Genomic DNA, 144179 nt, shown 5'->3' on the forward strand with positions numbered 1-144179 from the left:
AAAATTAAAAAAATACAAATAATAAAACTATTTATCTTGTAGAGTGCTATTAGAATTAAATAATATAATGTATTTCAATCACTTGGAACAATTGCCGGCACAAAATCAGAATTCAGTATTTGTTATATTACCTTATTGACCAATTACTTCATTGCTTTTAAAATATTATTATAAAAGTATAAGCACATACAGTAAAGTATTAAGTTCAATCATTGTCTAAAGACATGCACAAGATATGTTGCCATAAATTTCCTTAAAAATACCCTCATTTAATATTTTAATCACTGTGGAATCTGTAATTATTTTTATCATTCTTTATATGAGTTCTCCTCTCTTCTTTCCCTTGAACTAACCCGTAAGAGATTTATAATTTTTTGTCTTTCAATTACCAAATTTTGATTTTCTTGCTCCCTTTTGTTATTTTTGTATTATTTTAAATTTGTGTTGTTTAATTTAAAAAAATGTTTCAAACCATGGCTTTTACTAAAGAGTTAAATTTATTTTAAGTGAAAAATAAATTCTCTTTATGGAAGATGAAAGACACATTTCACAGATAACTTATATGCAACAATGATTTGATCAACAGTGTACTAACATGGGCAATAGATTTTATTTTAATTAGAACTAAAATACCAAAACAAATACTGGCAATGAGTGGGCTAGGGGACTGTTTTATATCCCGAACTCCAATATTCCAGATCCGTGTCCTATCTTATTGTTATAATTTGCAAATATCTTACAAAGTGATTCAAGTTTTTGAACTTTAATGTGTGTTAAAGAACAATGAGTCTTGGTTTAAAAAAATCATTGTATCCAAAAGTTGGAAAAATACTTGACTATAATGATTAAATATATAAAATTGGGTGATTTCTGAATGTGTCCAATATCTTATTTTTCTAGTTCTGAACTGGTATCTGTGTCTTTAAATTCTCTTGCAGTATTAACTGAACCAGAACAGACAAAGGCCAGAAGTGTCTGAAGAGCTAAATTTACTGGCAATTTATCTTTAAGTATATATATATTATATAAATTATATATATATATATATATATATATATATATATATATATATATAATGCAAAGAAGATATATTTGCATGAACAACAATAAGGATTAGGATACCAGATAAAAGGAAAGCTGTCTTCAGGTAAATGAAGAAGATTATACTATTAAGAAGCTGACTTTGGGACCTAAAACAATGGTTAAACTTGCTATACTTTCTTCAGGATAAAATCTATTCATCTAATGCTTCAGCAGGTTTGTTAGCAGGGCTTCCTGCTGGACCAGTTCATCTGTTTTTTTCTGATTAGCAATTTCATAGTCCAAAAAGTCCATGTTCTTCTTCTATTTATCCAGGAACTCTTCCAGAAAATCTAAGAGATCAGTTTCACTGTCCTCAAAATAAAAATCTTGCTTAATATATTCTCCAGCTGCAGAGCAGAATTCAGGGCTTGAATGTTGCTTCCTCCACTCTCTATCAAACCTCTCAACAAAAAAGAAGACACTTCATTCATCCAAACAGAAAACCAATAAAGAAATATAGGCCTTAAACAACACTCTGGACCAAATGTACATAATAGATATTTGCAGGATATTTCATCCCAAAACATCAGATTACACATTGTTCTCCAGTGCGCATGGAAAATTCTCAAGGATAAACCATATGTTTGCCACAAACTACACTCAACAAATTTAGAAAAAATGAAATTATACCAAGCATAGTTTTTGACCATAAGGGTATGAGATTAAAATTCAACTGTAAAAAGTAAGTAAAGATACCCAGAAAAATGTGAATATTAAACAACATACTTCTAAAAAATGCCTGGGTCAAAAAATAAATGAAAGCAAAGATCAAAAAATAATACACACAAATGAAAATGACAACAAAACAGATCAAATTTTCTGAGATGCAGCAAAAGCAGTAATAAGATGTTTATATCCTTACATGCTTATGTCAAGAAACAAGAGAAATTCCAAATAAACAACCTAATATCACACCTTAAGAAACTAGAGAAAAAGAACAACAAAGGCAACCCAAAGTCAGCAGGAGAAAAAAAAATAGTCAAAATTAGAGCAGATCTAAATGAAATAAAAAAGAAAAAATTATAGCAAAAATTAATACAAGATCTGGTTCTTTGCAAATCAATAAAATTGACAAATCACTGAGAAATAAAAGAGGAAAAACTCATATAAACAACATTCAAAATGAAAAAGTAGAAATTACCAGACATCATGGATATACAAAGAATCATAGTAGATACTATGAAAGATTATGTATATGCCAACAAATTCAACAACTTAGAAGAAATGGATAAATTTCAAGAACTAGACAATCTTCCTAGACCGAGTCACAAAGAATTGGAAAACCTAAGTAGACTTATAATAAAGGAGGAAATAGAAACAACTATCAAAAACCTCCCAAAAAACAAAAGTCCAGGACCAGATGGCTACACTAGTGAATTCTACCAAACATTCAAAGAATATTTGGTATCTATCTTTCTCAAAGTCTTTCAAAAAATAGAAGAAGAAAGGATTCACTCTAACACATTTTATGAGACCAACATAACCCTTATACCAAAATTTCGCAAGGACAACACACACAAAATATAAAACTACAGACCAATATCTCTAACAAATACAGATGCAAAAATCCTAAATAAAATATTAGCAAATGGAATACAACAGCACATTAAAACAATAATATATCAGGATCAGGTGGGATTCATTCCAGGAGCACAAAAATGGTTCAACATATGAAAATAGATTAACGTAATACACCACATCAACAAAACAAAGAACAAATATTATATGATTCTATCAATAGATGCAGAAAAGGCATTCAATAAGATACAACATCCCTTTATGTTTAAAACAATTCATAAAATCAGAATTAAAAAAAAGTACTTCAGCATAATAAATGCCATATATGTCAAACCATCAGCTAATATCATACTACATGGTGAAAAAAATGAAGGCTTTTGCTCTAAAATCAGGAAGAAGACAAGGTTTTCCATTCTCTCTACTCTTATTCAACATAGTTCTGGAAGTTTTAGCCAGAGCAATAAGGCTAGAAAAAGAAATAAAAGGCATCTATATAGGGAGAGAAGAAGTAAAGGTATTACTTTTTGCAGATGACATGATCCTGTATACAGAAAACCCCCCAAACTACACACACACACACACACACACACACACACACACACACACACACACACACAATATTAGAAACAATAAGCCAATATAGTAAAGTCACAGGATACAAAATCAATATACAAAGTCTATTGCTTTTCTATATGCCAATGATGAAACTTCAAACAATGAACTCAAAAAAACAATTTCTTTTACAATTGCAACAAAAATACTAAAATACCTAGGGATAAACTTAACAAAGGATGTAAAGGACCTATATACTAAAAACTACAAGAAATTATTGAAATAAATTGAAAAAGACACAATGAAATGAAAAAATATTTTATGTTCATAAATTTGCATAATTAACAAAGTTAAAATGGCCATATTACCCAAAACAACATACAAATTTAATGCAATCCTCAACAAAATCCAATGTCATTTTTTAAGGAAACAGAACAAAATATCACCAGGTTTATATGAAACCAGAAAAAAACCCTGAATTTCCAAAGCCATCCTGACGAAAAAGAATGAAGCCAGAAGTATCACACTACTTGACTTCAAATTATACTATAGAACCACAATAATCAAAACAGCATGCATTGGCAGAAAAACAGACATACAGACCAATGGAATAGAATCAAGAGCCCAGAAATAAAACCATATACATATGGACAAAACATCTTTGACAAAGGAGCCAAAGAAAAGAAAACATCTTCAATAAATGATGCTGAGAAAATTGGAAACTCACATACAAAAAAATGAAACTTGACTACACCTTGTCCCAATGCACAAAAATTAATTAAAATGGACCAAAGACTTAAATATAAGATATGAAACAATAAATTACATAGAAGAAAACATAGGTACTAAACTCATGGGCCTTCACCATAGAGAACAATTTATGAATTTGACCCCAAAGACAAGGGAAGTAAAGGCAAAAATAAATGAGTGGAATTATATCAAACTTTTTCTTCACAGCAAAAGAAACAAACAACAAAACAAATAGACAGCCAATTAAATGGGAGATGATATTTGCAAACAACAGCTCCGAAAGGGGTTAATATCCAAAATATACAAAGAATTCACAAAGCTTAGCAACTAACAATACAATTAAACAATAGCAACAATAGCAAACAATACAATTAAAAAATAGGGAAAGAACATAAACCAGTGGTAGTCAACCTGGTCCCCACCGCCCACTAGTGGGCATTCCAGCTTTTATGGTGGGTGGAAGTGGAGCAACCAACTTCCCTACTTTATACATCACCATTACTGTGGAACAAGTGGGCAGTTAGAAAATTTTACTACTAAGAGATACAAAAGTGGGCGGTAGGTATCCCTTGCATAAACAGACACTTCTCCCAAGAGGACATTTGGTATCTGTTGATAATTTTAGAATATTCTGTTATCATTACTTCCAACATTTATTCTGCTCCTTTCTGTCTTTTTCCTCTTCCTAGTGTTTCCACTACACATATAATGCATCTCTTGTAATTGTCCTACAGTTCTTGAAACATATTTTTACTCTGCATTTCACTAACAGAAGTTTCTATTGACATATCTCACTGATGCTTTTCTTGGCTATGTGCAGCCTACAGGTGAACCCATCAGAAGTTCTTCATTCTTATTTTTTTATGCATTCTTCATTCTATTACAGAGACTTTGATTTCTATTAAATTACTCAGATTCTTTCTTAGAGTTGCTATATCTACACCTACATTGCTTATCTGTTCTAACAAGTTGTCTACTTTCTCCATTAGCGTTCTTAACATTAATCATAAATATTTTAAATTCTCTATCTGATAATTACAAAATGTGTCATATCTGGGTCATATTCTGATGCATGCTTAATTTTTTTAGATTGTGTTTTTCTTGTCTTTTAGCATGCTTTCTAATTTTTAATTGAAATCTGGCCATAACCTAATGGGTTACAGAGACTAGGGATAATTGGGTTTTTAGTGTGAGGTTTTATGTTAGTCTGCCTAGAATTTGGTTCGGTTTAATGTTTACCAAAGCTATATGTGCCAGGAGCTTCAGCTTCCTCTAGTTTCTTTGTTATAATTTTTACTTTACATTACCTTCGGATTTCCCTAAGAACTCCTTCTTAAATAGAGTGTCTGTCTTGAAGCTCTCTCTTGAAGCTCTCTCTTGAAGTTCTTTTTTTTTTTATTATTGAATTGAATTCCTGTTGATGTGGTGCTAATGTGTTGGGGAGGATAAGCATACTATATTCTCATGATAAACCTTAAATTTTTACTGGACTGATGATGCTGGAATGTGATCTTCAGAAGGATTTCTTAGCCCTTCACTTTTTTTAATGTTCCATTTGTGAGCCAAAAAGGCTACATGGAGCTGAAATGATTTGATTGCACTTTCTTTAAGTCAGATATGGCCCTTGTACACTAGCTTCCCATGGATGGCAGACTTTTGTTAATTTTCCTTTGGAAGTGTTTCAAATATTTATTAAAAACAGAAGAATGTCAGGATGAAGAAAATATACAGATAAGAATAAAATAAATACAATTAACTAGAAAAGATTTGTGCTAAAATTAAAAATTATAATTAATATGCAAGTGAAAAGGGTAACTTTTTAGCAGAAAAAATTAATACAGAACCATAAAGGCCAACTCATCTTTTGGTGATATTACCAATGTTTAAGGTCAGAGGACTTTGAACACTGAGCCTATAGAGAGTAAAAGCAAGTGACCAAAATGGTGGAAAATAATTAGGCTGGCTTCAGACTTTTTCACTGTAGCCTTCAGTGCCAGATACAATGAAGCAATATCTCAGTGTTCTAAGAAAAATGTAAACTGGCCTTGCCAGTTGGCTCAGTGGTAAAGCATCACCTGGTGTGTGGATGTGCTGGGTTTGATTTCTAATCAGGACACACAGGCAGAGGCAATTTAATGGGGCACACCAGGCATGTGTCCTAGGCCCTGTCTTCTGAAGAACCCCATAAAACTCCAACTTTACACATTTTTCTAATGTAAGGGTCCCAATATTTTCTTCTGTTCCCCGGAGCCTCGACTGACTTTAATCTGCCTTTGCACACAGGTGAAAGCATCTATCTGCTTCTCTACCCCTTTCTCTCTTGCTTCTTTCTCTCTCTTTTCTCCTCCACTCCTGCAGCCATGGCTCGATTGGAAGGAGTTGGCCCTAGGCGCTCAGGATGGCTCCATGGCCTCTGCCTCACGCACTAAAAAATGGCTCTGGCTGCAGCGGAGCAAGGTCCCAGATGGGCAGAGCATTGCCCCCTAGTGGGCTTGCTGGATGGATCCTGGTTGGGGCACATGCAGGAGTCGTCTCCACCTCGCTTCCTCTAACTAAATTAAAAAAAAAAAAAGTGAAGCAAAACATCCTATCAAACTATTTGTCCTTAGAGACCCCCTCCCGCTTCTCTCTCTCTCTCTTCCTCTTCTGCAGCCATGGCTCAATTGATTTGAATGCATTGGCCCAGGTCACTGAGGATGGCTCCATGAAATCTCCCTCTTAGATACTAAAAATAGCTTGGTTGTGATCATCAGGCCAGATGGGGGTTGTTGGGTGGATCCCATTAGGGGCACATGTAGGAGTCTCTTTCTCTATCTCCCATCCTTTCAGTTAGAAAAAAAAATAAAAAAAATTTTAGCTTAGCCAAAATACTTTTCAGAATGTCCATACACTAAAGTCAAAGACTTGCTACTAATAGTCATTCTCTAGTCTTTTACTAATCTATGATGGGAACCACTCTCCATTACCTTTTCAGTCAGTGTGGGCATTTGACTTGAGATCTAAGTCAGTGTATTAATTTATTCAACAAGGATTTATTGGATGCTTACTATGTGCTAAGGACTGAAAATGCACCAATAAACCAAACAGATAAACCATATTTTCATGAAGATAATATTCTGATAGAGAAAATAAATAGGCTAAAAATTTATACATGATATTAGATAGTTATAACTATTATGAACAAGTTGGTCCTCTTTTAAATGGAATGGTCAGGGGAAGAGTAATTAAAGAGGTAACGTTTAAACAGTTAAAGAGAAGAGGATTCAGTTAAATAGACACTGAATTATCCTAACTTCATTTTTGTTTTTAGAATGATGATCAAAATTAATGGCACAAAGAGAAATGTTTTCTTAGGATTTCATAAGAAAGATTTCCCCTATAGATTTTAAAATCAACAAATGTAAGACATGGAGCAAATGTAGCCACCTATTCTTTGTGGAAGCCCGTTGAGAATGGGATCTCCCAAAAGTAAGTTCTCTGGAAAGAGAGAAACATATACTTTTTGGTTACTTGGGCTAATTAGTTCCCTTTTTCTAAGTCAGTTTGATATTTGTTTTTCTTTACTTCTATCTAAAAAAAGTCCTAAATGGTTTGAAACTCTCAGATTCTCGTCAAAGTCCATACCATAGATCTTTATACATGATACAAGAAAGCTTTTAACAACAGATATATGTAAAACCTTGCTGAAAGAAGCCCATGGGCAATGGCTTGAAAAGTGTTACTGGATAAATTGGCAGTTAGCTAGAACAAAAAAAAAAATGTTAATTTAAAAAAAGAATTAGTTCAGTGGGTTAACCAAGAACCATTTACAAATGCAAATAATCCTATATATTTTAAAATAGCCCAAACAAATCATAATCTATTGAGTAATTATTACTTTGAATTAATATGCATTGGATTCATAAAGTAAATCAACTAATTGATTCATTCATTCATAAATATTGCACAAGTTCTGGGCCAAGGACTCTTTCAGACACTAAGAGTGCAACTGGATATGACCAATGCAGTTATGCTCATGAAGCTTACATTCACCTAAGAGAGACATATATAAGAAGAAAAATACAATAATAGATTATGGCAATTTCTATGAAAAAACAAGTGTAGTGAGTCATTAGAGTATAATTGGAAGGAAGAGAGTCTACTTCTAGGGAGAGGGTGAGGGAATGCCCCTTTCAAATAGTATTTACACAGAAACTTAAAAGTTTAAAAAGTGAACCAGTAATTCTAAAATAAGAAGTGACAATATTAAAAGCAACAGTTTAAAAAAAAAACAATGATTTGGCGTGATTCAAAACCAGAAATGACTGTGGTACAATAACTGAGGGGAGAAATGCTTGATCTAAGATCAGAGAAGGAAGCGGGCTCTAACTGAAGGGGAGCTTTCTGGGACATGTCTTAGAAGTTTCAATTTTGTTCAAAGAGAGATATGAAGTTACTGAATGTTTTCAGCTAAAAAGCATGGAGCTTTAGTATTTACATTTTAAATGACCTCTGCTGTTTGGATAGTGAGTAATAGAAGGATGAAAGAGTCAGCCAGGAGATCCATTAGTATGCTTGTGCAGTGGTTCAAGTGAGAGAGGATGGTGGAATGAGATATATTTAAAGTAGAACTCACTTCCTTTGATAGATGGGATGGAGGAAAAATAGTTGGGAAATGGAAGAAATTTTCAATAATTTTAAGGCTTTGTGCTAGAGCCAACGAGAGAAATGTGATAGCATTTAAAAAGCAGAGAGTGGAAGAACAAAGTGTAGGGTGGGGTCAAAGGCCATCATTTCGGGCATATTGTAATTTTCCAACTAGAAAGTAAGTAGTTAATGGCATAGAAAAATCAGCAGCTCAGAGTGAATTGAGCGAACTGCAGAGGTAAAACTGGGAGATTTAAGTATGAAGTGGTGGTTCAGTGTTGTAGCTAAGAACTTGGACTTTGCTACCCAATGGCTTCAGCTTTGATTTTGGCTCTGCTTCATACTAGTTGAAGCACTTAACCTCCCTGGACCTTAGTTTCCTCTTCCAAAAGTGAGGATAGTAAACAATACTAGGCACATATTGAGCTTTCAAAATGTTAGTTATTATTAAAATTATTCTCGAACTATTGTAATTTTATCCTGGAAACAGATGAGGTCACTGAAGTGGAGAGGATAAATAAAGAAAAAATGAAAAATTAGACTAAAAACTGAGGTGCTCCAGAATGTAGAGGCTGACAGAAAAAGATGAGACGGACAGAACACCTTGCAAAGGCAGAGCCAGTGAGGTAGGAGAAGAATGACATTGGAACCAGGATAGTCCGCTAGGACAATAGTGAAGACAAAGCCAAAAAACTACCCACACATAGCCCAAACTATCGTGGAATAAAGAGCAAATGGGAGCTTGACAAGAAGAAACAGCCATACCATACCATTTGTCTGGGAGTTTTTCCTAAAAACTTGCACATAGAAATAAAATAGTAAAAGGATGAAAATGTGGAACCTAAGGGCTATTTTTTAAAGATGAGTCAAAATTAGGTTTGTACAATAAATCAAGTCATCAGACACATTTTTGTACCCTCATAAATACTGTGAAACCATTTTTATTGACTTTCATTCAGTTTCCGTACATTATAAAATATGCCTATGTGACCTTTGTCCAGAGCATATGTACCTGTACATAGAATTGACCTAATAAAGAGATACTGAAAGGGAGGAGATTATTAATGAACCATAAACCTTGAGAAGAGGAAAGGGAATATGATCCTAGGTATCATTTGGGAATTTAAATTATTTTTATTTTCATAGTCATAGACGGGAGAACAAAGATGCATCTACATGCTGGTGGACTTGACAGTGAAAAGTTAATGGAGTATTTCTTTGATGACTTCTACCATCACTCTGATGACTTTCAGTGAGGAGAAAAAGAATATAGGAGGTTTGAAGACAGTAGAAATGTTATAAAAGAGTCATCTTAGAGTGTTGGGCAGAGACTCTACCTGAGAAGTAGCAGTAGATCAGCAGACTGGGGTCAAAATTTATCTTTAAAAATTTAAAGTTACACTAATCATCATTGTATGTGATTTTGCTAATAAAATACAAGCTTCCCAGATGCAGGAGAAAAGAAAATTGGAAGTTGAGTTCAATAGAAATTGAGGTTTTTCCGGGTATGATAGAGAGCAGAAAGAGCTTAAAAGAAAATTATGTGAGTGGCTTATCAAATCTAAAGCTAAGAAGGGATTTGGAAATAGGAGATTAATAAATAATAAAAACATGATGGAGTCTATAAAAATGAAGGTCTCATGAGATAAAAACAATATTCCACTAGTAGGGTTGTTATAGCTGGTGACAACAAGCTGAAGGCCATGACAATATCAGTGAGTGGGTAGGAAGGTGGTAACTTTACATAAAAAAAATAAAGATGGCCCTGGTTGATAGCTCAGTGAATAGTTTCCACCCAGTGTGTGGACATCCCAGGTTCGATTCTTAAGGCACACAGGAGAAGCAACTATCTGCTTCTTCCTCCCCTCTTCTCCCCTTTCTGTCCCCTCCCATAGCCATTGCTTGATTGGTTCAAGCATGGCCCTGGGCACTGAGGATGGCTCTGTTGGAGGGCACCAATCTCAGGCACTAAAAATAGCTTGATATTCAAGCATTGGCTCCAGTGGGATTACCAGATGGATCCCAGTTGGGGTGCATGTGGGAGTCTTCCTAACTATCTACTCTTCTCTCATAAAAAAAAAAATTAAATAAATTAAACAAATAAACAAAGCAACTGCCAGATCACCATGATAAATGGATTATGTAAATGGAGGTTAACATCACTGGAAATAATGACTGGGGTATGAGTGAGCCAGGAATGAAAGTTACCAATAAGTAGAGTTAATATGATAGAGAAGAAGTTATAGATGATTAAGCCAAAAGTGATGCATTTCAGAATGAATAAAGTTTTTGAAAGAGTAAAGAGAAAAAGTCGTTTAAAGGAGAAAATGTAGAGCAAGAAAAACCCCTCTGTCTTTGAGTTATGTGAATGAAGAAGAGAAAAGAGCCACTATATTGAAACATTAGAAAACCTTTGTCAGGACATAGCCAGACTCTTGAAAAGTAAAGGAAACAAATGCAAATTTTCCAAAAGAAACTAAGGACAAAAGAGAGTTTTAATTTTGCAGAGCAGGCTTAAAAGATTCTAGAGGAGAAGACTGGATAAGATTAGAGATCACAGACCACACAGTGGGTTTATGATGATACTGGAAGACTGGGTCTTATGTACTTCTGATGAGTAGGTCTCAGAAGTAACATGGGGATTCTACACAGGAAGTTAGCTAAACATTTCAGGGAATAATTTTATTTCTTATAATTAATAGGGCTAGATATCTATAACTTCCTGTAGCTCTTGCAGATGTGGCCTTTTGGGGCTGGGGACAAGGACAGACAGCAGAGACCTGTCAGAGTGACCACTCCTCTCTGTTCACAACTGCTACAGGACATAGAGAAAGCAATCATTAAGATACAACCATTCTGTTTTAAATTAATTCTGCTTAGACAAGCAGGATAGTATTTAGTTAATTCTATAAAGAGTGTTAGCCAAAAGGATTTGTAAAATGTTTGGGGCATAAAAAGATAAAGCCACAAAGCCTCATTTACTAGGTAATGCAACTAGTTTTAATAACTGATCCCTTGAGGGTGTCCAGTAACCAAGTTCACTATTAAGAAAATTATCATGAAACTAAAAGATATTTACCAAGGATAAGAAAGGCTGGAACTGGTAACTAATCCTTCCTTACTGTTCAACAGAGATTAGGTCCTCCTGAGATTGTTACAAATTTGAGCTCCCACATTTCAAAATAGATTTTGAAATATTGGAGAGGGTCCACATAAGATCAAGAGAAATTATTTTTATAATTGTCTGTTGTTATAAAGAAAGATGAAAGGACTATTGTTTAGAAGGAAACTCAGAAATGATAATTTCTGCTTTCAATCCTGTATTAAGATAAATAATTTGATTATTAAGTTGTCAAAAAACAACTACATTAGTAGAGTGTTCTGAAGCCTAAGGAAGACATCTTTTAAACACCAATAGTTCAAAGGTTAGTGTAAAAGTGTTGTTTTTGGAAATAGAATCTTAGAGGTTTAGCCAGACTGTAGAAAGGGTAATGGAAAAATGTTATTTCTTGTTCTAGAGTCTTACAGGTTCAGCTGGAACTCTTCAGAAAGCAAGGGTCTGGCAGATGATCTCTCTGCCAATGCGCAGAGTACTAGATTAAATAATGCAGGAAGAAGTGATGTTATGTATCTTCTATTCATCTATTTTTATTCTAAAGCATTGGAAAGAGTCTAAAAACTAGTGACAGTTAAACAGCCCTAGAATCTAAGAAACTTAGAGATACCACTGCTCAGTAACATCTGCAAACTTGACCTGATTTGGTTTTCTCTTTGTGTCACATGACACTGGATAATTTAACATTTGAGTGTCAGTTTACTCATTTGTGAATACATAGTGATAATCACTCTGATTGAAAATGTGTTGAGAGACTCAACAATATATTTTATATAAAATACTCTAATACATAGTGGAAGACATTGCTGCTAAAGGGAGCCAGCAAAAGAACTTTGATTCAGGCCCCTTTTCAGAAATGTTTCTTAAAGTAACCCCTGTATGATGTGGTGAGGTGCCAGGAAGAAGTCCCTACCTTCAAGATGGCTTCCCTCTTGCTTGAGAAATCTTGGTAGACTTGGTATTTTACCTAGTATCACTGATTCTGTTACAGATAAAATTAGTCTCGAGAAAAATAATACAGAGTGAGAATAAGTCATTTGGAAACAGGTGTGGATGGTGGGGATAATGACTCAGTGCCCTGAATAGATGAGAGGGAAGCAGATAGGACAGTGAGAGTTTCACTCAATCAATTTGCCAAGGATCAAACCTGCTTTCAGAATTTAATGCAGTATTCACTTCTGGGCATGGAGGGCATCCCTGATGCACAGGTGAGAAGCAGACGTCTAGGTTTATGTAAAGCATACCAGAATACAGAACACAGTCTCATTCTTCTCTAGAATGAAAATGGAAGTGAGAATGAAATTTAATACAAATATATTTTATCTTTACACCTGTAATAAAACTCAGTGTCACAAACCATGTCAGGTTCCAAGAACCTAAAATAAATCTCATATTATAAAAAAGTTTTTAAATGTAATTTGATTAGTTTGGCTCTGATAGATAAAAGAAAGGAAAATAAGATTTTTCTCCCCCAAAAAACATTCAGATCATATTTATGATTATTTATGGACATATTTTTTGAAAATATTCATGCAAGTTTCATTGTTTTATTTCTCTCAAACCATTTTAAGAAGCCAAAATAATTTGGATTATTGAATATATATATTACCTGCCAAATATTAAACACATAAGACTTTGCAATATTTACTAAATTTCAGTTAAGATTAATAAAAAGTAAAGAAAGCAATTCAAGACATGCAAGATTTAAGAAAATTGTTTCTTGTTAAATTATTTTTGAAATATCCATGTATAATATCAATGCATACATTAACTTCTTAATTGATGAATTTGTTACAGATGAGATATACTAAAACCAAATTTTCATTTAAAATTTTAAGGTGACACATCGGCAATTATAACTCCTTTAACATAATTTTAAGAGCTTTATATACTGTGTAATTTGGATTCTACTGCTTAATTTACGTGACTATAAAGTAGTTTGTGGTTTTTAAAGACTGAGCAGCATTTCCCAAGGTTAGCTTTTCTAAACAGAAAATTGAGTGTTACAAATTCCACCTCCCACAGACCAGAATTCACAACCATTGGTCAGGGGCAAATACCACTGGCTCTGTGTCCTCAGTCACTTCGTGTCATTTCACCAAGTAGGAGCCAAAGGTAAGTTTTTACACTTGCTTTCTCCTTGGGTTAGAGACCTTTTTTCCTACTATAACAACCTTAAAAAAATAATTCAAATTGCTTTAATGTCTCATGGTGAACTTTGATTCAGTGGATTGGATTGTATTTCTCTATGTTTATATTTATATTATTCTTGGAAAATCCAAAATTCTGAGTTAGCTTAGGAATTAATAGCATTCAGCAAAATAGTTGATTTCAATAGTCATGACAGATGCCAATAAAATTATAGCAGTTTCCAATATATTTCTTAAATGAAGTCCCCTGACAGACCACATTCTTTGCCAGTATAAACAGGCACTATTGATTGTTATTGATTGAAATATTAGGCAAAAAAAGAAAATGATGAGATTTCAGGTGTTAAAATATATAATTATCACACTAGAATTATACATTTAAAATAATTTTTGAGCTATATATTTTAAAGTTTTATATAAACATACATTTTCCAAATACTATGAAATGGAGTCAAGTGGACAATTTCAAAGTTTTAACAAAGACACTACATTAAATACTAATAAAATTACTTGAAAAAAAAAACTTAACTTTTAAACTAAACATGGATATGTGTTCTTGATATTCCTGAGATCACACAGACTGCCTTATTGCTGGTAACTTTAGAGGATATCACAAATGCAGGTAAACTCTAATATGTAGACATTTATAATCAAATATAGAATATAAAGCAAGATAAAAACAGCAAGTGCATACTTTCTTTGAACAACGCAAGTTGCCAGAAATGTAAAATATATATATATATATTTATTTTAATTAGGGGATGACCACTGTTAATGCTTTCCACTTGAATACAGAAGAATGGCTTCTGAAATATTTGCGAATCACACTGTTTTATTAAGTAAGACTTTGTTAGTAATTGCATAAAACAGTTCCAAATCTGAAGTCCTGCAAAAATCTCTTCAAAGACAGGTAAAACAGAGGCTCAGTTTATCCAGTGTGAATAAAAAATTTATTTGAAGAAAGCATAGAAGGGGATAAAAAGGAGCTCCTTGTACTGCTTCTTATTCTCAGGAGAATTTCATATCCTTCTGCCTAAACCTGCTTCATAAAGACTTTCTTTCAAATAACTGAAGGTCAGTTTGTCTGCCAGTGCATTCAAGTTTAAAAGCAATGTTTACTATGAATTCCCTTTTGCATGGGTGCATACACGTACAAATACTATATGGACTGTTTTTAAAGAAAACCCAGGAAGTGTATACAAAATGCAAAACCTTTAAAATTAGACATCTTTGATAAAAAGCTTTACAAATACTTTGCTTCCTCAACAAATAATTGCTAGGTAACATTTTTGATAGGCCCGACTTAAATATTTAAAATTAAACACAAGACTTTTTATTATGAACTAAAATGTGTCTAAAGGAGTATATATAAAACTGAAATAATGAAAATCGTAAGATCTTGATTAAATCCCACAAGCATGATGTTATCATGGAAAATAAAAATTGTGCTTATTATAGAATTACAAACCAAAAGATATCTTTGATCCTGTATGTGTACAAATTTTTCCCTAAGGGATCTTGCCAAACAGTGCCTTTCATACATGTGTTCCTATTGATTCTGAGTTTAAACCTTAGATAGCTATTAAGAATTGAAATAAAACACTAAGGACTAAAGGAAAAATAGCTCTCTGTTCTGTTTTGTTTAGTTAATAACAAGGTTTGAAAAATATTGCATGAAGTGTTATACATGTACATATTAAATAATCAATATTTTAATAATACTCAGAGGCAACAAAGAAGTAAAAAGAAAAAAAAAGTCTTTATTATCTTGTTTGAAAAGATCCTAGGCTTGAATGTATAAAAAACAGTTATGAGTTGTATTTGTGTTACCAGCTGATTCTGTCTCGGTTTTCCCATCTGTAAAAGAGTGACAGCTACAGCATCGTCTGCGTCATCAGCAACATCAGCATCACCAGCATCGCCAGCATCATAATCTTTATGTTCCTGAGTGGATGAAATAGTTCATGCTTAATAATACAGGCTTTTTTGAATACATATATCACAGTTTTTCTGTGTTTCTCCATGTTTTCTTAAAAAATTAAATCAATTTCACTGTAATTACAGTATCTACTATAAAAATGTGGATAGGGTTATGTTTTCATTTGAATATCTGGGATCAATAGTCATCAGAAGCCTTAAAATTTCTTGTGTGATGTTTATAAATTATCCATGTAAAGAAAGCTGCTAGCTCGAATTTCTCACTGTTGACATTGATTTATCTGTCATTCTTGTGCAGTGCAAACAATTCATAAGTGATTATCAAATAAATATTTATGCATTTTAATATTTTATAATTAGGAAAGTTTGAAAAATGAAAGCATTAGCAAGACTTGTTTTGGGACTTGTCATCTTTGATGCTGCTGCGACTGCTCCAACTTTAGAGCCCATCAACTATGACTCAGAAACTTATGATGCCACCTTGGAGGACCTGGATAATTTATACAACTATGAAAACATACCTATCGGTCAAGCTGAGGTACTTTTAAAAGCATTGTATAAGGAGTTATTGGGGATTGTTCTCTTTAAACAGATTTTTGCTTATTTATAAATTGAGATGTTCTGTCTTAATAATTTCATATGAACCTTTTCTCCAGACATTACAGATTACATTGGCACACTCTTTGGCTTTCTTATAGTTTTATTTCCTTTATATCTTCTTAGAAGGAAAAACAATAGTCAGTAAGGAAAAGTAAACTAATACATATGAATTGATAAAGAACTTTGGGAAGTTTGTGGTAAAGGGGGAAAATGTGAGAATGTAATAAGCTGGGAAATAAAAAGAATATAGAGAAAGGACAATGGTTTGAGATACCACTGTATTCCTGAACAAAATGTGCTTTTTTAAATGACTGATTATTTCTCAGCAGTAATGTAGAGGCCTTTGCAAGGTCACAGCCCACATTTCATAAATCTGATATGACAAGTTCTTAATTAAATGCTAGGCTTTTACATAACTAAGGAGCACAGATTAATTTTCCTGAATCAGAAAGCAAATAGACCTTTAAAGGCTGTGGTGTAATTAATGTACAACAATGTACATTAATTAAGTATAAAAATTAATTAAGTATAAATAAACCAAAAGAAAAATTACATCATAGGCAGTCATTCAAATGTAAGTCTTCTTAGAATAACTACTTTTGATAACTAAGAATTTACAATAATTACAGAAAAACATATGTATTAACTTGAATGGAACTTTGTGAAGATATAAACATTTTCATTATAGTTTCTGTTGACCTATGAAATATGAGAATCAGAAATATACAGTCCAATAGTTTGCACAAGTCTTCATCACTTCCCCTATTTTTCTCTCCCTATATTTTTCTCTTTTGTCTTCCATTGTTTTCGCACCACCTCCTCTTCCTCTCTCTTTCTTTTCTATTTTCTAGTAAAGTTTTTGGCTTGACAACAAATCACTTTTCTTCTGCATATTGGACATGGTGATTCTACTGTATAAGTATTTATTAATATTTCCTGTTTGATTTATTTTCCTGTATGGCTTTGTTATGTTAAGAAAACATCCTGTTAAAAATTTATGAACATAAATAGCTAATCTTGTTGACTGATCTCTATAACTCCAACTTAACACTTGAATATAGAGTATAATAAAAACACTTTCTAGTCCATAAGTCATCTACCCTGCTTCTTTTTTCCATTTTGCATAAATATTTAAAAATATATATCAATGCATATCTGTAGGTGCCTACCAAACTAAATATTTTAATATATACTTGTCATTTAACCAAAATGTATTTTATAGAACCAAAGAAGTTTGGTGAGGGCCATAAGTGAATCCTCTTATTTTCAGTAGGGCTGGGGAGTGGATTCAAGGGACTGCTTATCTCTTCAGAACACCAAATGCACCATAGAGGAAATACTTCTTGAAACCAAGGCTGCCTTAGGCAAAACTGTGAAGTCAATGAGCTCTCCTTGCAGAGTTCCTTTAAGCCATTCCATGTTGTCAAGTTGCCTTTTGCTGTTCAGGAAACCCCAACAATATCATGAGACTCTGAAGTGCTTCTTACCACCAAAAACATTTTAAGCTAATAAATACAGCTCTGTAAAGATTTAGTATGTAACTTTTCTTCAATATTCTTTTAGTCTGAAATAACAATCTTCCTTTAAGGAAACAAATATGTGACATCATATCCTTACATACCCTACCTAGCCTTTCGTGCAAACTACTCTGATTTTCACACTAGCCTAGCTAAACTCAGAATCCTAGCAACTGAGGGGGCCAGAGAGCCACTGATAATCCCTGTTGTTGACTGAAATATATAATCATCTTTGATTTAACAATTCTTTGTGGTAAAGTCACATTAGAAAACCAATTTATAGATAGATGATATATATAGATATACATATATATGTGCTGTGATAATACAATACATTTGAAGACATAAACTATACATGATTTTAAAAATACAGGGTTCATCCAGTAGCAAAATTCAATCAACCCAGTCAGCTACCACCTATGAAAAAATAGCCAAAAAACAATATGATAAGTAAGATGATGTAACAAAATTCTGAAAACTTTAACTTATATATTAACAAATTGTTAATATAAATGCTTTACAAATTAAATAAAAATAAAAAATAAATAAATAAATAAATTATTTTACAAACAAAGAAGAAACTGGTATAAAATTTCTTATAAGAAGATATAAAATGAAGCCAATAGACCCATTCATGTGAGTGGGTGAATGGATTCTCAAATATAGTTATCTCTTTAAAATTAAGGGCAGTTCCACATGTTCTTGATCTTATATGACACTTTTTGAATGAACACTGGTAATACATCCATACAAGATATATTTGATGAAAAAAATGATGGTAAATACAGCACATGAAAATTGATGGGATCACTTTTTGTTCCCAATGTCAAGACTATGGTTCAGCCTGTTTTAACCTAAATTTTATTTTACCTGTAGAAAAGACTATTTACATTCTAAAATTGTAAATTCATGAGATAACTGAACAATGCTTTCAAAGCCAGTTTCTTTCTTATAAATTCTAAGACTTGGGATCTTAGTCCAATAGAGTGAAACTTTTTGGTCTAGGCTTTGAATGATTGATTAAGCCTTAAGCTTTTTGACATATGTGATAGGCAGAATTCTAACATGTCCCCTAAGTGGCCCATACCTTGGTGTATACATGCCCTTTATAATTCTTTTTTTTATTTAGGGAGGGGAGGGGAGGCAGAGACAGACTTCTGCATGTGCCCTGACTGGGATCCACCTGGCAAACCCACGAGGGGGTGATGCTCTGCCCATCTGGGGTTCTTGCTCTTTGGCAACCATAGCCAATTTTTTAGTGCCCAGGGTTACCTCGCTCCAATGGAGGTATGGCTGCAAAAGGAGAGTAGAAGAGAGAGAGAGAGAGAGAGAGAGAGAGAGAAGCAAGAGAGGGAAGGGTGGAAAAGCAGATGGGTGCTTCTCCTGTGTGCCCTGGCTGGGAATCAAGCCCACTTACTGGGCCTACACTCCCACTAAGCCAAAATGCCAGGGCCAACTTTATAATTCTTAGCATCATGAATTTATTTAGATATCACTCCTATAAATAATAGATTATGTCATATAATCTCATTTAAAAGGGAGATTATGTTGGTCAGCCTGACCTGAACTCATGACACCTTTAAATCTGTGTCTTGAATTTAAGAACAAAGTTTTAAGCTTGAGAGAGATTCAACACAAGGGAAACTTGCTGGTTTTAAAGATAAAGGGATCCATAAAGCAAGAATACAGAAGTCTCTAGATGCTGAGAGAAGTTGACAGCCAGAAAGCTTACAGGGACCCCAGTCCTATAGATATGAGAATCCCCAAGTTCCATGTGAAGTCACAGACCTGGCCATCACTTTCATTTTTATCCATGAGACCATAAAGAAAGAACTCAGTCAGACCACCTATGGATTTCTGACCCTCAGAAACTGAGTTTAAAAAAAAAAGGTATAGTTTTAAGCTGCTTAGTTTCTGAAACTTATTATGCAACAATAGAAAACTAGTAAAAATGTAATAATTAAACTTTTTTTCTATAAACCAAATTTGATTTTAGTGCTGTAAGTCATGCATTTATGAGTCCAGTGATCTACCTGGTCAGTGAGCCAAACTATCCCCTTGATCCTCAGGTTTAGATTCTCAATTGAGCTTTATTAATTTTTACCAGTGGTAATACATTTATTACCTCCTTAGTGGTGGTAAGGGGTCAGGAAATTGTTTCTGCTTTTGAAAATTATAGGAAGTAATAGTATTCCGGATTGATGACATGTGATTTCTGATGAGCTAGAATATCCAGGAACTGCTGAGTTTTATATTAGAAACAGATTTTAGGCCCAGCAATTCTATCATAATGTTCGGTATCACCCAGGGGTTACATTTGTTTGTATATATAACACAAAATGGTTGCAATTTTTACTGAGTTTTTATTTTACTTTAGTAGTATAAATAAGAAGTAATTATAAGCCATAAGAACAAATATAGATGTTTTTTGCTTTCTGATGAGTTATAGTTAACCCTGATTGAGCACTTATTATGTGCCAGGGACTAGTCCATGCATTTCACATGTATTATCTCCTTTATTTCTCTCAACACACTATGAAGTAACGTTATTTCCCATAAATAGATGAAAATATTGAGACAAAAAGCAGGTGAGTAACTTGACTAAGGTTGCACAGGATGTAATCATAGTGACGTTATCTTCTCACTCAGAAAATAATTTACAGCAGGTTAGTAAAGGATTGTGTTACCTGTTTCCATTTTCAACTTTTTTTCAAATTGTCCTTTTGACTTGATATTGGTTTTAGTTAAACAAAATGTCAAGTGGTCCAACACTCCTAAGGAGAAGAAAGCCATTCTTTATTCTTTTGTGGGTGAATAATGTAAACTAGAAGCAACCTTTGTAGACAACTGACTGTTATCTAATTACTATGATAGAATGGCTTAAAACTCATAACTGGGGGTCTTCAGGTTAAGACAGTCTCGACATACAATGTTTTGAGTTTACAATGCTTACTCCCATGAAATCTTTAAAAAGTTGAGACATGAGTGTTTCAGCTAACACTGTTACCATTGTCCTTAAGGACTACGTGGGTGAACTAGTTTGGCTGCACGTTGCAGAAGAATACACCATTTTTTTTTCCTATGGCTTAGTTGTGTTTTTATGTTCTAGATTATGATTTTACAACTGTGTTAGGATAGGAAAATGACTTAGGCTAGGGTGTGTTTTGTCTTACACCAAATGTTGGGTTATGTCACTGTCATAGGAACAGAACTGTGTAATAACCTGAGGACCCCTGTACTTCAAAGAATAATTGTGAATCAGCATTCTCTAACATATATCTTAGTCATAGGCAATAATATAAGTATATATGTTATTTTATTATATGTACATAGGCAAATATACAGCATATATACAGCGTAGGGCAAAAGTAGGTTTATAGTTGTGAGTACACAAAACTCAATTTATTATTGTATTATTATTTATTAATTATTGTATTATTCTCCATATGAACAACTGTAAACTTACTTATGCCCCACCCCATATATATCATTTATTTGGTGGTCTAGGATTCAAGAAAACATATTGCTAGTAACCTTAAAGAGTTTATCAGAAAACTACATAGTTTAAAATTTAGTGTTCTTTGAGTGTCATAAGTGAGATTGTGTTTCTGACCATAGTAGGTGTTTGGTGTTTTCATTTTCATAGTATAATCTGGGGGTTATTGATGGTCCATTTCTCTTAGGTCTAAGAAAAACATTATCCATGTGCATTAATAATTTCCCCAGAAAATTTTACTCAGAAAAACTGTGACTCTGCTGAAGAAATTGAACTTCCATGCCTCCAGTAACATTTCCTTGGCTCCATTCAGACCTATTCCATATTACCTTAGTCTTATATAGCTACTTTTGTTAATTACGCTTGCAGTGTCTCTGAATCTTCAAGAAACATCAAGAATGTTATACTACCGAATCCATGGAGCATGCTTGATTGCATTTACTGTAGGATGGTATGGAGAGCATTTTCATGATTTCAATCAATGTTTTCTTTTTTTTTTAATTTATAATTTTATTTTTTTAATGGGGTGACATCAATAAATCAGTATACATATATTCAAAGATAACAAGTCCAGGTTATCTTGTCGTTCAATTATGTTGCATACCCATCACCCAAAGTCAGATTGTCCTCTGTCACCTTCTATCTAGTTTTCTTTGTGCCCCTCCCCCTTTCCCTCTCCCTTTCTCCCCCCCCCCCAACCACCACACTCTTATCAATGACTCTTAGTTTCACTTTTATGTCTCACCTACGTATGGAATAATGCAGTTCCTGGTTTTTTCTGATTTACTTATTTTGCTTCGTATCATGTTATCAAGATCCCACCATTTTGCTGTAAATGATCCAATGTCATCATTTCTTATGGCTGAGTAGTATTCCATAGTGTATATGTGCCACATCTTCTTTATCCAGTCATCTATTGACGGGCTTTTTGGTTGTTTCCATGTCCTGGCCACTGTGAACAATGCTGCAATAAACATGGGGCTGCATGTGTCTTTATGTATCAATGTTTCTGAGTTTTTGGGGTATATACCCAGTAGAGGGATTGCCGGGTCATAAGGTAGTTCTATTTTCAGTTTTTTGAGGAACCACTATACTTTCTTCCATAATGGTTGTACTACTTTACATTCCCACCAACAGTGGATGAGGGTTCCTTTTTCTCCACAGCCTCTCCAACATTTGCTATTACCTGTCTTGCTAATAATAGCTAATCAAACAGGTGTGAGGTGGTATCTCATTGCAGTTTTGTCAATCAATGTTTTTCATGAGGCTGTGGTAGACACCTTTCTCTCAGGCCTCAGTATCAGAGTGGACTACAACTTTTGAGGAATTTTCCTTTGTTTTGTTTTCTATGCTCTACATTTTGTAGTTCAGTTTGATTGTCATTTTGCTCCTAATCCTAGAGCTTAATTTTTGCCTTTGATCTTCCCTGGTTTCCCATTACTTCCCTTGCCTTTCTTCTACTGTAATCTTCATCTCATCAGATACATTTTTGAAGTAGATATGGAAATAGAATCAAATAAACATAACAATAAAAATATTAATAATAATTTATCAATAGGAAATTTCTTAAATGAGGAATGTTTCTATTCTATAACTCACTATTGGTTTTTAAAATTAAAACTACCTTTTCTCTTTCATAGAGAGAACAAGTAGCTAGATAGTTTAAAACCATCCTTATGAAGAAAAGTGCCATTGAAATAAATAAATTCACCTTTAAAAATAGCATTTATAGATGAAGAAGCTACAGACTTCATGAAAGGAATAAAATTTAAATTTTGTGGAGTTGTAGGGATGGAAGAGAACTCAGTGAAGGCAGCTATATCAATTAACAATTGAGCAGTGATTTCTATCCTTTGTCATTATTATGATATGGTACCATGCAAAATAATTTTATGATATATATTGATGCCCTGTAACATTAGAAATCACTCAAGTAGAATCAAACAAACTTTGAACTATTTATAGAAATCAATGTATAGCCTGACCAGGCAGTGGCACAGTGGATAGAGCATTGGACTAGGATGCAGAGGACCCAGGTTCAAAAACTCGAGGTCACTGGCTTGAGTGCAAGGTCATTGGCTTGAGTATGGGATCATAGACATGACCCCATGATTGCTGGCTTGAGCCCAAGGTCACTGGCTTGAGCAAGGGGTCACTTGCTCTGTTGTAACCCCCTGGTCAAGGCACATAGAAGAAGCAGTCAATGAACAACTAAGGTGCCACAATGAAGAATTGATGCTTCTCATCTTTCTCCCTTCCTGTCTGTCTGTCCCTATCTGTCCTTCTCTCTCTGTCACACACAAAAAAATAAATAAAATAAAGAAATCAATGTCTAGTTTAGATAATGATATGTAAAAAAGATCTTAAAATTAGATTATCTGAATACAATAAATTTGTATAAAACTTTATTAATCCTAATGGATAGCTTGTCTCAAAAATTATCTCTGTACTTTCTGAACAAAAAGTAATTAAAATAATAATAGTTTTGCTATTATTTTCCTCTGGTGATAGAAGACATGCAATAAATAATTTTATTTTTATATTTGAAATTATGTCTCACTTTGGACAAGTTAGACAATATGTTTTAAAGTTTTAAACATAATTTGTATATAAAACATCTCTTATTGGAAAAAGTAACTTGTTCAAGTTACCTTTGTTTTGTTTTGTTTTGTTTGTATTTTTCTGAAGTGAGAAGTGGGTAGGCAGAGAGACAGACTCCTGCATGCACTCAAATGGGATCTACCTTCCAAGCCCACTAGGGGGTAATGCTCTGTCCATCTGGGGTATTTCTCTGTTGCAATTTTTTAAATTACTCCTGAGCCATTTTAGCACTTGAGGCGGAGGCTACAGAGCCCTTCTCAGTGCCTGGGCAACTTTGTTCCAATGGAGCCCTGGCTGTGGAAGGAGAAGAGAGAGATAGAAAGAAAGGAGAGGGGGAAGGGTGGAGAAGCAGATGGGTGCTTCTCCTGTGTGCCCTGGCCAGGAATTGAACTGGGGACCTTCACACACCGGGCCGATGATCTACCACTGAGCCAACCCACCAAGGCTCAAGTTACTTATTAAAGTGTCAGTCAACCTGAGTCAAATATTATTTACAGGATATGGTGAAAAAAAAGTTAATCTTCCTTTTCATTCTTCTTCACTGAAAATGATCTGGAATATCGGGCGGTAAGAATTATGCTGACGAGCTTTCAATAAGGTTGTCTGATTGGCTTTCCATATGCTTCTTTTATAAAAAGTAGTAAAGCATTTGATTCTTAGTTTAAGCTATTTGAAAACTTTAAAAATGTAAATCAACAAAAATATACAACTATGTAAGGTCATCAGGAGAAATGAAAGGAACACTTGACAGTATTTGCCAGTGACTTGTTTGTGTTTGAATTTGTATTATACATTATTTATGAGACCACAAACCTAAGTTAATTGTCATAACTATCCCTTGAAATAAGACATGATTGTTATTATTACCATTATTATTTTTATGAGTAATTGAGGATAAGAATTTTGCTCAAGGTTATTCAGCTAGTAAGATGCAGTGTAAAATTTAAACCAGACTCTTTTAATGCCAAACCAGAGAGACTTTGGCAGCAAAAGCCTCCATTATTTTTCTGCTTCTTCTCTTTAATCTTTCATTTTGTTAGCTGTGTCCAATGTTGAGGTTTCTTTTCTTTGAAATTAAGTAATTTGATTATTAGGAATCAGAAAAACAAGAATTTTCAAGTGATTACAATGAACATAATATCTAAGCAACCCTCTTAGCTGTCAAAGTGTTTAAGGGAGAAAGAGGTAAGCTGATCCTGCTGAACTGAGAGCTGCTTTGTCAGAAATATCAAGGTGGAGCAGTCTTTGCCAAATACATTTCTTCCTCATCCATTTCCAAGATAAAATTGAAAATAAGATAGTCTTAATTGCCAGTGTTCATGGTCACATTCTTTTAGATAATTAATATGAATCACTTAAAATTAACTGGAGCATTAGACTTATGTTTAAAGCAGAATTCCATTGAGCTTAACATATTTGTGTGCCAGTGTATGAAACCCACAAATATTCTTTAGTAACACAGGCTGAATAACTCAGAGCCTTTCAATATGTTTGAAAACCAAATGTTGATATAATGGTAACAGCATAGTATAGCTACAAGAGTTATTATCAACTAGTTTGACAATTTGGGAGAAAGATAAAATTAAAATTCTGTTTTGTTTAACAAAAACTTTAGTCTATACTGGAATGAAAATCCAGATAACCTTCTGGATTTCAAATCCCTTAAAAAAAATGAAAAGGAAGCTTATCATTTAACTATTATTGACTAAAGAACTGGGCTTAGTGGTTAGGAATTTGCTGGCACAGTGTGGATCTTAAACAAAGTAAATAAATAAGCAAGAATGTTTTCTTCTTGTTCTGGATTTGCCTGAGCAATGGCACTTAACCATGAATGCAGACACTGCAAATGTGGTGCAAGAAACCATTGGATTTGGGTGTTGCTTGTGAACGCACCCATTCTACACTTGGGAAGCAGTTTTTGAGTGATATGGGCGCTGCAGTCAGACTGCCATTGTGTGAGTCCTAGGTCTGTCACAACTGTGTGGCCTTGGACAGTCCTACAACTCTTCTGAGACTCAACTTTATATTTATAAGATACCTAGTAAAATTAAATAAGAAACTTCTTAACTGTTTAACTTATTATGGCTTGGCACATAGCAATGTTTAATAAATGTTAGCTTTACTATCATCACCTATTCAATCAACAGCCACTGAAACTTACCCACTGGTGACCAGGAAAGTCTTCATAAAAGGGGTGGCATTTGAGCTGTAATGAAGGCTAATGCCACTGGGCATGGGTTCACTTTAGATTCACTTCCCAATCTTTTTCTAAAAGCCGGGAATACAAGCTGGTAGATTATACCAAATTAGCTCTTGTCCTTGGCACTTCCCACTCTAGTTATCTTATAAACACACAATTTCAATACAATAGAGGAAGTAAAAAAAAGTCAACTATAAATAAGATCTGTAATTATCTATTGGGACATAAGGTTTGTATAAGTTTAGTCATAAAATACATATATATGATAAGAAATTATGTCCCCAAACCTGTCATCAGTCACAGTCCTGACAGCAAATCTAAGATATAAATTATTTCATTCATGCATTTACCCATCACCTTTTCTGTGCAATATTTAAGGCTACTCACACGAATCAAGGCTATAATGCATACAAAAATAAGCAGATGAACATACAAAAAATAAATCTGGATAAATGTAGATAAAATATGTATGTACAATAATATCTTTTTATATACAATATATAAGTAGAGCATGTTGTATTATATTCTCTACAATATTACATCTTATTTGTTTTTAATTATTTGTCATTATAACAAGAGTCAGGTACATATACAGAAAATGCATATCATTTTGTAGTATATAACACATATAGATATATGTAACATTGAAGTTTTCTAGGCAATAAGTGTTAGGTTTTAAGGGACCTGATACATGCTCCTCTTATACTCTACTTAACTTCAAAATCAATTGAGAGACAAAAATGAGACTCAGACAAATGAGTTAAAAATATCCTTCTAATTATTAATAAAATCTAGATTGAAATGTATGGTTTAGGGCTGCAGCAACAATGAGCTTCCATCCAAAGATAGACTAGGTCATCCACCAGTTTCCGGCAAGGTCAATCAACCACAGGGCTCAGAACAGTGTCTGACTCAGTAAATCTTAGTGAATGCATGGAGGAGCAAAACAGAACACATGCTCTCAATGGGCAAGCTATTCCCCCCAAAAGGAAAGACGGAAGCACTTAGGCCTAGTTCCTTCTTTCATTCACCAATTACCCTAGTCACTCTTCCTCCCCTAAGAAGGGTAAGAGATCCAATAGAGGCTGCAACCTCCCTCCAGGGGGGTGGTTTCTCTAGTCACTAGGCTGAACCAATATGTTCAATATAGCTCTCACCTCTGAGAGAGAAAATCAGTTCATTAATTGGACAGTCACGCTCATATCTTCCTGAGAACACACCTATGCCAATGACTGCTTAGATATTCTTTGGCAGTTTGTAAATGTTGGGCCCAGAGGCTCTGCTATGATTCTGAGAGCATCCGTGAATTGATCTCAAACGCCTCTCCGTACCTAGATTGACCTTTCACTCTCAGGTCTATGCTCTACCTCAAATTACATCAAGGTACATTATCTAATAACAGTTTAGGAGATGTTCTGCAATTAAATTAAATGCAAAGTGACTATTCTCTACTAATACAATTCCAGAAACAAAGATGACACAAATTTATATATAGCTTCCTTATTTTCATGAAGTGTTTGGGGAAAAACACAAGATTACAGATGAACAAATCTTGCAAATGAAAGTCTAAACTTGTTTAAATTCAAAGAGATTGCAGTAGAAGTACACAATTGCTTGCCTTGTGATTTAAAGGGCCAAAGAATATATAGTTCAAAATGCCCCTTGCCATTTCCTTCCGCTTCATCTCAGCTACACGGAATTCTTAGTGCCTGGGTCAGGCTAGATTCTTTTAATAAATGGAGACTGAGTGGACTTTTCTAGATACAGCTGTACTTTCTTCAGAGGCACACAAATTCTTATCAGTTCATTACTAAGTCTCCCATGACCTTGATGTTTAAAGAGAATACAGCATTGGCCCTGGACCAGTACTCAGTTGGTGGGAGTGTCATTACGATGGGCCAAAGCTGCACATTCTAACCCCCATCAGGGCAAATATAAGAATTAATCAATGAATGCATAAGTAAATGGAACAATAGATCGGTATTTCTTTTTCTCTCCCTCCTCCAATCAATAAATATATGTAAAGAGAATGAAGTATTAATGGCACACATTACTCTCACAACACCGAACCAAACCCCCATCAGATGTAAAGAACAAGTTAATTTCTGAGTCCCTAAAAATAGTTATTCTAAGCAAAAGTATAGCCCCCAAACTGGCACATAGTTCTGCCGGAGACCTAAGAAGAGACTGTGGTAACTGAGAAGTGAGAAGTTAAAAAAAATCTTGGTATAGCCCCATCCAGATGTTGTTAGCTTGTGTTTACTGTTTCTAGTCTGCAAACTTTGAGCTCAAACACAGTTTGGAGACATTTCCTACCAGGAGTTAAATTATGGCACATTTTACCATTATTAGAGGAGTTGCTCTCAAAGTGCAATACCTGAACTGACAGTACCCTCATTGCCGGGGAGCTTGTCAGGAGTTCAAATCTCAGATCCCACTCCAGACTTAATGAATCAGAAACTCTAGAGGAAAGCCCAGCAATCGGGCGATTTAACAAACCCTGAGTTTATTCTGATGCACTTAGTATATGAGCAACCCTGAATGCTATGGCTTTTATTTCAAGGCAGCATTTGAGATATTCCTGTTTCCTAGCAGTTTTTAAATGTACAATGTTGGCAGGCCCAGTTACCAGGTCTATATGAAGCTTCTTTCTGTTGTTGTTGGCATTTTCAAAACCTTTAAATTCCCACTTTTTGACAGCCCTGAGTTTCTGGAACCTGATACTGCATTGAATTTGTGTCTATCAAGTGACAGACATTTATTGGGAGCAAAATTTTTCTTCAGCCTGTGTGGAGGGGTCTCCATCCTGAAAACTATGTCCCACAGCTTCTACCCTTTTTTCCTGCTATGGAATTTGTGAAACTTACCCCCCCAGAGAGTTTCCACTCTTCCCATTTTTTTTTCAGCTGAATAATCAACCTCAGCAAATTCCCGAACTGACACTGATGTAAATGTTTCTGAAGCTTGTGGCCCTCAGGAGCCTAATGAGAAATAACCCTTTTACTGTATTCCTGTCTGAAAATACTTCAAAGTTCCAAGACTTAACTACAATTTTTGTTTCCAACATCCCATTCTGCAAAATAAGTTTTCCCTCTGGTGTGATAGTTAACCTTGGCCATATGTTTGAATCATGTCTAAAGTTTTAAAGAATCCTAATGCCTAGGTCACACCCAGACTATTGAAATCAGAATCTCCGGGGTTGGGACTCAGTGTTAGTGTTTGTCTTTCCTCAGCTATTTTTTCAGGATGAGTCATTTATTATTTTGCTTTAACCAGTTTAATATGCTTTCCAGTCTGGTCCTTTTACTTCTCTAGTACTGTGTGCTAAAGGAGTATCTTCTCTTTTCCTTCTAGTCTGGACCTTTGTTTCTCTAACATAGTCCCCCTCCTCCTCTCTACACACCTTCTATACAGGCATATTTAAAAAATATATCAGTAAATTATAAATTTGCCAAAAGTAGCATTGTTCAAAAAATTTTTAGAAATCCTCATACTTTTATGTTAGGCAAACTCCAATTATACTAATTTCTAATGCAAGATTGGATTTGACCTGCCTAGCCATCCTTAAGATTTCTAATTTTCACTGAATCTTTCCTAATTCCACAGATTTCTTATTCTAGCACTCTTAAGACAAACTATAGTAAACCCTGTCTAGAGTTTGCTAGGAACAGAGAGGCTTAAACTGCTTTTGCTAAGGTCCACATACATAGACACTGAAATCAAGAATTATTGTTCGGTAATGTTACCACCATCAGATTGTACAATACAGATAAGTGGTCCTCAAAGGGTAATCACAGTGATGTCATGTAATCTCTCTGCTCACATTCAATGTGGGCTTTAAAGAGGTAAATGATATAAAATGATATGTTAGCAAGTATATATTATTCACATATAACACATGAAAAGAATGAAGAAAACATATCTAAAAGATATTGCAACTGGATCAAATATTTTTGTAAGTGAGTTCTCTTTGGAGAGAGTTATCAAAACTCTGATTAAAGACATAAATATGGTTGAGTAGCTCAGGGGTTGAAGCATTATTCCCATATGCCAAGGTTGTGGGTTTGATCTCTAGTCTAGGCACATACAAGAATCAACCAGTGGATGCATAAACAGGTAGAACAATAAATCAGTGTTTCTCTTTCTCTCCTCCTTTCTCTCTCTCTCTCTCTCTCTCTCTCTCTCTCCCTCTCTCTCTCTAAAACCAATTAGTCAACAAAAAATACATTTTTAAAAAGGCATAAATATGAAAGAAATAAAATCTAAGAATTTTAAGACAAAAATCCTCTACTATACATATATGGAATCTATAACATAAAAAGAATGGAGATTCAAGAGGATCAATATATTTTGGTACTGAGAGAAAAAGGGAAGATTATAGAGTCTAACATTGTCAAAAACAGTTAACTATTATTTAGCAGCCTTCTCCTATTGGCAGAACGATTTCTATCATGCTAATGACTGCAAAAAACATTTGATAGGCAACAACTTTAAAGTTTTTGAGCCTTAAAAATTAGCCTTTTCTGTACCCTTCTGCTTCTCCACCCTTCCCCTTCTCCTTCCTCTCTACCTCTCTCTTTCCCTCTCGCAGCCAAGACTCCATTGGAGCAAAGTTGGCCTGGGTGCTAAGGATGGCTCCAAGGCCCCTGCCTCAGGTGCTAGAATGGCTCCGGCTGCAACAGAGCAACGTCCCAGATGGGCTGAGCATTGCCCTCTGGTGGATCCTGGTCGGGTGCATGTGGAAGTGTATATGACTGCCTCTCCACTTCTAACTTCAGGAAAAAAAAAAATCAGCCTTTCCTTTGTCTTATTCTGTTATGAAGCTGACTTACCTAGTTTTTTGCTCTGGTTTTAAGGTCATGAACAATCTTTTGATTATATTTCTGTTACCAAGTGAGAATGCAGAGACTACAGAAAATATATTGGCAGCAATAAGAGGGTTCAGGCTAGCATTCTAGTTTAGTACAGTCCAATAAATTTGTTTAAGGTAATTCTGCTTCTAAGAGATAAAGTCAGGCTTCTAAATTTGTAAAATTTTGCAAGCCCTTTATCACTTATACTGAGCAGTAAAAAAAATGTTAATGTAATAATTATCTCTTTCAAAGGCAATGGGTATAAGCTGGTCCTCCCTGGTACATACTCTGTAAATGCACATATTTTTGTATGCAAAATACCCTATGATAATATATACATCATCATCATCATCATCATTCTCATCAGCATCATCACGATCATCAGTGAATAACAATTTTATGCAGAGAAGTTCTACATATTAAAAGGCATAGTTTATTATATTTTATGCCTCAATAAAGGCTGTGTTAGAGGAACAATTTGGTTTGTGTTAGGGTAGGAAAGATTAAAACTCAAAAGAAAAAAAAGTAATACTAAATTACTCCATCATAAAATAAAGGGCTAGAGCTTCAAGGTTTCAAATTTCTTGTTTTTTAGTCCAACAACTTTGTTTCAATTACTGTGATTGACTCCTTCTCCCTGTCCCATTCTCGTGAGATTACTGATCTCAGCGTACACTAAATTGTCCTTCTGGCATCCTTACTTGGAGAACAAGGGCAGTAAGGGTAAAGGGAACATGAACTGACTTAGCTGTTAGATAATGTTGCTAAAGCCTTTGCCAAAGTTTCTTACCAATATTATTTGGGGACATTTAATTAGAACTAAATGATATATTTGTGAGAACTAGATATTAGAAACCTATTAAGTTTCTGGAGCCTAAAGGGGATGATGGTGAATGGAGTCTTGAATAAACTGGGATAAAACTGAAGTAGAAAATATTTCTGACAACTAAAAATAGATTGTTGTTATTTTCTGGCAAAAAAAAATAAAAATAAAAAAGAAAGAGAGAAAATGAACATGTGAACAACAACAAAAATGCTGATGTTGCAAAAGAAACAGACTAGAGAGAGCCTGATTAAATGAAACTTTCAAATTATCAGCTTTTATTACTTTTGTATTGAATTTTTCACTTAAAACTGTATAAAACACAAGGAAGCATTATCATTTAGATTTATGAATTTATGAAGAATAACCATACATCAAGATATATTTTTTAAGAAACTAAAAAACATTTATATTTTTTATAAATACATACAGTGTATAATATTTTAGCAAATCATATGAAATGTTATAATTTTATATTATTTTGACTTAAACAAAAAAACACTAATTTTTGTATTTGAGCCTGACCAGGTGGTGGCACAGTGGATAGAGCGTTAGACTGGCAGACTGGGACATGGAAGACCCAGGTTTGAGACCCTGAGGTCGCCAGTCTGAGCGCAGGCTCATCTGGTTTGAGCAAGGCTCACCAGCTTGAGCCTAAGGTCGCCGGTGCGAGCAAAGGGTCACTCAGTCATCTGTAGCCCCCTGTTCAAGGCACATATGAGAAAGCAATCAATAAACAACTAAGGTGCCACAATGAAGAATTGATGTTTCTCATCTCTCTCTCTTTTTATCTGTTTGTCCCTCTCTCTGACTCTCTCTTTCTCTGTCATAAAAAAAAACCCAAAAACAGCCTGACCAGGCGGTGGCACAGTGGATAGAGCGTTGGACTGGGATGCTGAGGACCCAGGTTCGAGACCCCAAGGTTGCCAGCTTGAGTGTGGGCTCATCTGGTTCAAGCAAAAGCTCACCAGCTTGGACCCAAGGTCTCTGGCTCAAGCAAGGGGTTACTTGGTCTGCTGAAGGCCCACAGTCAAGGCACATATGAGAAAGCAATCCATGAACAACTAAGGTGTTGCAACGAAAAACTGATGATTGATGCTTCTCATCTCTCTTTGACCTGAAATCAATTATCAAATATATAGATTTATTTAATTTTGACTTAATCAAGTTAATGAAATACTGAGATGTAAAAATTAAAAAGTTAAAATATGGAGAATTTACTCAAATTTGGTGGTAAAATATGTCAGGAAGTACTACACCAAAAACCAAAATCAAAGAATAATTGTTTATAAAAGATAAATCAGAATAAGAGAGATAAAAAGGGCATTTATTATTATTATTTTCTAATATTAATGATATGCACTAGGTAAGTCAACTTATAAAATATTAAAAATAGTCCCTTCAGTATAATTATAAAATGGATAAGAAAACAAAAAATGAAAAGGTCTATATTGAGGGAGATTACATTAACAGCTCTAACAAACAACTTCAAATCTCAATTACTTAACACAGTAAAAATTTATATCTTGCTGACAGGACGGTCCAGTGCTGGTCGACAGGTTTACTGTCCTTAAGTTGTTTTTCAGGGATGCAAACTTCTTTTATTCTAAAACCACCATTTTCAGTGTAGGACTCCAAGTTCCCAGTGGTATGTTCTGTTGACAGATTGAGAGAAGAGAAAGAATGTGTAGAAATGATACTTGCGTTTTAGTGATTAGGACCATATGTGGCACACTACTTCCTCTCCCATTCAATTGTCCAGAACTAGCCATGTGACCCAAACCAGATACAGGGAAAGTGGAAAATACACATTTAGCTGAAGACCCAGGAGGTAAATGAAACAGCTTGGTGAATACAGGGGATTGTCTCAGCCACTATATTTAACCAGGCTAAAGTTTCATTCTGACATAATTCTTATTTTTCACAAGACTGAGAGAAAATTATAATAAATGCCACTTAAATTTTACAACCCACCTACATTAATGTTGTGTGACATCTTCATACTTGTGAATTTCAGGAGAAGACTAGACTGATTGACTGCAGAGTTCCTGCAGGGCCTTGGTATGGTCTTCAGCCTTTGAGTTCAGCAGCTGAAGGTTCAGCCTTCAGATTCATACATAATCAGTAATGATCAGACCAAACTATATATAGATTGATGAATGATGCCTTGCAAAACCCTTATGAGGCTTAATATGAATAAGAAAGTCCATTTGAGTTAAGAATTCTTACTTTACCTTTCTAGAGCTCCTCTTTCTCAGAATAAAGGTGCATAAAAAGCTAGATTACTTAGAAGTATTTTATTTGGCTAGGTACAGAATCAAAATTAAGGAAGCAAAGCAGTTCTGGGGCAGGACTGAGTAGATTCAAATCTGAGTCTTAACTTCTTAGAAGCTGTGTGACCTCAGGCAGTTTACTTAGTTCTTCAATCTTTTGTTTTCCACTAACAAACCTACCAAACATGCACTATTATTGCACTTCTGCATAGAGATGTTGCGTGGGTGACCTTAGATTCCAAGGCAATGGCACAACAGTTTCTCCTAGGTAGTGAGTTCAATCCATGCTAATTATTTTCAGCTAGCTAATGATCAGATCAAGTGAAATCTCTTCTCTCCATGTCAGAGATGTTCTCTTTAGAGATTGTATTATTTATGTTTATCAAATTTAATATTTCTCTCCAACAAACAATGTTAGCCACAACAAACTGTTTCCCAAAACTGAATTTCATAGATGGCTTTCTTCTTTGATTTGCTCTTTCTTTCTTTAGCTGCATTATCATCACTCAGAGCCAGGAGTCAAGAAGCTGTGCCCAGGAGCTTGGGAGAAATGGTCTCTTCTCATTGTGTTTTTAAAATCAGTTTTGCATCTTGAGAACAATCTAAAGTTAATTTAGTTTCTTGGGGTGTGAAACTCACTATGACTCTCTCCTTGACCCTGTTTCATATGCTAAAATCTACATTTTTCCCTATTCTAATAAAAAACAATTACATTTTTATTTAGCCTTCCTTCCTTCCTTCCTTCCTTCCTTCCTTCCTTCCTTCCTTCCTTCCTTCCTTCCTCCCTTCTTTCCTTCCTTCCTTCCTCCTTCCTTCCTCTCACCCTCCTTCCCTCCCTCCCTCCCCCGGCAACCCTGCTTGGGCAGATTCTTAAATAAACCAAGCTATTTTTAGTGCCTAAGGCCAATGCTCAGAGCAACCAAGTTATCTTCAGCACAGAGGCCAACACTTGAACTAATTGAGCCACTGTCTGTGGGAGGGTAAAAGGGAGAGAAGGGGGAGAGGGAAGGGGATAGAAGTAGATAGTTGCTTCTCTTCTATGGCCTTCCTGGGAATCGAAACTGGGACATCCATACACCAGGCCAACATTCTATCCACTGAGCCAACCAGCCAGGACTTATTTCATTTTTCAGTGACTATAAATAAGTCAGCTAGGATCTCAGTGTATATATTTTTTTAAATTTCTCTCTCCTTAGGGATTTACTGTGCTGTCTTTAGTCCCAAATTGTATATACAAGCAAAGAAAAGATTAATAAAAATGTTCCCATCTCTGCCTAAGTTGTCATATTAATGTCAAAATTGGAGGCAGGATAGCAGAAGTAAACAGGTTAGGAGAAAAGACAAGGGAAACCTCAGTATCAGGATTAATTGATCTCTCAAAGTTAACATGCACTCAGCAGGATCAGCACATTCTATAAATCCAGGGAGCACCATTCACATAGGATGCCAAATGGTTAATACATCTCAGAATTGTGCAATGGAGTGGCTCTCACTCTAGGCATATAATTTCACCTTTCTCTCCAATACAGACCATACATATCTAACCAAAATCCTTGGTTCAGCAGTAGATTCAAAACCAGCCTCATCTGATTAAGCCAAAACACACATCCCTTTTTTAGTTTCCCTTCACAATATGTTTTCTGATTCAATAATATTTATCACCCTTCTAATTGCTAGACACACTGGGGTAGAGAGCTAGGGATATAATGGTGACCAAAGCAACCATATAATATGCATTCATCCTCATAGGAGATCTTTATTAATTAAATATTCACATATACAGTATAAAAATCTGTTATCAGTTACTTTCTGTTGTATAACAAAGAATCCCAAATTTTGGTGGCTTATAACACCATTTACTTAGCTGTGCCTTCCACAGTTCCGTAATTTGTGCTGCACTATGCTTCTGGTTTACAATGGGCTCTGTCATGCGTCTGCAACCAGATGTTGGGGTGGTTTAGGGTTGGCTATACTAGCTGCCCTCAGTTTATATGGTTTTCCTCTGCTCCATGGGCTCTCTTACTTTCCAAAAGCTGGTTCAGATTTATTCACATGATGACTGGGCAGGATTGTTAGGAAGTCAGTGCTTCTTAGAACCTTGAAAACTGACACAACATAAATACGTCTTGTTCACTGAAACAATTCAGAAGCCAGTCTAACATCAAGAGGTGAAAAACTAGCATCTACTCTTTGATTGGAGGAGCTGAAAAAGTTATATTGCAAAGGGGCATGAATCTAAGAAAGGAATAATTACAACGGTTAAAAAAATAATTTACCACAAATGTCATGGCCAACATGCCAAAAATAAGAACCCAATGCTCTGAGAACCAGCAAGTATGTTTTCCCAAGTCAGGTAGATCAGGAATAGATTCCCAGAGAAAGTAAGGCTTGAACTGGATATGAAGGCTAAACAAACAGTAAATTACAAGAAAACTTTGGGAGGTGTTGAACATGTCTATTTTTTTGCGTGTGGTGATGGCCTGTCACAGATGTTTAAACTCATCTAATTGTATATACTACACATTGAAATCTATCACTAGTCATCTAGTTGTATACACTATGCATGCAAACCTTCAATAAAGCTGTTAAAAATAAAATATATATATATTTTTAAAGCTGGGGAATGGAAGGAGCTCCAAGCAGAACAATTAGTGCGTGCACTGTCCTGTAGAAGGAGCATGGACAGCATAATAAGCTCTGGCCAGTGCAGGAGAAAAACACAGCTGTTATGAAACAGAGGAAGGGGACACTAGAAGGGCCAAACCATGAGGATCCTATAAGTAGAAGAACTTGGAATTTATTCTAAAAGTAGTAGCAAGCATTTCTATGGCAATTACTATGTGTCTGACATTATTCTAAGTGTTTTGTGTCCCATAACATTTTCATCCTAATGCAGCTACAATACTAGCTATGTATACTAGTATTTTGCAAATAGAGAAATTGAGGTTCAGGGAGGTCTCACAACTAGGCCAGTGGTTGGCAAACTCATTAGTAAACAGAGCCAAATATCAACAGTATAACGATTGAAATTTCTTTTGAGAGCAAATTTTTTAAACTTAAACTATGTATCATATATAGATAGGTACATTGTTATTAAGTTAATTAGGGTACTCCTAAGCTGGCCTTTGAGCCACATTCAAGGAGCCAAAGAGCCGCATGTGGCCCGCGAGCCGTAGTTTGCCAACCACTGACAAGGTAGGCTATAGTCAAGTCATCTAAATCTGAGTCCTTCCTCTTAACCATTATGTGAGAGTGCTTCTGCAAGGCCATTACTCCTATGATTATTGAGAACAAAAAGCCATTAAAGTGCTTTAAGCATGGGTTGATGCTGGTAGTTTTGCCTTTTTCTTATTTTATTTCCACTTCAGGGTGAATGTATACTGGAGGAGATTCGAACTTCCCGTAGGTGAACTACTGCTGTATTCAAGACGAGGTACCATAGTAACATAGATTATAGTGATGGCAATAGACAGAGAGAAAGAATAGTGATATCAATGGATGTTTAGAAAAATATATTGCCAGGTAAAATGGACAGTTGACTATATAACTTAAGTGTAATGCTTGTCATAGATTTGCTTGATTAAATAATTACAAAGAGAGGTAAACCTTCCATTATTTACAAATTCAGTTTTTCATTCAGGGATCTTTTCTTTCAGACATGAAGGTAGGAATCAAATCTGAGTAAGCTGAATTCTTTATTGGCATTCTTTCCATCACACATATATTACATTTTTATTAAGTTCCTCATTGGAAACTTAGCTGCAGATTAAGTACTAAAATAAAAATATATATATATATCAAAATACAAAAAAATAAAATGCATTACATTTTATAAGTTCAAACACAATGGTTAATGATAGCAGATGATTTGTAATCACCCTAAACAAGTGTGGTCGACATGTTCAACAGGAAGTCTGTACTGAAGGTGGTCAGGGGCCAGCAAGCCAACCAGGAGGAAATATGACTGCTGTTTCTGAATACACTATATTTTCACATCTTTAGTATAAAATTAAGGCAAATACATTAAGTAGACTTAATGGTAGTAATGTGGCTATATAGAGCATTTAGCTGTGCATTTTGCTAAGGAGCAAATGGATTTAATTAAAGATACTTTTATCCAAATGTTATTGTCACTAAAAATGGTGCTGAGAACTTTTACAGCAAGATTTTTCTAATGGACAACTCTACTGACTGTGGGGGAAGGAAAGCTTCAAATCTTTTCTAGTATTAACAACAATATAGGTATTTCTAGCAAAAGTCTAAATACACACAATGTGGGACAAGAACTTTAACTGAATTATTTACTACTGAGAGTCCTTATTTCTCCAGGGAGCAAGAATTTTGAGGTACTTCTGGGTCATTTCAGTCCCGTTTAGCCTAAGAGCTATTGAGGTGCTGGCTTGTTTACAGGGTCAAGGCTATGCAGGTATGGAGACCAAGGCAGGCAAAGGACTCCTTGTGGCACTATTATCTCTCCAGTCTGCATGAACCTCACTCGAGAGGTGAGACTTCACTCTAACCAGGTCACTCTCTGTGTACTAAGCATTTGTCACCTCTGGTATAGATAGGTTCTTTCATGGGCATGAACTGTATGCTTAAGTATAGTCTATTGGGACATAAATTATCTATAGGTCTAAGACTAGGTAAACAAGAGACTAGAAATAGAAACTTACTGCAAACCAAGCAAGTCAAACATGTACCTTCCTGATAGTAAATCAAGAAGATAGGCAAATACAGTAATGACTAAGTTCAAGGTCATATGTAGGAGCAACTATTTATACTGTGTTTTTAAACTTTAGAGAAATATCATGAACGAATTAGAAGGAAAATTCAGTAAGAAGTAAGTCAGAGTAAACTAGGAGGTATTAAAAAGAATGGTTAAAAAATGGATATTTATGTCAGAAGCTTGGTCATATACATATTTGCATTTGAGTGTAACCAATTGTAGCTTGAGAAACAGAGGCAGGGATGGTTTCTGCTCATTTGTGTTTATTCCCAAATTTAAGTTTGTTTTTATTATTTTCTTTTATTTTAGGGGAGAGAGAGAGAGTCAGAGAGGGACAGATAGACAGGAAGGGAGAGAGATAAGAAGCATCAACTTGTTGCAGGACCTTAGTCGTTCATTGATTGCTTTCTCATAGGTGCCTTGACTGGGGGCCTCCAGCTGAGCCAACAACCCCTTGCTCATGCCAGCGACCCCATGCTCAAACTGGTGAGCCCGCACTTAAGCCAGCACCTTGGGGTTTTGAACCTGGGTCCTCAGTGTCTCAGGTCGACTCTCTCTCCACTGTGCCACCACCTGGTCAGGCCCCAAATTTAAGTTTCTTCAGCATAAGCATAAAAGTCTGCCATATGGACAGCCAGGTGATCGTTTTTTCCTGGCCTTGTTTCTTTGCATGCATTACCTTACAACTTCTTATCCCATTATGAAAATTCATAACAGGGGGGAAAAAAGCTTAAATCACGTCTACAAAGCAGTGACAGTACATGTGTCTGTGATGCAAAAGGCTCTCCAGGCACAGGACTTTGAAGTTACAGTTTTGCTATTTTGCTGAACCAAAGATGCATTCCTCTTCCTTAGTCTTAGAAGTTGTTCAACATTCCCATTTTAATAGCAAGTAAGCATGAACAAACACAGTTTCTGATAAACACAAAAGCTGTTTTGCCTCATTACAGTGGATGACAAGTGAGATCTTACAGCTTCACGTCAAATCAGTGGAAAAACAATTATCTGTAAAAAAAAAAAAAAAAAAAAGAAAGAAAGATACGTGCAAACATTTTTCCTATAAAGCCAAAAATTCAAGGCAATGTGTCTGGAATGTGTTTCTCCCTTTAGGCTGCCTCCATTCCATGAAACATCTGTCTCAATTTCCGCTCTTCCTGGAGTCTCCTTTTGGTCTCTGCAAATCCATTCCTTCTGAGTCTGCCTCATTCTGACCCTGCAGATGGAGACGGTATGTCTCTCCGTTTAAGGAAGTGTGCCCCATCTCAAGTAGAGATTTACAGCCATGATATCTTCATGTACGGCTTCCTAATGCACCAAATACAATAGGGCTCAGTTTTTGTTTGATTTCATGCTTTAAATGCATTAAAGTAAGCATTAACACAGTTGTTGCTTCATCTCAGCAAAAGCTCTAAAATTAAGCACAGAGCTGTGGATTAGATATATTTTGGACAAGCAAACTTCTTGTATTACATTCAATGAGTACTTTTTAATCATATACTATATTATGCTACAGCCTTGAGATTTAAAGATACACAACATAACTGAGAGTATGTTGTCTAGTAGGCTTGGAGAGGCCAGGAGATGATGGAACCACTCTAATGCAGTATGGGAAGGCCTGAAAGAGCCTCTGCAGAAGCTCAGAGGTACACACAGTTCAGAAATGAGCAGGGACAAGGGAAAGTGTTGGGGCGCTTTAAAGGATAATTTTTTATTTGTAAAGCAATGTATTGAAATTTATCAAAAGTGACATTACATAAGTTACTGTTATCTAGAACATTTATCTAAAATAGTCAGAAAATATCTGGCCTAATTATGTACGTATTTTACACATGAAAATGTAAGTTTGCGTATTTGACATTAAATGATTTAGAAAGTGCTGTGTGTGTGTTTTGTTTGTTTAATGAAAGCAAATATAGAAAGGTGGAAAGGATCAAGAGGCCCCATCCGTCTGGCAAAGGGGAAATCTGGGGTTTCTGCAGATGCCATGAGGAAATCATTCCCCAGTGGGTGGATCTGGCATGCTGCCAACCAATTATCTTGAACAGATTTCCTGCCTAAGGTCATAAAGTCATCAGGGAGGCAGACGTTTATTAATACAAAGGAATAGATATTAAGGTCAGGGGAGGGAGTCAAAAGTAAGAGGTTATTCTAAATGCAAAATGTGATCTTAAAAACAATAACTTGTTACTTAAAATATGTATGTAAGAAGAGAAAAGCAAGTGTCATCTAAAACAGTGGTCCCCAAACCCCGGGCCATGGACTGGTCCCGGTCCGTGGGCCATTTGGTACCGATCCACAGAGAAAGAATAAATAACTTACATTATTTCTGTTTTATTTATATTTAAGTCTGAATAATGTTTTATTTTTAAAAAATGACCAGATTCCCTCTGTTACATCCGTCTAAGACTCATTCTTGATGCTTGTCTCGGTCATATGATACATTTATCTGTCCCACCCTAAAGGCCAGTCCATGAAAATATTTTCTGACATTAAACCGGTCCATGGCCCAAAAAAGGTTGGGGTTCACTGATCTAAAATACAATCCCTGAAAAATTATTTGAGTATCTATAAAATTTTCTAAATGCCTCTTATTTTCAAAACACTAAAAAAAAAAAAAAAGACCAATTTTAACATTCCCAAATATTGTTGGTAAAAGTTGTACTCAAAACTTGTATTTTAGCAAAGGATACTTTTCAGTATAATACAATTGGAAGAAGTATAAGTTGTTTTAAAGGAACAGAATATTTGAATGTAGGGGACTAAGGAATAAAAGGACTGAAATATACACAACAATGTTTTATTGGTGATTATCTTCAAGGGAAATAGAATTAGGACAGTGTGGGTCAAATAAGTTTGCAAATATGATGTATATGTTTGCTTGCTTATAGTTTGCATTGGGTATGGGGGACAGGCTGTAAGCAGGTGGAGTCCTCCTTTCCCACCCTTTTGATACTAAGATCTTCTCAACACTAAGCTTTTCCCCACACCTTTGACTGTTGCATGATGTAGGGTGGTGCACTCTTATGAGGAATCCCATTTATGTCTCAGATAAGTGGCTTTGTATCAGAGATTTCCTTATTTGTATATTGGCTAAAGGCTTTAATTTCTACACTATAAAATAAGGGAGACCAGGGGCTCTCTCTTTCGGTTCCTGAAATTATCATTGCAGCAGAGAGGCAGCCAAGATAGCGGAGTGCTGAAGGAGAAGCCAGTTTGTGCAGAGTTTGTGCGGAGAGAAGGAGATGGGGAACAGAGGTGAATAAGGCTGGTGAGGTAGAAACCTTTGATTCTAGGAAACTCGGATAAGTCAGTGGCTTTGAGAGCCCTGAATGGAAAGGGAAGTGTTTTCTCACTGTGTGTATTTCTCGCCTACCTGGTGCGAGCTAGGATTAAAGGTAATGTCCCACCAGTTCTTGGCTCCCTTGTTTCATTACTGTCTGTCCGAATCAAATGCGAACCTGCATGGGCCAGGTGGCTCTGTTGGTGGCCGTGGCTATTGGCTTTACAGACAGACAGGTGAGTGGGATTCTGGGTGCTTCTGGGTTAACTTGAATCTTTCTTTCAATTGCATGTGTTCAGAAAATAATAAAAGTTTTTTTTAATTACTGAATAAACAAACATATGAAGATGTTTAAAAGTGCTAGAAATCCACCCACCCCCTCAAACACATTGGAAACTATCACTAAGATTGGAAAATCAAAACTAATTAAAAACAGTAATAGCAGTAACTGGAACCCCATATGCTCTCCCAGGCAAGCAGGACACGAGTCCTGAACTTCAGAACACAAGTGCCCTCTTGTGGCAAAGATGGATACACTTGAAATTTGTTTCATTGCCACAGGGGTGATTGAGGTTGCCTGATTAAATTCTGTTTCCTTTTCAGATTGAAATAGCAACAATGATGCCTTCAGGGAACAGAGAGCTCCTCACCCCGCCCCCACAGCCAGAGGAGGCTGAAGAGGAGGAGGAGGAGGAGTCCACCCCCAGGTTGATTGATGGCTCTTCTCCACAGGAGCCTGAATTCACCAGGGTTCTGGGTCCACAAACCAATGAAGGTCAGGTCTATCAATGCTGAATTGTAATTAATTCCACTTGGTCATCCCTCAAAACTGCCAAACTCCAAGTCCACAAGAAACCCACATGACCTAAGGAGAAAGTTTTGCAATAAGTTTGGATTGAAGCAGGAGATGCACATGTATTCTGTATTCAAATATAAAGTAGTTTTAATAATTCATTTTGGGCATGATGGAAATTTTCAAATAACCAAAGATTTTTTGAAGGAAAATATTTTCCTGACATCTTTACTCAAGACCTTTGTGGTAGATGGGATGCATTTCTAGAACAAAGATTGCACTATTAGCAAGATCTGAATCTATGTCTGAGAGATCAGGCCACAACAGTTTCAGGAGATAAGGTTACTGATAATGAATGATCATAATGATGGTAATAGTAATCATTTCACATTGATAAGAGTACATAACATCTGTGGGCCATAATGCTCAGCACTATCTCCTTTGAGTATCACAGACTCCCTGTGGATGTGTTCACATTAATCTTTATATTATTATGATGCTAACTAGCTGTAAAAGGGTAGGGACTTGCCGGAGATCACATATCCATTAGTTTTGTTGGTGGCGGCAGAAGGAAAATGGAACCAGGTGTTAGACCAGTGGAGGCTGACAGAATTTTGGTTCAGTAACCTTGGTAGTTGGTGGAAGAAATGGGCTTTAGGAAACAAGTTCCAGAGGCAAAGAAGGGAAATTTAGGAGAAAGATAGAAAAGCCCCTGGGGGGGAGGGGGAAGGGATTGGTGCTGGTATGGTCCCTAAAGGAAGAGCGCAAGTCAAGGGGTAGGGGCTCCATCCTAAGGTCTTTTAAGGCTGGAGACTTTAGGGGAGATCCCAGGGGAGGATCTCAATAAAATATTCATCAGCTCTCCAGGTGTGTCCTTTCAGAGTTGTGGTCTCCACTGATTGGTTGTCACTGGGCAGGCCTTCCTTAATCAATGCCGCTGGTCCTGAGGTCAGCTGTGGAGTTACTTGTCTGGTTTTGCTGATTTTCCAGGGCTGGGGCTGAAACACAGCTGAGGTCATCCTTGCTCTGGGTGACCTGTTCCTGGCTATGTGCGTGTCTGTCTGCCTACCACAGTTTCACATGCTGGGTTTGAAGAAAGCCTGTCCCGATTCTCATCCGTGCAGTTGTTGGAAAGTGGGCTTATTCTCACTCAGCCCTAGGAACCAGCAGAGAGGGGGATAAAGAGGAAAGTGGCCCATTACATTGTATTCCACCTTGTCTGGCCTAAAGGTGATCTAAACCAGAGCATTTTCATTATCCAGAGGAGTCCCTGGTTTTAAATATGATTCTGTAATTTTTCTTGCTAGAATTTATTGGTTCCATCTTTGGGGTTATTCAAGTAGACTTAACACCAAAATACTTTTATGAACGCATGCCCGCGCGCACGCACGCGCACACACACCACACCACACCACACCACACCAAGGGTGATTGGGGTGGTGGTGGAAAAATTAGTAGAATTTCCACTACAAAGGTTTAGTCACTATTGAGTATCCCTGTACTCCAAGCTCTGGAGATACAAAACTTATCTTAAAATGGCTACCATTCTTACAAATATTTTTGTCTAGAACAGGGAGACAGACATGGAAACAAAGTTAAAGGTTAGTATTCCACATTGTAATGCCAGTGGCGGATTCAGGCAGACGGTAGAGAAACTGCTGAGTTGGAAAGCATTGGACCACTTTGTTTATTGACATCTTACAATGTTGGATGAGCACACAGGCAGGAGAAAACCACTTCTCAGGCAAAACAAACAGTAAAAATGGACCCTTAGAGTGGCAGGCAGGCAATCTGCCACCCTCCCTGAGCACAAGCCTTACACAGACTACCCACTCATGGCACTGTCATGTGCTCACACACTAATCAGGCAAAGAGCTTGCAGCCAGTAAACCAGTGAGCAAGCCTGACACAGATGTTTTCCCCACACAGATGATATGAGAAAAGTCTGTAAAGAACACACTGAGTGAGAAAAGAAAAAAGAGTGCTTTCAAATCAGCTTCACAAACTGCTGGATATACTACATACAGCCTTGAGCAAAGCATTCAGTGGTTTTTTGTTGTTCTTTTTTGCCTCAGTTTTCTCATCTAAAAATGAGATAATAAAAAATTACCTCTTAGAGTGTTTATAAGGACTAAATGACTGAATTTGTGTCTGGCTCATAGAAAACATAATTCTCATTATTCTATTTTTGATAGCAGAGTTTATCTTTTGTTTACTCACAATGAATTTTTCAGGGTACAATACAGTGTCCTTAACTATAGGCAGAATGTTGTAATGCAGACCTCTAGAATTACTCATTTTGCATAACAAACTTTATGCCTATTGAACAACAAATGTCCGTCCTCCATCTCCCAGCCCCTAGTAACCACCAATCTACTCTCTGATTCTATGTGTTTTTAACCGTTCACCAATAAGTCATGTAAAAAGTTGTCTTTTGAAACATGCTGGCTAGAGCCAGACACTAGTGTTTTATGTACATTAACTCTGAAGAGTCACAGTACCATTATGCACTAGGTATTGCTACTTCTACTATATAAATAGAAAAACTAACATGCCAACATACTATAAAAATTGTCCAAGGTCTGGCGGTGGTGCTTCCTGGTTCTGGGATGCAAACAGAGACCATTCAGCCCTAAGTCTTTAATGGATTAGTCATATTCTTTCCACGTAGTTAACATTCTATGGAACAGTAGAATACTCTACAGCAGGACCAGGAAAATGAACACACAATGACCAAGAAAGGTAAGTATCCTGCAGAAAGCCCTCAAAATAGGAAAATTAAATATCCCTAGAATATTATTTACTTTCAAGTAACTTCAGATTCTTCAGAAGTTGACTGATCTGGCATCTTTACCTAAGTTTAAGTGTTTTAGCTAAACCAGGAACAACAGAAAAGCATTATCCCCATTTTTTAGTCAAAATTATAGCTCTATAATGTCAGGGTTGAGACAATTTAAGAAATCTATGACTATTCACACACACACAAAAAAATTTGCCTATAATCTGAGAAATAAAGTTAATATTTTAAGTCACATTTTAATTTCCAGAGAAAAGCATCCTCAGAAACTCAAAATTTTGAAATTAAATTTGAATCATATAAATTCATCACAGTTAAATAGTTTGGAAACATTTATAATGTTAAAAATCAAAATATCATTTTTCTCTATTAATACAAATTTCTAAAAATAATCTGAAGTCATACAAAGTAGGCTTGAGTTATGAATGGGAAAACTAGAATTAAATTATAATTAGTGTGAATAAATATAATTGCTCTAAAAATTATTAATAAATTAGCACAGCCATAAATATATAGAAAAATAAAATGCCTTAGTTTAAAAAATTATAAATGGCGGTTTTTCCGGAAGATGGCAGCGGAGTAGGTGGATGCACAGACACCCAGCTCTCAACACCAAACTGGAATACAAATCAATTTAGAAAAAATCAGCATGAAAAACCAACACTGAACTGCAAGAACAGCTCTCAAAAACCAAGGAGCAAAGAGGAAGCCACAATAATCCTGGTAAGGAGTGCCTGAATCTCCTCTGCTTACAGGAAGGGAAGGAGGGGGGTGAGGCTGAGAGCCCAGAGAGGATTTCACAGAGGAAAAAGAGCAGAAACTACTGCTCACAGCCACTTACCTGGCGACCAGGGAGCAAGGTGGGTTGAAAAGACCAGCTTATCTCCCAAGTGGAAAAGACAGGGAGAGGGACAGACTGTGAGGGGCTAAGGTATGCAAGAAACAAAATAAAAAAGCTGACTCATTTGTGCTGGAGGCGGCCATAGCTGGGGGAGGGACTGAACCTTTCACAAAAGAGAGCTGAAGTGCTTCCGGATCAGAGATCTCCGGACATCTATCCAGCTCCAATCAGCACAACAAGACACAGCTGAAAACAAGAAGTGGGGAGGAGGGGCAGTAACTCAGGTCTCCATGGAGATCTGAGATACACCTCCCCCTACTGAAGCTGAGAGAAAAAACCCTGCTCCCAGTGAGATTAGTTGGAGGAAGAGACCTTCAGCGTCTCAGGTTACACCCACAGCATTCCTGGATACAGTTTCAAGGAAGCCCCTGCTGAGATCAGTTAACAAGACTATCACCTGTTAAGAAAACAAACAAATCAAGACTTCAAAGCTGCCCAAATCCGAAAGTGGATTACAAATAATAGCTGATACCAACCCACGAAGACCTAAAAATAACACAACTGAAAACTGGAGGCAGACAACACCAAGCCTAGACTCAATCAACTCTACAAATAAAAAAAAAAGAAGAAGAAGATGAGAAAACAAAGGAGTGCAATCCAAATGAAACCACAAGAGACACTTTCGAGAGATGAACTGAGTGATATGGAAATAATCAAACTTCCAGATGCGGAGTTCAAAATAATGATTGTAAGGATGCTTAGGGATCTTAGAACAACAATGGAGGGGGAGTTTGAAAACCTAAATAAAGAAATAGCAAGTATAAAAAAGAATCAGTTGGAGACGACAAATACAATATCAGAAATAAAGACCACAATGGAAGGAATTAAAAACAGGATAGATAGAGCAGAGGATCGAATCAGCGAGTTAGAAGACAACTGGAATGAAGGCATGAAAGCAGAGAAGAAAAGAGAAAAAAGACTCAAAAAGTCAGAGGAAACTCTTAGAGAGCTCTGTGACAACATGAAGAGAAATAACATCCACATCATAGGGGTTCCTGAAGAAGAAGAAAAAGAACAAGGGATAGAGACTTTGTTCAATCATATCATAGCTGAAAACTTCCCTAAATTAATGCAAGAGAAACTCTCACAAATCCAAGAAGCACAGAGGACTCCATTAAAGAGAAACCCAAAGAAACCTACACCAAGACACATCATAATTAAAATACCAAAGCTAAACGATAAAGAGAAAATATTAAAAGCTGCAAGAGAAAAAAAAGTTATCACCTACAAAGGAGCCCCCATAAGGATGACATCTGACTTCTCAACAGAAACACTTGAGGCCAGAAGGGAATGGCAAGAAATATTCAAAGTAATGCAGAACAAGAACCTACAACCAAGACTACTTTATCCAGCAAGGCTATCGTTTAAAATTGAAGGAGAAATAAAAAGCTTCCCAGACAAAAAACAACTCAAGGAATTCATTACAACCAAACCAATGCTGCAGGAAATATTAAGGGGCCTGGTGTAAACAGATAAAGTGGGAAAAGAATACAGAAAAAAAAAAAGAAAAAGGAATACACCTTTAAAGAAGAAAATGGCAATAAACAACTACATATCAATAATAACCTTAAATGTAAATGGACTAAATGATCCAATCAAAAGACATAGGGTAGCTGCGTGGATAAGAAAACAGGACCCATACATATTTTGTCTACAAGAGACACACCTTAGAACAAAAGACACACACAGATTGAAGGTAAAAGGATGGAAAAAAATGTTTCATGCAAACGGAAATGAAAAAAAAGCTGGGGTAGCAATACTTATATCAGACAAATTGGACTTTAAAACAAAGGATATAGTAAGAGATAAAGAAGGCCACTACATAATGATAAAGAAAGTAATCCAACAGGAAGATATAACTATTATAAATATCTATGCACCTAATATAGGAGCACCCAAATATATAAAACAGATTTTGATGGATTTAAAGGGCGAGATCAACAGCAATACTATAATAGTAGGGAATTTCAATACCCCACTAACATCACTAGATAGATCCTCAAGAAAGAAAATTAACAAAGAAACAGCAGACTTATTGGAAACACTAGATCAACTTGATTTAATAGATATCTTCAGAACCTTTCACCCTAAAGCAGCAGAATATACATTCTTTTCAAGTGCTCATGGTACATTCTCTAGGATAGACCACATGTTAGGGCACAAAAGTGCTCTCAACAAATTTAAGAAGACTGAAATCATATCAAGCACTTTCTCCGATCACAACGGCATGAAACTAGAAATGAATCACAGCAGAAAAGCTCAAAAATTCTCAAACACATGGAAAATAAATAGCAGGGTGTTAAATAATGAATGGATTAAGAATGAGATCAAAAAAGAAATAAAGAAATTCCTAGAAACGAATGACAATGAGCATACAACAACTCAAAATTTATGGGACACAGCGAAAGCAGTGCTGAGAGGGAAGTTCATAGCACTACAGGCACACTTTCAGAAGCTAGAAAAAGCTCAAATAAACAACTTAACCCTGCATCTAAAAGAATTAGAAAAAGAACAGCAAGTAAAGCCCAAATGTAGTAGAAGGAAGGAAATAATAAAGATCAGAGCAGAAATAAATGACATAGAGGCTAAAGAAACAATATAGAGGATCAATGAAACTAGGAGCTGGTTCTTTGAAAAGGTAAACAAGATTGATGCACCTTTAAGTAGACTCACCAAGAAAAAGAGAGAGAGGACTCAAATAAATAAAATTAGAAATGAGAGAGGAGAAATAACAACTGACACAACAGAAATACAAAATATTGTAAGAAAATACTATGAAGAACTGTATGCCAAAAAACTAGACAACCTAGATGAAATGGACAAATTCCTTGAAACGTACAATCTTCCAAAAATCAATCTGGAAGAATCAGAAAACTTAAACAGACCAATTACACCAAAGGAGATCGAAACAGTTATCAAAAAACTCCCAACAAAGAAAAGTCCGGGGCCCGATGGCTTCACAACGGAATTCTACCAAATATTCAAAGAAGAACTAACTCCTATCCTTCTCAAACTATTTCAAAAAATTCAAGAGGAAGGAAGACTTCCAAACTCCTTTTATGAGGCGAGCATAATTCTGATTCCAAAACCAGGCAAAGACCACACAAAGAAAGAAAATTATAGGCCAATATCTCTGATGAATATAGATGCTAAAATCCTCAACAAAATATTAGCAAACCGGATCCAACAATATATGGAAAAAATCATACACCATGATCAAGTGGGATTTATTCTGGGGAGGCAAGGCTGGTACAATATTCGCAAATCAATCAATGTGATTCATCACATAAACAAAAAGAAGGAGAAAAACCATATGATAATTTCAATAGATGCAGAAAAAGCATTTGATAAAATCCAGCACCCATTCATGATCAAAACTCTCAGCAAAGTGGGAATACAGGGAACATACCTCAACATGATAAAAAGCCATCTATGAGAAACCCACAGCCAACATCATACTCAATGGGCAAAAATTAAAAGCAATACCCTTAAGATCAGGAACAAGGCAGGGGTGCCCCCTTTCACCACTCTTATTTAATATAGTCCTGGAAGTCCTAGCCACAGCAATCAGACAAGAAGAAGAAATAAAAGGCATTCAAGTTGGAAAAGAAGAAGTAAAACTATCATTATTTGCAGATGATATGATATTGTATATAGAAAACCCTAAAGTCTCAGTCAAAAATCTACTGGACCTGATAAATAAATTCAGCAAAGTGGCAGGATATAAAATCAATACTCAGAAATCAGAAGCATTTTTATACACCAACAATGAACAGTCAGAAAGAGAAATTAAGGAAACAATCCCCTTCACAATTACAACCAAAAAAATAAAGTACCTAGGAGTAAACTTAACCAAGGAGACTAAAGACTTGTACTCGGAAAATTACAAAACAGTGATAAAAGAAATCAAGGAAGATACTAACAAGTGGAAGCATATACCGTGCTCATGGTTAGGAAGAATAAACATCATTAAAATGTCTATATTACCCAAAGCAATTTATAAATTCAATGCAATACCAATTAAAATACCAATGACATACTTCAAAGATATAGAACACATATTCCAAAAATTTATATGGAACCAAAAAAGGACACGAATAGCCTCAGCAATCTTAAAAAAGAAGAATAAAGTGGGAGGTATCACACTTCCTGATATCAAGTTATACTACAAGGCCATTGTACTCAAAACAGCCTGGTACTGGCATAAGAACAGGCATATAGATCAATGGAATAGAACAGAGAACCCAGAAATAAACCCACAGTTCTATGGACAACTGATATTTGACAAAGGAGGTAAGGAAATACAATGGAGTAAAGACAGCCTCTTTAACAAATGGTGTTGGGAAAATTGGACAGCTACCTGCAAAAAAATGAAACTAGATCACCAGCTTACACCACTCACAAAAATAAACTCAAAATGGATAAAAGACTTGAATGTAGGCCGTGAAACCATAAGCATCTTAGAAGAAAACATAGGCAGTAAGCTCTCCGACATCTCTCGGAGCAATATATTTGCTGATTTATCTCCACGGGGAAGTGAAATAAAAGACAGGATAAACAAATGGGACTATATCAAACTAAAAAGCTTTTGCACAGCTAAAGACAACAAGAACAGAATAAAAAGACAAACTACACAATGGGAGAACATATTTGACAATACGTCTGATAAGGGGTTAATAACCAAAATTTATAAAGAACTTGTAAAACTCAACACCAGGAAGACAAACAACCCAATCCAAAAATGGGCAAAAGAGATGAATAGACACTTCTCCAAAGAGGACATACAGATGGCCAATAGGCATATGAAAAAATGCTCAACATCACTAATCATTAGAGAAATGCAAATTAAAACCACAATGAGATATCACCTTACACCAGTCAGAATGGCGCTTATCAACAAAACAACACAGAATAAGTGCTGGTGAGGATGTGGAGAAAAGCGGACCCTCCTGCACTGCTGGTGGGAATGCAGACTGGTGCAGCCACTGTGGAAAACAGTATGGAGATTCCTCAAAAAACTGAAAATCGAACCACCTTTTGACCCAGGTATCCCACTTTTAGGAATATACCCCAAGGACACCATAGAACGGCTCGAAAAGGAGAAATGCACCCGCATGTTTGTGGCAGCATTGTTCACAATAGCGAAGATCTGGAAACAGCCCAAGTGTCCGTCAGAGGACGAGTGGATTAAAAAACTTTGGTACATATATACTATGGAATACTACTCAGCCATAAGAAATGATGACATCGGATCATTTACAATAACATGGATGGACCTTGATAATATTATACGGAGTGAAATAAGTAAATCAGAAAAAAAACTGAGATGAATCCATACATAGAAGGGACATAAAAATGAGACTCAGAGACATGAACAAGAATGTGATGGCAACAGGGGCGGGGGGGTTGGGGGAGGGGGGGAGGGGGTGAAGAAGGAGAGAGGGGTTAGGGGAGGGGAGGGGCACAAAGAAAACCAGATAGAAGGTGACAGAAGACAATTTAACTTTGCGGGAGGGGTATACAGCACAATCAAATGTCAAAATAATCTAGAGATATTTTCTCTCAACATATGTACCCTGATTTATCAATGTCACTGCATTAAATTTAATAAAAAAATATTAATATTAAAAAAAATTATAAATGGCAAATATTAATTTATACTGATTGGAGAAATCAGTAAGTATTAAATATTTTACAGCTCCCTCTTAAATTTTTTTCTCTAGCTTTTTATTCCTAAAATAGTTTTTTATTTCTGAAGTTGTTATTGTAAATGATTTTCTTATTTAATGCTAGAAATAAGATCTTAGAAAATGCATTACTAGTCCTTTATTGTGGGAGGAGTTGCAATGCTTAGAATGTTTTACTGAAGTACAAAATTGTTATAATTAATCTAACTAATAAAAAAACACATAGGAAATATTAACAAAGACACTGATAACACCATTCAAGTCACACACATGTAAAATGCAGAAAGGTCTTAAAAAGTTTACAAGTTGAAAATAGGAACGTTTCCTAAAATATAACAGCTCACTGCTGAGTATGGTGTCAATAAAATACATAAGATCTTTGAATGAATGTTGTCCCCACTCTTCTGCAATCCAGTGCTCCCTAGAAACATGTTCTTTAGGAAATTCAGACTCAGTGGGAGACAAATCAAGAGTTGAGATAGTCAACCAATTTACAGTATAATTTCCTTCTTCTTTTTTTCTTTCTTTTTTTTTTTTTTTTTTTTGCATTTTTCTTAAGCTGGAAACAGGGAGAGACAGTCAGACAGACTCCCGCATGCGCCCGACCGGGATCCACCCGGCACGCCCACCTTGGGGCGACGCTCTGCCCACCAGAGGGCGATGCTCTGCCCATCCTGGGCGTCGCCATGTTGCGACCAGAGCCACTCTAGCGTCTGGGGCAGAGGCCACAGAGCCATCCCCAGCGCTGGGGCCATCTTTGCTCCAATGGAGCTTTGGCAGCGGGAGGAGAAGAGAGAGACAGAGAGGAAGGCGCGGCGGAGGGGTGGAGAAGCAAATGTGCGCTTCTCCTATGTGCCCTGGCCGGGAATTGAACCCGGGTCCTCTGCACGCTAGGCCGACGCTCTACCGCTGAGCCAACCGGCCAGGGCCAATTTCCTTCTTCTTACGTGTTAAGATTAGATAGCCAGGGTGTTTTTCTTTACCCTTTTCTGATACTCTAAAGCAGTGGTTTTCAACCTTTTTACACTTGCAGGCCAGCAACATAGCCAGCCAGACACAGAAACACACAACGAATAAAATTTTATGTTACTGCGCATAACAGTGAAACAGGGACAAGCCAGTACTTGATTTCCAAATTTGACACGTACTGTGCATAGAATATTTCAAAAGTTTGTCCAAATGCTCTTTGTCTATTGCACATGATTTCTGAATACTCTGCACAGTACAAAAGGTTGATCAAATGAGCCTATAAGTTCCAAAAACATCTAAGGCAATCTCAATAGTATTTTTATCAATGATTCAGGCTAAGTGGCAAGCACCCTGCGCATATCAAATTTGGCTAAGATCATTGGGTCTATAATCTTCATACATCATGGGGTGGTTTACAGGCATGAAAGTTCTGGTAGACCAGGAGTTAAAAAACACTGTTCTAAAGAACATGAAGAATAGGAGAAACTTCTCGTTATTTGAACAATAATTCTAAAGGGGCTGAGTGGGAGATATATTTATACTAAAACTGTATAGCATGATTAATTATGTTTATTTTATTTGCATTACTAGTTCTTGATCTCTTAATTAAGACAACAAAGTGTCCCTGCTCGCCTGTGAGGGAGGTGTTCCTGAGATAGGGAACTATCAGTATTAAATCTAGGAACGTTTCAGCTAAATAAAGATGAATTGATCACTGAGCAATCTCCAGGAAGTTCTTTTATCACTTTCTCCAATAATTCTCATGGTTTATTTCACTTTCTCCTCATCTCAACTCTCACAACCCTTCCTCTTCTCCTCCCTTTATTCCTCAATCTCCTGCTTCCCAAAGAAAATGCAGTCTTGCCTGAACAGGCGGTGGCGCAGTGGATAGAGAGTCGGACTGGGATGTGGAGGACCCAGATTCGAGACCCGAGGTCGCCAGTTTGAGCACAGGCTCATCTGGTTTGAGCAAAGCTCACCAGCTTGGACCCAAGGTCGCTGGCTTGAGCAAGGGGTTACTCGGTTTGCTGTAGCCCCCTGGTCAAGGCACATATGAGAAAGCAATCAATGGACAACTAAGGTGTCGCAATGAAAAACTAATGATTGATGCTTCTCATCTCTCTGTTCCTGTCTGTCCCTATCTATCCCTCTTTCTGACTCTCTCTCTCTCTGTCTCTGTAAAAAAAAAAAGAAAAAAAAAGAAAAAGAAAAGAAAATGCAATCTTTGGGTCAGCATCTCCTTGTTCTTTCTGTTTTCAGACATAATTTACCTATTTACCTATGACTAGCTATCCTATTGAACAGAGAGGCTGGCTGTCCCCACAGGTGGGATGTGCATTCTTCCCACGGGGCTCTGCGCTTCATTTCCTACTGCCCTCTCAGGATCCTTTCCATCACTGACCTATCTTCTTTTGGATTTCTGCAAACTTCTTTAATCAATATCCCTCATTATACATAACACAAACTTTTTTATAGTTACACCCTCTCTCCTTCCGTACTTTTCATAGTCAAGTATGTCAATGGCATTGTCTATATTTGCTGTAAATATTTCCTTATCTCCAACTTTCTCCTTAATTGACTGTAATCTGGCTTCCAGCCTCACTGCTCCATTCTCTTACTGAAGTCTTTTATAACCACCGCAATAGCTAACCCAGGAGACATTTTTAAGTCCTCAATTTACCCGACATCTCAGTAGCCTTGATTTTCTTCTATCTCACTTTCTTTTAGGTATTTTCTCCATTTGACCTCCATAATATTGCCCTACCGTCCTTTCGTCCTTTCTTTCTGGTCATTGCTTCTTGTCTCCGTTATAAGCTTATTGCCCTCTACATTACCACTAAACAGGGAGAGTAGGAGAGAGAGTTGTGTGTGTGTGTGTGTGTGTGTGTGTATGTGTGTAATAAATAGAGAAAAACAGATTGATATGTTGAGATACAATCCAGCCTAACAAATACCTTTGAATCTGTTGTCTTTTCTATCACAATTACTCTAGCAACCATCACCATCCACTCTGACCACTGATCCTCCCTCAGACTTCCACCACACCATCAAGCAGAGCAACATTCTAGTAAGCAAAGCCCATACTTCGAATAAGGAACAAAACCTGTAACACAGCCTATAAAGCTATGCACATTATGTCTCACACATTCCAATGCTCTTTGTGCTATGGTGACATGAGCCATCTTTTAGTTCCTCCAAAGTGAAGGAACTGGGCACACACTGCTTCCTCGGTCTGCATACACTTCTCTTGCACCAACATAATCAACTCCTTTTGTTCCTACAGATTTCAACTCATGTGTCACCTCCTCAGAGAGCCAAGACTCTCAAACTGGATCAAATATTTATATTTTTGCTCATATGATGTTTTATGATATTTACCACAGCCATCATTTTATTTATTTGTGTGACTAATATTCATCTTACATAGCAGAACCTAGAACAGAACTCAGTCCCTCTGTGCTCATCACTGCTTCACCAGCTGGCATAGTGCCATCTACCTAGAAAGGGTTAAAAATGCATCCTGAGTGAATGAATATTAGTGATTATTACCCTATATTTTTTTGTAAAGTAGATTTTGTTTCAGTGGGGTGTTCAAATATTGAACCAAAAACCTAATAAAAACATATGTGATGCTTTAAATTTATAAAAACCACAATATTAATGCTCACATTTGAAGATAGAATTTCTAAGTATAAATGCAACAATTGTGCAGTATCCACTCAGTGATTTAAATAAAAATTTTAAAATATTACAAAAAATACTAATCACCAGAGCAGCTTTTATTGGTATATTTGACTAGTATTTCATTTACAGAAAACTGTATAAGAAAATCTAAAATATACCAGGATTGTCTATATGAGACTCTAGTCTTGATTAACAAACATTGCTAATTACATTGTTAGAAACTGCTTTTGTTACTAAGTTATAATTATGTGCTTTTATCTTTTAGATTTTCCGACCTGCCTTCTGTGTACCTGTATAAGTACCACTGTATACTGTGATGACCATGAACTTGATGCAATTCCTCCACTGCCCAAGAACACTGCCTATTTCTATTCCCGCTTTAACAGAATAAAAAAGATCAACAGAAATGATTTTGCAAGCCTAAGTATGAATGACAGCGCTAATGTCCTTCTTTTCTTTACAGACTCTATTAGTTTTTTGGCATTGTAAAATCTTGGTACTGAACATGATAGCTGAATATAAAATATGGCTTATAAATCAATGCTTTTTAAAGATTTGCTTTAATTATAATAAGAAAAAACAATAAATAATTAAATTTTATCATGAAACAATGTAGCTGTTGATATTTTCAAATAAATTATTTTCAACTTTATAAAAATCATAGGTAACTATTTTATAGGCCAAAACTCATTATCATGTTGTGACATTAATAGTAAAATGTCATGGTTATATATTATCTAGAATATATATACTATATATGCTTGAAGAGACTTACATTAAAGCATAATTACTTTATGACTGAAGGATGCAAGGCTAAATTTTAATGTAAGAATTATTACCAACATAGAAGAATTTTTGTTCTTGTCTTCATGAGTGTTTTAATCACTAAAAATTTATTTTCAATGCCTTTGTATTTTAATACTACTGTATCTTTGACTACTAGAAAATACAACAATCTGTCATTCCTGAGGAAAACGTCTTAAATAGTAAAATCCAAATAAAGTTTATTTAGAATATAAGGAAAAAGACTAGCTCTTTTTTAATTATAATGTGCCAGTTTCTTGGCTGAAGTTATACTTTCTTTTTTTTTTAAAATTTTATTTTTAATGGGGCGACATCAATAAATCAGGATACATATATTCAAAGATAACAACTCCAGGTTATCTTGTCGTTCACTTATGTTGCATCACCCAAAGTCAGATTGTCCTCTGTCACCTTCTATCTAGTTTTCTTTGTGCCCCTCCCCCTCCCCCTTTCCCTCTCCCTCTCCCCCCTTCCCCCATAACCACCACACTCTTATCAATGTCTCTTAGTTTCACTTTTATGTCCCACCTACATATAGAATAATGCAGTTTCTGTTTTTTTCTGATTTACTTATTTCACTTCGTATAATGTTATCAAGATCCCACCATTTTGCTGTAAATGATCTGATGTCATCATTTCTTATGGCTGAGTAGTATTCCATAGTGTATATACTTTCTTATAAGTGCATAAATATAAATAGTATTTGGAGGAAACACATTTTTAAAGTAGTTAGAAATTATTTAATTGACTGGTCATTGCTAATTAAATTCATGTTTATGTTTGCTTATATGGTAAGAAATTTATATTATTATATGCAAACCAAACTTTAAGAATATTTTACTTCCTTTATTTTTTTCTTCTAGATGATTTAAGGAGGATTGATCTGACATCAAATTTAATATCTGAGATTGATGAAGACGCATTCAGAAAGCTGCCTCAACTTCGAGAGCTTGTCCTGCGTGACAACAAAATAAGGCAACTTCCAGAATTACCGACCACCTTGACATTCATTGACATTAGCAACAACAGACTGGGGAGGAAAGGAATAAAGCAAGAAGCATTTAAAGTGAGTTTTAAGTTTGGATATAAAAGACTTTCATCTCCCCGTTTAACTTATGGTCAATGACTAGCCTTTTTATTTTTATAAAGAAATTCACATTGATGAGACTTTTAAATCCTAAAGTAAACTTTGGGAAATGCTCTGCTCTGGTACATTTTCAGGTTAGTCGAGTGCCAGGAACAGAAAGCAAAATAAAATAAGAAATGGGTGGCTCTCTGGAAATGGTATTAGGCAGATAATTTGTGTTTACCAAAAACTCCACTCAAGGAGAGCATTTAATCTGGTTAAAAGGATAACTACTTTTACAGAGTGTGGTTGGTGCCTTAGGGACGGAAGACTTCTAAATTACTTTATAAGAAGGGTGGATTTAGTTAATCTTATGAATTTTGTTTTTTAAGTGAAAGAAGCAAACTCCAGGCTAGAGTGACTTCTTGGAACAACAGTGTAGAGTCTGAGAACAGCAACCAACTGGCTTTCTTACTCATTTTTACTCCATTCAAGCTGCTCCTCTAAATAAATGTTGAACAAATAAATTAAAAATACTGTTTGAAAAGACATCACATTATTTTCAAAGCCCTGGGCAATGATGAAAGTCCTATCTCTCTACTAGCTATCTTATGACACCACCTTGTTGGGCACAAGAGAGTTGGGGCACCTCATTGGAGGCTGGCAAGGGTAGCAGTCCAGTATTTCCACTCATCTTTTGTTGGCATGGGTAGTAGTGAATCACCATTTGTCTTGTGGTATTTGGCTAGAGTGGACCTGTTATTGTCTAAACCTTTTTCTGTCCTTTGAGGCTGTCCTTTCCCTGAAACTCAAGCTAAAAAGAAAAGGCATTTTTTTGGAGAAGAAATTCTCATTTTTCCTTCCTTATAACAGGAAAGAAATTTGTGCTAGGCCTCATCAAAATCCTCAAAATTCTGTTTCAGGACAGAAAATAAGCACCTTAAATTGAGAAAGTTAAAGTGGACAAAGCGAGATTCTTCTGAGATACAGTTCTTCCAAAATTCAATTGAATTATCTAGTAACTTAGAAAACTAATCTGCCTCAACTTTGCTAAATGAGATCTAGACAGGCATGTGGTATTTTACAAATAATTTCATGGACAGGGGATGGAAAATACAACTGTGGCATTCTAATTTCTATTAAGTCCCTATATTTGGAATGTTTCACAGGATATGTATGATCTCCATCACCTCTACCTCACGGATAACAACTTGGACCACATCCCTCTACCACTCCCAGAAAACCTACGGGCCCTTCATCTCCAGGTAGGCTTCAGCTAGTAAGGGATGTCCAACAGCTCCATGGAAAACAAGAGCAAACAGGAGTAAGTCGGGACAAGAAGCTCTTTAAAATGGCATGCTGACACACTGACAAATTTTTTTTCTCCTTTCTCTCAGTTATACTCTCTCTGTCTGACTACGAATTATTTGTACATTCATGACACTAATACTGATTTATTTCTAATAACCTTAGATTCTATTTTTATTCTTTGCCAAATCATAATGCATTTTCTGGCACATAAAGCTTCTTTTGAAAAATACTGTTTTATCTGTAAAGAAGTATAAGGATTAGAAATGCAAAAGAAAACAGAAGTAAGTCTAATTTTATTTCTAGCTTTCAAGAAAAGAAATGTCACTTTTAGCCTTCTGGTTTTAGCTTTAGATTTTATGTATTGAATTAAGTCCATTTCTAAGACATTCTCTCTGTTAAATGATGACAGACTTTCATTTTTCTGGATTTAAAAAAAGGCAGTTTTTCTTAAAACAACATACTGTATTTGAAAATCTGCTTCATTTAAAATCCAATTAAGCTACATTTTATCTTTAATGAGGGAAAATACATTTTTAAAAATATTATGATCAAATATTTTCTAAATATATTTTATTTAAATATACTAAAAATATGCTCAATTAAAATAAAGATTTTTATTGTTAAAAAAGATAAATTATTCATATTTTGGATAAAATATTTGGTCTTTACCTGCAATTAACTTTTTATAATTTTATTTGCTTTGTGGAATAAATCTGTAGATAATACATTCATTGTGTACTCAAAGAAATAATAACTAGTATGTTAGTCCAATCTTTTGAAGAGGTGATTTTGCTATGTGAGAGAAGGTCTCTGATTTCTTTCTTTCTTTCTTTCTTTTTTACAGAGACAGAGAGAGAGTCAGAGAGAGGGATAGATAGGGACAGACCAGAAACAGAGAGATATGAGAAGCATCAATCATCAGTTTTTCGTTGCAACACCTTAGTTGTTCATTGATTGCTTTCTCATATGTGCCTTGACTGTAGGCCTTCTGCAGACTGAGTAACCCCTTGCTTGAGCCAGCGACCTTGAGTCCAAGCTGGTGAGCTTTGCTCAAGCCAAATGAGCCCTCGCTCAAGCTGGTGACCTCAGGGTCTTGAACCTGGATCCTCCGCATCCCAGTCTGATGCTCCATCCACTGTGCCATCACCTGGTCAGGCAGTCTCTGATTTCTATGTAGTCCTCTGTGTATTCTATAAATATTTACTTCTATGTCTTTTCTTTTATTCTATCAATATATATTTATCCATACTCTTTTTAGTGCTATTTTATGTATATCTGTCTCTGATTCTTGAATATCTATCTATTTTGAGAGTTTTATTGGCAGTGCTTATTTCCTTACTTCCTTTCTAGTCCTCATCTTTTTTGTGGATGGCTTTCTCAATATCTCTTTCTCTTGTGTTGTCTATGACTGAAAGGAAATCCTCAAGGTAATTTTATAATGTGTTTTCTAATCATGAATTAAATTTTATTAATATTGTTTGTGATAATATTGACTACAAAGTAACCAGGTCTCTGATGTTATAGTTAACTACAATGTACTTGTGTATACAATATGAAATTTCTTTAAAGTAATTGAATTTGGGGTTTCTAATCAAGAAGACACAGTAGGTAAATGTGGTACTTGCATCTTCCTACAACCATATAAAAATTACAACTAAATTACAGAACAACCCTCATTCAGGACTACTTGGAGTCTAGCTAAACAGAAGTCCTATAACTAAAGATGCACAGAAGAAGCCACACTGAGACTGGTAGGAGGGGCAGAGACTCAGAATGCTCTGGTCCCACACTCAGGTAACTTCATTCTGTATTTTCTAGAAGGCCTCAGAACCAATTTTAGCTCATGGAAAGCTTCAGAACATATTGACTGACCACTCAACTACCTACAAAACAACACACAGGGGCAGACTCAGGGGGCACAACAGTCCCTCTGAGTCATATTCCATAGGGTTGTCCCTTGCACAGCATAGCTTCCACTGCGGTCTGGTTGCAGCCAATTGACTTGAGGGTAAATACTTGCTAACAGCAATTAAGGCTCAATTACAAAAGAAGGCTGTACACAATCCACTGTGGGCATAGCTGGAGCTCCCAGCTTGTGTGACCAGGGATACTGTACCACTTACTACATAAGGCTACTTTACTATATAACATCAGGAAGCACAGAAGACCTACCTAATACATAGAAACAAATACAGGGATGCAGCCAAAAAGAGGAAACAAAGAAATATGTTCCAATTAAAAAAACAGAATCCAGAAAAAGAACTAAACAAAATGGAAACAAGCAACTATCCTGATGCAGAGTTCAAAACACTGGTTTTAAGGATGCTCAATGATCTCAGTGAGAACTTCAATAAAGAGAAAGGAAACAGGCTCTGGCCGGTTGGCTCAGTGGTAGAGCATTGGCCCAGCGTGTGGAAGTCCTGGGTTCAATTCCTGGCCAGGGCACACAAGAGAAGCACCCATCTGCTTCTCCACCCTTCCCCCTCTCCTTCCTCTCTGTCTCTCTCTTCCCCTCCCACAACCTAGGCTCCATTGGAGCAGAGTTGGTCTGGGCACTGAGGACAGATCTGAGGCCTCCACTTCAGGCACTAAAATGGCTCCCTGCAACGGAGTAATGCTCCAGATGAGCAGAGCATTACCCCCTGGTGGGCATGCTGGGTGGGTCCCATTCTGGCACATTCAGGGGTCTGTCTCACTGCCTCCCTGCTTCTAACTTTGGACAAATACAAAAAAAAGGAAGATAAAGGAAACATAAAAATAAGGATAGAAGTAATAAAAATAAAGTCGGAGATGAAAGCTACAATAACTGAAATGAAAAGTACATTAGAGGGAATCAACAGTAGATTATATCAAGAAGAGGATCAAATCAGCAATCTGAAAGATAAGGTAGCAGAAAACACCCAATCATAACAGCAAAAAGAAAAAAGAATGCAGAAAAATAAAGATAACTTAAGGAGATTCTGGAAAAACTTAAAGCATACCAACATTTCCATCATAGGGGTAACTGAAGGAGAAGAGAGAAAGCAAAAAATTGAAAACCTATTTGAAAAAATGGCAAGACACTTCTCTAACCCATCGAAGAAAAGAGACATTCAAACCTAAGGTTACAAAGTCCCAAACCTAATGAACCCAAAGAGGTCCAAACTGAGGCACATTATAATTAAATTGCCAAAGGTTAAAAACAAAAAGAATCTTAAAAACAAACAAACAAACAAAAAAACCCCAAAATAATCTTAAATGCAGCAAGAGAAAAGCAGTTATTACCTACAAGGGAGCTCCCATAAGACTGTCAGCTGATCTTTCAAAAGAAGCTTTTCAGGCCAAAAGGGACTGACAAGAAATAAACAAAATGATGAAAAACAAGAACCTACACGCTAGATTACTTTACTCAGCAAAGCTATCGTTTAAAATTGAATAGGAGATAGATAGCTTTCAAGACAAGAAAAAATAAAGCAGTTCATCACCACCAAGCTAATGTTACAAGAAATGTTAAAATGTTAAAGGGTCTTCTTGAAGAAGAAGAAGAAGAAGAAGAAGAAGAAGAAGAAGAAGAAGAAGAAGAAGAAGAAGAAGGAAAGAAAAATATCAATATGAATAATAAAATGGTAATAAATACATAGCTATCAACAACTACTTTAAATGCAAGTGAATTAAATGCTCCAATCAAAAGACATAGTGTGAGTGAATAAATAATAAAACAAAGCCCTGATATATGCTGTCTATAAGAGTCTCATTTCAGGTTGAAAAACACACACAGACTGAAAGAAAATGGATGAAAAAATATTTCATGAAAATAGAAACAGGCCCTGCTGGTTGGCTCAGCGGTAGAGTGTCAGCTGGCATGTGGATGTATGTCTCAGGTTTGATTCCTGGTCAGGGAACACAGAAGCATCCATCTGTGACTCAACCACCAAAAGAATGAAATTTTGCATCTTCAACAACATGGATGGACCTAGAGGATATTGTGCTGAGTGAAATAAGTCAGACAGTGGAAGCCAAATGCCATGTGTTTTCACTTATCTGTGGAATCTACAAAACAAAATAAATAAACAAACAAAACAGAAACAGACTCATAGATACAGATAAAATTTTGATTTTTTTCCAGATGAGAAAGAGATGGGGTGATAGGTGAGAAAGGTAAAGGGATTGGGAGGTACAAATTGGTAGTTCCACAGTAATCAGGGGGATGTGAAATATAGCATAAGAAATATAGTCAATACTATTGTAATAACTATCTTCAGTGTCAGATGGGTATCAGACTTATTGGGGTGATCACTTTGTAATATATATATATATAAAATATATATATTTATATATAATAATATATATATGTCTACTCACTAGGTTATATACCTGAAACTAATATAATATAATATACCTACTGTAACTAAAAAATAAAAATTTTAAATAGTAATTGGCTTTATCTTCATTACTCTAAGGTTTAAAAAAAGTAAGTACACCATTTAAAATATTTCTATCACAACCACCTTACCAATATCTAGCATAAAGCTATTTCTCATTTACATTATCTTCATTTATATTTATGGTTATATTAAAATTACCTTATTTAATTCATTTGAAAAATATATGCTAACATATAGCATACTAATAAAGAATGACAGCTTGGGCTAACATTCTACTTCCAACACTATTAAACAATTGTATAAATAGCTAAACCTCCTTGATCTTTGTTTTAGTTTATAAAGTGGGTAGTACAGTTACTGGAAGATGATAAGTACTCAAATGTAAGGCACAGTTTTTTGAAACAACATGTGCACAGGCACTAAATCTGTATTATTCCTAATGAATATTTTGTAACGTTAAGGGAGTCAATTCATCAGGAAGATATAATGCTTATAAATATATATGCATCTAACAACAGAGCCTCAAAATGTGTGAAGAATAAACTGTTAGAATTAAAGGGAGAAGCAGACAGTAAAACAATAACACTTGGATACACCAGTACTTTACTTTTATAATGAACAGAACAGCTAGCCATTAAGATCAAACAGGAAAAAGATTTAAATAACACTATTAATCAACTAAGCCTAATAGTTATCTATGGAACATTCCGCCCAATAACACAAAATATGCCTTCTTCTCAAGTGTACAAGAAACATCTCCTAGGATAGACCATATCCTAAGCAACAAAACAGGCCTCAGCAAGTTGAAAATAATTGAAATCACACAAATTATTTTTCTGATTATAATGAAATGAAAAAAGAAGTCAATAAAAAAAGAAACATTTGGAATTTGAAAATTCACAAATGTATTGATATTAAACAATTTTTTTCTTAGTAAGCAAAAAGTCAAAGAAGAAATCTAATAAATGACTTTGACAATGTAGCTAGTTAAAAAATCAATGTACAAATATTAATTATATATATATGCACTAGGAGTAAAGCATCTGAAAATAAAATTAAAACAACTTTATTTATAATACTCACAAAAATTATAACTACCTAAGAATAATTTTTACTAAAGAAGCACAGATTTGTATAGTAAAATCTATAACATACTATTAAAAGACTTCTGCACAGCAAAGGAACAAAATAACAGAAAAAAGAAATGTTACATAATGAGAGAAAATATTTGGAAACCATACATTTTATAAGGGCTTAATATCTGAGATATATACAGAACTCAAATACTCAGTAGGAAAAACATAACCCAATTAAAATACTGGCAAAGAGTCTGAACAGACATTTCTCTAAAGAAGATGTACAGATGGCCAGCTGGTATATGTAAAAGTGCTCAACAGTACTCATCAGGGAAATGCAAACCAAAACCACAATAAGTTGTCACCTCACACTCTTTAGAATAGCTAATATCAAACAGACCAAAGATAAATGTTGGCAGGGATATGGAGAAAAAGGGAACCCTTGTGCACGTTGATAGAAATGTAAAATGGTGCAGTCATTATGAAAACAGCATGTAGGTTCATCAAAAAATTAAAAGCAGAACTATGCTATGATACAACAATTCTCAATCTGTGTATATATCTGAGGGAAATAAAATCAATATCCCATGTTCATAGCAGCATTATTCACATTAGCCGAGAGACAAAAACAGCCCAAGTGTCTGTCAATGCATGAATGAATAAATAAATTGTGGTATGTATATACTGTATGGTGTAATATAATAAAAATAAAACTTAAAAGGACTTAAAAATAAGGAAATCTTGCCTTTGCTAATGATGATATGGATAAACAAGGAGAACATTTTGCTGAGTGAAATAGTCTGGACACAGAAAGACAAGTATTGGATGATTTCACTTATATATGGAATCTAAAAAAGTCAAACTCGTACAAGCTAAAAGTAGGTGGGTGGCTGCTAGGGGCTGAGAGGTGGAGATTCAGTGAGACATTGATAAAGGATATACATTTTCAATTATACAAGATGAATAATTTCTCGAGATGTAATGTAGAGCATGGTGACTGCATAATAATATTGTCCTGTATACTTGAAATTTATTGAGTAGATCTTATGTTCTCACCACACATTCACATAAAAGGTAATTATGTGAGGTGATGAAAATATCAATTAGCTTAATTGTCATAGTTATTTCACAGTGTATTCACAATGTTTCAAAGCATTATGCTGCACATTTTAAATACGTATAATTTTATTTGTCAATTATATTTCAAAATAGCTGGGGAGAAAGAGATCTAAATAAAGAAAAGATATTTTTATATTTAGGGGTTAAAAGACTTTACATTAAGATAAAAATACTCCCCAAATTGATCTAAAACTATTTTATATGGTAAGTCATAAAGAATCCACTAAGCTACTTGAACTAATAAATGAGGCCAGCAATGTGGCAAATTGCAAAAATCAATATAAAATATTAGTGTATTTCTATATAGGGATGAACAAAAGTAGGTTTATAGTTGTAATATAAACAAATTATACAATAATTAATACATAACAGTACAATAATAAACTATGTTTCATGTACTCACGACTGTAAACCTACTTTTGTCAAAACCTGTACACTAAGGCCTGACCTGTGGTGGTGCAGTGGATAAAGCGTTGACCTGGAACACTGAGGTTGCCGGTTCAAAACCCTGGGCTTACCTGGTCAAGGCATATATGGGAGTTGATGCTTCCTGATTCTGCCCCTTCTCTCTCTCTTTCCTCTCTGTCTAAAAATGAATAAATAATATCTAAAAAAAACCATCCTGTACACTAAGTACAGTGGGACACGATGTTGAATCCACTTGGTTGTCTAAGTGAGAAAATCACAATTGTTGCTTAGGATGCAGAGAAAATTGGAACTCTCATACATTGTTGGTAGAAATGTAAAATGGTGCAGCTACTTTGGAAAACAGCTTGACAGTTCCTCAGAATGTTCAACATAGAGTTACCATATGACCCAACATTTCAAGTCCCAGGTATGTAGCCAAGAAATTGAAAACATATGTCCACACAGTATTTGTAGCCAAATGTTCACTGAGCATTTTCATGAAAGCAAAAAGTGGAAACAGTCCAAATTCTCAACCAATGAATAGATAAACAAAGAGATGGTATATTCATACAATGGAAAACTATTGAGCAATTAAAAAAGTGCTGATTCATGCTACATGTATGAACCTTGAAAATACAATTGATGATGAAAAACAACCTAGTCACAAAGGATGACGTATGGTATGACTTCATTTATGTAAAATGCCCAGATTAGAAAAATTCATAGGAAAACAGAAAGTGATTTAGAAGTTGACAGCGCTAGAGGTAGGGGAAAAGGGGAGTTATGCTAATATCTCTTAGGTTTCTTAGGGGATGTTTAACATGTTCTGACATTAAATTGTGGAGTTGCTTACACAATTCTGTAAATAATACTGAAAACCACTAGACTATACACTTAAAATGGGTGAATTTTATGGTTTGTGACACATATTTAATAAAACAATTTTTTAAGTCTAGTTCTGGGCCCTCTCTCCTCCTGATACTTGCTCATTCTCTCCCTCACTTCACTTCAGCCATTTTGACTTTTTCTTATTCTTAAACATTCCATGCTAATTACTCTGAATTTGAACTGGGTACTCTCTTTGCCTGGTGATTCTTACCTTGACTCTTTGAATGTCCATGTCTTTTTGTCATGCTATTCCAGACCTCCACTGCTATCTCTTCAAATAACTTTTCACAGTCACTTTCCTTTCTTCATCGTTCTAATTGTTTTGAAAGTAATTTTTTTCTACTTGTTTTTTCACTTCCTTATCTTATATTTCCATTATTGAAGTATAGCCTCTATATGGGCAAACACAAATCTATTTTTTGAGTTATCCCCATTGCCTAGAAAGTACTTGATGTAAATGATCACATAATATGCATTTTTGGATGAGGGAAGAAACAAACAAAAACAGGGTGAAGCAAAATACACTCATTTATCAGTACTAAGAATATGCTATATCTTATCATTTATTTTCATCTTTTTTAGAATAACAACATTCTGGAGATGCATGAAGATACCTTCTGCAATGTTAAAAATATGACTTATATTCGTAAGGCACTAGAAGATATTCGATTGGACGGAAACCCTATCAATCTCAGTAAAACTCCTCAAGCATATATGTGCCTACCTCGTTTGCCTATTGGAAGTCTCGTCTAAATCAGATGATGATTAGCATTATGACGCCTAGTATAACAAAATAATTGTTACTGCTATCTTCACAAACAAAACAGCATGATAATGCTTTCACATTGTGTTCTGAAAGGTGATACCATTACATAAAATACAACTCAAAGTTTTAAGACATGATGGCAGTTAAGTAATCTTAGAAAACATCACAAGTCGGGAATAAACCAAAAGTTGTAGAAAGTGAAAAGCTAAATAATAGAAAATATTTCATAGCTATGCCTATAAATCACATGTAATTTGCAAGTTTAAGAGATTCATATCCTCTGTAATTTCAAATTAATCATATAAGAAATAAAAATTAAAAATGAACACGTAAGGTTTATTACCAAGACTTAGATATTTTAATTAAACATTTCTATTTCTTTTTTCTTCACTAAAGCATGTTTGTGATTCCAAATTCATTAAAGAAAATTAAGAAAATAATAAAAGTATTTAAAAATTATAATAGTCTTGTGTGAAAATATTGAATATAATTACAACATGCAAATAACCATAACAATACTACACAAAGCTTCAGTTTTTAAATAATAGTTTATTATCTAACAGACCTGTCGACTCATTTTAGATCTTTGCTAAATTGATTAGTTACTGGTGTATTTCTGTGCCTGTGAAGAAATAAAATAGAAAATATAGATGATGAAGTGATAAGCACACTAGGGAAGAAGTGAGGAATGCCTTCTAAGTTAATCTTTCTAAAATGTATAACATAATGCAGGCATATTGTCAAGAACTGAAAAAAAAAGAAAAAATATACAATGAAAGGTGAGTTTCCTTCCAGCTGGAAACCCCAAGTTTCACTTCTTAGAAATAAGTTCTTAGTCAATGGTTTTTGGCATAACTCTATGAGAAACAAAAAGTTGTACATAAATATTCTCCTTTTTTACACAAATATACATGAATTTTTAAGTATGAAAGATAATCACTATTCTGAACTTTGCTTGTTTCACTTAAAAATATCTTTTAGTGATATTTTTCCTTATCAGCACATAAAACTGCTGATTCTGAAAATCACGTCAGCCTGTTACACAGATATACATTTTATTTTTTGTATTTACACTAAAATTGCAAATAATTTCCTTGTGTGAATATAACTATCTTTGTGTACATGTTAAGTGCATCTATAAATAAATCCATAGAAGTAGAATTCTGGATCAGAGTACATTATTTTAAATTTTAATAAATGTTTACATTACCTGTAAAGATGTTATGCCCACTTACATTTTTACCAACAGTGTGGGAGGGTACATGATTTTCAACAAGCTCATTATAATGGTTTAATATAAAACATTTTTATTATTGCATAATCTATTTCTGAATTAATAAAGTAAAAAGTGAGACAAGTAATTGGCAATACATCTCCAACATTTTAAAACGCACAATATTTTTATTTTCCACTATCTCATTTAAGCAAATATATTCTGCATTTAAATTATCTAAATTTTTTCTCAATGCATCATATGCCGTTATTTGTAGACAATATAACTAAATCTCGAATTTCTGTAGTGTAACAAAGATAATTGTTCTAATGTGTCTCCACTTTAGTTGCATAAGCATTTGCTTGTTTCAATTTAAAAGTGTGAACATAAATATGTAATGAATAACAAAAAGTATAGATTAATATGCTTCAAATCTATAGAGAAAAACTAATAATGTAATTAATCATAATTTGTATACTTCAGAAGTTCAAAAACTTAGAATAATCATCAAGGCATCACACTCTAAAATCTGGTGATATTTAGAAATTGCTCAAAAAAGTTTTTGTTCCAACTTTTTAGATGCACTTTGTCATAACTACATTATCATGAATCAGACTAAAAGTAAAATTTAATTCTAACATGTGTCTTCATATTAGTTTTTTATGGCTATCTAAAAAACTTGGCCAGAAAATTAGCATCTTAACAGCCATTTATTATATCACAGTGTATGTCTGTCAGAAATCCTTCGTGTCTCAACTGTGTTCTCTGTGTAGGATTTCACAGGACCATAATCTAAGTGTCATCTAGGCTTTTCACAGAAGATACAAAAAAATAATCCACTTCTCGTAGTTTATTCAGTTTGTTAGAAAACTTTGTTTCTTGTGACTATAAGACTGTGGTCCCCAGTTTCTGGCTGTTAGGCATGGGTTCCTCTTACCTTCGAGAGGGGGTCCACATTCATCATCTCGTCCTTTCCATCCACCATCAAAGCCAGCAATAGTATGATGAATCTCACTTGTGCTTTTAGTCTCATTGACTTCCTCTTCTGCTGCTATCCGGAGAAAACTCCCTGCTAATAAAGTGCTCATTTGATAGAGTCACATCCAACTGGATAATCTCCATGTTTTAAGGTCAATGGATTTAGGATTTTAATTATATCTGCAATTAAAAAAAATTAATTAAATTTATTGGGGTAAAATTGGTTAATAAAATTATATAGTTTCAAGTATACAATCGATAATATATCATATGTATATTTTACTGTATGTTTACCATCCAAAGTCAAATATATATCCTTTCATCACCATGTTTGACCCACTTAACCATTTTCTTCTTCTCCTCATCCACCTTTTCCTTTAGTAACTACCATATTGTTGTCTCTATGAGTTTTTGTTTGTTTGTGGTTTGTTTGTTGCCTTCATTTTTATATATATGACCTATGAGTGAAATCATATGGTTCTTAACTTTTCCAATCTGACTTATTTTGCTTAGCACGACAATCTCAAGAACCATCCATGTTTTCACAAATGGAAGTATTTTATCCTTTCTTATGACTGAAGAGTATTCTACTGTTTGTGTGTTGTACACCTTCTTCATTCAACCATTATTTAAGGGACACTTTTGGTTGTGCCCATGTCTTGGCCACAGTGAATAGTGCTGCAATGAACATATGAATACATATACCTTTATGAATAAATGTTTTCAAATTTTTTAGGTAGATAACCAGAAGAGGGATTGCTGGGTCATGTGATAACTCTACTAATTTTTTGAGGAACCTCTGTGCTGTTTATCATAGTGGCTTCACCAATTTGTTCTCCAACATCTCTGCTCACTGGACAGGGAAGCTACTATGGATGAAATTTTTGTGTCTCCCAGAAATTCTTATACTGAATCCCTGTCTCCCAATGTGATGGCCTTTGGGAGTTTAAAAGGGTTAGACAAGGAGATGAGGATGGGGTTCTTATGATGGGATTAGTGGCCTCATAAGAAGAAGACGGATAGATTGTGTGTGTGTATGTGCACGTGTACTAAGGAAAGGCAATATGAGGACATAATAAGAGTCAGCATCTTTAAGCCAGGACGAGTGTTCCAAACAAGAACCAAATCAGCTATAACCTTGATCTTGAACTTCTCAGCCTTCAGAAGTCTGAGAAATACACTTCTATTGTTTAACCACCAGTCTATAGTATTTTATTATTGCGGCCCAAACGGACATATATATGCCAAGTTCAGTATTATTTTTTTGCATTTTTCAATGGATTCCAAATAGCCTGAGATCTTTGAGTCACGTTTGAGCAAATATTTCTGTGGCTGAGAGCAATCCTCCAGATACCCAGCCTCAGGAAGATCAGAAGGATGCACTGAGGTGCTTAGGACCATGCAGGTAAAGAATGGATCCCAGCAGACAGGACTGATTTACTCACTAGGCACAGTTAGTACAGTGTCTGGAACCTATGATAATTTTAGCAGCCTATATATGTATCTTTATTTTTTAATTAAAAAAACATGATAATAATAATAATACCCATGCAATAAATTATCTAGGCTGAAATATATTAATCTTTATAGCAACAAGATATAAATTATATTTTTATTTTTATTTTACTTTTTTATGGATGAAAGCACCCATTCAAGTCATAATGTTCTGCCCATAGAAGCGTTATTGATGATCTCAGATTCCCCTAGCAAAGATACCTCTTTGTTCTCACAGCCTTCTCAGTGCACTGTTACTATACAATTCTGCAGGCAGTGAGTTGTAGCAAAAAATAAATAAATAAAATGATAAAAATACTGGAAGAAAAAGAGTATTATTATGCAAATTTAAGGCCAATTGACCTTCTTACAGGCTTCATGACTGCCCACTAACAAGGTTACTTTGCAGATGTAATTCATCATGAACTCTAGGACATAATGCTTACTGTAACTCTGACCACATGATAACACGGGAATTTAGTATTCCCCTTCAGGTGTCCCCAAACTACGGCCAGTGGGCTGCATGTGGCCCCCTGAGGCCAATTATCCGCCCCCCCCTGCACTTCCGGAAGGGGCACCTCTTTCATTGGTGGTCAGTGAGAGGAGCACTGTATGTGGCGGCCCTCCAACAGTCTGAGGGACAGTGAGTGAACTGGCCCCTGTGTAAAAAGTTTGGGGACCCCTGCGACCATTACAAATGCCTCACATTCTTAATTGAAATCTGTAGTTCTGAAACTGGCCCCGATTGAACATAGTCTTTTTTAAAATAGCATAACTTTTTTTTCTCCATTTATTTGCTACACACATTTATTTTCTCCATATATTACAGGCTATTTTTCATGGGGGAGGATACTTCATTCTATTTCCTCATGATATAGTGTACTTTAAAACTATCAGCAAAACATTTCCATGCTAAAAATCCTAAGTAATTATTACTGAGTACATGATGACATGACTACAATACGTTGTGTTAATCTTCTGAAATTCCTGAGTTGTTGTAAGATTAATTATGTTTTCAAGGAATAATAGTGAATACCTACATATAATACTATTATGAGTAAAATTCACATTCTTCTCTTTAAATCTGTAAAAACATTGTATCTCATCATAAAGTTAACTTCCTTTCATAACTTGCTTAAATAATATGAGAAGCTATAAATAAAAAAGTACCACAAAGGTACTTTCAGATGCACAACATACTTCACTAATTTGGAAACTACCCCATAACTTCTCATTATCAAGAGAGAAGAGTAATTTTGAATCCCTAGATTTTACTTTTGAAACGCCTGAAAAGTTAATACCTTGTGCTTACCCACTGTGACCACAAGATGGCAGGCACCTTTCTGGTTTCAATTATAGGTCAGCAATTTTTCAAGCTCAGCGCTGAAAGAATTTTTAAAACATGCAATACCGGAGTATTTAATCAGGGGAACTAACTTCTTTTCCCTTATATTGTCAGACAAATAAATGACAACAGCCAACACAACAGTAGCTGTACCGGTGTGAATAAATCAAAATTATACCTCTTTTTTATGTGAGATTTGCAAAAAATATACTTTTTAGTGTGTCGCAGAATTTTAATAATTAGTGTATGTGTGCCATGAGGTCAAAGTTAAAAATTGCTTTTTATAGGTATATATCTTCAGGATGGAAAAAGGTAAGTCTTTGAGAGTGCATAAAATGCATTCTATATTAATTTTTTGTATCCTATAGCAGTGCATTGCTTACAAAGACTAATCTAAAAATATTTGTTATATTTTATTTACTTGACTAAATATATCAGGTATATCCAATTTCTCTCTAAAATTTTTTATTTACAAGTTTAATTAAGATTTGTTTTCCAAAAGCCAATTGAAAAAAATGTCAAAATCTAAGAAATATACCCACTTCCACTGAATCAGAATAAATTGCAATTAATATTGGCAACCTAGAATAGTTTAAATATGGTATGTTTAATAAAATATATAAAAAAAGATGTCTTAACTTTGCATTTTTTTTTTTCTAAGGGACTTTTGCCAACTGATGTATGAACGAATTACTACTGCCATCAAGTGTTAGAATTCATTCAAGTCACACAAATGCACAAAAACCAACAAGAAGAAAGATTTCAGGACATTTTCAATCTACTAACATAATGTTCTGCATAACATAAAGGTAGTAGAACTGTGTCATCATATGACATCAGAATTTAAAATGCAATAATGTCATTAAAGTTTTCCAAATAAAGTTTTAACTAGTTAATATGAAAAACATACGTATTTTGCTAAATTTACTTGATATATGTAGCAAACAGACTCTAAATTGTTTCCCAATTATTTCCAGCCTCTTGGTGTTCATCTCTTTGTTTAATCTTCTCTCCTCAAGTGCTGGTTTTAAGACCTGAGCCTTTCTTCTAACAAATAAAACATAGGTGATAGATATCACAAATATCAAGCCTATGGTTATGATGCATGTTTGTGTGTGTGTGTGTGTGTGTGTGTGTACATACATATGTTTGTGTGTATTGTGCTAGAAAGCTCTAGGAAGATCCTCTTTGCTGGCTTGATGGAGTAAGCAGTTGTGTTGAGGAAGCTGGTGGCACAGACCAGTGGGCCGCCCCTAGGAACTGCTGTAGTTCACTAGGATCTGCGGGCGGCTCTACACTTGAAGGCATCCTCCAGCCAGCAGACAGCTAAAGGACCCTCAGTTATTCAGCCACAAGGAAACAAATTCTGCCAAAATATAAATAATCCCAGGAGCAGATTTTCCCAAACTGAGCCCCAGGATGTGAACCCAAACTGCCAGGTGCCTTGATCCTAGACTGGTGCCACCCTGAGCAAAGAACATAACTAAGCTGTTCCTTAGACGCATGACACTCAGGAAGTCTGAGATAACAAATGTATATTGTTTTAAGTAACTATGATTGTGAGGATTTTTTAACGAAACAATAGAAAACTAATTCAGTATATAAAAACATGGTAAATGTGTTGTGTTTTAATGTTGACTCATATCGTTTCATTTTTCAGTATTTAAAGAACACGGTTCAGTTAAAATATGATTCATAATTCCATAATTGTATTTCTGAAGGATGTGTTTGACAGGTTCTGGGGCTAACTTTCTTGAATGATTAATCAGTACATGAAAAATGTGTATTATAATGCCAACATGTTCAAAACTAAAAATCACAAATTGTAATCTGCTACTTCTCTTACAAAGAGGGTGAGGTGAGACAATACATTAATGTTTTAATAGAAGAATGGAAATTAAAGATATATGTATAGTAACCATGCAAAAAATGTATAAAGCCGGTATTAATATAAAGTTCAAATCAACTGATCAAACAAAAATAATGTCCTTATCTATATTAATTATCTATTTTTTAAAAAAAGAAGGAACTGATGGGAATTCCACTATAGCAACATGGTTAATTTCTGAAGTTCTCAACTAAAAACCTGTACTGTATGCCACACATGCCCTTAGAAAAATAAATCTGGAATATGACCAATCTGTCTTAAGAAGAGCAGGAGGAGAGTTATGGCCAAATGTGTGAGTTTACATCCAGAAGTAGACACTGGAAACAAAAAGGGTCAGCACTCTGCACTTTCAGTTAAGCAGGCTTGTCTTCAGCAAACCACAGAGCAAATGATAGTAAATGACGCTTGTGGCACCTGTGGTCCTGTGGAAATGGTTGGAGCCCTGATTCAGGACCCCCCCCCCACACACACACACAAACACACACACCCGCAGGGGGAGGGTGCCCATACTGTTCAGTCTTCAACCAGGAATGCATCAGTGACCTTTGCCAACTTCAAGGCTTCCCCACATTTTGCTTCTTTGTCATTTGATGGAGGCATGTACAGATCCAGTTTCCCAGTGGGAAGTGAGCATACTATTTTGTACAGTTCCACTCACCACAGTAAGATAAGAAGGAGGCTATATTATGGGACAGTTTTCTCTAGGATCAAGTCTGGTAGCCCTTGTTTGCTGTTTCTTAAAAGTGGGACAAGTAACGGACACAAGGGTGGGGATGCCTATTCTTGTATCATGCACAGGGTCAGTTAGCTTTACATATACTATATCAACTTTTTTTCAAGGTGTAAAATACATTTATTATATTTATAATATCGGATATTTTGTGACTATATACTGCTCACATAAATTAGGGGATATTTCAAAATGAATATGAAGCGCTAAAACTACGTTTTGTGAGCAGTATATTTATTATGGTATATAAGTAGAAGAGTCTAATAAATATATAGTTGTGAATCACGATGATTTGTCTTCAGAGCAGGGCTCTTATCTCCCATTTTGCATATGACTTTCTATGTGGAGACCTTTGAAGACCTCTTCTGCACTGCTCAGGCTCTTTAAAAGTCCGAAAGTATTTAAACATAATAATGATGATATTTAGTAGTTACTGAGTACTTATTGAGCACTTGCACTGGTGCTTTAATAAAGTATGTTATTAAATTCTTACCACAACTCTGTGGAATGAGTACTGTAATTATACTTATGGTATAAAAAAGGATCTGGAGGCTCACACCAGTTAATAATTGGTTAGTTGAAATTGAAGCACTTCTATTTTTATTAACAGCCCTTATTTTTTAAAGCAGTTTTAGGTTCACAGCAAAATTAGTCACAGGGTACAAAGATTTCTTATTTATACTTCCTCCCCACACTCATGCATACCTCCCCTATTATAAACATCCCCATCAGAGTGGTACATTTGTTACAATGATGACTTACACTGACTATTCATTATTGCCACCCAAAGCTCATAGCTTACATTAGGGTTCAGTCTTGATACTGTACCTTCTATGGATTTGGATATATGAATCATGACATGTGTCCACAAAATTGTATCATTCAGAGTAGGTTTATGTGTACTTAAATCAAAGCCATAATACCATGACTGCTCCCAATGTATGTGTTGCCTGGCCAATGATGGGACAAAAGGAAAGATATATTGGGTTATCTATATTTTCAAGAACCCATGGAATACATCAACGGACATGTGAGTGCTATACTACAATCAGCGATTCCTCAAACTGGTTTCATGCATTTATCACAAGAATCCTATTTAAGGTGGATGTGTAGTATAGAAAAGCAATGTTGCAAATTTAGCCTCTGTGGTCAAGAATGCCTAGGGTTAAATACTAGCCCTACAGTTCATTAGTCCCGTTAACAGGCAAAAATTAACTTCTCAGTTCCCAAATCTGTCAAACGTGGGAACAATGGCCACCTCACAGCATAGGCATGAGAATTACGTGCCATGATCCCACTAGTGCGCAATAAGCAACGCAACAAATGTTGACAGTCTTGTTTTCCCCTATCACAAAGGTGGCTCCGCATTGTTACAAGAATAAGCCTTAAGGTAGGAATGGGGCCCAGTTTCTGACTGGAAGAGCTTTCTCTTTACTCCCATTGCCCCCCAAAAGAGGTAGAATATACTTTTATCAACACACAGTTCTCCCACCTCTCCTTGTGCCCAGTTACCCGGGCCACCTCTACACTGACCCAGAGGGCAATCTGTACAACCCCACATCTGAAGGTGGCACAAGGGTTCAAATTAACTGCCTCCAGAGCTTCCCGGGGGGCAACACACACCCAGTAAGTGCCCCCCACCTCGCTCAAAATTGCGTCACAAGCCCCCTACGAACGCTCTCGAGGCACCGGTTCGGCCAGAACGCGGTCTCCACCCACCGCGAGAAGGACCTCCACTCCCATTGGCTGTCGTCAGGGGCAACCAGGGCGAGGTGGGCACGCGGGGCTTCCGCCGGTATTGAAAGGCTGTTGCCCAAGCGTCCGCAGTCTGGGCAGGACGCCGACAGAGAACCAGCTGGTTCGGAAGGGAGTCCCAAGGTACCGCGCAGCCCTGCCTCCCCAGCCCCCAGCCCAGGCCTCTGCCGCGGAGGGTGTGTGGGGCTCGGGAGCGGCTGTGGCTTCGTGCTGCCCATCAACACCTCCTCCCCACCGTCTTCACCCAGGGCCATTCTCACCTACCCACCTGGACGAGACGACCCGGGCGCGACGCCACCCACAGAAGAGACAGTGAGCTAGCGAGCGGAGGAGAAGGGGTCCCCCGGAGTGGAAAGGCAGGCACGTGGTGCTGTGTGGAGAGACACAGAGGTGACCAGGCCCTTTAGACCGTCGGGTTTGGCCAAATTTGAGGACACTTTTAGGACGATTCCACTTAGACTTCTCGAAGCCCCCTGAACCATGACCCAGGCGGGCGATATAAGGGAAGACCCTCTTAACCTGGGCGGCGGCGCATCCTCTGCTCCCTCTCGCACGTGGTCTCCCTGCCACCGAAGGCGCAGGGGCGCCCCGATTCACAAGTGGCAGCACCACTACGGCCCCAAGGCCCAATATGAGCCCTCGTGGAAACAGCTGAAGCAGCAGCGTGGCCCGGGCCCTTGGTTCCAACCGCCCCCAAGTCCTTACTGGGCCATGTACTCCGACTGGGGGTGTTGGGGGGGACCCTGGTGCCCACCTCCGATGGGGTACCAGAAGCCCCCCAGCCCAGTGCAGATGCCCCGAATGTACGCTCTGCAGCCCGTGTGCCTCTGCTGCTGCTGCGCCTGCTGGCGCGGGCCCTGGCACCCCGGCTGGGCGAGGCCCCCCGGCAGGAAGAAGCGCTGGGGTCACCGGGGCCGCGGCCTGCGCCGCCACGCTCGCCGCCCCGGCGCGAAGAGCCCACCCGAGGATGTGCGCACGCTGCTGCGGCCGGTCAACCTGTACCGGTGGCGGACGCCGGGTCTGCGAGCGCCGCGCAACACCACCCAGTTCATCATGAACCAGGTCTACGAGGACATGCGGCAGCAGGAGGAGCAGGAGCGCGAGCAGGCCGCGCAGCGGGCTCAGCAGGCCCCGGCGGGCGGCGACGACGGGAGCGGCGCGCCCCCTAGTGAGGCCGAGGGAAAGGCGGAGCTGCACGACAGCTTGTACGGCTTTGTGCAGAATTTATCTCTGGCGCTTAGTCCGGAGTTGGAAAACCTGTTTCCCGCCCCACAGCAGGCGGAGGAAGAGGAAGAGGAGACCAATGATGAGTGTGATGGGGAGTGTGAGGAGTGCGAGGAGTGTAATGGGAAGGAGGAGGAGAGTGAGAAGGAGAATGAAGAGGCCGAGTCCCAGTATGAAGAGGAGGTGGAAGAGGCTGACTCCGTGCAGGAGGAGGAGGAGGAAGAGGAAGAGGAGAATGAGGAGGCAGCAGAGAAAATAGAAGAGGAAGGGGAGCGGCTAGAGGAGGATCAGCAGAGAGAGGAAGAGAACTATTTGCCTCTGGAAATGCCTTTATCATTCCTGGTGGAGGCTGAGGAAGAGAGAGAGAACTTTCTAAACAGTTTTTAAGCCCATAACACATAATTCCCAAAGTGCACCAGAAACTCTCCTTATGTTACAGGATACTGTTAGAAAGGGAGTTGAGGAATGAAATAGAACTGATCTGAAGCTAAAATAGATTAGCGACTTATTTAAAAACTAATTAAAAAGTGGGTTCCATTAATAAAAATATCCATGTAAACCCCTTCTTTGGCCATTATAAAATTTTTAAAAAATGGTGTGTTTGTGTATGACTATGGGTGGAACTTTCAGACATAATTTAACTCAAAATGATTAAAGACCACATATTTTATTACTAGAGTTTGAATGTTTTCATTTGTTTTCCCTCTAGACACCCTAGTTTTCTTTTTAATGCTGACAGTGCTGAAACATATTTTATAATAAATTTATATGACCATCTACTTAACGAGCTTGAAATCAACAGCTATTTCGACTGTTACATTCCTAAGACATGTGGCACATCTACTGAATATCTGTCAATGCTCTTAACATAATAACCCAAATTATTAAATCTATTCATTTACATGTTTTTTCTTCTAGAGTTCCATCTTCAGAGTGGACTGTTGAGGGTTTTATTTTGGTAGCCTCTTTTGCATTCTCTAACATCATTCATTTATAGGCCTGGTTCCACAGTGCTATGGATCTTCCTCAGAAGAACGTCAAGTTGCTTCTATGGAACTGGTTGTCTGCCATGGCTGCAACACTCCAGGCCTTGCATTGAGAGTGTTCACCATGGTCAGAAGTCAACTTACGCCTCTAGTTAAAATCCAAGGTAACTGTAAGCAATGGAGCACAGCCTACATTTTTAAACCTTGTTCCTAGATATATGTCTTGTCATAAGTTCACAGTAACCACAAAAATATAAATACCTTTTGCAGGATGGGCTTTTTAATGATTATTGCCCTTTTGGGGGCGGAATATAGTTTCTTTCCCAGTTTTTCTTCATTATAAAGGAGAGTAAAACAAAGATGTGTAAGTGCAAGCTTGCGTGAGTTAATTTCTAAAGTCTAAATGACCACCTATGGAAAATACATCATTCAAAGCAATAGCTTTTATGTAGACATTTTTTAGGAATAATAAATTTCTTCCCGAGCACTTAATTCTCAACTTAAAAATGTTCCCATCTGGCCCTGGCCGGTTGGCTCAGCGGTAGAGCGTCGGCCTGGCGTGCAGAAGTCTCGGGTTCGATTCCCAGCCAGGGCACACAGGAGAGGCGCCCATCTGCTTCTCCACTCCTCCCCCTCTCCTTCCTCTCTGTCTCTCTCTTCCCCTCCCACAGCTAAGGCTCCACTGGAGCAAAGTTGGCCCGGGCGCTGAGGATGGCTCTGTGGCCTCTGCCTCAGGCGCTAGAATGGCTCTGGATGCAACAGAGTGACGCCCCAGAGGGGCAGAACATCGCCCCCTGGTGGGCGTGCTGGGTGGATCCTGGTCGGGCGCATGCTGGGGTCTGTCTGACTGCCTCCCCGTTTCCAGCTTTGGAAAAATGAAAGAAAAAAAAAAAGTTCCCATCTATAGCATATTTCCAGAATAGATGGACTCCCTAGATGAAGAATTTGAGCCTGCCATTTCAAAAATTATATCTTTTGACAAACTGTACTTCTAAGCATGGTTTGAATCAAAATCTAGTATTTATTTGCTAAAGAAGAGACTGCATTGTGATATCTTACCTAGATGTTGAGTATTACTCACATATTCCATACTCTAGCTTTTAGGGTGATAAGCTTAAGTTGTTTAAAATAATAAAAATTAAAAAATGATTAAGCTAGCAAATAAAATTATTTTGTTTCTCGTTAAAAATTTTTAAGTGAGAGGAGGGGAAATAAAGAAACAGACTCCCACATGCACCCCAACTGGGATCCACTCAGCAACCCATCTGGAGCTAATGCTAGAATCACCTGAGCTATCCTCAGTGCCCGGAGCCGACACTCAAATCAATCCAGTCACTAGCTATAGAAGGAAAAGAGAGAGAGAAGGGGGAGAGGGAGGAGAAGAGAAGCAGATGGTCACTTCTCATGTGTGCCCTAACCCAGGATTGAACCCTGGACGTCCGCATGCCTGGCTGACACTCTATCTACTGAGCCAACGGGGCCTCACTTATTATTTAAATATCAGAAATCTATTCAGCAACATTTCAGTAACCAAAAGAATGAACAGAAGAAGAAAAACTAGTACAAACATTGTAGGAATTTTTAAATGATACCAAACACTCCAAACTGTAGAAGCAAATAACCAAACATTTAATTATGCTCTAAGAAATCATTTCCTGCAAGGTGAAATTTCTGAGTTATGTATAAAAGTAGCTTAAAATTTGTGGACAAGGCCCACCTGGGGTGAGGACGATGGAGATGCAGAGACCCAACTCTGGAGACCAGGTTCAGTGACGCAGATCCGATTTATTCAGGAAGTAAGCTAGCTTATGTACCAGGTTCAGCCTATAGGGTGTTACAGCATGTCCTTCACAACCAATGGCTGAAAATGTCAGGGAGCTGCCTGGTTGGTGCTGAGTTACTTCCTTACAGCAGGCAAGCTCCCTCCCTGGTGTGCCTAGGAGGGTTTCAGGTGCTGGAGTGTTCTCACAGCATTGCATCAGCCACAACTGCTAGGAATGTGCTCTGCACTCTACCTACAAAAATTAGCCTCCCATATGTATGTCTGATGGATATGTGCAGAGGGAAACCAAGAATTCTGCTTCTAGTTAATCATGATACTGGTCAATAATTCTTCACAAAGCAGAGCTCCAAAATTTCTTCACAACCACATCTGGACAATTCTCAATTTATTCTTACAAAAGATTCTACATTTACAATAAAATATAACACATCTCCACACACAAGGTATTATCCACTAGTCATTGTAAAGGATGTAGACATGAGCAGTGACTCAGGTGTTCACCCTCGCTCATGTACCATTACTCTAGAAACATTTACTGAACCCCTGGGGGCTAAGCACTGGTGAAGACTCATAAGGGTACCGTGGCGAATAAGCAAACCCCCTACTCTCATGTTGCATATAGTTAAGCAGAAAAGACAAACATTAAATGAAGAGTTAGAAAAATTACTGAATGCAACTAAAGAAAATGTACCACTATAAAAGTAAATGTCAAAAGAGAACTCAAGAGTGAAGCTGGGGATGTTTAATGTGGGCAGAGGCAGCTGTGGGTCTAAAGGCCGAGAGCCAGGGGAAGCTTGGTGCCTTTGAGGAACTGAGGACAGAGGAGCAGAGTGTACTCAAGGAGTGGCCAATAGGTAGTGAGAGAGATAAACAACAGCTGAATTATCTGTTCATTTCTGAGCTATTCATATCTTTTTTTTTTTTTTTAACAGAGACAGAGAGAGAGTCAGAGAGTGGGATAGATAGGGACAGACAGACAGGAACAGAGAGAGATGAGAAGCATAAATCATCAGTTTTTTGTTGCGACACCTTAGTTGTTCATTGATTGCTTTCTCATATGTGCCTTGACCGTGGGGCTACAGCAGACCGAGTGACCCCTTGATCGAGCCAGTGACCTTGGGCTCAAGCTGGTGAGTTTTGCTCAAACCAGATGAGCCTGCACTCAAGCTGGCAACCTTGGGGTCTTGAACCTGGGTCCTCTGCATCCCAGTCCGATGCTCTATCCACTGCACCACCACCTGATCAGGCTATTCATATCTCTTGAATAGACACCAGGACAAATGAAGGGACAAAACAGCTATCAGTGATTCTCTACCTGAGCTTATTTTTTAAAATTAGATATGTGATGGTCCCTTTATTAATACTTAAAACTGACAGGAAGTAATTAAATCATGTCAGAGTGTGAGGGGCTTGATCAGCCCAGTACACCCTTTTCAGAAACCTCCCCCAACACAACCATGTAATGACAGGGCCCTAGGGATTGTTGCTTAGCATGATTGAAGCACCTTAGTGATAAACATCCATGGAGAACCTCTGCACAGCTTGTTCAGTACAACTTGATGATCTAATAGTATCAATGTTAATATGGCTTAGAATACACCCAGTCATTAGTTTTAGAAGTAAATGTACACTTCAAGGTAACACAGTTTTCTAAAACTTTTTAATAAAGTGATTTCAAATTTGTTGAGTAAACACAATGGAAATGAAGTGCCACTAAGCCATTTATTTCAAGAATGGAGTCATGTTCTTTGTCATTGTTCAGAACAATGACAGAGATCAATTTATTTAGAAAGCCTGGGCTTGAAGAATTTTTAGATGTTTCTACAATACATGGAAAGATTCTGATATTTTCCTTTTCTAGTGACTGACAGAAGCATTTCTTGATTTAATTTCATTGTCTCTACAGTAAGTTAAAGATATTTTTTTCTGTGAAAATATTAGCCCTCTAAAGATGGTAAAGTATATGACATTTAGAAATCAACTCTGAATTCTGAATAAAACTTTAAAACATATGCATATGAGGTCAGTAATTTCAACTGACAGTATTTAGTTTCATTAAAATAAACCCACGAGACAAAATAACCAGTCCTGCCAGTGATACCAAACCTACAGCATCTGAGAAGAAAATGATACAAATATTAATCCCAGGTGGTCTTGAGCAAGGGAATAAGTAGGATAAGAAAATGGCTTATTTACAGTCTAGCAGCATAATGAAATGATGTATGTATTTACATAATTTATGTTTAGACAGGTTCAAGTGAATACAACCACACTTGAAAATTTCTCTTAAAGCTTCTAAATCACATTGGCCTTGAATATCTGTGTATTTAAAGCAAAATCAGAATATGGCTCTATCTCGACTGTTTTAGTATAAGCATTGTTCTGCACCTATTTACTTTTAGCCAGTTAATGGAATATAGCCCATATCAAGGTCAGCTGATGGAAGAGAAGAGTTTAGGCATCTATGTGTTGTCACTGCTGCCTAAGAGACCTGCAATGGTAACCTTGTGCCTCTTTTTTTGTCAAATGTAGTTGTCATCTCTCTCAGGCCTAATGTAAAGACTGAATAATTGAACATTTAAGAAGAATTGCACTATAGACAACTCACTGTTAATCATCATACACTAAACTACATTTTATAACCAAAATTCTCATTTCAACTTTTTTTTGTGTGTGTGACAGAGACAGAGAAAGGGACAGATAGAGACAGACAGGCAGGAAAGGAGAGTGATGAGAAGCATCAATTCTTTCTTTATTACATCTCCTTAGATGCTCATTGATTGCTTTCTTATATATGCCTTGATGGGGGCGGGGCGGCTACAGCAGAGCAAGTGACCCCTTGTTCAAGCTAGTGACCTTGGGCTACAAGCCAGTGACTTTGGGCTTCAAGCCAGTGACCTTTGGGCTCAAGCCAGCAACCATGGGGTCAAGTCTGTGATCTCATGCTCAAGTCAGTGACCCTGCACTCAAGCTGGTGAGCCGGCGCTCAAGCCGGGCAACCTTGAGGTTTTAAACCTGGGTCCTTTGCCTCCCAGTCCAATGCTCTATCCACTGCACCTCCACCTGGTCAGACTCATTTCAACTTCTAAATATGAGATTTGTCTAGATTCATTAACAAGGCCCTGGAATTGTCATTTCATTGCATTTCTTTTGGACTATGATAATCAACTATTTAGCTATCACTGCTGAACTAAGTATATAACTAGTTGTCCTTGAAATTTAGTTTTTAGCTTCTGGTAAAATAGTGTGCATATATGGTGGTCTGGTGCTTTGATATTGGCACCAGTGATATTGGTACCACCTGAGAGCTTGTTAGAAATGCAGATACACTGGCTTTAATTCAGACCTACTGAGATAGAATCTACCTTGTAGTAAGACCTCTAAGTAATATGCATGCATATTAAAGACCTAGAAGCTCTGTGATTTAGGGGTTAGATCCATTGCAGAGCCTTCATAATAATTTCATGTTTAAGATTGTGATTTGTGGGTTCAAAACTTTCATTATTTATTACTTTAGTGTCCTTAGGAATGTTATTAACATTTTGGCTTCTCATTTTCCTCATCTGTAGTATCTACCTCTTGGGATTAAATAAGAAAATCAAGATTAAATGAACCAATACTTAGTCAATACTCAGAGCAGTGATATTTCACACTTACCAGTTATATTAAGTATTCCATAATGAACAGATGAGACTACTGACATATTATGTGCTATCTAAAAGTCACTTGTTAGTGATTAGAACAATCATAAATGGAAAATCTTACAAGATAACAAAGTGATTCATTTACTCTGCCTTGTTTTCTCTTGGCTAACTGCAATCAAATTAACTACTTTTAGCTGCACATAATTCTGTGTGAACTTTGAGAATCAATTAAATCTCTAGAGCCGGATTTATCTTCAAAATACACTTTCTCACCCCTTTTTTCCCCTTTACCCACTACCAGTAAACAGTTTCCTTTCTTCCTCTGACATTAATTCCTTAATAGCTAGTGCTAAGAATTACCCACTTAAGTCAGGATAATTCTTTCCCATACAGGCAATGGATATTAGAATGCATCTTTTTAAAATAAAAATACATGCACTGTAGTACTTAAAAAAAAGGTTTTGTCTTATACTATACCTAAAAATATTGAAAATCCCAATAAATATTAAATACCTATTCTAAGCAACCTATGTAGAACACCTAAACTATTCAGAACATAGGCCTAAGATTTCAAAAAACATTTGAACATATGCAAGATTCTTAGTATACATGATCATATTTAAAGATAACCACCTTGGGAACTAATACTTGACTTTTTTTTTTACAGATGAAAGAACTGAAATGCAAAGATATAAATTGTTTGTGGCGCAAGTTCTCTATTTTGAGTTTAAAGTTGTGGGTACATATGTTATTGGAACATATCTCTCTGTTGCCTTATTTGAAACCTTTCTAAGAACGCAATTTTCTTCATAAATTTAACCCGAGTCCCAAAAAAGATAGTCTCTTTAATGTGGGGTTGGTAATAGTGGCACTTAAAGGAAAGGTACTGGTATTTCTGTCTAGTAGTGTTATAATTGGTTTCACATAACGGTAATTTGACAACTTGTTTTTAATGTTTTTTGTATATGTGTACCAATATACACATATTTGGTGGAAAAAAAACTCCCAAGTACAATAAATCAGTTTAAGATGTAGTTGTATTGCTTCTCATCTATAATTAAAGTTAAATCAAAATTGTATTTTATTCATAAAAATTTGTGAATATTCAAAAATATTTGAAAGAATCTGATGGTAACTTTATAAGAGTATAAGATAATTGAATAGCATTCAGAATAATCAGAATAATACCACATTATTGAAGGTTCTGTCTTGTGCTGTACCTAAGAATAAGATATCAATATCGGCATCTTCTGATGTTTTCATATGGCATTTGAACTTTTTATTAGTGACTGATATTTCTGTTAGAAAATATTAGAGTAGTCTCTTCTATGAATTTATTTAGATTTTTAGCATGTGACTTTTAGTTCTAGTAAATTAAAACTTTTAACTGATGTCAATTTAATTACTAGCTTTCACAAAAGCCACTATTTGATTAGACATTTCATATGATGTTTATCATTAAATAGCATTACCAAAAGCAATATTAATAAAGCTACTATACATAATAGTATCTTTTTGTTGATTTTCTATATATTGAAGCATTCTCAAGAGCTGAGAGGTTATAATAAAAAATGACAAAGTGAGGTCAAAAGCAAGTGGCTCTATATTTTTCCTTCCAGCGGATTTTCCTAAGTCCATGTTCATTTTTCTTTTTTCTTAAAAAAAGAGTACTTACGGCTTTTTCTTTAAAATTTTTGTAAATGTCACACAATTTCCTGCAATAAACCCATGATCCCGAGGTATATACTGGCAAAAATATTTTAATACAAAGCAAAATTTATAAAACTACCTTTCCTTTCTCTCATTTACTCCGTATTTTGCTTTTTTAGGCAGAACCATATTCCGTACTCTACAACTAATCACAGACAAGTGCCACCTAGTGGCAAAAGCAAAATATTAAAATGTGAACTAATGATCATGGTGTTCTTGCTGTATTTATAGATACTTTTTTGGGGATAGTTAATACGTTAATATATATTAAAATGGTACTGTAAAGGTGTTGGCACAACCACCATATTAAGATATGTATATTATTTATTTGACTATGTTGCTATATACCTGGGTTTTTAATATATATATTTTTTACCTATGAGGCTAAACTATTAATGTAAACTAGCAAAGTTTGTGACGCAAAGAGGGAAAACAGACTCACAAGTGTCTTTGGACTTCCATGGATTATTATTTTTATATGGTTGTAATAATTTTACATTGTTAATAATAGTTTATCTAAAGAAATTTATATAATAAATCTATTTTAAATTTGTTTTGACATTAACACCAATAACATTAGCAATCTAGACAGACAGTATATTTGTATGTCCTTTTAATACTGACATCAGGCTCTGGCTGGTTTGCTCAGTGGATAGAGTGTCGGCCCAGCATATGGACATTCTGGGTTTGATTCCCAGTCAGAGCACACAAGAGAAACATATGGTTTCTCCCCTTCTCTCCCTCTTTTTCTCTTGCAGCCAGTGGCTAAAGATCATCCACCCTGGGTGAGTTGGTCCAAGCCTGTCAGCCTCAGGCACTAAAGATAGCTTGGTTGATTCGAGCATCAGTCCCAGAAAAGGGTTACCAGGTGGATCCTGGTCCAGGCACACGTGGAAGCCACTCTCTCTATCTCCCCTCTTTTCATTTAAAAAAAGAAAATTACCAACAGCAGAGAAGACAAAACATTTAGACTTTACCTTTATATACTTAAATTTTAAATCTAAATTGATAAACTAAACTATGCTTAACACTTTAATCCTGAGAAATAAAAATGAGGAGTATGTGTTCATTGGCTTAGTTTTAAATGCAGGACTTGTGATAGTCAATTACCTTCTGGGACTTGAGTATCACTTAATTTATTAATGATCACAGCCACTAATTAGAGCACAATTTCTTAAGAAAAGAGATAAACATGCTTATTTGTTGGTCTGGCATCCATAGGATAATATCTTCATTACTTCCTTATTTTCAGTGCGTTCCAGCTGCTTAACCACTTCTATTGGGCACATAAATTTGAGGTAAGAATTGGCTCTGCGCTAACCTGAGAGGCAGTTTCCACATTCACAGCTTTCTTAGTATTGCATTCATTAATTGCTCCAGAGCACCCTTAGAAAGGGTAGGTACTCCTGCTTTGTACTTTCTTCATACTAACTTTATTGATCATTTCATTATCATTTTGAAATTGTAGTTAGTTGTCTGTGGTTCTCTTTTACTTAAAAAATTCTGTAGGGCAGGGAACTACTTTCTATTTCCAGTGAAAGTCTTACACCTAGGAAATCCTCAATAAACATTTTTAATGTTGTATGAAAATGAATGAAACTATAAAATGAACGAAATAAATCTATGAAATGGACTATGATTATTAGGTAGTCCAATAGGGAAGCATATGATCTATTCCATGATGGGTGACCTAAAAACAGTTTCAGTAGAAAAGCCTAGAGAAGACAGAGCAAGGAAGGAACTGGTAAGGAGCAAGTAACGTGCCACAGCTCCTGCACCCTGAACTCTGTTACACAGTCAACAGGTCCTTGTGAATAGACGAATCCTCATAGGAACTGAACACAAAATTCTTTACTGTAACAAGAAAGCCTTGTACCACAGAATCATGAATATGAACTGACTTACTAACACTCACAGCAATGATTCTCCTTTTAAAGTGCACCTGAACATACATTTTAAGTTTAATATAATTCTACAATTCAAAGTACCTGGTTTGGAAATTTAAGACAGCCAACTTTTATTTTAGTCCATGTTTAAACTAACATTTGCTGAGTCCTGTGTCAGGGCTTGTGCTAAGTACATGTGCTTTGCTTACCCATGAGAAAGCTGATGCTAACAGCCCTTGAACAACCTGCTCACAGTTACAACCACCTGTAGCTGACAGATTGGAAACTACGCAGTCTGTTTCCTAATATTACTAGTTCTACTCTGTGAAATAGAGGGGAGTATAATAAAATTTAGTTCAGATTATTCAAGGACGTAACTCTGAGTCAATATCCAAAGCCAAACTTTTGCAGCCATACTGCATATTGTAATACTGTCCAGGAAAAATGCTGTGTCTCAGTCATTGGTATCCAAAGGATTTGTGATAAATTATTTATAGGGTGAGAAGTTTAAAAAAGAGAAAAGAAGCAGAGTGAAACTGCTGGAATATTCACATCATTAGAGCCGTTTCCTGGTCCTTTCCCCTTTCTTCTAAGGTGAAAGGATAAAGCTCACTCTGCTTGCAGAATTCTTAATTCCCTAGATGAGGAATCAGCTGTCACGAATGGAAGGTGGGTGGAAATGGAAAATTCTCACTACTGGCAGGAGAAGAGCCCAAGAGCTGCCACATAGCTGGATGTCAGTAAAATATTAAATACAATATAAAAAATAAAAGCAGTAGCCAGTATCAGGAGGTCAAATAGGTATAATGAAGAGGCCAAGAGTAAAAGCTGAGAAAAGTTTACCATGAGGAAAGTATCAGGAATCAGAATAAGAATCTAAATAGAAACTGTGGATGAAATTTAGTAGGAAATAAGAACATGTATTAAAACTCCTATGTCACTGAAGTTACCATCAGACCTAGTTATAAGTATGGACAAAAGACAGGGAGTTTGAATTTTAGTGTACCTTAAAGCCCTACTTTCTTCAAAGTAGTTTCTACTGGTCAATAGCATGTTCATGTTCTCTCTAGCTTATGCCTCTCCCATGTTAAGCATCACCACTTATTTAGTTTAAGACAATGTTTCTTTATAATCAACTATTAAATTCTGTATATATTAGGAGACAGTTGGCAATTAACAATGCCCAATGAATATTTTAGCGTGTTATTTGTTTATCCACTTCAGCAAAGTTGTTTACTTAGAGGAAATAAAAAGGACTCAAAAGAAATAGAACAGGATGAGATTTGATGAGGATTCAATGTGGTGACTCATTGACAGGCTAGAGGAAGGAAGGGGATTGGTGCATACACAAAACAGATTCACAAAGATTTTGTTAAAATCTTTGAAGTCAAGTATGTTTTAAAATACATATTTTTTTAAAATTTAGGATGTACATTATTATTAGCCATTTTTATAGGAAAAATACAGGACACACTAAAGTTTTGATTCATAAAAGCTACTTTGTAAATAGAAAACATTCAGTGCTTGTTGAATTTAACATAACTTAAGGGTGTTATATGTGGACTGCAAAGTAATTTACAAACTATAGAAATTATCCCTGAAAGTATAGTCTTCAAAGTAATTTAAATAATTTTACTAAGCAGTGATCAAACGTCAAGTTTACTTATACAAGTAAATAAATTTATAATTCACCTTAGTGCATTTTAGAACTTTTTCTATCCTACTACCAAATATATTAATGATTTCTAAAATTATATATGTATATGAATAAATCATATATATATATACACTTTTATATGACAAAATAGTTCCCTTTGGTGTACGACTATTTATTAATTACTTATAAAGATGTTTAGGCTAGAAGTCATCTAAAAAAGCACTGAGAATAATTTATATTATTATTTATCTTACAATTTTGTCTTATTAATTATGCCTTCTATAGCAGATTAACTTCATAATCTTATGTTTTTCTCTGTTTCTGTGAGTGGTACATTCCATAAACATACGCCTAAGCAGGGGACAGAATCCATTGGTGAGGTAATTCATTTATTCACTCATAGTGTTTCATGTTCCTACTAAATGCCAGGCATCATTTTAAGTGCTATAGACACATCTAAGAATTATATTCAAAGTATTTACCCTGGCTGGTTGGCTCAGTGGTAGAGCGTCAGCCTGACTTGCAGGAGTCCCGGGTTTGATTCCTGGCCAGGGCACACAGGAGAAGCGCCCATCTGCTTCTCCACCCCTCCCCATCTCCTTTCTCTCTGTCTCTCTCTTTCCCTCCCGCAGCCAAGGCTCCATTGGAGCAAAGTTGGCCCGGGTGCTGAGGATGGCTCCATGGCCTCTGCCTCAGGCACTAGAATGGCTCGGGTTGCAACAGAGCAATGCCCCAGATGGGCAGAGCACCGCCCCCTGGTGGGCATGCTGGGTGGATCCCAGTCGGGCACATGTGGGAGTCTGACTGCCTCCCCGTTTCCAACTTCAGAAAAATAAAAAATTAAAAAAAGTATTTAGCCATGGGTACCTTGGCACCAGTTATCAGAACAGATGCTGAGCCTGACCAGGTGGTGGCGCAGTGGATAGAGCATTGGACCGGGATGCAGAAGGACCCAGGTTCGAGACCCCAAGGTCGCCAGCTTGAGCACGGACTCATCTGGTTTGAACAACAACAAAAAAAGGCTCACCGGCTTGGACCCAAGGTTGCTGGCTCGAGCAAAGGGTTACTTGGTCTGCTGAAGGCCCCCGGTCAAGGCACATATGAGAAAGCAATCAATGAACAACTAAGGTGTCGCAACAAAAAAAACTGATGATTGATGCTTCTCATCTCTCTCTGTTCCTGTCTGTCTGTCCCTATCTATCCCTCTCTCTGACTCTCTCTCTGTCTTTGTAAAAACAAAACAAAAACAAGAACAGAACAGACGCTGGCCAAATAGCAGCCCAGAAATGACTGCATGGGGTTTATCATTTAGTGCGGGAGACTGATGAGTTAATTAGGCGGTCACCAAACAGTATGAAACTGATCTAAAAGGGTAAACATAGGACAATAAATCTTTCAAATAATCCATAAAGTTGTTTTCTAACTGTTTATGGTTTACTCTATAATTTTTAATGCATTAAAAAATCATAATTCAGGTCCTGGTTGGGTAGCTCAGTTGATTAGAGCATCATTTCCATATGCCAGGGGTCCCCAAACTACGGCCCCCTGAGGCCATCTATCCAGCCCCCGCCACACTTCCGGAAGGGGCACCTCTTTCATTGGTGATCAGTGAGAGGAGCATAGTTCTCATTGAAATACTGGTCAGTTTGTTGATTTAAATTTACTAGTTCTTTATTTTAAATATTGTATTTGTTCCCGTTTTGTTTTTTTACTTTAAAATAAGATATGTGCAGTGTGCATAGGGATTTGTTCATAGTTTTTTTTTTTATTCTTTTTTTTTTTAATTTATTGTTTATAGAGACAGAGAGTGAGTCAGAGAGAGGAATAGACAGGGACAGACAGACAGAAACGGAGAGAGATGAGAAGCATCAATCATTAGTTTTTCATTGCGCGTTGCAACACTTTAGTTGTTCATTGATTGCTTTCTCATACGTGCCTTGACCGCGGGCCTTCAGTAGACTGAGTAACCCCTTGCTGGAGCCAGCGACCTTGGGTTCAAGCTGGTGGACTTTTGCTCAAACCAGATAAGCCCGCCCTCAAGCTGGCGACCTTGGGGTCTCGAACATGGGTCCTCTGCATCCCAGTCCGATGCTCTATCCACTGCACCACCGCCTGGTCAGGCCATAGTTTTTTTTATAGTCCGGCCCTCCAACGGTCTGAGGGACAGTGAACTGGCTCCCTGTGTAAAAAGTTTGGGGACCAGTTCAAACCTTGATATGCCTTGATATGCCAAGGTTGAGGGTTCCATCCCCAGTCAGGGCTCATGCAAGATTCAACTAATGAATGAATAGATAACTGGAACAACAAATTAAAGTCTCTCTCTCTCTCAAGTTAATTAATATATATATGTATGTGTATATATATACATACATACATACATTATATATTAATTCATAATCCAGAGACACCTAATTAACCAAAAATTACCTTCAGACCAAGTGATTTAATTTTAAATCATTTTAAGAATTTCTTTTAGAGTTAACTTTTGAAATTAGCAACTTTTTAAAACAAGATTTAAATTTCTCATGGCTGCTCATCCATTTAAACCTACCTTAAAGATTTATCGTTTTTTCCAAGTTTCCATATTTTTAAAGCAACATGTAAAATCTACTACATAGATTATGTTAAAAAAAGTCATCAGAAAATGGTGTGATTTTCTAAGACATTTATCAAATACATCAGAAATAAAAAGAAAAATATCTGTTTTTTACTTGAATAAACCAAATAAATTATTTCCACTCTACTTGCTTTGATCTGAGGAAATCAGATCAAAATGCTCAGAGATAAATTAATGAGTTTAAGGAAAAATGTGTTTCTTCTTATTTCTAAAGCTTAAGTGGAAATTCCTTCATGTGTTAGGCTCTTAAATACTTTCAGGATACTAATTAAAGTTACTGATTATATTTGAATTAAATAATTTGTAATTTTTATTCTCATCATAAAATGCCAGGATTTGTATTTTCTAAAAAATATCCCTAGACATGAATGAAAAAATTAGAAGTCAAGCCCTAATACATAAACAAAAACTATATACAATTCTAATGATACTTAGACATAAAAAATAAAATTATGCACAAACCTTTAGGCCCACTAGTTAGTATGTGTTTCCTGAGTGCGAAACCTCATTTGCTGAAATATAAGAACATTGTACATGTTTATCTTCTTAAATATCAATATATCATTAGGTATTATGCAACATGTGTGGTGCATTGCAGATGTTGCTTTGACTTATAATTTCCCCTAGGTGGCGATCTTCTCAAAGAAGAAATGCCAGCACCTCTGCTTAAGAGAATTGAGCCAGTGGGGACACTGAATATTTATACCCTATCCTAGCTACAGTTGAATCGATGGATATCTACTTTAAAAATATAAATGCATGTTTGAGAAAAGGTTTTAAAAACATTGGTTTGAATTAAGCTGAGGTTTTTGTTAATTCTGGAGGAGACTTAAACATTTTACTTATATTTCAGTTTCTGGACTTCCTATAGGTCTTTTTCTAAAACCCTGACATTATTTAATGAAATGCTTCATTGATCTCTTTAGATTAGTCATATTTTTTCACACTGTCCACAGTTGCTCTTTTGTGCACATTTTACTGGTAAATGTGGGAAGGTGGATGAGTAGGGTGAAACACACTTTTATCATATTTGAGATGCTTCCATAATACATTTTAGAAGTGAAAGAGACAATGACATAGCAAAAAGATTAGACTGCTTCATTGTACGTAAATAACATGGAGTGAAAAATATGCTAACATTCAGAAAGGCAGGACATTTTCTTTCTCTGCCCACATCCTTCTTATCCTATTAGCTGCATTCTAAGACACGGGCCTATTCATACTTGACATTTGCACATAGAAACTTAGTTTTCTTCTGCTTTGGAATTTTGGCTTTTGTCTTTTTTTGTGTTTAAATTTTTCATTATTTCACCTTAAGATTTAACCTTCAAGCATTGTGGGTCTGATAGTTATAAAGCAGGTCTCCCGTGTCTCTATCCAAAATGCCATCACAGAGTAATCTGAAGTAGGCTATAATCTTTCAAAGAAAATAGACATAGAATTAAAGTACCAATTAATATTTATATAGCTGTTTGCAAGGCAATTTCATATATATTATATACTTTGACACTTTGACAACGCTGGACAGTCAGAAAGTAGGAATTATTGTTATCCCCATATTACAGGTAAATCTCAAAGAAGTTAAGATTCTTAATTAGGATAAGTTGGGAACTTAAAGGCCTAGACTCAAAGACTTATTCTTTTGTAAGCTTGATAGGTTTTGGCCACATCTAACTCTTTACAGTAAGACTTAAATTCTGTTCCCATGGACTTCCTTTGGCCTCTACCTGCCTACACATACCATGAACATATTGCTGTATTCAACAAGAAGAGCTGTGTCAAAATTAAAGTGAAATTTCTCTGACTAAATATTCCCTGAGAAAGGATTTATTGAACCAGCTTATAAGAACCGCTCACTTTCTGTCTGGTACCCTGAGCAGAGGCCGTCAGCAATAAAGTTAGCAGTGGAGGTCAGTGCACTCACACTAAAACTTTTGCCAGAATTTGTTTGGATCTTTGACAGAGTCATTTCCATGTCTCTCCCAGTCTCATCCTTGACAGTTAGCTGCTCAAAATGCAAAGTCCGTCATCCTGTCATGTGAGTGGATCACTCCGTCCTGCCCTAAATCTCAGCAGTGTTCCCTCTCGCTCATGGCTCTCTGCACCATCGCTCTCCCCCTACAACCTTTCTCCTTGCCTTTAGGAGCCTCCAGGCAGGGCCTGCTGCCTAGCTTCCAGGGCCCAGTGCAAAAGGTGAATGGAACCCCTTTGTATAGAACACTATGGGAGATAAAGCTTTTTCCCTTCTTCTGTGGTCTCTTTCTAAACTAGGCATAGTGGGTTTTAAAAAATAATGTAATGTCATGTTTCCTCAGGGGAGAGGCAAGTAAGTACAGCCCCTCACAGGAGCCCAGATCACCCCACAACACCCATTGTGGGGCTTGTATTCCTCATTTCCTATTGCCTATAAGCCTTTGCCTAGTGCCCTGCTGGGGGCAGAAGCAGCTGCTGGCAGTGTAGTGCAGGTGTGGGCAGAGGTGGATAAGGCCTTGTTCAGGGAGGCAGGACAAAAGGTGAGGTGATAGGCAAGGTTCTCAGCCCCCACACATTCTCCATCATCCTGACAGATTTCACCTGCAAAACACAAACTCGAAGATTAAATGAATAAGAATTTCAAGGTAATGCTCACAAAACATAAAGCCTCAAGTGCAGCGTCCCCTTTTGAGAGTGGGTGGCTGTTCAAGAGCACAAGGCACACTCAGGAAGCCAGGCGGCCCTACCATGGAAAACGGTTTTCCCAGAATCCTCAGCCTTTTTCCAGACAGAAACTCTGGCTTCATGAAATCTGGTACTCCTCCAAGGAAATTGGTGTTCTTTGAAGCTGCCTGAGCATGCACTGCTTATTTTCTCATGTTCATGGGAATAGGGGTGGGCTGTCAGACATAACTCCTGTTCCACAATGTTTCCCACTTATATACCATCACTCTTATAAACTTACAGAAATGAGATACACATCACCACCATGACCTTAGCCCCTCTACACTTCTCTTTTCCATCTACCAGCCTGGGTGTACATTATCCTCCTTCCACTGACTATTTATTTGCCTCCAGAGCGCAAACTTCCTTTCCATCCCCTAAACCTGCCATCATCCCAGCTATGTCAGTTAATAGCAATCACATGAAAAAAATTGCTACTTTACAGATGCTTGACTTCAACCCCACTAGCCTTGAATTTTACCTTAGTCGCTTTGTTTTGTTATCATACCCTTGGTCTTTTCATGACCAAGAACCACTAGACCAGGGGTTGGGAAACTTTTTTGGCTGAGAGAGCCATGAACGCCACATATTTTAAAATGTAATTCTATGAGAGCCATACAATGACCTGTGTACATTACGCATTATCCAATAAAAATTTGGTGTTGTCCTGGAGGACAGCTGTGATTGGCTCCAGCCACCCGCAACCATGAACATGAGCATTAGGAAATGAATGGATTGTAATACATGAGAATGTTTTATATTTTTAATGTTATTATTTTTTGTATTAAAGATTGTCTGCGAGCCAGATGCAGCCATCAAAAGAGCCACATCTGGCTCATGAGCCATAGGTTCTCGACCCCTGCACTAGACCAAAGAATCTTAAATTTTAACTCACCATTTTTTGGCAACTTTCTCCTCTTATTCAGTTCTCTAAGCTCCTGTTCTCAGAAAGTGACACAAGGTTCTAAGCGAGAAGAACAGATTCTTTGGATACAGTAGAAATACATTTTTTATTTTGTCTTGAGGGTTTTAAATTGTCTCCTATCAAATTATTCCAGTCAACTTTTGGAGTTGATGTCATGTATATTTTTTTCTTGTTTGTTTTGTTTTTAAAGAGAGAGACAGGAAGGGAGAGAGATGAGAATTACCAACTCATAGTTATGTCACTTTAGTTGTTTATTGATTACTTCTCATATGTGCCTTGATTGTAGGGTGGGGGGGTACTCAAGCTGACTCAGTGACATTTTGCTCACACCAGTGACAAGGCGGTCACCCTGTGTTCAAGCTGGTGATCTTGAGCTCAAGTGCGATGAGCCTGCACTCAAGCTAGTGATCTCAGGGTTTTGAACCTACAACCTCAGCATCCCAGGTCAATGCTCTATCCATTACACCACCACTGATCAGGAGATGTCCGGTACTTTTGATAGTACTACATTTTCAACAATTTTACACATGCACACACATATACTCCCATTTTAGAAATTTGAGGAAGGGGAACAGTTTCCTTCTCTACTTTCCATCCTGCCAACTCTCCATATAGGCTTACTATACATTTTTCTTTGACCTCATTGAGACTCTCAGACTCTCCAACACATTTTTCTTTTACTCTGCCAAGTCCTTTCTGGCTTCATTTTAATCTTTAATGTATCTAAATTTTATGATTACTTGACTTGCTTTTTAAAACTATCCTCAAACCCTTGGTTTTTCCATTAAACTATCCCAGAAAACCATGAATTGTGGGTCAATAACAATGATCATAAATAGTACTAATCAGTGCCTGTTTCACATGCTTCCTCTAATGTAATCTGTACAATGATATTATGAGATGAACATTATTAACCCCAATTTAAAGATAAGGCAAACAAGGATCAGCAAGTTTCAATAACTTGTTGATGTTATTTCTGAAGTTAGAATCTATGATTTTTAAACTTTAGTATGTGAATAATCTCATCCAGAGAACTTATTATGATTTCTGAGTCTCACCTTACAGATTCTGACTTGGTAGAGTTTGCAAGTGGAAGAGTAATCTGCATGTTTAACAAACTCCCCAGATAATTTCCACTGAGACTCATTTGAGGTTCCCATAAATGTCCCTTCAGTACATAAATGTCTTTATTTGGACTTTTTCTGGCAGAGGGAGATTATCTGGAGGGGAAAGGCAGCTTGGGAAGCCCTCATTTCCCTTTTGGTATCTTGCAGCCCTATTACTATTGCTCATTTGTGAACAAAATGAGATTACAGTGATCTGTGTCCAAAATCAAAATGACTGAAAAATAAATCGGATAAAGACTAACATGGAATATCAATGCTATCAGTCAATTATCTGAAAACATAATTACATTTACGTTATGAGTTTAACTTGAGAGTGCAAGATTAGTTACTAGCAAGTCTAATACCTTTTCTTTTTCTGCTGATTTTCTGTTTTTTACTGATTTGTACCATTGTAACTTTTAATGAGTTTTCAATATACCATAACCTGTTACAATATCTCTAGTTCTAACCATGTGAAAATAAAACATGTGGAGACATGCACTGACTTTTCTGTATAATTATTCACATAGTGACTGTGAGTTAGAAGAACAACATTATAAAACTTGTTACAATAAAATTTAATATAAAAAATCATATAAACAGACACATGACTTTAAATATATCAATGGAAGAAACAGACAGCATTTGGCTTTTTGTTTAATAACGGGTTTTTTTTTCTGGCTTATTGATAATTTATGTGTTATAAGACTATTGCCTTTGAAAGTCTGAGAATCTACATGCATTACAGGGAGTTTCATTCTTCCACAATTCTGGTACTTGCATGTTAATTTGATTTAATTACATTCATACTATTCAAAAGTCTCAAGTGTATTTGAAATGTTATGTTCCATTCCTTTTTTCCCCCTCTTATGTCAGTAGCTGCTTTATTTGATATAGACAACTGAGATAGCATATGTCTCTTTAAAAGAAACATTTAAAATTAAAAATTTGGAGAGCACACTTTTAAAATTCATCAAAAAGTAGGGTGCATTTTGCTTCTTATGAGATTTATGAGATATCTGGAAGAGTTTATACATCAACGTGTAGGAAGCCTCACTCTACACTCGAAGGTACGTGATAATAAGATTAGGTCTAGAGATGTTTCACTAACTCAGCAAAATTTTCTGTAAATCATTTAAATTAATGGAATTTTATGTCTTTATTTTTAAATCAAAGTTGATAATGCTTGTGTTAGTTTTTTAAGATCAAATGAAGTGATGAAAATAAAAGCTCATTGATGAAGGTGGGAGGCAAGAGAAGGAAGTAGTGTTCGTGGGGCACCTATTGTGTTCTAAGCCCTATGCCAAGCATATCATATATATTTTTTTTCTTTTTTCATTTAATCTTCAAAATCCTGTCAGTAGAGTAGATATTGTTCCATATGTTAAGGAAAGGATACTAATGCTCTAAGAAATTAGTGGTTAGCTTGAGGTTACCGAGTAAGTTGTAGAGCCTTGATTAACAAATTTGTTCAGTTCTGCCTTCTAAATGGAACCACTTCTCATCATTTCTACTCTTACCCTCTAGTGCAAGCTGCCGCCATTCTTCTCAGGACTATTGCAATAGCCTCACTCTATCCTATTTTTGTCTTTATCTCCTTACAGTCTGATCTTAACACATAAGAGGGAAATCTTTTAAGTTATCAGATCATTTAACCCTCTGCTCAAAACCCTCCAAAAATGTTTTAACTCATTCAGAATAATTGCCAATGTCTTTAAGGAGTTATACAACCCCTTGCATTATCTGAGCTCCTATGTCTTATTATTTCTTTGGTTTTGATCTCTTACCATTATGCCCTTTATGGGCTGCTATCCAACCAAACTGGCCTATTACACCCCTTCTCCTGAATTTCAGTTCCTCAAACATTGCAATCATTCTCTTTCTTGGAAACTTTTGCATGAGACCATTCTCTGCAACAAAAAGTATCTTCCCCTAATTGGCTTCATGTATCTCTTCTTCATCTCTTTCATATCTTTGCTCAAAGGTCACCTTCTTAATGAACTTTACCTAAATTTCCTCATACCCAACCTTCTCCTTGGAACTACCTCTCCCCTGCTTTATTTTTTTTTCCTTACAATATATCACTATTTGCTACAAGAAAAAAAATATTGTTTTGACAGTTTACCCCATTTCTCTAATAGTAGATAAACATCTTGAATGTAGGTACTACTCATGTGGTTTTACACTATTCTATCCCACTTGAAAATAGTCCAAAGTTGAGTCCCTATCTGTAATTACCCTTGGATAAGGAGGATCTTCCTCACCAAGGTAAGACCCTCCCCTGGGGAAAGACCTATTCAGTGACTGGTGGATGACAGTATTACCCCTTGCCACCATCTGAGATAACTTTTGAAGGCCATTATCAGCTTAAGAATACCCAGGAGTCAGGATGAGATTTTTGTGTGTGTGTGGCCATGTTGCAATTTATCTTTTTTCCTCTACCCAATTCTGCTTCTTTCACTTCTTTCAAAATACTATTCTTAAGAGTTGCCCCAATAAACTTCTTCCAAGCAAATCTTTATTTCAGCCTTTTCTTCCTTGGAGACTCAATCTATGGCCCGGCACTAACAAAAATAATGGCACATAATAAACAGCTGCTTCAATAAATAAGAAATAATTTAAATAAAAAAGTGAATAAATAGAATAGAATAGAACAAAATAAGATAGAATAGAATAGAATAATGGTTACAAATTTGTGACTTAGAGTCAGAAATATCTGTATTTGAATCATTACTCTGTCTCTTAATTCTTGTGATATAGAATTACTTAATTAATTTTTCTCATCCACAAAAGATAATATAATAGTACTTTCCTTTAAAAAAAGCAGTTTGTTAGGAGTAAATAAGATAAAGCACATAAAATCCCCATCCTAGTGCATGGAACATGTAAGTCCTTCATAGATACTATAAAAATAACTATTACTGTTACTATTTATGCAAAAGATGTAGTCAACTTTCTAGATCAAGAGTTATTTTCTTCTATAACTTGCTTTAAATCTATTCCTAGGTCAAAAGGAAAAGAAGAATACAAATGGAGACACTTTTTTTTTATCATCCCTGGGAAAATATAAGTGAAGATGAAAGTGAGAAATATAAAAAGATGGACACAGGTGAAATAGATGGACACAGATGAAACAGAGAAAATAAAACAGTAATCATAGACTTCTGGATCAGTTAAAAAAATAAAAATGTAATCTACTTCTAAGTCTTATAATTCTGTTAGAGTGTTTAAAAGGACAAGTAGCTCAGCCTGTTTCTAGGCTGGACTTAGTCATTCAAAGCAGTAGAGCAGTTTTTGTCTAAATCAGTCTAATAAATATGAAGAAATACTTAAAGATCTCTCACTGAGATTTGTTCCAGTGTTTAATTACTTGATACCATCAGATTCTCCTTCAAATAACCTTTAATCTATTTCTAGAATTTTAATCTATTTCATGCAGTTTTGGCTACTATACTAATGCAAGACCACTAATCTCTTTCCTTTGAGCCTCAACCTCAGTACTTTAATTAATCAAATTATTTATTGAGACTTGTGCCAAGTACAGAGCTGGGCTTGATGACAAGTTCTAATTCATGATTCTTCGTATTGTTCTCTGACCTCTTCGGAGCCTCTGAGTCCCTTTCATCTTTTCTAACAGTCTTATTTTAATTTTTGTTGATCTTCTTTGAATGTACTCCAATTTCTCTACAACTCTTATAAATACTTAAGGAAAGGCTTGATTATTGCCAAATATGGAAGATTACTATTCATGATAAGCTTGTCATATTCCTATTAATATACACCAGCATAATGTTAGCTTTTTAAATAATTGCTTTATGCTGCTAAATCATTTGATTGGTCTTATATGATAAAGTTTAAGCCATTTCCTCTACTCAGAATTTGAGCATATAATGTCTTATAATCAACTGAAAATTTTTGTTTCTCTTTGTAGCTTCTTTCATTTAAACTTATTAAAATCAGTCCTAGTTATTTTAAAGGATTGTTTTTTACATATTCAAGTTAAATTCTCATAATTCTTATCCTTTTTTAAATTACCAGTTCTTCCTATGCCCTTCCTAGTTTAATTCAATTCAACCAAAAATTTGGGACCTATACTGGACCAGGTATTGTGCTAAATATTAATGCTACAAAGGGATAAAATAAACACAGGCCCTATTGATAAGTTCTCAATATAGAGGCGAGAGAAAATTCCAAGTGCCAACATAGAGGAATGTATACATTCAGGGCAAGGTCCATCGATAGACTTCCTGATGGAGATGATGTTAACCTGAACTGCAATGATTAAATGGGAATTAACTAACGAGGTATATAGGAGTAGAGCATTCTAGGCAGGGAGAACTATACAATCAAATCTTTAGAGGCTAATCAGTATATATGTGAAGACTATAAAGAGCTTCTCATCATTAATATAAAATGCAAGCTGAAGAATGGTGAGAAATTTAAACTTTATTTCAATCTCACTAAGGAACATTACATAATCTTTGCCTGTCTCCTGTCATCACTTTAATACAGTTGATCCTCATTATTTGGAGATTCCATATTTTCTTGCATTCTAAAATTTATTAGAAATCACAAACTCACTACTCAGCTGCTTTTGGGATCATTTGTAGATATGTGTAAAATGGTTAAAAATTTAAGTCACTCAAGCTACAACACTCCCAGCAGAAAATCCAACAAGGTGACCTCTCTTCTTCCTTATTTCTTATCTCTCATTTTATGAACAAATATCCTTTTGGAAGTCTATTTAGTGCCATATGTTTTGCATTTCTGTGTTTTTCGTTGGTGACTTCACTACTTAAAAGTAAAAGTAAAGAAGCCAGGCAGAGAAAGAAAAATATCATATGATCTCACATACATGTGGAATCTAATGAACAAAGTGAACTGAGGAATGGAATAGAGGCAGAGACAGGGTCACAGGGACCAGAGGGACAGCAATCAGAGGGAAGGGGGATGAGGGGATGGGACCAGAGAAGGTAAAGGGATTAGTGAAACTATATATACATAACACAGAGATATAGATAACAGGAGAGCAAATTCTAGAGGGAGGAAGGTAGGGGTGGCAAAAGGGTATAAAAAGGGTCACAGGGGTGGGGGTGAGGGAGTTATTATATTCAGTGGGACACTTGAATCCATGTAAACACAATAAATTTAAAATTAATAAAAATTAAAATAAATGGCCCCAAATGGCTGAAGTGCTATGTAATGTTCCTAAATGTAAGAAGGCTGTGCTTTATAGAGAAGCTATGTCTGTTAGATAAGCCTCACCATTCATAAGGCTAAACTAGCAAGAAGTAAGCTTTATCTCCAAACAGAATCCTGGCAGTGCCTAAATTTAAATGCCAACCATATAAAAGGTAGCTGCAGTTCTCTTATTTCATGATTTAAATGCATTGTCAGTATCACCAAGCCATACTTAACTTTGACTATCATGGCCAGTGAAGCCTGTAGTGAAAATTAATTGCACTGAAGCTGTGCCAAGCACAGTTCTATCAAACTAGGCATGGCTTGCATGGTAGACACTCAACGGGTATTCGTGATGATCATGATAGTGGTGATGTTGACGATGAAAGGCTGAAAGGTTTATAAGTAAATGTTGCACCTAAAAGTGAGCAGCTACACTCACACTGGAAAGATCTGTGCTTTGAGGGAATGCTCTCTACAATGAAATCAATCTTATGCTGATTGAGGGGCTTTCTGGGTACATAACTCTGTGGGAGGATCAATGATGGACAACCCAGCCTCTGCCTACAAAAGGCTGATATCTGAAGATACGACAATTACTAATATCATAATGTAAATTAAAGAGGCACAAAGAGAAAGGATTTAAATGCTAATGAGTTTTAATGGCGATGGAGACTATTTTGTAATGAGAAAAAGAATATCAGAAAAAAAGCTTCATTAGGGTGATGATGTTCAAGCTGAACCTTGAAAAGAACATGTTCACAATCAGAAAAACTTGAGGGATGTTAAGAGAAGAAAATAGCCAATTTGCTTTGAATACAGACTCCATGAAGTTAAGCAGCAGAAAATGTGGCTAGAAAAACAGGTTGAAATGTTCAATGCAATTAGAGCTTGTTGATTGGAGGAATAATATGCAGAGCACCCCACTTTAGGGAGTTTCATGTTATGGCACATGGAGAAGCACATGTGATTTGGGGTATCATTCCTGAGAGAGATGCTGAGCCCTGAAAAAAGGGTGGTGGCAGGAGAAGGAGGAGGAGGAGGAGGAGGAGAAGGAGGAGGAGGAGAAGGAGGAGGAGGAGGAGGAGGAGGAGGAGGAGGAGGAGGAGGAGGAGGAGGAGGAGGAAAGGAAGACAGTCATGTGAAGCTTTGCAGAGTTTGCATATTTAGGAAGTGAAGTCATACAGTTTGAGTTACTAGAAGAATGGGTGAGTCATTCATAGCCATAGGACAGTCAGGAGAAGCAACCAAATAAATTCTGTTTCATTGAAGCGGAGTTTAATTTACCAACAGACAGTTAAGCAGAAATATACAAGTGAATAGTTGGTAAATTGAATTTGGATCATAAGAGAAATTAGAAAGGGTTGATTTTGGGGAGACATCTGATTTAAAAAATAAAACCTTAATTACTATAAAGTGAAAATTCACTATACAGTGAAAATATTGTTATAAATGTAAAAATGTATGTACATATGATATATAGTACATATAGTGTTATATTGTGTTCAAATGTGCTCTTTTATTGAATTCTCAAGGCAATCCTCTGGGTCAGTTGCTATAGAAGAAATAAGAGAGGCAAAACATTTTCAGTTAGAAGTCAGAAAGGAAAAAAATATATGTAAAATATGCACCCCATCCCCAAGAAAAAATAGAAAAGATAAAAAATGGGGTGGTGAAAATGGCTCTTAAATTTTATACATTCTTTGCTGTTGGGCAAATAATATTTTAAAATCTGTATTTTCTGAGTTTGCTCACTATAAAGTTAAAAATGGCACTGCTCATGTGAATGGCGCTGCTCAGATGAAACTTCTTATTACCTTCCTGCTTGGGAAGGGCCACTGTTATGCTAATATGTGCTGGAAGCGGGGTCTTTGTGGGCCTAGGTAGTTTTTAAGAAGGAGGAAGGAGGAGGAAGAAGAAGACAAAATGGAAGGGAAGAAGAGAGAAGCCAGTTTTGCAGAGTAAGAAGCCATGTTGGCAGATGGGGAACCAGAGGTGACTGAGCTGTGGGAGCCTTTGATTCCAGGAAAACCTGGATGTGTCAGTAGCTTTGTGAGCTCTGAATGAGCAGGTTTTAGAACCCTGTGTGTTTTTACTTACTTACAGGGTATGAGGCTAGAATAAAGGAATGGCCCACCAGTTTTTGGCTCTGCAATTTCTTTACTGTCTGCCCAAATCTAATGGGAACCTAAATGTGAATGGGCACGATGGTGGCTGCCCCTGGCCTTACATTTGCCTTAGTCCAGATACCTGTTATTTTTTTTTATAGGAATTGTTAGAATAAGAGTCTTACTGGTTTGTTCATCAATGTTCCATTTACCTGCCAGACTGATCTTTAAGTTTTGGATATAATCTTTTGCCCATTGCTTAAGCATCTCCCGTAGCCTCTCCTTTTTTATTTAATTTATTTAATATTTTTTTTATCACATTAAAGTCCCCTCTGGTCTCATTCTTACCATTCTTGGCTCCAAACTCATGCTGGGGTACTCAGAATTTCTCTGATCTAGCAATGTATCTCCAAATCTGTGAAACTTTTCTGGTGTTGCTGTGTATGCCCAACAAATTTACCTCCTCCCAAATACTCCTAGAAAAATCTTATTTAGCATACAAGTTCCGGGCCAAATGTAATACCCCAAGACCCTGCTTCGATTTTCATATCCCAAGCAAATTTTCAGTTCTGCGTTGCCCAAGTGGCCAGCCTACACTAATGTTAAATTAATGATTTCAGCCTAATTTCTGTGTTCACGGGAGTCTGCCAGGACTGATTCTTTGAAGGTATTGCACAGAGTTTAGCAACCAAAGAAATAACTCTGAATTTGTTTTTGTTGTTGTTTATTGATTTCATTTTAGCAAAAGTATTAAAATACTTGTAAATTTGCAGCTTTATCAATGTTATTATCATCAAAGAAAATGTAATTGAAATTTGCCTTGGGTGTATATAAAACTTACCAAAGCTCAACCAGTAATTTTTGCATTCTGCATCAGAGACCTGCTCAGACATGATGAATGTACAAACTAGGGGATGGGGCAATGTCTGTCTGTCTAGTGTGGAAAATACTGTAAAGTAAGGTCTTGCAATCAGGCCCTCTTCATGACAGATACACAATCAGATTACAAACTTTGTCCATATCATTATGTTTGACTTTAACAACTGCATGAACATGACTTTATAAAATAATAACAGTGTTTAGTTTGATTTCTTTGGGGCATGACTTAATATGCAGTTTCAGAAGCACAAATGGAACTTTTAATAATTACTCAGTGAGTCTGATCTTAAAGCCAATTGGCTGCCAATCAACTGAATTCTCTAAACTGATAAAAGAGTATTATATTAATGAAGACACAGACAAGATAAAATAAATTATCTGAGCTTCAAGCAATTAAAATTAAATTTTATTTTTTTTAATTTATATGAGATCCAGCATATATATATGTGTGTGTGTGTGTGTGTGTGTGTATATATATATATATATATATATATATATATATATATATATATTGCTCACAAAAATTAGGGGATATTTTATCACTTCATATGAAGTGTGTATATATATATATATACACACTACCTTATATCAGAATCAACCTAAACTTACAGGCTGTACTCCCCAGCAATGGTTTTATGCTCTAAGCAATTATGTATTAAAAATAAATAAATTTCTTAAGACTGTTTGTACTTATCAAGAATTTCCAAGATAGTCTTTGTTGTTGCAAAACTGGGTGAAATTAAATAAATTTGATGATTTGAAGAAACAGATTTTCCCCCTAAAAATGAAAATGTTGGTGAACATGGAAGAAATATTGCTTAGCATTATTTTTGCATTAGAAAAAGTCATAACTTTGGACTTAAATAAATAGTCTGGTTTTGTTTTGTTTTTTTTTGTTTGTTTGTTTGTTTGCCAATAATCAAGCCCTCGCATTCTTTGCTCTATGCAACCCATGATAATTATTGCTATTATCTCACTGTGTTCACCTCAATTCTTTTGTCATTTTGAAGATAAGCAATTCCAATTATAACCTTGCTACTGACAAAACCCATTCTGTAGTGACTCATCTCACCTATTCCAATTTTTTCTGTTCTGTTATGGGTAAAATAAAAACTCACTTCTTCCAAAACTTTTTCTTAACCCTTTCCCCTTCTCACTTTATGTAATTGTGGATAGATTTATTGTCTTAGTCAGCTATGCTCTTATTTTTTTCTCTAATGTCAATCCAGAGGTCTAGTGGGGCCAACTTTCTCTTTTTTTTTTTTATTTTAATTTTTTTAATTCAGTGAGAGGAGGAGAAGCAGAGAGACAGACTCCAGCATGTGTCCTGACTGGTAGGTATCCAGCCAGCAAGCCCCTAGGACAGTGGTTCTCAAACTTTTTGAAGTCAGGGAGCATTTAAAATCTGACAAATAATTGTAGGCACACTATATACAAATTTCTGATAAATATGTTATAATAATTAAGTCAAGTATTAAAGAAAAAAACATAACACTCCAAGCATGCTTTTATGGTAATTAAACAAAATAAATATGACAAAATTAAATTTATTCTGACATTAAAAAACATTTTTATGTTTCATTTTTTGAGTTATGCTTTTTAGAATTTGTAAAAAAAAGGCCTAAAAAATAAAAAAATGCCAAAAATTAACTTATATATATATATATAATATATATAGATACATTCTTAGTAAGCTTCAGTAAATTTGGCAGGTCCTGGCGTGAATGTGTTAAGTTTTTTCATTCTTGTGTTTATGAGAAACATGAGCCTGATGTGTCCTAATGATTTCTGATTTCTTCAACATTTGGGCATAAATTTAAAAGGCAAATTCTCATTACCTCATCAATACGTTGAAGAATTCCCCTCTTTTTACTCTGAATTGTGTTGAGGGTAGAAAACCCTAATTCACATAAATAAGATGTTGAAAATTGTAGTAAAATGTTCAAAGCTTTTTTAGTTATTGCCACATATTCTTCTTTTATAGAAATCCAAAAAGCTTCAAGAGACAATTCCTTATGTTTAATCATCAATCCACAATCAGTGGATATAGCTGCCAGTTCTTCTTCTTCTGTTAATGTTAAACCAAAATCACTTGAAATTTCCATGAATGGGTTTATAATCCAATCGTATTGTTCAGTGTAAAGTTATGGAAAATGCTATAAATTAAATTCTGTTCATCAGCATTCAAGTCCTACTTAATTTAGACTTAACTTTTGCTCACTTCCAGAATCGGATTCTTTAATATAATGCTTCTTTTTGAGAAATCTATTCATTTTATTTGGGTGTATTTATCTAAAAATAATATAATGATGTGTTAATAATAAATATAATAATTATGTGTTAACAAAAAGAGCAGTATTTCTGTAATAAAATGGTATATTAGAGTAACTATATTTATTTTTATATCTGGGCACATGATACGAACCAGCGCAGCTCGTAATTCCAGGTCCTGAGTGGGAACAGTGCGGAATTAAGAAAATATGGGGTCGGGAGGGTCCTGTAATCACTGCTGGCAAGAACAAAGCACACCCAAAAACTGCATCTTGCTTTATTTATTGGGCAAAGTGAGGCCATTAGCAAATCTTAGCTTTATACCAAACAAAGGATAGAAGAAACTTGTCTCCAGTCTTTTTGTGGAACATGGGGGGATAGTGTAAATAATCTAGCACCACAGTTTAACAGTCTTTTGCAACCTAATCAGGCAAGTGAGGTGGGGTGTTGGGCAGACTTTCAGTTTACAGCCAATTTCCCACTCCTTTGTCCTCCAGAAATCTAAACTCCAAAATCCCTGTTGGTTTTTTGGTCCCTAGTAGGCACATATTTCTCAGGAATACCAATCGAGTGCACCTGCAAATCTTCTAGAGTGCACCAGTGCACCTTGGTGCACACTTTGAGAATCACTACCCTAGGGTGTGATGCTCTGCCCATCTGGGTGTTGCTCCATTGCTCAGCAACTGAGCTCTTCTTAGCACCTGAGGTAGAGGCCATGAAACCATCCTCAACACCTGGGGCCAACTAGCTCTAATCCAGCCATGTCTGCAGGAGGGAGTGAGAGAGAGTGAAGTAAGAGGGGGAGGTATGGAGAAGCAGACAGGCACTTCCCCTATGGGAAATCAAACCTGGGACATCCACATGCCAGGTTGACACTCTCCCACTGAGCCAACTGGCCAGGGCAACTATCTCTTATTTCATATTACCATTTTAAAAGACATTTAAAGTGCCATGTTAAAATATATTTTATATTAACACTGTAGAAATAATACCAGATCAATTCTATCCCACTTTTCTGTATCATTCTTTCACTTTTACTATTGGAACTGTATCCTCCCCTCACTAACTTGTATTCCCTTCAGCCTGTTAATTAAATCAATTTGATCTGTTTTAGCACTCAAGTGCTTTAAGACTGCATAACCCCAACTAAACTGCCTTTGAATGGCTCATCATACTGGAAGGAACCATTACAAGGTGTTTCATCAACTTGAAAATCTGCGTCTCAGTGCCTTCTCTCTTCTACCACAGATTACTTTCAATTTAATACCATCACTCAGCTGCTCTGTAAACTAATAAGCAAAAATATAATTAAAGCATTTAGAATCATAGAATACGAGAGGTTTCTGCAGCAGTGATCTCTTTTCCTCTGCTAAATTTTGGCTCAATTATTTTAATACTAGCACAATCAATGCTCTCACTTCTTAAAATAATGTCAAGCCATCTATGTCAATTGGAAATTAGAATTCTTTCCTAGTAACCACTGCCTACGCTCCCCTAACAAGCCTGCAGAGCAATACTTAGGGAAGATACAATACCTTGGGGCAATTAACAATCAAAATCTTGCTTTCCATTATCATCTGGCCTTTGTCATTGCCTGGTACTGTTTTTATTTATGTCTTATTATGTAATTCTCCAGCAGATTTTCTATACTTTCAATTCTTTAGCTACAGAAGGGTAGTACTGGAAGTTCTTCAATCCCATGATTCCTTGAATCCTTTTTTTTGTGTGTGTGACAGAGAGAGAGAGAGACAGAGAGAGGGACAGATAGGGACAGACAGACAGGAAGGGAGAGAGATGAGAAGTATCAATTCTTTGTTGCAGCACCTTAGTTGTTCATTGATTGCTTTCTCATATGTGCCTTGACTTGGGGGCTAGAGCAGAGTAACCCCTTCTTTAAGTCAGAACCTTGCGCTCAAGCTGGTGAGCCTTGCTCAAACCAGATGAGCCCACGCTCCAGCCAGCGACCTCAGGGTTTCCAACCTGGGACCTCCACATCACAATTCGATGCTCTATCCACTGCACCACTGCCTGGTCAGGCTCCTTCAGTCCTTATAGTTAACATTTAGATTTATTTTATAGAGGTGAGACTATCAGAAGCAATCAACATTAAGGTTTGGGGTATTATTATATAAAATTAAAGGAGGGTGAGACTAGAAAACAATTTACATCAGAAGATTCTAACACATGATCAGAATGTGGGCAAAAAGGGTTATAATAAGTGCAGTCCACAAAAGCAAAAGTTTGAGAACTTTCCATGCAAGAAGTAAGAGAAGTATTCTATCAGTACAAGGAAGGAAATTTAGGAGATCAAAATAGATCTGCCTTTAGAAATGTAAGGAGGATCTGAAAAGACATAGAATAGGATCTGAAACGGGTCCCTAAACTTTTTACACAGGGGGCCAGTTCACTGTCCCTCAGACCATTGGAGGGCCAGACTATAAAAAAAACTATGAACAAATCCCTATGCACACTGCACATATCTTATTTTAAAGTAAAACAAACAAACAAACAAAACAACAACAAATGGGAACAAATACAATATTTAAAATAAAGAACAGCCTGACCTGTGGTGGCACAGTGAATAAAGTGTTGACCTGGAAATGCTGAGGTTGCTGGTTTGAAACCCTGGGCTTGCCTGGTCAAGGTACATATGGGAGTTGATGCTTCCAGCTCCTCCCCCCTTCTCTCTCTCTGTCTCTCTCTCCTCTCTCTCCCTCTCTCTCTCCTCTTTAAAAATGAATAAATAAAATAAAAAAATATTTTAAAAAAATAAAGAACAAGTAAATTTAAATCAACAAACTGACCAGTATTTCTTTTTGTTTCTTTTTTTTTTTTTTTTTTTTGTATTTTTCTGAAGCTGGAAATGGGGAGAGACAGTCAGACAGACTCCCACATGAGCCTGACCAGGATCCACCTGGCACGCCTACCAGGGGGCGACGCTTTGCCCACCAGGGGGCGATGCTCTGCCCATCCGGGGCATCGCTCTGTTGCGACCAGAGCCACTCTAGCGCCTGGGGCAGAGGCCAAGGAGCCATCCCCAGCGCCCGGGCCATCTTTGCTCCAATGAGCCTCGCTGCAGGAGGGGAAGAGAGAGACAGAGAGGAAGGAGATGGGGAGGGGTGGAGAAGCAGATGGGCACTTCTCCTGTGTGCCCTGGCCGGGAATCGAACCCGGGACTTCTGCATGCCAGGTTGATGCTCTACCACTGAGCCAACCGGCCAGGGCCTGACCAGTATTTCAATGGGAACTATGGGCCTGCTTTTGGCTTATGAGATGGTCAATGGGCTCCTCTCACTGACCACCAATGAAAGAGGTGCCCCTTCCAGAAGTGCGTCGGGGCTGGATAAATGGCCTCAGGGGGCTGCATGCAGCCCACGGGCTGTAGTTTGGGGACCCCTGATCTAAAATACAGGCTGGGGAATATGTGATAGGGACCAAGGAAAATAAGCTTCAGGACCCAGTTCCAAAGAAAGCCAGCACATTATTAAGCATAGCTTGAGCAGTAGACACAGGGCCCACAGGCTAGAATGATCTTGATGCCAAGTGATGTCTATTGAGGGTAGAAGCCTAGAGCTAAACCAGAAGGCAAGGAATGAACTAGATTCACAATAAGTGTAGAACAAATTCTATGGTGGGAGGAAAAAGGATAGATGATAAGGATGAAGAAGAGAAGAGAATAGTGCCAAACAGCATCATTTGTTTAATTTTTTAATACTTCATAACATTCACTTGAATTAGAATACAAAATTACTCTACAAAACTATGCTTGTTGAATGGTAATTAATAGCAAAAATGGATCAAATTATAGGATGTTCTTGTGTCTCGAGCAATGGAGGCTCCAACAACCAGAACTTAACTTATTCTTATTTGCAAACCCCACAATTTTCTATGAAAAAAAAATGAAGGTAACCATTATACCTGTAAAGTGAACTAAACTTCTTTATGTTTCCTTGTAGAACATTTTTCTTATAGTCCTCTTTCTAAGAGTCTCATAAAAATTCCTGACCTTCTGCCTTCAACTTCCTCTATACTATGTGCTCTAAAAAAATTTATATATATATTTATTTATTTCTTTTAAGAGGTCATATTACAAAGAAGAAATATATATATATATATATATATATATATATATATATATAATTTTTAAGTCAGCGACCTTGCACTCAAGCTGGTGAGCCTTGCTCAATATATATTATATATATTGTATATACACATATTTTTTTTTAACTTGTCTGTACTTCCGTTTTAACTCCCTCTTTTCTGTCAAGTTTTAAGTCAAGTACTTGTCATTGTCAGGTCAACCTGGGAGAAATTGTAGCAAGTAATTTGGTTCTTTATCTTTAATATAAAAAATTGAGGCTAATGATTCTTAAATGTGTTCTTGTAACAAAGTTTTATAATTCTAAAAATATGGCTTTAAAGAGCTATGATTCTACATAATCTTTAGAACTAAAAGCTGTGTATGAGATAACTTGGTTAAACTCCCTACTTCACAAAAATGTTGTTTAAGAAAACAATGTCCAAACTTTTTCATCTCATGGCACACATAAACTAATTATTAAAATTCTGTAGCCTACCAAAAATATATATTTTTGCTGATATGAAAAAAATATGTCTTATTTTGATTCAGTCAAACAGAATGGCTATTGTTATATTGTTTTTTATTTGACATTCTAAGAGAAAAGAGGTCAGTGCCTCTGACTAGAGTCAGATAGTGCATGTTTGCAAAAAACTTGCACCACACCAGTGTGTTGCAGCACACTGGTTGAAAATCTCTGGTTTAGGACATAGCATATACTTTAAAAATAGAAGTTTTCCTCATTGATTTATACCTTCTAATTTATAACAATACATACCATATAAACAAGTAAATAAAAGTCAGTAGCTATTACTTTTTATAAAAATGATGTAAGTTTTATAATATATATGGTATAGTACCACTCTACCAGTCTTATACTTTTTTCAAGGTATCTGGCATTTAATACACCCAAGAATTACTGCATTAAAATTTCAGATTAAAAAATGTGGCTGTTTATGGTGCAAACTAATTATGGTAGTAGCAGGTATGAACTATTTTGACCTATTTATTCACTTTCCCAGGTAAAACTAGGAACTAAAAATGTCTTTAAAACATTCAACACAGACACAACATTTACAGTCCTGAGAGCACTTTATATATACATATATCTAAATACAGACTGGGGAACATGGGATAAAAACACATTCAGTTCTCACAACAAGCCTAGGAGACACTATTTTAGAGAAGAGTAATGTGAGGTTCAAAGTAGTCAAGTAACTTGCCCAAGAAACGTGGAAATTTTGAGATGTAAATATAGGCAGTGTGGCACACATTTTTGCTTCTAAGGGTGATTTACGTTTCCTTTCATTGAAAACCTCTATTTCTGTTTATCTCTCAGGTTTGCTCATCTCTTCTTTACTTAATAAACATACTGCCTCTCCCATTTCAATATGATGGACACTGGCAATCCCAATCAAAAGATGCAAACTTTCCCCTTGCCTCCCAGTGGAAGGTCCCAGGAGGGAAGGGAATCAGTTTGGTTCAATCACCGTCATCAAGGAAAATGTAGTGGGATTGATTAGGATTCAGTTACATGACAGCCCTTTAACGAGGGGTGATGTCCAACTGAAATGACTTTGAGACAGTTTATTAGAGTAGCCCCAAATTTTAAATGGTTAATTAAGTTTTAGGGGAATCAAAAATTACAGCAAATTTTTTACTCCATAAAGGGTGGTTGTCCCTAACTCTTGAGTTGTCCAAGGGTCAACTGTATAGCAATTTTTGAATTGGGCTAAATGAGGATTGAGACTCAGAAACAAACTCACCAAATTCACTGGAGTTTTTTTTTATATATAGTCAATGTAACAAACCCATATTTTGAGAGCCAAAGAGAAACCAACTATGTTCTTTACGTTCTCAGTTAATTAGGCTCACACAAGCTCTTTTGGTCCAGTTCAGTTCTTGTTGCCCTAAAACTTTCATGGCCACAAGGAAGAAACTTCCTATGGTATATATTACTCTGAAAGATATTAAAAGGAAAAGAAGTAGGAAAAAAAGACTTTTTGTATGTCTTATTTGTGTTTTTCACCTTTGGTGTTTTGGAAAAAAATCTGGTAGAGATTTTTAATTTTCCCTTAATTATTTTAGATATCAAACTAATGTTTTTTTAATGAATAATGGTAACAAGTGCCACAGGATGCTCAGAACTTATACATTCCATTAATGATATGATATATTATTAGGTTACTAAATTCTGTTTACTCAAGAATACTGTGCTTATTACATGAGATAATGCATTTAAAGAACATAGGATATAAGAAAAATTAGTATAGCTTCTTTTACTTTCTTACAAGGATTAGAGATGAGTAAAGGAAGAATTGGTCATTAGCATTCTTTTTTTAAAAAAAAAACTTTGTAATTTGTATGTCACTGTCACATCCTGTTCCCAAAATTTACTTTTAAAAAAAAGTAACTCCAAGATGATGCAAGGCAGTGGTCTGCAAAATGAGGTTTCCCAGATCAGCATCATCAACATTCCAGGAACCTACTAAAGCAAATTCCAGGGCCCATCCAAGACATACTGAATCAGAAACTCTAAGGGTAGGCTCCCAACAATCTGTTTTTTTTTTTTATCTTTTTTTTTCTTTTTTTCTTTATTCATTTTTAAAGAGGAGAGAGAGAGGGAGAGAGAGAGAGAGAAGGCGGGAGGAGCTGGAAGCATCAACTCCCATATGTGCCTTGACCAGGCAAGCCCAGGGTTTTGAACCGGCGACCTCAGCATTTCCAGGTCGATGCATTATCCACTGCGCCACCACAGGTCAGGCCCAACAATCTGTTTTTAAACAAGCCCTACTGGTGATGCTGATGCACACTGACATTAAGAACCACCTACACAGGAACTTTTTCACTTTCTTTTGCAGAGCCTCTATACCTATCCTAAGAGGTAAGGATTGCATTCTTTACCAATTAGTTTTTAGAGAGAAATTTATGTCAGAGATTTAATATAGTCAAATCCCATAAGTTTCCTTTCTCAAACACAGAAAGTATCCTCAAGTCTTTAACACAAGTTTGAGGAAATATTTCTTGGCTTAGCTATTTTGTGCTTGCTAATGGCACTCTAATTTGACATCAGTACAATTTTCCCTGCATCTTGCTTAGGGAATAAAGTTGTGTGTCTCTTTGGGGAATGCTATGGTCTCCTTTCTTTCAATGGTTTCTTTTTTTACAGTTTGAGTTCTCACTGGATGAAGCTCTCAGAGTCTCTCCTTGCACTACTCATGTAAGATATAAACATTAAAACAGTGGGAGAGGTTACTGAGAGTCATTTTTAGTGTCTACTCTGAGAAAATTTCAGTAATACCCTACAAAGGCACTATTTATCCTTCTCTGACAATGTATCTCCAAGAGATTATAAAAATTTTACTTACAGGCTAGAAATCTACTAGATGATATAAAGTATCATAATTTTGTACCAACCAACTGGACTTCCCATATAAAAACTATCTACACTTTTGTAATTTCACAATGTTCTCTGATTAGAATCAATATACCACAAAACACTGTGGTAGACAAGCAGGCTTTTTTGATTCATGTAGAGTTAGTTTGATTATAGCAGTTGAAGTGATGTATTACTATATATTTGCTCTCTGGTTTTAAGAGTGAATTCATATTTACTCACCTAAGTAACTCAACAGCTTGATAATTTTTAGGGAAGCGGTTCAATATCATATACCTTTCTGCTATAAAGGAGAAGCATATGCCTCATAATTTCTATTTGATCTACATAATAAGGTCTTCCTACATCCAGCTATTTTGGCTACAAATAATACTCAGTTGAGTCACTCTAAGAAAAAAAGATTGTCTTATGTATAGAATAAGAATTCATTTTTCAATGTCCTAACTAGGATGCCATAGTATTTTATTACATCTTTCAAGTATGTGTTGTGTGGAAATTTTTTTCAACCATCTATTTAGGGTCGAGATGTCCCTATTGATGTTACAATAGGTGAGACCAGATGTGAGCATTTAATGATGTTCTAGGCATTGGCGTTTAGTGCTGAGAGATCATTGTGAGGAAGCATTCCATGGGGAATCTTGGAAGGGGACGCGTTTGACATCATACCAGACACATAATTGGGTACAAGTGGTTCAAGTCTGAAAATTTTTGAAAATAGATGATCTGTGTATAGCATTTCCATCAAAATCCCTCTAATAAGGTGTTTGCTTTTACACAGTTTCTGGGATTAGAAAGTCTTTCGTTCCCAGTGCCTTCCAGGCCTCACGCTTGTTCTCCAAGCTTTAGAATCCTGACATTCAGGCTTTCCTCCTTACTCTTCCTTAAATCCCAGACACACTTGGCACCCTACACATACTTCCTTTTTATCCTCCCACACAAAACCTCTCTTTGTTTTTTTCACAGTGGCTTTTTTTTATTCTTTAGGTGGATCCTGCTTATTATGCATTCAAACTTGAACCTTATTTCTTATTAACGGCAAGCAAAACCGCCTCCTCCACTACTGACCACTAGAGGGCAGTGGAAGTTCAATCTTCCTAAGGACGAAGGCTTGGTATGTGGCAGAGAGTGATGGGGCTTCCAGGTGGCTTTAATCAGATGACTTATTCTAGAAGGGGTTCCAGAAAAGGTGAGAAGGGTATTTGGGAGTAAGGAGCAGATGCAATCTAACCCCCTTCCCATCCTTGTTTGGTGAAATACTTTATTTCTAAGATCTAGCCAAATGGGTTTTTCTACCTGCAATGCCCAGTGTAAGAACAAAGGAAGCTATAGGTGGCCTGAGTGTACTATCAAAGGGTTCTAAGTGCATTACAGTAATCCCCATTATCTCAGGGAATATGGTCCTAGACCTCTAGTAGATGCCTGAAACTGCCGATAGTACTCAACCTTATATATATACTATGTTTTACCTTATACATAAATACCATTGATAAAGTGTAAATTATAAATTAGATTCAGTAAGATATAAATAACAGTAACAATAAAATAGAACAAGTGTAACAATATATTGTAAAATAGAACCATTATAACAACATACAGAAGGAAATTAATAATAATAATTAATAACATAGAACAATTATAACAATATACTGTAATAAAAGTTATGCAATTGGGAACTCTTTCTCTTTCTCTTCCCCTTTCTCAAAATATATTGTTATACTGCACTCACCCTTCTTCTTGTGATAGTGTGTTGACTGCAAATAACTGAAAGCACAGAAAGCAAAACCGTGGATAAGAGGGGATGACTGAATATTAAAACTTCAGCCACTGTGCTGCAAAAACATTGACCAACACACCTTCTTGGCCTACACTCACTTCTAAACAAAACTCCCTCTGTGACAGCACTGGCTGCCTGAGCTGCCATATATGTAACAAAGGGTTCCTTGACTATAGGTTGGCCAGGCAACAATGACGTCTGCAGCCTGACTTAAAAAAATGATTTAGGTCTGTCCAATTCTTGCTTCTATAAACTAGGATTTGGAACAAGACAAATGTGAAATGTTTTCTAGTTAGCAGTGGTATTTTAAGGTGAAAAGTTATGACGTAGAGAAAAGACCCAAAGAATTCATATGTAAACTGAAGTTATGAGGAAGCATAAAATAATGAGAAAGCTGGTGTTGTGTAGAGAAGCAGCTACGACCTGGGGAAGGAGAAAAATCATTGATCTCTATAATGTGCTTTTAATGGCTTAGTGCTCTCAGTCTATGTGTATCATCATGTAACAGGATAGGTACTCTCAACCAGTTTGAGCTTTAAAAGCTCAACTTCTTTTGGATGTATTTCTGAGTCCTTTGATTCTTTCTGGGCCATTTTTTGCCAGGTTCCTCTCATTCTTAACAGTATTCAGAGAATTATCAGTGTTCTCATCCTGCCAAGACCTTCCCTCCATAATTAGTTATAACTTTTTGAAAACTCTTTTTTTTAAAAAAATTTAATATATTTATTTTACAGAGGAAAGAGAGAGAAAGGGGAGAGAAGCAGGAAGCATCAACTCCCATATGTGCCTTGACCAGGCAAACCCAGGGTCTCAAACCGGTGACCTCAGTGTTCCAGGTCAATGCTTTATCCACTGCGCCACCACAGGTCAGGCTTGAAAACTCTTTACTGCTGGTATTAGAAACAACTTCCTAGCACTCTGATAAATGCTCTTATCAACTGGCATTTTAATAGAAGTCCAAAGACTCTTCTCATCACTAAGATAAAAGATTTCCTTGACCTATTTCAAGATGTTCTTACTGGTTATTCCCAGGTTGAGAAACTCTTAGTTCCTTTCCCCCTTTGCTTCCAGCTCCTGGAATGAGCTTCTGTGTAAGACTAGCTTGCTCTGAATCCATCAGAAGTCTAACTCTGTCTTCTCAGATCTCTCATGGACTGGCTAAGAGTTATAGGCTTTTCTTATACCTCATTTATTTCCACATGAAGAGAGATTTGCTCTCTAGACCCTGGAAGATCAACACCATGTTTCCCCTTCCTTACCTTTGAATATACTAGCTAAACTCAGAATGACTAGTCCTTTAGATATTCTCTTATCACTGTGCCCTTAAAACCACTTTGCCATCCTGGAGGGAGAATCCATAGATAGACAGTACCCAGACATTTGTTACGACTTCTCCATATCCTTTATCCTAATGGTCAGGTACTGTATTTCCCCATGTATAAGATGCTCACATGTATAAGATGCACCTAATTTTGGGACCTGATATTTGAAAGAAATATGTAATACATAAAGTTATTGAACTCATTTTATTCATCATAAAATCCATACAACTCCTTATTACTGTCAAAACTCCCATCCATTAGCTTGTCCTCATCTGTGTGTCTGAGGACAAATCACTGTCTTCATATATTGCCTCGACCTCAGTTACATATATGGCATTTGAAATGCCACACTTCTACAACCACTGTATAAGACACACCCAGTTTTTAGACCCCAATTTTTTTTTTTGGAAAAAGGCACATCTTATACATGGGGCAACACGGTACATGGAATTCAATCTTTCTTATTCAACAAAGGTCTTATACTAAAATACCATTGCAGTTCCCCACTCAGTCCCCTGCCTCTTGACCTCTGATTGCACCATGTCTGACTTACAGGGTTCTTTCCACCCAATGCTATCATAAAACCATATGTTGTATATTTGGGTCCTTCTATTATTTTCCAAGATTGACCCTGTAATATCAGTGGTGTGAAATGAAGAATAAGAGTCCAACTACTAGAGTGTGCCATGGTGAGACCACGAAGTACCACATATTGAGATAAAAAATAGTTCACTTAATGAGCAAAACCTCAAGTAACAAATAAATTGAAATGGGTCCAGTAATTTGAAATAAATTGAATTTAGAGAAACAAATAGATTTAGACCACCTGCAAACCTGTAGCACAGGATTTCCTTCTTTAGCAACAGAATATCTAGTAAGAATTCTAGCTGTGTTATTTTAATAGCTTTCTCACTGATTTCCCTGCATCTACTTTCTTGTCCCATGATCCAATTACCACCAATACATTTTGTTTTGTTTTGTTTTGTTTTGTTTTGTTTTGTTTTTTAAATATAGTAGAGATTGAGCCTGACCTGTGGTGGCGCAGTGAGTAAAAGCGTCGACCTGGAATGCTGAGGTCGCTGGTTCGAAACCCCGGGCTTGCCTGGTCAAGGCACATATGGGAGTTGATGCTTCCTCCTCTCTCTCTCTCTCTCTCTCTCTCTCTCTCTCTGTCTCTCTTTCCTCTCTCAAAAAATAAATAAAATCTAAAAAAATGGGACAAAACATAGAAGAGATCAAGTCAGGTTTCTCTTTAGAAAGCTGTAGTGGCTTTTATTATTATTCTTTAAAATTTTTATTTATTTATTTATTTGTCAGGCAAGGTCATTAGGTGCATACAAGGTCATTGCAAGCATTTCATTTAATTCATCCTGTAAACTATGCCCACCAGGTCTTTTTAAAATGCAAACCTCACCAACCTCACATATACTATCAGCTTAAGCTAATCTTTTAGTGATTGACAGCACCTACTAAGTAATGAAGTTTAAGTCCATGCAAAAGTATCCATAACCTGAGCTACTGAGGGTTTTGCCATGTCTCCATTTTTTATGATGATCTTTTATCTGGAATATTATTTTTTGTGTATAATTTCTTCTCATTCCTAGCTGAGAATGTTCCCCCACTGTGTGTTTTCTTTAATCATCACTATGATGTGGCCAAAAAAATGTGCATCTTTATTCCAAGAAACCTGAAATTTTTTATCCATCTTTGTGTCCCCAGCAGACAGAGGGGACATGTCTGCTTCATCAGGCCCAATAGGTCTCTTGCTGGAGTTTCATGAGATATAGATCAGGGAAATTTGGGTTGATGCCCTGACTAAATATGAAAATTCTAGATTCCTTTAATATGTTTGAGCCCACAGAAATGACCCATCACTCCTTATCAGACCTTACTTCCTTGAAGACAATGCAAAGTCTCTTCCACAAAAGTCTTCTGCATACTCCTCCCGTAGCTATGCCCAAATCTTCCTGCTTAAACACTAAGATTATTACCAGTGTGAAAGAACAGAATACCCCAGCAAGGTACCTGTTGGGCCTGACAAAAGAGGAAAGACACTATATTCTAAACAAGCTTCAAGACCTAGCAGTAGCTATAGCATACATATGGAACTTAGTTTTGGGGTGTTTGATCAAGGGTGCTGGAAGAGAACGTGTGATAAGAAAGAGTTTATGATGCAGGATTATTACATTTTTTACTTTCTACCACAAAAAAAGGAAGCACAATGACTTTTAGACTGTCAGTTTCGAGTTGCCACAGACATTATGGAATTAGAGACACCAATGATGGCAAAAGATACTATGTAGCTTATAGCAAGCCCCCATGGGAGAATCATTACACAGACCTTGGATTCTGGAGCTATCTACAGTGAAGAACGATATAACACTTGAGTGAGCCAGCCCCTTGAGTGTTACGGGCTCATGGTAAAAAATGGAAGACATATGATAACAGGTAACCATGAGCTGGATTCTATTATAAGTTTAGGCAAACCTAGCAATAGTCCCTTTGCTGGCAGAATGAAAGTGATATATTCAATCAATATCAAGTATAAACAAGACTAGTTCACAAACACATTGCATGTGCAGGTAGCCTAGGCTATCATTTCATTGCTATTGTTGTACCAATACCTCCTGTTCAGCTTACAGATGAGGGATCCTTTATTACCAGATAATGATGGCAACCCCCCCCCCCAAGCTTCATCTGTTGATGGTAGGTTCAGTGAGTGAGTACAAGCTAAAAATGGATATCACTCAATGTTGGCTTTGATAGGCAGAAGCATGGAAAAGGCTTTGAAGTTAGCAGAGTTTGACAAGTGCATCTGGTCATTTACTTTGTGTTTTATTTGTGTTGCTTTGTTTGGTAACATTTTGGCCCTTATCATGGCTTCTAAATGAAAGTTAGAGTCTTCAGATGGTAGTGAATTGAAGAAGAGGAAAGCCATCATTATAGATGTCATAGAACTACTGGCATCACATGGAGAGGAGCAGTCTGCTAAAAACCTCATTCAGATGGAGAAGCAGCTGATTGAAGAGGAAAAAATAGAAACCCCAGAACTCAAAAATTTTACAACTAAGGGTTTGGCAGGTTTCTCTATGGTAGAGGATGGGTTGGCAAAATTTCAGCCTGAGGACTCAGTATTGACAGATTCAGTAAGTTCTACAGAGCTGTTATGAAGGCCTTGCAATGATATAGGCAGATTTCAGAAGAGAAGAAGTCATCAACCTTCCAGACTAGCCTGGAACAATTCTTTAAGGATAGAGAGGCCTGAAACAGATCCTGTACCCTCTACGTCAGCTGCTTCTCGAGACGAAACACCTGTAGTACAGGTAGAATCATCTCCAGTGTCTCCTGCGTGTTCCTTAGACAACCTTGATTCACCTGACCCAGTATCTCCAGCACCTTCTGCAGGTTTTTCTGTCTCTCCAGCTTCCTCCTCCCAATAGGTCACTCTCTCCCACCTTGCAATGCCCCTTCCAATGTGCAAGCCAACCACAGTAACAAAGATAAGGAATTTTTTTTTTTTTTGTATTTTTCTGAAGCTGGAAACGGGGAGAGACAGACAGACTCCCCCATGTGCCCGACCGGGATCTACCCAGCATGCCCACCAGGGGCGATGCTCTGCCCACCAGGGGGTGATGCTCTGCCCCTCTGGGGCATCGCTCTGCCGTGACTAGAGCCACTCTAGCACCTGGGGCAGAGGCCAAGAAGCCATCCCCAGCGCCCGGGCCATTCTTGCTCCAATGGAGCCTTGGCTGTGGGAGGGGAAGAGAGAGACAGAGAGGAAGGAGGGGGTGGGGGTGGAGAAGCAAATGGGCGCTTCTCCTATGTGCCCTGGCTGGGTATCGAACCCGGGTCCCCCGCACGCCAGGCCAACGCTCTACCGCTGAGCCAACCGGCCAGGGCAGGAATTTTTTTTAACACTGTTTTTGTCATTTTTTTCTGTAACTACAGTATAGTGTACAGTACAGTATATTTATGTCCTTTTCCTTTTTCTTTGGCGTAGTGTGTTGTTTGTTATGTTCTAGATTATAATTTTACAACTGTGTTAGGATAGGTCACTAACTTAGGCTAGGGTGTGTTTTGATTTACACCAAAATTCAGGTTACATCACTGTCGTAGGAACAGAACTGTGTCATAACCCAAGGACCCCTTATACTTAAATTCTGTGAAGCACCAAAGAATACATTTTTTGCTTATCTGACAAAAAATAGGTATAATTTTGATTCATTCACACTGGGAAGCTATTGTTGTGTTGGTTTTTGTCAGTTTTTTTATTTAACAATCTAAGGCAGGGGTCTCAAACTCACGGCCTGCGGGCCACATGCGGCCCGCCCACCAATTTTGTGCAGCCCGCAGACTAATCAAACTTTGTGGATTAGTCTGCAGGCCAGTCTGTGGGCCGCACAAAATTGGTGGGCGGGCTGCATGTAGCCCGCGGGCCCGAGTTTGAGACCCCTGATCTAAGGGAAGAGGTTAGTGCCTCTGACTAAATAGGTATTGCATGTTTTAAAAATTCTTGGGGAACACTGGTTGAAATTGCTGTGTTATACTTGGCTCATGGCTTGTCTGGCTGGTCCAATATGGAAGACATAAGATTGAAAGATTAGAGCCAAGGGGCCCAGAGGTAGGCATGTGGATGGACATATGATAATGGACACAAAGTTTAAAGGTCTTTGATTATATGTTAATGCACTCCAGAAAGCCCATTCACTATTGAAATAGCACAACAATGATAAAATAACCTGACCAGGATATACTGTTCAGCTTTGGCCATTAGGCTATCCAGTTATGATATAATGCATACCCCAGTTCTGGGGCCATAGTAGCAATGATGGATGCCATGCTAGGGCCCACAGCATGGGTTCCAACTCACTGATGCTGATCCAGCAAACACGGTCACTGAATACCCAACCTACCAGCAATACAGTTTGATGCTGAATGCCTGATCTAAAACCATCCTTTGAGGAGACCAAAAGGTCACTTGGGAGCAAATTGATTTTGGTCTTCAATATTTTGTAACTTTACCCCAAAAGGGCAAGGTATATTCATTATGATAGTAATAGACATTTATTTGGGGTATGAATTTTTTCATTTTTACCTATGGAGCCTCAGTCAAAAGTTCATGGAACATTTAATAAGCCATCATAAGTTCCCACCTACATTAAGTCAGACCAGGGTGATGCCTGACCAGGCACAGTGGATAGAGCGTCGGACTGGAACATGGAGGACCCTGGTTCGAAACCCTGAGGTCGCTGCCTTGAGCACAGGCTCACCAGCTTGAGCACGGGCTCATCTGGTTTGAGCAAGAATCACAACTTGAGCCCAAGATTGCTGGCTTGAGTGTGGGATCATAGACATGACCCTATGGTCACTGGCTTAAGCCTAAGGTCAGTGGCTTGAGCAATGGGTCACTTGGTCTGCTGTAGCCCCCTAGTCAAGGCACATATGAGAAAGCAATCAAAGAACAACTAAAGTGCCACAACAAAGAATTGATGCTTCTCATCTCTCTCCCTTCCTGTCTGTCTGTCCCTATCTGTCCCTCTCTCTGTCTCTTTCTGTCTGTCACACACACAAAAAAATAATAATAATAATCAGACCAGGGTGATACACTTTATAGCAAAGAAATGGGAATGGCCTGTGACCATGGGAACTACTATCACAGTAAACACCAAACCACCCAGAAACTGCAGCCTGATGACACATTGAAAAACCCCAGCTCCCACAGGTACAAAGCCCATGGGATGCCCTGATCATTCCGCACCTTAACACTACCTCTGTTTCTGCCTCTCGGACAAACCCACCTGCTACATGGTTACTAGCAACTTACCCTGTGTTTATTGAGTTCCTTAATAATCTGATACTGATATACTCTGTAGTAGACATTTTGCTTGACTCCTTCCAGAAAGCCAGTTTAAACAATCAGGCTTCATTCACTCTGCTGGTGAGGAGCCTGTCCTTTCCCCACCTTCACAGTCTATTCTCTGTCTGGCTCCTTCTGATCTCCACCAGCACCATGCTGCTCCAAGCCACGCTGTCCTTTTACCTGTATATCTACATAGCCTCTTATCTCTGCTTTTTCATTTGCCTCCTATTATCTATTCCGTGTAGGCAGAGTAATCTTTTCCAAAATGCAAATCAGATCACACAGCTTTTCTCTTTATAAGCATTCTTTGCCTTCCCAAGCAAAATCCAGCATCCTTACTGAGGCTTATACAATCCTTCCTGCTCTGTCCCCCTTGCTAGCTTTCTGATCTCAATTCCTTACATATTATTCTTTTCTTACTGTGTTCTAGCCTTTTGACTTCCAAAGTGTTTATTGAGCATGCCAAGCTCATTCTTGGTTCGGATCTCCAGACAAGCTGATCTCTCTGTATAGAAACAGCTTTCCTCAATTATATATACATAGCCCCTGCCCTCAGTTCACTCAAGTCCCTGCTTTAAAGTCATTTCCTCAGAGACTCTGCCTGACCAATCTGAAATTCCTCCCCTGTGATACACCTACCGTATTTATCCATGCATATAGGACATACCCTTTTTGAAAAATTTGGGGTCTAAAATCTGGGTGCGTTTTATACAGTGGTTGTAGATTTTTTTTTATAATACTTGCATTTCCCACTTTTTCATGATTGCTTTTGTGCTCATTGTAGAAGACAATGATTTGTCATCAGACACAGATGAGGACAAGCTAATGGATGGAAATTTTGACAGTGATGAGGAGTTGTATGAATTTTATGATGAATAAAACTTGAGTTTAATAAATTTATGTAATACATCTTTTTCAAATTTCGGGCCCCCAAATTAAGGTGCATCTTATACATGGAGAAATACAATTCATCTTTCTGTCTCACTGTGTTTTAGACATAAAATTGTCACAATCTGACATTGTATGTCTTAATAATTTATGTATTTTTAATTTCCCAAACCAGAATACACATCCCACAAGGCCAAGGCTTTTCTTTGGTTTAATGCTGTCATTTCTCAAAATGCCTAAAATAGTGCTTGACAACATTAGATGGGTTCTCTAAGTATTTGTTAAATAAATGTTAATCAGAAACAAACAGACAAGTGGTCCAACTCTGGTCTGCGACCCTACTCTGTGAGGGGGCGTGTTAAGTGCCTCCTTCGAACAATTCATCGTATCTAAAACAGACTTGCAGGAAGAGACAAGAACATCTTTTCTATCCCTTGATGTGTTTCTGTTGAAATGGAACTTGCAGCAGTTGTCTGTGAATTAGCCTGAGGAGGAAACCAGTGCAGAGACTGAAAGATACAGTGAGATGGAAGGAACCTGGGTCTCTGTTGGCATCACTGAGAGGCTGACTCATCTTAAATGGAGCCTTCCCAAGGAGGGGTATATAACTGTGAGAGGGACTAAATGTCTAACTGATTAGGCCAGAGTCCTTTTTTTTCCTTCTTTTTTCTTTTTCCAAATTTTAGATATTCTTTAGGTTCACACTGATTAACTTTTAGAAGGGAAACATACACATTTGTCTTCTTTCAAAATTGTGTAGATGATAAAATGGAAGCTGAGAAAAACCTTCCTCTACAATTCATGAAATAATGCTTTAGATTGAGTTTCTCATTTTCCTTGAGATGAGTCTGCTTTCACACAAGCTGTCAGTAGGATGACTGAGTATAGAAAAGAAAAGGGGGAGGTGAGTTATTATTTCCATCACTGCACAGAATAAAGAATTCACTGAATTTAGCATCTTGATTTGGTTTTCCCCAAGCATTTTCTTAGATTTTATTTTTACTTTCTTAGATTTTTAAAAATATTTACATTTAAAAATAAAACTAAATAAATTATATTAACAAAGATATCAACTTTATCTGTTATATTATTTTTTAAATTTGAAAATCTTCCCAGTTTTATCATATTTAATTATTTTATATTTTTCTATAAGGATATATTAAAAATAAAGGTTACTAAACTAAATGTTTTTTGGTTTTTTTTTGTATTTTTCTGAAGCTGGAAACGGGGAGGCAGTCAGACAGACTCCCGCATGCGCCTGACCAGGATCCACCCGGCACGCCCACCAGGGGGCGATGCTCTGCCCATCCGGGGCATCGCTCTGTTGCGACCAGAGCCACTCTAGCGCCTGGGGCAGAGGCCAAGGAGCCATCCCCAGCGCCCGGGCCATCTTTGGTCCAATGGAGCCTCGCTGCGGGAGGGGAAGAAAGAGACAGAGAGGAAGGAGATGGGGAGGGGTGGAGAAGCAGATGGGCGCCTCTCCTGTGTGCCCTGGCCGGGAATCGAACCCGAGACTTCCGCACGCCAGGCTGACACTCTACCACTGAGCCAACCGGCCAGGGCCACTAAACTAAATGTTTTGAACATATTTCTTGTTCTAAATTTGCAAAAGTAAGAGGAGACTTAATGGTGAGAGAATATACATTAGTGAGTCAGAAATATTAAGGTCAGCCTTTCTGTTTTTTTTAAATAACCCAGAAAAATGGTTGTGTTCTCTGTTTAACTATAATTAAACATGGTTTGACCTGTCTTTTACTCGATATATTCATTCAATGACTTATTTATTTTGAATCTAGAAAGACATGACTCTAGTCTTTGTAGAAGAAAATGATATACATATAATTTCTTTTAAGCATTTGACAATCTAGTTGAATCAATAAATAAAGTAATATGAGGCAGTCAGTACTGTTTCAGGAATGATACTGACCAAAAGAACTATACAAAACCAGAGAGATATTTTCAGGGAGGTGATCAATAAAGAGTTTACAGAGGGGGTAGGTTTTTTGGGTTTTTTTTTCTTCTATTTTTAAAGGAAAACAAAGAGTTTTTATTTATTTATTTTTACAGAGACAGAGAGAGTCAGAGAGAGGGATAGACAGAGACAGACAGACAGGAACGAAGAGAGCTGAGAAGCATCAATCATTAGTTTTTTTTGGCGACACCTTAGTTGTTCATTGATTGCTTTCTCATATGTGCCTTGACCGTGGGGCTACAGCAGACCGAGTAACCCCTTGCTCAAGCCAGCGACCTTTGCCTAAACTAGATGAGCCCGCGTTCAAACTGGTGACCTCAGGGTCTCGAACCTCGATCCTCTGCATCCCTGCATCCCAGTCCGATGCTCTATCCACTGCACCACTGCCTGGTCAGGTGAGGGGGTAGGTTTTGAAGGGATCAAGAGCATGGATTCTAGAGTAACACTGTTCTATTCAAACTTCTGGAATGAATCTTTACTTATCTATAGATATAACAATACAATACTATTTTATAGGGCTGATGAAAGATTTACAGAATTCAGTATGTTAAAAGTCTTACAACAGAATCTCTTAAGTTGTTAAAAATGTTAACTGCCATTATAGTAGCCGGTGAGGAATGGTAAGCATCACAAGCAAGGGGAACCACAGGAGCAGATAGTTCCAGGTGGAATCAGTTGACCTATTATGTTATATTCCTAGAACTGCTAAAACTTACCAGCACAAACTGGGTGACTTAAATCAAGAGACATTTACTCCCTTATACTCTGGAGGCCATAAGTCTAAAATCAAGGTGTCATCCAGGACACAGTGCCCAAGAAGCTTTTGGGAGAATCCTTCCTTACTTCTTTCAGCCTCTGGTGGCTCCTGGTGTTTCTTGGTTTGGATAACTCCAATCTCAACCACCGTTTTCACACAATCTTCTTTTCTGTGTCCTCTCCCCTCCCCTCCCCTCCCCTCTTCTTTTCTCTTCTTTTCTCTCTCTTCTCAACAAATGTCATCAGATTTAGGGCCCACCCTAAAGTAAACTTACCTCATCTTGATATTCTTATCTTAATTACATCTGCAAAGAATCTTTTTTCAATTAAAGCCATAATCACAGAATCCAGCTAGACTATCTTTTAGCAACCCCCGCAAGCTGATACACTCATTTATAGAAATATAGAAGTACTTAAAGGGGAGGTTTAGAACAGAGTTAGAAAAAGTGGTTTTCAATACCTGGGCACAAGGTTAGTAATTTATTTTATTGATATTGGAAATCTGTCCCAGTAAAGCCTGAGCTCTACATCCATCAGGTGTCCCCGATTCGACTCCTCCTGCTTAAAGGCAGGGCTGGTGGTCCCTTCAAGATTACTCTTGAGGCAGCTGTGAGGATTCTAGTTATCGATATCAAGACCAATCACCACTGGAGGAAAGACATGACTGATGCACAAATTAGTTGCAAAAACCTCAGGCAGTTTATTACTCACAGATCCTATGGCGTGCCTGGGTACCCCTTAATGAAGAACCGTTGGCGTGTTTCCCTTGGTTGTCCTTTGGTCAGAGCGGCATTGAGATGATCTGTGCTCAATACTGGAGTCTGGACCATTGACTGCAGCTGAGGCCCCATTAGCTTAAGTACCCTTTTTGGCATATGCCTCCTAACAGGTATTAATCTACCGGATTATCACATCAAGCCGCTCTTAGGGAGTTCCTTGCAGGGAGCTCTTTTTATCTACATATCATTTTACACATACACACTGACTGGGCCCTGCACAGAAGGCACGGTCTTGCCTGTCATATCTCTACACACGATTTAGCTCTTGCCCAGAGGATGTAGCCTTATTCATGCCTTAATGGATTATATCCTAATTTATTTTTATATATTTGATTTCCTATATTGCTATAATAAAAGTCACTGAAAAAATTGAGTGACAAGGTGAAAGCTGAGATTAAGAAAGATTAATCTGGTGGCAGGGTCTAGAATTCACTAAAATAGGGAAGAAATTGGAGACAAAAACTAGTTAGGAGATATGTGTGGGAAGTGTTCAGTGAAATTAAGACTTGGTCCACAGTCATGATGGTGGAAATCAGAAAAATATTTTGAGGTAAGAATTTAAAGAAGGTGATAATAAATTGAATGAGAATGCTTCAGGATGTGTGGCAAGTTAAGGGCTTCTCCCAGATTTTAGGCATTAGCTACTCATAGAATGCTAGTAGCCTTTTCAAAAGTAAAATTAAGTACATAGAGGAAGCTATTGTGAGGATAAGGTGATTAATTTTTTGGGAGGAATATTAAATTTGTGTTAGGTATTCAGGACTGTATCTTAGAAATAAATAATACTTGAGATACAGGTTTGAGAGTAATTTTTATAACTATGATTTGTGAAACAATAATATTCCTGAGAGAGTTTATGGCAAAAGGCTTTGAGAGACTGTTCAGCAATAGGCCTTATAATGCCATATATGGTAATGTTGTTATTTGGGAACTTGGCTAACAAAAGAGAAAAACTATAAATTAATGTTTCTTCAACCATTCTGCCAAAACTCATTCATATAAGATAAAATAAATAGAACAAGTTGCCTCCCTTTCTATCTTTATTAGGGAAATGGCCTGACTTCAATCAGCTTTCTTTCTGAGTTATAATTACTTCAGTGTCTGTGCTATCTGGTCATCTCAGCAAAGCATTTGTCAACATTTTGGGTCATTTAAATCTATCATCTTTATAAAGGTCACAACTGACCAAAAAAAATTTTTTTTCTGTTCTCTTTGCCAACATACTTGCTTTGTCTTTCTTTCAGATTGAAAATATTGATTTGCTATATTGATATGACAGCCGATACCAACCTTAAAACCTCTTACAGTATTAATAACATTGGGATACACTTTGCCAATAAGGTAATGCTTCTACTAAAGAATATTTACACCAACATCTTTACATTTTCAGCTTTCTTTCCTCTCTTCCAAGCTATGTTCTCTTCTCCAACTGCTTACTACACATTTCTATGACATTTTCTATCTTGTAAAATTCAACGCCATTGAAATCAAAGCCATTAACTATCCTTCAAATGTACCCTCCTCCAAAATTCAATGTTTTTCTTAGTTTTATTATAATCACAATCTCCTTATGCTTCCAAGCACTCTCACCTCTAGAACCCCATATATCTCAAATAAAGCATTCATGAAGAGAATATCATTCAGCCTATAAAAATTATATCATTCCAATTGCTTCTCTAATGTTTAATTTCCATTACATCTAGTTCCCTTGCTTTAAAGATATCATCCATATGCTGATGACTACAAAATGTACACTTTCATCTTTCATGTTTCTTCTTGACTCCAAACTAACAATTTACCTATCAAGGCAATATCTACATTGAAGTTAAGAGATAGGCTATAATGTTGTAATATGTATTAAAAGAGAGACTGAAGAGGGAATCCCAGATTCATAATTGATTGTGGCTGAATAATAGCACTCTAAAAGATATCTAGGCTTTACTCTCTGCTACCTGTAAATGTTACCTTCTGTGGCACAGTTTAGCAGATATAATGAACTAGAGCATCTCAAGATGGGAAAGTTGTCTTGGATTAGCCAGCTGAACCAAGGTAATCTTCATAAGAGGTAAGAAAGAAGATGGGAATACAGACTTTTTGAATAGCAACTTTTATATTAAGATCTCTACTAATTATTTTTATTTGTATATAAATATATACAGTATAAATGTGACAAACTATCTCAAGAAGTCATTAATAGGTTCATGAATGATTGTGGGAAGAAATTAAAATTAATATACATGAGTATTAGAAAGGCATACCTAAAATAATTAGCCAGATAGAAAAAACACAATTGAAACTGTAAAGATAACCTTGAAAGACAGTAATAATCACAGGAAAGTAGATATCTGTCTCTGTCTAAACTAGAGATATCACCGAAATATGTTAACTAATGACAAATTAAATCAAGGCGTCAGGCACTTTATTTACTGGTTGCTTGCTACATACTTACACCTGATGCCCGGAGCTATAGTCACGAGCAAGACAGCTTCTATCCTTAAAAAATTCACAGACTAGGGCAGTGTTTCTCCAAATGTGATTATGGACCAGAAAGAAAAGAGTCATCAGTAGTCTACTTCAGACCTCTTACATAAGAATTTTATGTAAGGTCCCAGAATCTACCTTTTTCCCCTTAAAAATAGGCTGTGTTTTTTTAACAACTGTTTCAGGTATACAGAAAAATTGTGAAGATAGTACAGATAGCCCACAGATAGTCCACACATATTTTCCCCTATTATTAACATTTCATGTTCAAATGCCATGTTTACTACTAATCTGATGCATTATTGTTAACTGAAGTTCATACTTTATTCAGGTCTCTTTGGGTTTTTTTTTCCTCAGGTCCCTTATCTGTCCAAGATCCAGCAGTAAAATTTAATTGTCACATATCCTTAGACCCCTGTTGCCTGTGAATGGTTCTCAGAATTTATTTTTTGATGACCTTTACAATTTTGAGCAATACTGATAAAGTATTATGTACAATGCAACAACACTGGCACATTTGGAATGTATTTGATGTTGTGCCCCTAGGTTGTGTTGACTAAGGTATTAAGTTTGGGGGAAGAAAATGGAAGAGATAATTTTCCATTCATGTCCCATATAAAGGGTACATACTATCTATCAACATGAGTTATGACTGTTTATGTTCACCTTGATCACTTAGCTGAGCAAGAGTTTATCAGGTTTCTTCACTGTAAAGTTATTCTTTTTTCCCCTTTTCATGCTAGACTCTTTGAAATGATGTTACTATGCTTATGTCACTTAAAGTCCTTATATCCTTTAGGTCAGGGCATCAACATAAAAATTATTTTGAGTTCTTATGCATTAAAGATTTGTCTGTTCTCTCCTATTTTAATACTTTATTCAATCATTTATTCAATTTATTTAATATTTTATTCAGTCATTTATTCATATCAGTATGGACTATAGATATGGACTATAATCTAATGTTACTTTACTCTGCTCAAATTATTCTTTATAGTTTATTCTGCTCTGCCCATTGGGAGGTTTTTCAGTTGTCTTCTATGTTCCTTTGATATTTCAATTAAGGTGGAATTTGGTTTGTTTGTTTGTTTTTCGCACTGCTTCACTTTTTCTTATTACAAGATGCTTTGAGCTCAACTATCCTGCTCCAGGCAGGCATTTGTCTGAACAGACATGTTTCTTTTCATTACAAAATGGCATTAGATACCAAATTGTCTGTGCTAGGTGTGCTCATTGCTTCTATGGTGTCATTTCTTCTTGGTACTCCCACCTGACAGAGGTAGAACATACATATGTTCATACTAACTTGTGTATATACACTTGTCTTAGTATTTTAATATGTAACCATCTTTATTTAAGGTATTAAGCTAAATGTGAGTTCTTACTGATGTCTCTCTCCAATGCTATTCCATTATCGCATGAGTCAGTCTAACCTTTTCTCCTTGTTTACCTATAAATTTCCACTCCAACAGTGAGAAACCTAGTTTCTACCACCTACCATCATTTATTTAATTGTTCAACTCCAGTATACGTGGACAGTCATGCAGTGCATAAGGATGTTTCTATCAATGACCACATATACAATGGTGGTTACATAAAAATTTCTAAATCCAGTGACATCATAGCCATTGAAACATCATAGTACAACACATTACTCACATGTTTGTGGTGGTGCTGGTGTGAAGCAAACCTACTGAGCTGCCAGTCATATAAAAGTATAGTATATACAAATATGTACAGTACATAATACTCACAGATAATAAATAACTATGTTACTGATAGACATATTTACTATATTTTTATCATTACTTTAGTGTATTCTACCTGTAATAAAACCAATTCTGTAAAATAGTATACCCCGAAAAGCTGGCAGCAACTTCCCACATCTTGCGTTTATCACACTTCTTTTTTTCTTTTCTTTTTTTTTTCTTTTTTCTGAAGCTGGAAACAGGGAGGCAGTCAGACAGACTCCTTCATGCGCCTGACCGGGATCCACCTGGCACGTCCACCAGGGGGTGATGCTCTGCCCCTCTGGGACATCGCTCTGTTGCATCCAGAGCCACTCTAGCACCTGAGGCAGAGGCCACAGAGCCATCCTCAGTGCCCGGGCCATCTTTGCTCCAATGGAGCCTTGGCTGTGGGAGGGGAAGAGAGAGACAGAGAGGAAGGAGAGGAGAGGTGGAGAAGCAGATGGGCGCTTCTCCTGTGTGCCCTGGCTGGGAATCAAACCTGGGACTCCTGCACACTAGGCCAATGCTCTACCGCTGAGCCAACCAGCCAGAGCCTATCACACCTCTTGATCACATCATTTCCCTTGTGCTGGATTTAATTTTATGTTGTTTTGTATCAGAACATCCATAGCAGGGGTAGGGAACCTGTGGCTCATGAGCCAGATGTGGCTCTTTTGATGGCTGCATCTGGCTTGCAGACAAATCTTTAATAAAAAAAAATAACATTAGAAATATGAAACATTCTCATGTATTACAATCCATTCATTTCTTACCGCTCATGTTCATGGTTGCAGTTGGCTGGAGCCAATCACAGCTGTCCTCCGGACAACACCAAATTTTTATTGGATAATGCGTAATGTACATGGGTCGCTGTATGGCTTTCATGGAATTACATTTTAAAATATGTACATTACACCCATCTGCTTCTCCACCCCTCCCCCTCTCCTTCCTCTCTGTCTCTCTCTTCCCCTCCCACAGCCAAGGCTCCATTGGAGCAAAGATGGCCCGGGCACTGAGGATGGCTCTGTGGCCTCTGCCTCAGGTGCTAGAGTGGCTCTGGATGCAACAGAGCGATGTCCCAGAGGGGCAGAGCATCACCCCCTGGTGGACGTGCCAGGTGGATCCCGGCCAGGCGCATGAAGGAGTCTGTCTGACTGCCTCCCTGTTTCCAGCTTCAGAAAAAAGAAAAAAAAAGAAAAAAAAAAAAGAAGTGTGATAAACGCAAGATGTGGGAAGTTGCTGCCAGCTTTTCGGGGTATACTATTTTACAGAATTGGTTTTATTACAGGTAGAATACACTAAAGTAATGATAAAAATATAGTAAATATGTCTATCAGTAACATAGTTATTTATTATCTGTGAGTATTATGTACTGTACATATTTGTATATACTATACTTTAAATGACTGGCAGCTCAGTAGGTTTGCTTCACACCAGCACCACCACAAACATGTGAGTAATGTGTTGTACTATGATGTTTCAATGGCTATGATGTCACTGGATTTAGAAACGTATTCCCATCCTTAAGTTTCACATGAATACTGTATAGCAGTATCAGAATCAGTAATGTTTACTCACCCCCACATTTTCTTAGCAAGCTTCCTAAGAGCTTTGTGTACACATTAAAATGATATGATGGGTTAATCACATTGAATAAACAATTTCCAAATATAATTATATACACTTTTTTCTTTCTTTAAAAGATTTTTAAAAACCTGTCTTTTTAAAATAACTTTGCACTTTTGTATTTTAAATATTTAATATTAAGTATTAAAATTAAATATAGTTTATAATAACTTTAATTTTGAAAGTACTCAATAATAAAATAGCTATAACAACAATTTACAATGATTTTTTTTTGCTTTTCATCTCTTTCTGTTAATAACAAGTAATAGATTCTTCATTTTGAATATAATTAGGTGATACTGTCCACCTCTGCAGACTCTAATTATCTATAGAAGTAAATTTAACTCATTAGGAAATGTAAAAATGTGACCAGTTCACTGCCTAAGAGAAGGGATATTTGATCCAAGCTTTAGAATTTATCTAACAGTGACTTACATAAACTAGCTTACGGGGGGTAAAAAAAGACGGAGGTGGTTTAGATTATAGGGCTGTCTCATAGGAACCCAAGGGTAGAAGACAGGCAGTTCCCAGAAATATGCCAAAATGAGGGACTCCATGCCATCTTGACTTTTTGTTTTTACATCTCTGTTCTTCTCTGTGTGTCATCTTTATTGCTTCCCCTTGGCCTTTCTGGTTCATATCTCTAATAAAGAATGGCTAATCTGTGCTTTCTGAACTTGTGCTTTACTGGTTCAGTCACTGGAGACAACATCTTTTCCACATACACATCCTCACCCAGAGACTCTGAGAGGTCTCTGATTCATCAACCAGCACTACAGGCAAAACGGCTGTCCACGTTGATCATTGTAGAGGAACCAGGGTAAAGGAATAATGGTTGTGACTGACAGAATCTTCAAAGTGTTCTCTATAAAGCTTAAGAAGACATTGAACCTGAAGTTCTGTTCATCAATAAAGTAGCACTTCTACTTAGGTTGATTTCTACCTTTTGAAGATTACTAGGTCTATTGCTTGAACCATTTCTCTGTATATTACTTTCTCCAATATTTTTTTGTTTAAAATTTCTGTCACATCACATTCATTTATTTTTGATTAGTCATACCCAGGGTCACCTTCTCCGCATTCACTGAATTGTTACTCTCAGATATCTACCTGGGAGTGAGCATTGTTGCTTTCAGAGTCCCAGAGACTCAGAGTTCACCCAGTGTGATTCCTCATTATGCTTTGGCCCAAAGGAAAAACATCCCACCTTCCCATGCTTCCCCAGATTCACATTTTCTACTTTCAGAACATTCATTGATTATGACATTACCATTATTTTAATACTTTGGAGATCCAGAAAGCCCAGCTAAATTCAATGAATAATTTTTAAAAAATAAATAAAAGGTCAGTACACACATAGCACAGTATACAAATGCACCTTCAGAATTACTTTTCTTACTTGAGGTGATGTTTTGTAATTTAGTCCTTCAAGTGAGAGAATTACCTTGAGTGGTTTATAAATTAAAGTATACACTTTGGGAGTTAATGAAATGTGAGATACATGTATACTTTTCCACAAGATGATGAAAATAAAAGTATGTTATTTTTTTCCTTCAAAAGATTACAATGGAGGGCTGAACAGACTGAAAAGCAGTGGCATAGTGGATAGAGCGTCGTACTGGGATGCAGAGGACCAAGGTTTGAAACCCGAAGGTCGCTGACTTGAGCATAGGCCCACCAGCTTGAGCCCAAGGTTGTTGAATTGAGCAAGAGGTCACTCAGTCTGCTGTAGCCCCCGGTCAAGGCACATATGAAAAAGCAATCAATGAACAACTAAGGTGCTGCAACAAAGAATTGATGCTTCTTATCTCTCTCCCTTCCTATCTGTCCCTATCTGTTCCTCTCTCTTCCTCTCTCTGTCTCTGTCATAAAAAAAAATTTAAAAAAAGATAATGGAGGCAGACCAGGCAGTGGTGCAGTGGATAGAGAGTCAAATTGTAATGCAGAGGACCCAGGTTCAAAAGCCCGAGGTTGCCAGCTTATGCGCAGGCTCATCAGCTTGAGTGTGGGCTCACCAGCTTGAGCACGAAGTCGCTGGCTTGAGCGTGGGATCATAGACATGACTCATGGTTGCTGGCTTGTGCCCAAAGTTGCTGGCTTGAGCAAGGAGTCACTCGCCCCTGGTCAGGCACATATGAGAAAACAATCGATGAACAACTGAGGTGGCACAATGAAGAACTGATGCTTCTCATCTCTCTCCCTTCCTGTCTGTCTGTCCCTATCTATCCCTCTCTCTATCTCTCTCTGCCTCTGTCACTAAAAGAAAAAAAAATAGATAATGGAAACTTACTTTCTTATCTCCCACTTGACTTAACAAATGTAATGCTTGTAATGCTATAGAAGTTATATAATGTCTTCTTATTATATATGCTTAAAAAAGGATCTCACTTTTCATCACCTTTTCTGTCTTCAATTCCTAGAGTTTACCCAGTTCCAAGACAAGTAGACAGCATACTTACTAGTGGGCAACAGAACTGTATTGTTAAACCACAAATGCCTGGTTTCTTAAAGTCAGACACACAATAATACATTCATAAAGAGTATGTTGGCTCCAAGAGGTTTTATCATTGAGCCTTCCCAAGTTGCTAACATTTCTTTTGCCATTGGATACCATCAGAACTCATCCATTTGGTGTCAAATTAATTAATTTCACAATTTATTCTTAAGGACAAGACTCCCAAAGGTTGATGCTCTTTTGAAATTAACACTAGGCTAAAATTAACACTAGGCTCTTTTGAAATTAACACTAGGAATAAACACCAGGCTGTACCAGTTCTGGGATAATCGCCCTGAAAACCTACCCAAATGGAGGAAAAAGAGAAAATTGGTCTGCTATTCTAAAAGTGGGCTCACTACTCATTCTTTCTGAATTTTAATCAATCCTGGAAATGTTTGTATAAACACAATTCATGTTGTTCACATTACAGTATATATTCTATATATTCATTTTATTTCCACAATAGAGGACATTTAGGCTAAACATAAATATAAGGTCACCGAAACTGAAACAATTTAAAAGCAATTTAAAAACTTTCTGCAAAGAAGAGGAGAGAGAGAGAAGATCTAGACAATTTTCTTTCTGAAATAACAGGAGTTAAAAATCTTTTTGCTGCACATGGAATGTATGACTTGCATCCATTTTGAAGACTGAGTAGAGTGAATCAGATAGATAGACAGTTTTGCTTGCAGCAAATACAGAGCGGCCTTAGGGCAGCAAGTATATGCTAACTATGAGGTCCTAGAGGGACACAGCAATAATTACATATAGGCAACAGCCTTCAGAATGTTACAGTGATGCCAAAAGCAAACTCAGTTTCTTTAATTAATACTTGTTAAAGTGAATGTAAATAAAGATAAAAATGTACTTTTAACTATTTAAAGGATTTGTGAGCATTCAACAAAAGAAAGGTGATGAAAAATGGGAAATCTCTATTTTAGGCATATATAAATACATTATATAATCCTGCAGCACTGAAATTTCAAATTTGCATATAGTGTCATTTGCTAGAAGCAGACGTTTTATGCATAACTACATATGGAAGCTGATGCTGGGATTTTGTCTTCAGTTTGTTATTATTATTACATATTAATTGGAATGAATCGGTACCTACCTGCAGGCTTTCACAAGAAGGAGAAAGGGCAAAAATAATTAGTTTGCAGATCATGGCTCAACCGGGTATAAGGAGAACATCACAAATTATGGGAATATTTGTCATATATTCTTTAAAATTAAACTAGTTATACTTGATTAACTGCACAGTGTTTAAGAAGAAAATCTGATACTCTAAGAAGCCATTGTAAGGAGTGTGAAAGAGGTAAGAGTTCACCACCTTTTTGTACCAGTTCTAGGATAATCGCCCTGAAAACCTACCCAAATGGAGGAAAAAGAGAAAATTGGTCTGCTATTCTAAAAGTGGGCTCACTACTCATTCTTTCTGAATTTTAATCAATCCTGGAAATGTTTGTATAAACACAATTCATGTTGTTCACATTACAGTATATATTCTATATATTCATTTTATTTCCACAATAGAGGACATTAAGCTTTTTTTTAAGACTACTCTATGTCTAAGTTTTTATTTCAGAATATTTAGTGTCTTATTTATTATGTTATATTTGAACAACCTCAGTGTAATGGGAAGAAGATTTAAGAACAAAGAAATAAAAAAAAAGAAAACTAAGACACAGCAAGTAGAGAAGGAAGATAGGTAACTATTGTGTGGCCTTTTCTTCTTTTATGTGGTTACTTGAAGGAATTTCTTGAAGAGGCCAAGAAAACTGACTTCTACTCCATCACTCATTCACTCCATTGCTCAATTTCCTCACTCTGCACCATTCAGATGCTAAATTCTATACTTCACAAAATTCTTAGGAAGATCAAATACAATAAGTCCATAACTCTGAAGTGTATTCAGACTGCATAGTAAAATGATTTCTCAAGCCATATGCAGGAGTGAAGAAAGATATGGGAAAGAAAGATACATTCAGAATGAGGAGAACTGCTCCAGATTAATTGGTAAGGGGAAGGAGAGGTGATATACAGAAAAATACACTCACACACCATTTGTCATTAAACTGCCATTTTCTCCAGCTGGTTTCTTCTTTCTTTTACTGGCAGGGGTTAGTATTGCTAGTTTAACCTCTACTTATTTATTGCCTTGAGGGTCAGTGTGGGCAAATGTAATTCTTAAAGAGAGAAGGCAAAGAGACATGACTGACATTTAGGAAGTCCCTGTGGTCATGTCTGTCTACTAAGAGAACGTGGTGGACTATTTTGAGAATTCTACGCAACTCTTTTAAGTGTATCAGTTCTTTCGTAATACAATGGATCTCTTTTATATAATAATATGAGTAATTACCATCTAGTTGTTTCCCAAGCTTAAAGTTTTGAACATTGGCTTTATTATTCAGGAACTAACAAGTATCAATTGTCTTCTTGAGAGAGAAAACTAAGGAATATTAAATACAACCTTTTAAAAAAGAATTTGCAAATTTTTAAAGAAAAATAAAAGACAAACATACCAATAATAAACGGAGTAAAAGTAATACAAGGCTATATACATTATTTTCTCAAGCACCAAATTATATGGTAGTGGGTATGGAATGTAGTAGGAAACCAGAGAAAAGGGTAAAATCAGGCCAAGTGCTCCGTGGTCCCATTTTTCAAAGCAGGAGAAGAACTTCGAAGTCATCCATGCCCTTGTTTCATATATAAAGAGGCGACAAGCTCATCATAATGTGGCTTAACTTAAAAGTAAAGCCAGAACTGGAATTGGAGATTTTAACATCCTATGCACCTTGTGTTAAATAAAACTTGACCCTGGAAGTGCAGGATGGACAGGCTTTAGTTCACCAGAGGAATGAGTATGAGTATTTTAAGCAAACAGTTGAGTAAACTGTAAAACAACCAATTTTAAGAACTGCTTATGTATTTTGTTACATCAATGGCTCTGTTATACAAGTAGTTTTACTGATTTATACAATTTATCATATTAACAAGAAACTTTAACACAATGCAGACACACCAAATAAATATCTGCTAGATTAAAAACATGAAGATAATTTGACCATGCAAAGTAATTTGTTTTATCCTTTTGTCCTTCACAACCCTAGAAAAGTAGGTGATTGAACTACCAGTGGCCTTACAATCAATATTTTTGGCTGGAAAAAATGACTGAGTTATATGTTTGGAGATTGAATTTCCAACCTTCAGTCTCCGTCTCCCACAAATTATTTGTACAGCGACAATATTCTCATCTGAAAATTATAACTAGGTAATCTCAAATTCGCCTTTTGAGTCATCTATACTTTATGCATGGAAATCTGGTAAGCTGAGGGAGGAAAATTGTAGGCTAATATCTGAAGGAAGAGCAATGTAATAAAATTCTTAAATGCTTACTTTACATTGTCTTGTTTCTAGCTTTTTTCTTTGATTTTTTAATTGCTTAAAATACTTACTATTATGGTCCTGTTTTCCTTAATTTTTTATTTTGTCAAAAAAAACCACTTAGCATACACTGTGGATCATACACTGTACTACATATTAAAATTATGGAGATAAAAGGCAGTACCTTTCTTAAATAAAGAGGTAATTAAGGTACAAAAATAAGGCATCTGTTAGGTTCTATTTTATCCAAGATACTTAGATACTTTAAAAATTTCATTCTCATAAATATCTATTGGTTATGATTCTATTTGTACAAGAAAAACTGAAACAGTACCAAGTACAAAGAAAAACTCACAAAAATTAGATGACAGAGAATGTATAACAGCTTATATAATACAAGTGGAAAATAGTTTTACAATTCTAAAAAATAAACATCTTTGAAAAGGTCGTCTTTATGTTTCCACCTTATGTTAAATTTAAACTTACCAAATTTATAAGTTCATTTTGCTTACTTTCCCAATTGTCTTTGGAGAGACTTCTGCTTGGAGAAGCGAGTAAGCTTTTACAGGACAGTAAATAAATGTAAACTATTCAATTATATCTTTAAAAACACAAAGAAAAATAGAATAGAGACTGCAAGTTAAATTAGCATGCAAACCATTTACCTCTGACTGGCAAAATGCTTAGTCATCCTTAAAGACCTATCTCAAATACCTCTCCTATTCACTGTCAACACATTTTATTACAAATCATATTGCTCTGTTAGATGCTGAAAAAAAAAAAGAAAATACAAGGTTCTTGACGTCAAGATGCTACTGATTTGTCATTAAAGAGACAGATATCAAGGAAGTATTAAAATATAATGTAAATGTTGTATAAGTTCCATGTATCACCTGGGGGTAACAAAAAGTCACTGTTACTTATCCAAATATGAAGATTTAATATGAGAAAATAAAAGCTTAAAATATTATTGGGAGAACTTTCTTCAGAGAACTTCTGCAGATTATTTGGTCTGCAAAGGGGTTCCAGCTGTCAGCTTTATAAGAATCTGTTTCAGTTCCCAGGTCTCACTCTCTCCTCTGTCCCTGGTCATAGAGTTCATAGTGCTGCCACATCTGGCAATGGAGCCCAGTGGTTATAATGCTAAGTCATTTTAACCCAAGGTAGACCAACTTTAATAGTCAGTAATCCCTCCAGAGCTCCCTTTCTGATTTGATTGGCTAAAATTGTTTCACATCTGCATCAGAGATCTACTCCCTTTCTCCTGCCTCCATATTGTTTCTTTCCTCTGCTTTCAAAGTGGATACGTGATAAACATCTTGCATCCTAAATATGATATCAGTGTCTCTTCTACGTAACTCCTATCTGGATTGAAGGACTAGGGGATCTGAAGTCAGAACATTTGGAAGTGATCTCAGTGGAAGATCTCAGTGTGTAATACCAAAGCTGGCTTTTCTGTCTTTACTTTCCATTGAAACTGTTCTGACAAAAGTTATTAATGACTTACTTGCTTGCAGCTGAAATCAATGAGCTTCTTTCAGTTCTTTAACCTGCAGGAATTGATAGTGCTCACTTTTCCTTTTCTCAACCAGGTGGTAATCATGTGCATGAACTTTAAATTCAGACTTGAATCTCAGCTCTAGCACCCGATTAACTATGAGATTGGGTCACATTGCTTAGTCTCTCTGTATCTCAGTTTCCAGACTATAAAATGGATAGTCATTGTATCTACTTTCCAAGGCTGTTGTGATAATTTAAGTTCAGAATAGTGCCTGTCTCATAGTCACTATGCATGTGCCTTTCATTTTATCTTGTTATATCATTTTATCTGTTTCTCCTTTTACTGCTGTGACAGTTTCTCCTAAGCCTATTCCCTTTCTCTGTCTTTGTGCCCCAATCAGCACCTTAAATCTTGATGCTATTTCTTTTTCGACTCTCTTTGGTAGCCAAGAATATTTGAGGGAGAAGGAAGAAAACTCTGAAAGAATTATAATAATAATATTGGGAAAATATTTTAACACAACTTTTAATGTTTTTGTCTTTCTAATGTTTTTCCACATGCAGATAACAAATGTAGCAAAATTTCTTTGCATAGATAACATGGCTTGTGCTTATTTGCCCTGACATAATTTTCATTGCACCTGTGCAATATATATATATAGATTTAGAAAATTACATTTTCCCAGGAACTCAAAAAAATATTGAAAAAAACCTTACTATATCCTTAAAGGCAACGTTCACTTGCAAAATTTCATCATGTAACACAGCTAGTCTCTTTAGAACACTTGAATAAATCAGAAATTAACAGTATTACTGAAATAATGCATTTAAATACAATTTTATTTTTAGAAAATCAACATTAGATTAATTTTTGCATAATTATTTCAATGAAAAGCAGTATTGCAAACATTCACTTCACGTGTCTTTGACCTTTAAACTGTGAACTCAAGCCTTAGAATCTACTTCTTTCCCCCAAACTTGATGGTTTTTCTAAAGTGGAGGTTTTGTTTTAATGCAAATACAACACTTTCGAGATAAAACATTATCATCTTGGAAACAATTTTACAATTTTAATTGCATATTATTGCTCAGTTTACACTAGAGTGTTTCATTTTAATTTAATTTTAGATGACTGTCATGATAATAATAAAGCAGGAGAAGTTGTGAGCACTCTCAAGGTTGCAAGTTGATATTGTTAAAGGGAGGCAGTAGCAGGAAGATAACCCACTCTTTTCTCCGTCTTCTGTATCATTTTGGTGGAATCATATGAGAACCAAATATTTGCATCATTCTAAAATCTGATAATTATAATTCATTCTATATTCATATACTTAACTCTTGAATTTACTAGTGCATATACTGCATTACATTCCAAGTTTGATTTTATATCTCTCTTGTTTGACTTCATAAAATTGCAAACTATATATTTTTAAGTGTCCTATAAATCATTTTACTTGCATTTATACTTCCATCACTGTAAAGAATCTTTTGAGAATAAACCTTAGACCATGAACAAAACAAAAATCACAGAGGCTGTGATGAAAAATGCAAAGTGAAGTGGAGAATTAGAAATATTTGATGAATTGAAACCCCCACCCTAATATTTCATTTATTCACAAAACAGGTGATCAGCCTGATCTCTTTTCACCTGAACTTTCATCTCCCTACTTCCATCCATGCACCATATTATCTTACTGCCATATTCTTTGTTCTTGTGTAATAAAGATGCATTGCCATCTACCAAACTTTTTTTTTTTTTGTATTTTTCTGAAGTTGGAAAGGGGCGGCAGTCAGACAGACTCCCCCGCATGCGCCCGACCGGGATCCACCTGGCATGCCCACCAGGAGGCGATGCTCTGTCCATCCGGGGCGTCGCTCTGCCACAATCAGAGCCATTCTAGCACCTGAGGCAAAGGCCACAGAGCCATCCTCAGCGCCCAGGCAAACTTTGCTCCAATGGAGCCTTGGCTGCAGGAGGGGAAGAGAGAGACAGAGAGGAAGGAGAGGGGGAGGGGTGGATAAATAGATGGGCCTTTCTCCTATGTGCCCTGGCCGGGAATCGAACCCAGGACTCCCGCATGCCAGGCTGACGCTCTACCACTGAACCAACCAGCCAGGGCCATACCAAACTCTTAATACTGAAAAAAAAAGAGGGTGGGACACCTTCTTGTGCAAAGGCACTTGGCATATTCTTGTCTCCTCTAGTTATTGACTAACCTTGGAGTTAGGTAATACTTTACAATTAAGAAAATAGTTTCAGAGACTTGAAGTACTTGAGTTAAGGGCACAAAGGTACTAAATAGTAGAGCTAGAATTC

The 144179-nt window shown here is 36.6% G+C and overlaps 2 protein-coding genes across 2 annotated transcripts; both read left to right on the top strand.

Annotated features, from left to right (window-relative positions):
* The first annotated feature begins 13696 nt into the window (after positions 1-13696).
* On the top strand, positions 13697-68125 carry EPYC (epiphycan). The gene is made up of 7 exons (XM_066254793.1): positions 13697-13759; positions 16093-16270; positions 42705-42876; positions 56199-56357; positions 57601-57803; positions 58973-59068; positions 67552-68125. Exons 2-7 carry the CDS (start codon positions 16106-16108, stop codon positions 67720-67722), a joined length of 966 nt encoding a protein of 321 aa, XP_066110890.1. The 5' UTR covers positions 13697-13759; positions 16093-16105; the 3' UTR covers positions 67723-68125.
* Positions 68126-77618: 9493 nt separating this feature from the next.
* CCER1 (coiled-coil glutamate rich protein 1) lies at positions 77619-78749 on the top strand. Its single transcript, XM_066254794.1, has one exon. The coding sequence runs from the start codon at positions 77619-77621 to the stop codon at positions 78747-78749; it is 1131 nt and encodes a 376-aa protein (XP_066110891.1).
* Positions 78750-144179: the final 65430 nt, after the last annotated feature.

The sequence above is a fragment of the Saccopteryx bilineata genome, chromosome 2 (assembly GCF_036850765.1).
Source record: "Saccopteryx bilineata isolate mSacBil1 chromosome 2, mSacBil1_pri_phased_curated, whole genome shotgun sequence".
NCBI classification, from domain to species: domain Eukaryota; kingdom Metazoa; phylum Chordata; class Mammalia; order Chiroptera; family Emballonuridae; genus Saccopteryx; species Saccopteryx bilineata.

Excerpts from the sequence above, each read along its gene's own strand:
- EPYC (XM_066254793.1), top strand. The coding sequence starts at position 16,106 with ATGAAAGCATTAGCAAGACTTGTTTTGGGACTTGTCATCTTTGATGCT. Across the intron at positions 16,271-42,704 it reads TACCTATCGGTCAAGCTGAG|ATTGAAATAGCAACAATGAT; the intron begins GTACTTTTAAAA and ends TTTCCTTTTCAG. Across the intron at positions 57,804-58,972 it reads TAAAGCAAGAAGCATTTAAA|GATATGTATGATCTCCATCA; the intron begins GTGAGTTTTAAG and ends AATGTTTCACAG.
- CCER1 (XM_066254794.1), top strand. The coding sequence starts at position 77,619 with ATGACCCAGGCGGGCGATATAAGGGAAGACCCTCTTAACCTGGGCGGC.